The sequence below is a fragment of the Camellia sinensis genome, chromosome 1 (assembly GCF_055761805.1).
Source record: "Camellia sinensis isolate YWXY chromosome 1, ASM5576180v1, whole genome shotgun sequence".
Taxonomy (NCBI): Eukaryota; Viridiplantae; Streptophyta; class Magnoliopsida; order Ericales; family Theaceae; genus Camellia; species Camellia sinensis.
The window spans coordinates 163,968,959-164,113,137 of NC_138961.1; the positions used below are offsets into that span (position 1 = coordinate 163,968,959).

The window sequence follows — 144,179 nt, forward strand, 5'->3', positions numbered from 1 at the left end:
AGATTAATTGTACATAACATGACTCATGGCTGAAAAGGTAAATTACAAATCAATTTAGTTGCTGTCATTGATCATTTTTCAACATTTGTACCATCATCACACACAAAAAGAATCATAGAATCCCATTATTAACCTAACTGCACCCCCTATTTTCCCCAGAAAAATAATAAAGAAGAGGAATGCTAGCTACCATTATTATAGACTTCTCCACCCTCTGTTAAGTCCACCAACTATCAACAAAATCTTTACCCAATCATGTACTGTATAAGAAAACCTAGAAGAATTGTATTTGAAGGTACTCTAAATTTTACCGTTTCCTTAAAATCGAAACCTACCCACCAATCAAACAAACCACCTATTTTGTAGCACAACCCACTGCAATCCCCATCATTTCATCAACCCTAGACCACATCTTCCACACATACAGATACAGATACAGTATCAACATACAAAATTCTGAATCAACATACAGTATAAAAAAAAAATTGCATTCCAACTATGATTTACAAAACACAAATACAGTATCAATATTCGCACCCAAAACCTTCATTCCAAGTGAAATGCTATATTTATATAATCCCATTAATAATAATCATAATCATAAATATATACAAATATATCTTATGAATGACATACGAAAGCGGCGTAAAAAAAAAAAGAAGAAGAAGAAGAAGGACAAAACTCACCAGAAGTTTGAAGATTCAATAGAGACGAAGACATTGAGTGAGTAACAATGGTGATTTTGAAGCTGCAAATCGAATTAGGGCTAATGAATCAGAAAGAGAGGCAAAACGAATTGGAAAAGGAAGAGTCTGATATATGTTTGGAAATCCTGAATCTTCTTTGGAAGAAGTTGTTTCTACTAGAGTAGAGGAAGAGAAAAAGGTGCCAATTTTGGGATATATTTTTATATAAAAAAATATATTCAAAAAAAAAATATATATATATATATATAATCACATTTATATTTTTTATATATATAATCACACTTAATTGGAACATGTGATTAAAAAAATATATATAATGATACTTAATTGAAAAGTGACATAAAAAATAAATATATCACATGTTAATTAAAAAGTGTGATTAAAAAATGTATATATTAAATCACACTTAATTGAAAAGTGTAATAAATATATATATATATATATATATATATATATATAATGACACTTAATTGAAAAGTGACATAACAAATAAATATATCCCATGTTAATTAAAAAGTGTGATCAAAAAATGTATATATATATAATCACACTTAATTGAAAAGTGTAATAAAAAAATATATATCTATAATGACACTTAATTGAAAAGTGACATAAAAAATAAATGTATCACATGTTAATTAGAAAGTGTGATTAAAAAATGTATATATATAATCACATTTAATTGAAAAGTGTGATGAAAAAAAATATATATATAATGATACTTAATTAAAAAGTCACATAAAAAATAAATATATCACATGTTAATTAAAAAGTATGATTAAAAAATGTGTATATATATAACCACACTTAATTGAAAAGTGTGATAAAAAATAAATATTATCACACTCAATCAAATCAAGTGTGATTAAAATATCAATCTAATTTTTTTTATCACACTTCCAATAAAAGTGAGATATTTTCATGTATCAAAGTATGATCTTTATCTGATAGTACTGGATTTCTTTTGATTATTTGTATACAATTTGAAGATATTTTGTGTATAAAATTATTTATTTAAGTACAAGTATATATATATATATATATATATATATATGTATATGTATATGTAATGGTTACTAGTTTGGGGTCAACATGTGATTCAAGAAAAATATGAGGGCCAAATCTTAATTTATGAATTTGAACATTTAATTAAGTGTAGTATTTAATTTATTTAAGGTCTAGAAATTTAATTCGGTTAAAATTTCTTTGTATTGAATTAAACGGCGAATTGTACTGAGAACTGGAAACTTAGGGTTTCTGATATGGAAAATATACTTAGAAAATTAATTTAATTATTATTAGGGTTTTGGAAATGATTCCTGAGCTCCGGGTTCAATCAAGGTTTTTGAGTTTTCGGTTGGCGCATTTTCGACTCTTTAACTAGAATTGAAGACAAATAAGGATTTGAGGGTCTTTATTGAAATAATTCAAAAGTCAAGGACTTAATAGGCTTTACAAAGGTTAGGAGCCTCACAATAACAATGCAAAAGTTTGAAGTAATTCATGTTTTTAGGCAATACCTCTGCCCACTAAGCCCAAGCCTAAGAAATAAATATTACATGAATGAAATTAATTCGTTTTCATAGAAGTTGAACTCCATATGTCACAATACATCACTACACCAAATACTCATCTGTCTGGTAATTTATTTTTATGCCAATTTAATTATTATAGTTTTCATTGCATTAACTTGACTTTTGAATTTTTCATATTGTAGCAATCTAATGTAATTGATCATGCCCTTTTAAAAATTGACTAAATTAAGGAGCAAAATGATTTATTCATTCTCCTCAAATTGACTGAGAAATTGACATTCAATTGAACTTATTCCCTTTTAAATGCATCATTTCCTCCTTACTTTCTGTGCAATTTCTGAACTGATGTTATCAATCGCATTAAACGACATAGTGGGAAAAATATTTAAAATAAATTTAATACAATTAAAATTTACTCGTGACAAATTGATACAAGAAACAAATTAGAAGAACTGTGAGTTTACTTAATAAAGAAGAGAAAAAATATAATTTTCATAACCCTTCACCTAATTATGTTTTGTGTCATACGGCGAGATTTTCACTGCACCAGACAAGAAGTTTGTTTCTACTGGAGTTTTCTTTCTTACACAATTTTATTTCTCTCTAACTCAATCAACTACAACTAATGTTGCCTGGTTTGACAAGTCCTAGACAATATATCAAGGCTTTCAATTTAGTCTAGGACGTGTCAAACCATTTAAATGACAATATAAATGACAACTAATCTTTTGATTAGATATAAATGACAATATATCTAACTCAATCGACTACAACTAATCTTTTGATTTATATCCATTTAAATTGGATATAAATGACAATATATCAAGGCTTTCAACTTTTTCCTAACATTGCAGTATTTACCATAACATAACACCCACGAGATCCAGGACAACAATTTGTAACAGACTTAACACCATCACATTTAGGCAAATAGTCATGGTGGTATGTACACATTCCATGTAAATAACTATTTTTTTTTTTTTGGTTCATAAACAGACATGACTGTAAGTAATGTGGAGGGGTGTACATTTGTAGCAACATCAGTCACGCAGGACGAATCAGTTACCAAACAAACGCTTTGATGTAGCGCAAAACCTGAACTAGTAGAGAAACAAGCATAGCAAAAATTGGGTCACAGAGGTGAAATATAATAATGGGGAATGATCCACTAGTTCAACCTACTAATTTATGCACCAATTGGGTAGAGATGGTTCAGACTGCTTACATGTCACAACATGTGAGTGATACTTGTGTTTAATTTTTTTTAAGAAATGCTAAAATGGCCTGCCAATTTGGTAAAATTTTACTGACTGCAGGCTGCATGTAAGGTTAATCTCGAAATCTGCCTTTCAGATTTGCCTAGGGTTAATCTCGAAATCTTTTTGAGAAAAAGATTAAAACTCTCTTACACATACAAGAGGAATCCTTCATCTATTTATAAGTATAAAAATTAAGGTAATGCGAAAGTCACATGAAATTATCAAAGCATCCATGGAGAGGCCCCTCTAAACCCCTATTAGACCTAGGAGTTAGCGTACAGTACTTATCAGGGTCCATAATACCCAACAATAGATGTATTTTCATGGATACTATTTCAATGATCCAAACTTTTCGGGAAATTCTACTTCCACACACTTGTTTATCTCAGTACACATCATTTCTGAGTGCACACACTTATTAATTTGATTATAGATTTTTTTTTCTCATTCCACACATTTCATGTTCCAATTATACCCTACTGTTTATCCTTGTACACACACCACCTAATCCTTCCTTCCACATATTTGATTTTCAAACAGTTGAAACCCTCTTTCCACACACTAATGTTCAAACATTCATATCCAAAAATGGACCACTTTCTAAAACATTGAAGACATATTCGGCATTGAAGACATAGTGAAGACCTCTATTGACAACTCCATTGAAGACCCTCCATTGCATTGTTGAAGGTGAGGTGAGTATCTCCCATCCATTTCAAAACATTTTATGTCATTATCTGTATACGCCATCGTTTGAAAGATTTTGATTTTCTTGGGAAGATTTCAATTTTGTCCATTCGACACTGGTTTGCTGAATAAAATTCCATTATTCAGCTGTTAACTTCCGAAAATTTTACATATTTTTGGAACTTGATTTTCAAAAATAATTCTTTAATTCAAAACTTGAGTTCCGAATATTGTAAAACATTTCAAAAAATACCTAATTTTTATGAATTGCTGGACAACCCACAAGTTGATCGCAGAAAATACCATGATGATGTTATTGTGATGTATCACTTGAAGGAAGAATTTGGAAGTCCTCAAGAAAATACCCGCAAAACCTTCAATCCATCAAATATCTCAAAACTGGTGACATTGTTCGCATTCAAGTAAAGCTTTGATCCTTTGAGCCGAGGTATGCGCCAGCGGTTTGGAAGCTCCAATGCTAACCCTTTTTTCATCACGTCATTTGCTATCACCAGACATACTTTTGTTTGATTTTGAATTTCCATTGGTTTGCAACTCTTCCATAACAAAGTCAAGAATGAAATTAATGGGAAAACAATATAAATAATGGAGTATAAACATAGAGAATAAAGCAATATGAGAGTTGTTATGACAATATTGCTTTGCAAGTAATAGAGGAGTATAGTATGTGTAGTAAGCAAAATGAAAAACAATGGAAGAAGTGACAAACAAAGGAGAAATTAGGGTTTAGTTTTTTTTACTCAAAAGATGTACACTGAGATTTTTTTGTTTATAAAAAAATGTGTACAGAGAATATTTTGATATAATATTATAGTGTGTTTTGATGTCCATTATGGTCATTTTATAATTGTCATTAAAATAATATTTCATTAAGTGTGTGAACTGAGATAGATAAGTGTGTGGAAATAGAATTTCCCTACTTCTTAGGATTGTTTGTGCATATTTTTCATCAAAGACCCCTACAATATGAAAAATTGGATCATTGAAAAGGGACTTGTGGTGGACCTCACAAATTTATCAAGTTTTCTCAAACTTCATATTTAAATTTGAGAAAAAGCGAACCCATAATTTATATAGTAGAACTCAAATATTATTCCCAAGTTTGATCCGTTTAATAAAGGGTAGATTATAAGTATAGTCTTGAGGTTTGTCAAAAATAAAAATATCTTCCTTACCTTTTGAAAATTACAAATACCATATTATCATAATTTTTCATGCAATTGACCTAGTAGGAAAAAACAATTCCAATTAACCTCTAATAGAAAAATGAAATTACCATACTCCTCTAATTTTTATCCACCCATCATCAAATGCCTCTCTCTATATACCACCCTAATACTTTGCGGTCCTTTCTGACGACACACCAAATGCATGTAAACAATATTGACAATGGTGCTAGTCAACAGTGGAAGTGGGTGGTATGATGGTTGAACAAAGTTGTATCTATATATATATATTACCATGAGAACTCTAAAAGTTTCAAAACTCTAAACCAATTTTGTTTATTTTTTTCTATTTTTTAAAAAAAGAAAAACAATAATTAGCTACAAAAAATTGAAATTTAAAATAAAATTTAAATCATAATCAACAAATCTCTTAATGAATATTCACCTATGATTTAGGGATTCAAATTTCAAAATTTGCTACCTAACAAAATACACATGATTTAAATATTAAAAAAAAATACTATATATATTACCTAGCTAATGAATCTATTTTTCAGCAGGAATTATTTTTTTTGATTTTAAAATTATTAAAAAAAACACTACTAGTTAATTCATCGTATTTATCACTTAAAATTAAATATTATACCATGATTTGTGGAATTTGAAAAGGAAATATGTAAATTTTTTACTTTATGCTCTTTTCTAGCCAACCTTTATTCCATTCTATAATTTTGTTCAACTTCAAAACCCTACAACATTATAACTTTAACATTGCCTTCATAACCCTTAACTATTATTCATAAGTGTAATAACCCCGACCTCTGATTAATGTTAATCCATGATTAGTTATGCCTAACAGTAATTTAGAAGAAAATCCGAAATTAATTTGCATATGTGTTGCATTATCTTTGCGTTTCTATCTGTTTGCCATAAAATGATCTGTTCATGTTTAGACTTTGAACTGCGAATTGAAAGCCTTATCGGTGCCCGATTTCGAAATTGACTTGATTTATGTGCTAGTTAGGATTTATAGGATTTTATGGTAGGTTTAATTAAAATTCGGTTCGGAACGATTAAATTTGATTAAAATAATGACATTTGTTTACTTTTGATCAAATTACTACTTATTAGGCTAATTGAGCCCCACTCACCTCTTTTATTCATTTTGATCATATTTGAGTTCATTCTAAGGGAGAGAACCGAGAGAGAGAGGGAGAGTTGGGAGAATTGATTCAACAAGAAAGTTTGCTTAGAAATTAGAGGAGTTTGAAGAAGACTTGGGAGATTGAGCCTCTACACTTAGACACTACTACAAAAATAGTTAAAGATCACACTTTGACAAAAAAAAAGATCTCACTTTTGTTGGAAGTGTGATAAAAAAAATTAGATTGATATTTTAATCACACTTAATTTGATTGAGTGTGATAATATTTATTTTTTATGTCACTTTTCAATTAAGTGTGATTATATATATATATATTTTTAATCACACCTTCTAATTAAAGTGTGATTATATATACACTACTACTTTTTAATCACACTTTTTAAATAGGTGTGATTATATAGATATTTTTTAACCACACATTCTAAGTAAAGTGTGATTATTTATATATTTTTTAATCACACCTTCTAATTAAAGTGTGATTATATATACACTACTACTTTTTAATCACACTTTTTAAATATGTGTGATTATATAGATATTTTTTAACCACACATTCTAATTAAAGTGTGATTATTTATATATTTTTTAATCACACATTCTAATTACTACTTTTTAATCACACTTTTTAAATAGGTGTGATTATATAGATATTTTTTAACCACACATTCTAATTAAAGTGTGATTATTTATATATTTTTTAATCACACATTCTAATTAAAGTGTGATTATATATACACTACTACTTTTTAATCACACTTTTTAAATAGGTGTGATTATATAGATATTTTTTAACCACACATTCTAATTAAAGTGTGATTATTTATATATTTTTTAATCACACCTTCTAATTAAAGTGTGATTATATATACACTACTACTTTTTAATCACACTTTTTAAATAGGTGTGATTATATAGATATTTTTTAACCACACATTCTAATTAAAGCGTAATTATTTATATATTTTTTAATCACACCTTCTAATTAAAGTGTGATTATATATACACTATTACTTTTTAATCACACTTATTTAAAAAGTGTGATTATATAGATATTTTTTAACCACACATTCTAATTAAAGTGCGATTATTTATATATTTTTTAATCACACCTTCTAATTAAAGTGTGATTATATATACACTATTACTTTTTAATCACACTTTTTAAATAAGTGTGATTATATATATATTTTTTAATCACACATTTTAATTAAAGTGTGATTATATATATATTACTACTTTTTAATCACACTCCCTAAATAGGTGTGATTGTATAAAATATTTCAATTTGATTTTTATATAAAATATACAATTCCCAAATCCGCGCCTCTATTCTACCCATGAATGATAGAGATGACTCACTACTAGAAAATGAGGCTTTAGACACGGAACTTTTTCACCCATTTTTTCATCTTTCTATCTCTCTGTCTCTGTCTCTCTTCTCTCTCTCTCTCTCACTCATCACTTATCACTCTTCTCTATCTGTCTGTCTGTATGTCTCTCTCTCTCTCTCTTTCTCTCTGTCTATCTCTCTCATCTCTCTCTGTCTCTCTTCTCTTTATCTCTCTCGCTCATCTCTCTCTGTCTCTCTCTCGTTTATCTCTTTTCGCTCTTTTTTTCTCTCCCTCTCTCTTTGTCTATATCTTTTCACCCATTTTTTCATCTTCCTCTCTCTCTCTTCTCATTCTCTCTCTCACTCATCACTCTTTTCTTTCTGTCTATCTGTCTGTCTCTCTCTCTTTCTCTCTATGTCTCTCACTCATCTATCTCTTCTCTCATCTCTTTTCTCTCTCTGTCTCTTTCGCTCATCTCTCTTCTCTGTATCTCTCTCATCTTTCTCTGTCTCTCTCGCTCATCTCTCTTCTCTCTCTCTCTCTCGTTCATCTCTCTTCTCTCTCTATCTTTTTTTTGTCTCTCACTCTCTATCTTTTTGTCCCTCTCTCTCTTCTCTTTCTCTCTCTCTTTCTCTCCCACTATGTTCGCGTTGCTCACTCTCTCCCTTCTGTCTTCTCTATTTACTGAGCTCCTTCTCGATTTATCTATCTACTACAAGAAAATGCACTTTTAGCGACTACTTTGTCTCTCTCTCGCTCATCACTCTGTCTTTGTCTCTCTCTCTCTCTCTCTTTCTCTCATCTATCTGTCTCTCACTCATTTTTCTCTCTCTCACCACCCATCTCCTTTACCACCTTCACCACTACTGCAAACGTCATTCCACTACCACCATTACTACCACTGTCGCTACTTCACCTCTACGACTACCATTGCTACTACCATTGCCACCACTACCACTATTACTACCATTACCTCTCATTCACCCTTGTCACTTCATCTACTCTACCACTACCACAACTTCACCACTAATCTCCTTCGCCACCACCGCCACCACCACCACCACCACCACCACCATCTCTTATCCACCACCTTCACCACTACTACCACTACTACTACCATTACCTCTCATTCACCCTTGCCACTTCATCTACTCTACCACTACCACAACTTCACCATTAATCTCCTTCGTCGTTACCACCACCACCACCATCATCTCTTATCCACCACCTTCACCACTACTGCCACTCTCTATCCTCTACAAAAAAAAAAAAATCATTAATTACAAAAAAATATATATTTTAACAAAAAATATTTTTTTTTGACGACGGCAACTCCCGTCGCAAAAAAAAAAAAAAAAAGAAAGTTAAACGACATTATTTTGTTATTTAAATTTCATTTCTGACCAAAAAAAAAAATTTTTTATTCCCGCCTGTTTTTGTTTTCCATTCCCGCTCTATTCTCTCTCTCTATCTCTTCTATCCGTCTCTCACTCATCTCTCTCTCTCTCACCACCCATCTCCTCTACCACCTTCACCACTACTGCAAACGTCATTCCACCACCACCACCACTACTTCCACTGTCGCCACTTCACCTCTACGACTACCATTACTACTACCATCGCCACCACTCCACTACCACCATTACCACTACTGCCACTACTACTACCATTACCTCTCCTTCACCCCTGCCACTCCATCTACACTACCACTACCACAACTTCACCACTAATATTTTTTGCCATCACCACCACCACCACCACCATCATCTCTTATCCACCACCTCCACCACTAATGTCGCTCCCTTTCCTCTACCTCAAAAAAATAGTTCATGATTTTTACTAAAAAAAAAAAATAGGCCGTAGAAAAATATTTTTCATTGACCACAGAAAATAAACTTTTATTTTAGTGGAAAATATTTTTCATTAAAATATTACCCCTACTTCTATCAAATAAAAAATAATAATAATATTTTTTTTAATTAAAATAAAAATGAAACAAATAAATTTTCAATCTTAGTAATTAAAAAAAAATGAAATTTGTTTCATTAACTATAAAAACAATTTATTTTAACGAAAAATAAATTTTTTTAACGACAGCAACCCGCGTCACCAAAAAAAAGAAAAGAATTAAACGATATTATTTTATTATTTAAATTTTATTTGTGAACACCCCCCCAAAAAAAATCCACCCCCGTCTCCCTCTTTTTTTTTTATTTCATTCCCGCTTTTTTTTTTTTGCCATCCCCCCCACCCCCCGGGCGCAAAACCAAAATCCCTAATCTCAACATCAGTCTCTCTTACTCTTCGTTTCTGCACCGATCACCCTCTCACTCTCTCGTTGTTCATCTCATCGCACCGATCATCATCGCACAGCCGATCTACTCACAAGTAAACTCTCTCTCTCAATCTCTGTCTCTCTCTCTCCCGATCGTTGATTTTTTTTGTTATATATATATATATATATATATCTCTGATCTGACCTAATCGGCTCCCTCACTCTCTCATCTCATCAGTCTCACACTCACTCTCTGGTTTTGCATCTCTGCACCGATCGACTCACACACGGGTAAATATGAATCTGTCTGTTAATCTGTGTTTGTTTTGGCACACCGATCGACTCTCACACTCACTCTCTGTGTTTGTTTTGGCCTCTATTTGGAATGTAAATATGAATCTGTTATTAATCTGTAAATATGAATCTGTTTTGGCCTCTATTTGGAATGAAAATATGAATCTGTTTTGATCTTAGTTGTGTCTTAGTTGAATCTCTTTGTTTTATTAATTGTGTTGTGTCTGTTATTAAATCTGAAATCAGAAAAATAGGTGGAATAATTTTGGTCTCTAATTGTGGAATTCATATTGTGTCTGTTATTGAATCTGTTTTGGCATCTAATTGTGTCCGAAGAAAGGGCACACCGTTCTGCTGAGGCTGTTGCGTTAAAAGATTACGATCACCGTTCTGCTGAGGCTGTTTGTACATAGATTGTATAGATTTTATTTGTTTATTGTTTTTATTCTCTTTCATTTGTTCGAAGAATGAGTTGTGTAGATTGTTCCGCAAAAAACCCTTTAGCTGTCAAGAGCTCTTTGATCGACCCAGATGGTGGGTCGTTGGTTGATCTCGTGGTGTCGGAGAGCCAAATGGATTTGAAGACTCTAGAGGCTGAATCAATGCCAAAGCTGAAGATAACAAAGGTTGATCTCGAATGGGTTCACGTGCTCAGCGAGGGTTGGGCGAGTCCGCTCATGAGAGAGGATGAGTATTTGCGGAGCTTGCATTTCAATTGTTTGAGAATGAAAGATGGGTCTATTGTGAACATGTCATTGCCGATTGTTTTAGCCATTGATGACCAGGCTAAAGAAAGAATTGGGGCTTCGATTCATGTTGCATTGGTTGGGCCTGATGGTGATCTGGTTGGTGTTCTTCGGAGGTTAGTCTTTCAATGCAATTAAATTGTTTCAGTGATTTTTTTAATACTCAGTTCGCTTTACGAAATGAAAATAGTTTTGTTGTAGATTGTCTGGTTACAAAATTCTTGATGGTTTATATTTTCCAATTATAAAATCCAAGTAACATCTAACATACTCTCAAAATTGTTGATTAGTTGAGAAGAAAATTTTATAGTACATCATATGCCAAATTATGATTTTGTGGTCTTTTGGTTACTTTCTATGTTATGGCTTGGTCATGGCTGGTGTTTATGACCTATTGTGATTAGAAAAATGATATAGAAGCTTATTTTTTAGACTTACTTTTTAGATGCAATGATGTGTGGAAGAGATGATTGGTGATGATTAGACACTACTATCAGGATTATTATTTTGTTGGTTATGACCTATGGTGATCTTGGTTATAATCGAAAATGACTTTGGATATATTTTTGTGGTGTTTGGTTGTGAAACTTTTTTTGAAGTTATGATTGAAAATGATTTAGTTATGACATTTATGTAATTAATATAAAAAATGTACATATGGTAAGGCTCTGTATTCTAGAATGACCCCATTGTAAGTACACTAATATTGTAGATGGTTCAAATGTCAAAGATTGTTGGTTCAGATATTGTGTAATTGTGCACATAATGTAATTTTAGAGAGGTTCAGTTGTACTGTGATGATGTGCGTGGGCTGGTTTATATGTGTTTTTGGTTAGGGTTTGTTTAGGTTAGAATGTGTGGTGGTTTGGAGGGTTGGTCCCTTGTGGGTAATTGTAATTTAGTCAAATTGCCAATTGTAAACCAGTATAAAGCTCAAGGGTTGGTGGTGGCTGCATGTTGTGGCTTTAAATCTCAGATGTGGGTTTGTGGATTTTGTTTCAGTGTTGCAGCAGAGTAAAGATTCTTGATTCCTCTGTGCTAGCTGGAGAGGATGAATTTTAGCTATGTGGTGAACTCATAATTTTAGCTATGTGGTCAAACACAAGACAGGTCTTCATTTAGTAATTTATAGTTCGAAAAAAAAAAAAGTCTGATTGTTGCAGTTAACTAAGCAAGTGCTTTATTTATGTGATTGTAGTTGGCAGAAAATAAGTGATCCTGGAAGTATTGCAGAGGTGCTTGAGCAAGTTTATGCAGATCACTCAAAAGAGGTTGATAAAGTGTTTTCCCGTATCCTTGAGACAGCACAACACCCAGCAGCTGCTGCATCCTTTGTCTCAATTATGTTTGCTCCTCGGGGACAACTATCCTTCTAGGAGGCTTTATCTAGGTACGTATTGTTAAAGTTTAAACTCCTGCAGGTAATTCATGTAAAATTTCCCTTTTCTTGCTCCAAATTATGGACTACCAGTTCATTTCTGTTCACAGGTGTCAAGTGAATGATGTACCAATTTGTCTCATGTATGGAAAAGAAGACCCATGGGTGAAGCCTGTGTGGGGTCTTCAGGTGAAAAGACGTCTGCCAGAAGCTCCATATTATGAGATCAGTCCTGCTGGTCACTGCCCTCACGATGAAGTTCCTGAGGTACCCAGCTCATCACTGTCTACATTAGAAATCCATTTGATTGCCCATCTGCAGTTAGTGTTTGTTTTGACATGCCCCTGTAGTGAAAGTTTATTATAAGATGTTCATAGTTACAGTTGAAATCTTGGATGAAGAAATTTGGTTTTGCTGTTGATTTTGTTAGGACTTTTTCTGTTAGTATATGAGGGGGTTTGAGCCGTGCAATCCGAGTGCTGAATCTACCCAAGAGGAAGACTTAGTTAAAAGTCCACATAATTTTAACAAAAATGAAAAGTTTTAGATGAGTAAAATATTTTTGATGTAAAGCCCCAAATTTCTATAGTGAGAACTGTGTCCTGACGGCTTTAATTGAACTTGGTGATAATCTTGAGGTTTGATTTTAAGAAAATGAATGATGTACCAAGAAATTAACATGGTAGACCATGAAGTTTACCTTTATAGTAAAATATATGAAACCATTATAAGAAATTGCAAGTCCAAGTTGCTTTTCATTTGTGAGCAAAGTAGATAGTGAAAACTGAGCAATCAGGTACTACTTCAATCCCTTATTAAGAAAGTTATACCATGAATTTTAGCTATGTGGTGAACTCATAAGAGAGGAGATAGTACTTTCTTATGTAGTGAACTCATAATTTTTTTTTGCTATTTCTTTGATGCTGCGTATTTTTTTAGCTAATGTGACAGATTTTGAATTGCATTGGTTCTAACTTTGGGGTTGAGCATGTCTAATTTAAATCTTGATTCTTCATGTGTAGATTTTGTGGTGTGAACATTATTTTTTTGGCAGAGATGTGGAGTCCTTCATATTGGTTTGGTTTGTAAACTGTGTTCACATACTAATTTTTGGTTTGGCATTGTTTTGCTTCCGCTACTATGAAACATTATTTGGCCATTTTCGTCTTATCTTCTACACTTAAATTAGGGCTTTCTTTTTCTTTGAGAGATTTCTTTTTCTTCTTTTTCTTTTTTCCTAGAGAGATTTCTTTTCTTCTTTTTCTTTTTTCCTTCAATTTGTGTAGTGGATTACAAATATTTACTTTTAGATTTGTGGATTATGTTGATTAAGTTATACAACTATTTCTCTTTTGATCTACAAAACATGCTGATGTACACATTGCTGGATGGATGTTGTTGTGGTCTTTGATTTATTGTTCCAGTCCCTTGATCCAATTTCATGGTGTGTTCATCTAAGCAAACCAAATGGATAGTTTTATTTGATTTTTTTTTTAATTTTTTTATCAGTTGTTCATATCATTTTAGTGCACAACGTTAACTCATTAATATTCTTTAATATGAATTGGTGTTCCTAATTTTGGGGGTTCCTTAAATTTATTTGGGTTACTAATAAATTGGTGTTTCATGTATTCATTTAGGAATTTTTTTCCTTTCTGTGAATTCATTACCTACTCTTTGATGTGCTGAATTTAAGTATAGGTGGACCTAATTACTTGGATCTCCCATTTGTGGAGAAGGTAAGATTCCCTTTGGCCTTCTAATTGCAGTTTATATTTTAAAAATCACATAACATAATTGATTTATTTAATTTCCAAATTTTTATTTTATTTTATTTTAAATTTAATATTGTTTTTATGCTCACCGAATGCTTGCCTGTTTGCCACACTGTTTGTATACTCTATGCTTGAAGTAGTCTAGAGTTGCTTGTTGTCTATGACCTTAGAATAACGCAGTTATCTGGATGAACTTGTTTAGATCTTTAATATGCCTCAGGCATCTGATGCTTCAGGCTATTGCATGCATCCACTTGGTTCCATTTGAACTTTTGGATGATTCTTAAATTTGACGAGTTGTACTCATGCTTCTCAACATCTGGATAATCCTAGGGCATGTAGATTAGGATTTAAAAAGTATGTGGACCGTTAAATACCAAGTACTCCTTGTGAAAGTCATCCAAACTATAGAAAAATTTAGTTTGCAGGGTGGATCGGCTTTTCACTGGATATCTACTTGTGTATGTAAAAGCTTTTTTTTAAAACATTTATGTTGTTGGAACAAGGAAGTTCCATTTACATATGTAATATTCCGTGTTCTGCAATTTTCACTAGGTCTGGGAACTGACAGCAAATAATATTATCATGGTTTCGGCAATTGGAAATGATGGACCACTTTATGGTACTCTAAACAATCCAGCAGATCAAAGTGATGTTATTGGTGTCGGTGGCATTGATTACAGTGATCACATAGCCTCATTCTCCTCGCGGGGCATGAGTACTTGGGAGATTCCTCATGGGTAGCGTATCTGTATTTTTTCATTAAGTTCTAGTCCTTGTTTTTTTATTTGTCTGGTTTAATTTCATCCAGATTTTAGTTCTTTTTGGTTGTTAAAGGTGAAAACATCGGACCAAATGCTGACATGCCAAAGCACTAGCATTTCCAAGTTCCAACAAAGGAATATGAAAATATTAATTGTTTACTAGGACATATGTAATTTAGTTTCTAATATATTATTGTAATATGTCAAAATTTAAACCAAGGCCTTGTTTGGCATCCCTTAAAAAAGCTAAAAAGTTACTATCCTATTTAAGTCACATTACCTTATTTAAGTCACATAACCTTTCTATCACATCACTTCAAACCCAACCTATATTTTATAAAAAGTAAAAAAGTACACTTATTTAGAACATCCCAAACAATCCCTAAACTACGCCATGTCCAGCACACCTTTTAGTTTTTTAACTTCTTTTGTTTCTCAGACAAATTACATGATGTGTTTCGGAATTAAATGAATTTATTAACATACACCCTAGACAATGTACTATTGCTCCTCATTTGGGGAGAATATGGCTTTGTCATCTTCCTTGTGGTTGCATAGACATTTATTACTGTTTCCACATCTTAAGGCTTAGCATGTGGACTCTGAAGCTCTTTTTTGCTTGGGTTGTCAAATATATATTGTGATTCCATGCTGTGAATGAAGAACCATAGGGCGGTGTCACAGATGTTGTCAGTGAATTGTTTCCTACCTTGATAGCATGATTTAATGATGTTAATTAATTCGGGGGGAATTACACATCAGTGGGGAACACATAAAAAAATATTTACAAAAAAGTGGAAAAGTTCATGATTTTAATTATTAATATTTATAATGTCTATCACTTTTTTGTAAATATTTTGTCTCCCCCACTGATATGCAATCCCCCCATTAATTTAGGAAGATTTTCGCATAGGCTTCAGTCCTTGCTTTGTCATAAAAAATCATGCTTCATGTCACCATTTGTTTGGATCATGTTACCTGTGGTGTCTGATTTGTCATCTGTCCATAGTTAATTCTATTTCCCGTCTTCCTTTTTTCCCACTTTCCTCTCTCTCCCTCTCTCCCCCAAGAAAATTATAAGAACAATGATAATGATTATAACTTGTATATAGTTAAGCTGATAAAATTGCCTTCTGTAACCATGAAAGTCTGCCTCTGCAGCTATGGGCGTGTGAAGCCAGATGTTGCGTATGGTCGGGAAATTATGGGATCTAAGATCAGTACAGGTTGTAAAAGTTTATCTGGTACTAGTGTGGCAAGTCCGGTTGTTGCTGGTGTGGTATGCCTTCTTGTTAGTGTCATTCCTGAAGGAAATCGAAAAGACATTTTAAATCCAGCAAGCATGAAGCAAGCACTGGTTGAGGGGGCTGCGAAGCTTTCTGGTCCCAATATGTATGAGCAGGGTGCTGGCAGAGTTGATCTGTGAGTTCTCCAAGTAACCAGACTCTTAGGCTTTGTTTGGCACATCTTATAAGCTGGCTTTATAACCCCTTTAGGCCGTTTGGGATTAAAGATTTCCCACGAAAAAGTGAACTTTAGCCACTTAAAAAAGCCTTAAGAAAAGCCAAAAAAGTTCTATGCTCCAAACGAACTAACTTTTTTTAGCATTAGCTTTTTTGTTGGCTTATTTTTAGTCAATAAGCTAGCTTTTTAGCTAACTCCTGTTTGGGGTTGGCTTTTTGGCTTTTATTTTTATTTTATTATTATTATTTTTAGAATCTAAAAATACCGTGCCTCCAGGCACGAGCATACGCTAGTCCATTAATAAACAGAGGCATATTCTTATGTTCACGTCATTTAAATTATTTGATGTACTAATTACGCATCATATATCTAATCTTATCTACCAACCTAAAATTCGAATGAAAATATGTGCATATGACTCTTTCTGTTTGAACCTGTTTGTTTTTTATTTTGAAAATATGTTCATATATATATATATATATATATATTGTAGATCTATAAATAACACAATAAGTGGTTCATATTTTTGTTCTATTGGCCTGCACATTGTCATGGATGCAATTTTTCTATAGGTTTATTCGTCATCTTCTTCTTCTTCATTTTTTTGCAGATTTCTGCTACTTTGAAGACATCGATTGGTTAATTCACTCTCTATCAAGGTATTTCTCTATCCTTAAAGTAGTATTGAGTTTTTAATACAGATTGTAGCCAAAAATTAGTTTTAATGTTGAATTAATAAAATTAATTTAACTGATTCTGTTTGACTTTTGTTTATTTCATCCTTTTGATGTGAATTTTAATTATAGGTATTTCTCGATTTGTTTGATGTGAATTTTAATTGACTTTTGTTTACTTCATCCTTTTGATGTGAATTTTAATTATAGGTATTTCTCGATCCGTTTGATGTGAATTTTAATCTAACTCAGGTTTGTTAAGGGAACCAGACCATATATGTTCCCTGTTTTGTGTTGGCTAGAACATCTTGGGGGAGAGGTGAAGATCCTTGACAAGGATCTGATATTGGTTAAACTTCACTCATTTCCTCACCTGCAGAATTTTCTTCTTCAAGCTATGTCTCTTAACTGTTATCTCCATTTTTTTGTTTGCCCTAGGTATGCATTAGATGATATTGGTTATGGATCTCATGTGCATCTCAGTTTGTGTCAGAGTTGAACCCATATGAATAGGTAGTTTGGTACTAACAGAGAAGTATGCATTTTTACCAGTTCTGTTAAAATATCTTGTCTACATAGAATTATTTTTTAAGCATGTAGTTATATTTGGAAATTTGATGGGTGTACTATTGATCTTGAGGAAAACCTTTCACGGTGATGTTTCCATCGATGGGTGTACCAATTTGTAATTATTCAGGCTATGTGGTTTATGCTTTTAAGACCAATAAGCTTTATTGATCCTTATTTGTTTTATAGTTTTTAGTGAGTTATATGTTGATATCATATGATTTTGATTGTCCATATAATACTCCATTTTATCATTTATGTGATCCTTTCTGCATTGTTGCATATTGTCTTCTTTTGTGGTGCTGTTTTACTGATATTTGTGTGGAGAATCAAAATAATTATGTCATTTTTGGTGGCTGTGGGGAACTGATTGGGGGCAGTTTAACAACTGGATAAATTACATTATTTTTGGTGTGATCTAAATGTAAGTTTATAAATTAATTAGTAAGTTTATTCATATGCTTCTGGCGGTTTTTAAATTAATTTGTTTTTTTATTTTTCAGGTCAGAAATTTCTTGGAGAGATGCAAAATATGGTCAAAGAATTCAAGAACTTACTTTTTTTAAGTTTTTTATTTTTTATTTTTAAATGTATGTAATCACAGTTAATTTTTTTTTTATTAATTTCTTTGTATATACTTTTAAACATTTAACTTTCATTTATGAAATATATGATATTATTTCATTCAATATATGGCTGTGATTCGAAATATAGTATATAGTGTGTATTACATTATTCAAATGCGCGTGCAAAAATAATATTGATTATTCTTTAAATATGTCAATTTTTTTTTTATTAGAGGTTTTATTAGTTATTAATCACACTTAAAAGGTGTGATTTAAATGTTTTTAATCACACTTAAAAAGTGTGATCTAAAGTCTTTAATCACACTTAAAAGGTGTGAACTAAAGTTTTTAATCACACTTAAAAGGTGTGATCTAAATGTTTTTAACCACACTTAAAAGATGTGATCTAAATGTTTTTAATCACACTTAAAAGGTGTGATCTAAAGTTTTTAATCACACTTAAAAGGTGTGATCTAAATATTTTTAATCACACTTAAAAGGTGTGATCTAAATGTTTTTAACCACACTTAAAAGGTGTGATCTAAATGTTTTTAATCACACTTAAAAGGTGTGATCTAAATATTATTAATCACACTTAAAAGATGTGATGAAAGTATTTTTTAATGACACTTAAAAAGTGTGATTAAAAATGACCATTTTTAATCACACTCCTAAAGACCACACTTTAATAAAACTTAAAAGGTGTGATTAAAAAACATACATCACACTAAAAAAGTGTGATCTTTATCTATATTTGTAGTAGTGAGAATTCAAGGCTTGAGGTAGGAAATTCACCCTTTTGTTTATGAATTTAAGTGGTTCATGCATGAATTCAAGTTAATTGAGCAATAAGATATGAGATTCAAGCTTAAAGGTTAGAGAGGAAGGTCAATCCACGCATGCATGCACGTTTCATAGCATTTTGAAGGATGATTTTCAAGAATTCCCTCATGCATGTGTTGAGTTCACTTTAATTTCGGGAAAAACAATGAGTTTTATGTTATTTAGTAGCATTTGATCATGTTTTGGAGAGCCTTAACTCAAAATGTACATGCATGTTATGTTCATAAATTGGTTTTGAGTTTAAGTTGAATTTTGTACAATTGGTTTACTCTTGAGCCATGATTTCTTGAATTGATACTGTAAACATGTTGTTCTCTGAGTTATTAAGTGTTTTCCAAAGTTTGTGACCCAGAAAATTGAGTTTGATGCTTTAAAGGTCGAATTTGAGCTTGGTGATCAAATATGGAATTTCCAAAATTTGACCCACACTCAAGCGTGGAACTCTACGCTCGAGCGTGCACTCTGAGTGCGTGCACTCTGAGTACGTGCACTTCGCTCGAGCGACGATGTTTACGCTCGAGTGTGAAATGCATATACCCAGAAGTTCTTTTGTTTTACAGTCCGCTCGAGCGAGGGTCTGAGTCTTACGCTCGAGCGTTCGTCGAGCGCCCGTCGAGCATGAAAATCATGCATCCAGCACTTTTTCATAAGTTTGCAGTCCGCTCGAGCAGGGAAGTCCACGCTCGAGCGGAGCTTCATTGTCTGCATGTCCGCTCGAGCGAGGGAAGCCACGCTCGAACGTGGACCTTATTTTTAGCAAATCTTGAGAAATGTTTTCCAATGCATTTTTGCATTCTCATTCCATCCTAGGCATTCCTAGGCCATATTTAAGACCCCATAATGTGGATAAGAGATTAGAAACACACTAAGAGCCAACGAAATAAGTTTTGTACAATTAGAACGTGCGTTTCAAAGTATGTATCTGTTATGTGTTATGTAGGTCATGTGCCGCGTTCTGTCTGACTAATCTGCTCCATCTGTCTGTTTCAAGGCCCACTGTGAGCAATAACTCTGTAAAGTTATGTTTAACTTAAGTATTTTCTGACTGATGTGGTATGATCCGTTTTCTGAAATGCTATTTTACGAATTATGAATGAATGTCCAATTTTTTTGAAAAGTATTTGTGGCACCCTTAGTTCACGTGGCCCTCGCCCGGAGGTAACAATACCGCGACCAATTTGCACGTGGCCCTCGCCCGGGGGTAACAATACCGCAGCCAATCTGCACGTGGCCCTTGCCTGGGGGTAACAATACCATGGCTACTTGCGTGCAAGATATGGACCTTTGTGGTCGTTGGTACCAACTATGCATGTGGGTCTCTGGACCAAATTAATTTGATAGCTAATGGGTGTACCATGTATGATCTTATGCAAAATTTGTCACGCCCCAAGTTTCGTGACAACGCCGCACACTCATTTAAGTGAGCATGCAAGGCTAAGAGTCCAATCACATAACCCACAATGTAAAATACTCAAATTAAATCCTTAATTATCATAATGCTAAAATCCATAAAAATAAATAATTCTTATCATATTAAATTGTCCACCAAGTCCACTAATATAATCCACTAACAAAATAATAATCCAAGTACTTAAATCATAGTCCTACTCGCAGCACTCCCACAAGTAAAAATCCCGTGCAGCTCTACTCCTCAAAATCTGGAAAAAAAATAAAATAAAATAAAATAAGGGTAAGCTAGACAGCCCAGTAAATAACCAATCATCACTGCTAACTGGATCAAGTAAACAAAAAAATAAATAGTCGATAACCAATAAATATAATTTTGCTACAATTCAATAAATGAACAATTATTTGTAAGATGGTTTCATAGCTAAAAATAAATAATATACAATACATTTTAATTGAAAAGCCAACAAGATAATTCAAAGTAAATTCGTCGTTCAAATCGATGGTTCAATATTCAGATTGTTCAATGATTTGATTCACAAAACGTAAGTCTTGGTGACTACGGTCACTTAGCCCGTGACAAGGCCCAAAACCACACATAGGCCGGTGGTAAAGCCCCAAAAGAAACTAGTTTCTGTGCCAATAAATAGCCCCCATTGGCTAGGGTCCAAATCATAGTCAGACTAGAGTGATGTTCAAAATTCAAACAATACACAACTTTTAAATAAAATATTCGATACTTTCAGAATAAACATTTGGTACAATTTTCAGAATAGTTTCACAAAATATTCAAATAATTTTCATAATAATATTCGAAATTGTTTTATACTTGACCCATATTTTATTTTAAGAGAATATGGAGGCTATAAATAAATATTTATAATTTTAAACGGTTCAATAGGAATAAAAATGAACCAACAATGATAGAGGGTTACTTACACAAACGCTTAGAAATAATATTCCAACACCAACTCCAAACACCCAGCTCCACCACTTCAATCACACAAACCTAATAACAAAACCTCAAATAAATTAATATTTTTACGTGTTACATATACCCACAAAAACTCCACCATATTAGATTAATGTATTGCTTTAATATCCAAGTGATCAAACCATTCAACCCAACTTTATAGCCAAACACACCTTTACCCATGATACAAAACTCCATTGTTTCTATTATCCACCCAAAGTTACACTTACACATTGCACCCAATTATCAAAACCTAAGTAGGCACCTATAGATCTTCTAAATCCCCTTAAAGCATTGCTTGTTAAATTCCTCAACATAAACTTAATAATTAACAGTAAAGACAGATTTTACCTTAACCAATGGGTGTCCCAAAATCACCAATGTGCTACCTCCAATCTATATTACAGCCTCACTTGAACCTCTCTTCTTTTTTTCTTTTCTTTTTCTTTTCTTTTTTTTTTCTTTTACCTTCTCAAACCCTAGCCGCCTATGGAGCAATTCACAGCCTCTGTTTTGTTTGTTTTCCAAGACTTAAAGCCACAATAGGTGGGCTTATTAACCTAATTTCTCAAAGTTACAAAATTACTCATCTAAGTAATAGAAAATATAATGCCATCTCATAACTAATTCTTTGATATTAATAAATGACTAATATAAATTAATTTAATTACTAATCTATCCAATAAAATAATCCTACACACAACTTGGGTTTTACATTCTTCCCCTCTTAAAAGAAATTTCATCCTTGAAATTTGACATACCTGTAGTCTCAAAAAGTTGTGGATACTTTTGTCTCATTTCATCCTCAAGTTCCCAAGTAGCTTCTCTCTCCGAGTGATTGCTCCATTGAACCTTAACGTAGTGGATGACTCAACGCCCCAAAACCTGCTCTTTCTTATCAACAATTCTTACAGGGTGTTCCTCATAGGTCAAATCCTCCTTAAACTGCAACGGTGCATGATCAATCATATGATTGGGATTCAGTATATACTTCCTCAACATCAAAACATGGAAGACGTTATGAACTCCAACTAGTGAAGGTGGTAGGGCAAGTCTGTAAGCTACCTCTTCAATTCGATCTAAAACCTCAAATGGTCCAACAAGTCTAGGATTCAATTTACCCCGAACACCAAACCTCATTACTCTTTTCATAGGAGACACCTTAAGGAACACATGGTCTCCAACCCCAAACACATCTCCTGTTATCTACATAACTTTTTTGTCTACTCTGTACAGTGCGAAGTCGCTCTCTAATAAGATTGATCTTGTCTACTGTTTGTTGCACAATCTCAGGCCCTAACAATTTTTTTTTTGCCCACATCATCCCAACAAATAGGTGATCTATACTTTCGTCCACATAAAGCCTCATATGGTGCCATCTGAATGCTCGCATGATAACTATTATTATAAGAGAATTTCACTAAGGCCAAATGCTCATCCCAAGAACCTCCAAGATCAATAATACAAGCCCTCAACATGTCTTCAAGAGTCTGTATAGTTCTCTCTGACTGTCCATCAGTTTGAGGATGAAAAGTCGTGCTAAAATTCAAACTAGTACCCAAAGCTGTATGCAAACTCCTCCAAAACATAGATACAAATCTGCTCTCTCTATCAGACACTATGGTCACCGGACTACCATGCAACTTCACAATCTCCTTGATACAAAATTTTGCAAACCTCTCTAAGGAGAACCCTACCTTAAAAGCTAGAAAGTGAGCGGATTTGGTCAATCGATCAATAATAACCTAAATAGCATTGTTACCACCTTGGGTCCTAGGCAACCTTGTCACAAAATCCATGGTAATATGTTCCCACTTCCACTCGGGAATAGGAAGAGGTTGCAACTTACCTGCAGGTCTCTGATGTTCAACTTTCACCTGTTGACATACCAAACATTGGGCAACATATTGAGCAATTTCCCTCTTCATATTATTCCACCAAAAGTTCCTCTTCAAGTCTTTATACATTTTACTGCTCCTTGGATGTACAGTATACCCTGAACTGTGAGCTTCTCTCAGGATTTCTCTCTTAAGCTCTAAATCATTAGGCACACACAATCTCTCTCCAAATCTCAAGGTTTCATCTTTATGCATACAAAATTCCATCTATAGCCCTATTTCCATTTTAACCTTAAGTTTTTGAAACTGAGGATCTCTTCCTTGAGCATCTTTAATTCTATCAATCAATGTGGGTTGAACCCTAAGGTTTGCCAACTGCACTCCATGGTTGTGCCATCTAATCTCAATATTCAACCTTCGCAAGTCCTCTAAGATATTCTTTTGGTCAGTGATCAAGGTAGCCAAATTACTCGGGGTCTTTCTACTCAAGGCATCTGCCACTGCATTAGCTTTTCCTGGATGATAATTGATAGTCAAATCATAGTCCTTTAATAGCTCCAACCATCACCTTTGCCTCATATTCAATTCTTTTTGAGTGAAAATATACTTTAGACTTTTATGATCAGTGAATATCTCACATTTCACCCCATACAGGTAATGCCTCCAGATTTTCAATGCAAACACCACTGCAGCCAACTCCAAATCATGCGTAGGATAATTCTGCTCATATGGCTTCAATTGCCTAGACGTATATGCCACTACCTTATCATTCAGCATCAGGACACAACCCAAACCCATCTTCGATGCATCACTATAGATGGTAAAACCTTCATCTTCGGACAGAACTATAAGTACTAGAGCAAACACCAATTGACTCTTTAGATCCTTGAAACTCTTCTCACAATCATCAAACCATTCAAATTTAACCCCTTTTTGTGTTAAACGAGTCAAAGGCATAGAAATTCGGGAAAATCCCATAACAAACCTTCTATAATAACCTGCTAAACCCAAGAAGTTACGAATTTCAGTGACACTAGTAGGCATATTTCACTCTACCACCGCCTCCACTTTCTTGGGGTCAACAGACACCCCATCTCTAGATATCACATGACCCAAAAATGATACACTCTCCAGCCAAAATTCACACTTCTTTAATTTAGCGAATAATTTCTTCTCCCTTAATATCTACAACACTATTCTCAGATGTTCTTCGTGCTGCTCTTTACTCTTCGAGTACACAAGAATGTCATCAATAAAAACTACCACAAACTGATCTAAGAAGGTTTAAATACTCTGTTCATTAAATCCATAAAAGCTACAGGCGCATTGGTCAACCCAAACGGTATCACTAAAAATTTATAATGCCCATACCTAGTTTGGAAGGCTATCTTAGGTATATCTTCCGCCTTAACCTTTAACTGATGATATTCAGAACGAAGGTCAATCTTAGGAAAGACTTGTGCTCCTTGCAACTAATCAAATAGGTCATTTATCCTAGGCAAAGGATATTTATTTTGAATTGTTACCTTGTTTAACTCTTGATAATCAATGCAAAGGCGAAAACTACCATCCTTTTTTTTCACAAATAAAACGGGAGAACCCCAAGGTGAAACACTAGGCCTAATAAAGCCCTTATCTAGTAACTCTTGTAATTGTTCCTTCAACTCTGCTAGGGCCATCCGATCGGGTATCAATTCGATGGCAAACTCAATCTCTCTATTTGGTGGCAACCCCGGTAAGTCGTCAGAAAAAACATTGAGAAATTCCTTTACAACTAGAATATCCTCTAACTTCAATTCAATCTCACGAATATCTCTCACAGAAGCTAAATAACCCTCGCAACCATTCCTCAACAATCATTTAGTTTGCAAAGCTGAGATTACCAAAGGAGGAGTGTTAACTCCATTACCCACAAAACAAAATTCTGGTTGATCAGGAATCTGAAATACTACCCTTTTGCCTCGACAATCAACAGAAGCATAATTGGTTGCCAACCAATCCATTCCAAGAATTATGTCAAAGTCCTGCATATCTAAAACAGTCAAGTCTACAAGCAATCTCCTGCCATCTATACTAACCACACGAGATTTGCCAATGTCTCCTCATGTTCCATTGCAACCTATATGCATCAATAATAAAACCTCATCTTAGGCCTCATTTGGGGAGTGGCTATTTTAGTCAAAAAGCCAACTAAAACTAGTCACATCACCTCTCTACTTTTCTACACATCTTTTCGTAAAAAGCCAAAAAGTTACTAAAATAGCTTGTTCCCAAACGAGGCCTTATTATATTCTCAAGTCCCTATAACATGTAATTAAAATTAACATTTTTTTTTTAGGTAAGTAATTAAAATTAACATTATACTAAATTATAAGCGTTCCTAATCCTACATCTACCCAATCTCACTACTATTCTATACCAGCCTTTAAAATTATAACTTGGCTCTGATACCACAAAATTGTCAGGCTCCAAGTTCCGTGACAACGTCGCACACTCATTTAAGTGAGAATGCAAGGCTAAGAGTCCAATCACATAACCCACAATGTAAAATACTCAAATTAAATCCTTAATTGTCATAATGCTAAAATCCATAAAAATAAATAATTCTTATCATATTAAATTGTCCACCAAATCTACTAATATAATCCACTAACAAAATAATAATTCAAGTACTTAAATCATAGTCCTACTCTCAGCACTCCCACAAGTAAAAATCCCGCGCAGCTCTACTCTTCAAAATCTGGAAAAATAAAATAAAATAAAATAAGGATAAGCTAGACAGCCCAGTAAATAACCAACCATCACTGCTAGCTGGATCAAGTATACAAAAAAATAAATAGTCGATAACCAATAAATATAATTTTTGCTACAATTCAATAAATGAACAATTATTTGTAAGATGGTTTCATAGCTAAAAATAAATAATGTACAATACATTTTAATTGAAAAGCCAACAAGATAATTCAAAGTAAATTCGTCGTTCAAATCGATGGTTCAATATTCAGATTGTTCAATGATTTGATTCACAAAACCAAAGTCTTGGTGACTAGGGTCACTTAGCCCGTGACAAGGCCCAAAACCACACATAAGCCGATGGTAAAGCCCCAAAAGAAACTAGTTTTTGTGCCAATAAATAACCCCCATCGGCTAGGGTCCAAATCATAGTCAGACTAGAGTGATGTTCAAAATTCAAACAATACACAACTTTTAAATAAAATATTCGATATTTTCAGAATAAACATTTGGTATAATTTTCAGAATAGTTTCACAAAATATTCAAATAATTTTCATAATAATATTCGAAGTTGTTTTATACTTGACCCATATTTTATTTTAAGAGAATATGGAGGCTATAAATAAATATTTATAATTTTAAACGGTTCAATAGGAATAAAAATGAACCAACAATGATAGAGGGTTACTTACACAAACGCTTAGAAATAATATTCCAACACCAACTCCAAACACCTAGCTCCACCACTTCAATTACACAAACCTAATAACAAAACCTCAAATAAATTAATATTTTTACGTGTTACATATACCCACAAAAACCCCACCATATTAGATTAATGTATTGCTTTAATATCCAAGTGATCAAACCATTCAACCCAACTTTATAGCCAAACACACCCTTACCCATGATACAAAACTCCATTGTTTCTATTACCCACCCAAAGTTACACTTACACATTGCACCCAATTCTCAAAACCTAAGTAGACACCTATAGATCTTCTAAATCCCCTTAATGCATTGCTTGTTAAATTCCTCAACATAAACTTAATAATTAACAGTAAAGACAGATTTTACCTTAGCCAATGGGTGTCCCAAAATCACCAATGTGTTGCCTCCAATCCCTATTGCAGCCTCACTTGAACCTCTCTTCTCCTTTTCTTTTCTTTTTTTTTCTTTTACCTTCTCAAACCCTAGCCGCCTATGGAGCAATTCACAGCCTCTGTTTTGTTTGTTTTCCAAGACTTAAAGCCACAATAGGTGGGCTTATTAACCTAATTTCTCAAAGTTACAAAATTACCCATCTAAGTAATAGGAAATATAATGTCATCTCATAACTAATTCTTTGATATTAATAAATGACCCATATAAATTAATTTAATTACTAATTTATCCAATAAAATAATCCTACACACAACTTGGGTTTTACAAAATCTGAATATGAACTTGAGTGTGTATCTAAATCTATTTCTGTTTTGAAGCCTGAATATGTTCTGATTTAAATACTGGATCCTAACTTGTGTTGGACATCATTCATGTAACCCCTTTACTCAGTTATTATTCACTGGGCTTCCGCTCACGGTTTATATTATGTATATAGGTGAGCCAGCGGGTGAGTTGACGGCCTTCTGTCCTGTTTTTGTTAGTCAACCGTTGTGCCTCCCGAGGAGGTTCCGATTGAAGTCTCGTTATATGGCTGTTTTTGTATTCATGCTAGTCTCTGTGACTGTTTGTAGAGTCAGGTCTTGAGAGGTGCACTTCTGTAAATACTTTGTAAATAGTGGTGTCCTTGACTGGCATACTTATGTATATATATAAATAAGTTTTGAAATGTTCTGTCCTATGTACGTTATCACAGCTCATTGGACCTTGTCTATTTTGTATTACTGGTTCCGCAGCCCCTTATTATTTGCTAACCTGTTCAGAGGCTTTTGGTAATCCACGGATTAGTGACCGGTTACGATGCTAAACCTACAGAGGCGGGTTTGGGTTATGACAATAAGCTATTTACTATCATTTCTCACTTTATACCTAAACGGCAAGAATAGATTATGGCAAGGAGAAAACAACACTGTGGAGAGCAAAACTACGAAAGGTGATGATTAAATAAATTATCAAATTTTTTCTATTTTAGCTTTTCACTTGGTATAACTTGATACTTACTTAATCTCTCACCCTATTATGAACTTTGTTTTACTATTTTCGACAATGACAATGTGTAAATACAGCGATTCGGGTTTTGACCCAACCCATTTGATATTTTGGACTCGGGTTTTCTTGGTTTCTATATGATGTTCATGTATTTTCCCCCTTATTCTTACTTGAGTGTGGCTATTGGGTTGTATCAAACATGTTTAGAACATGTTGGTTGCTTGGTTTTCAAATTCTTGTTGCCCAGGATTTTACCCCTCTCCTCAAGCGGCACTTCTTGCGCTCGAGCAGGCTTTGTGAACTCTCAATACTTTTGCATGTCTGCAAAACTACTGAGAGAGCGTATTCTACGCTCGAGCGGTGTTTCCTATGCTCGAACGGATGGGCGCTCGAGCATTGCTCCGTTCTCTGCAAAACTACTAGGAATGTGTATTTTGCGTTCGAACGTTACTTCTTGCGCTCAAGTAGAGCAACTTATTGTGTCTGACGCTCGAGCGTCACTTCTTGCGCTCAAGCGGACTGTGCGTATATCAGTTTGTAAAAATGTTATTTTATATCACTTTTTCAGATCCATTTCTCTCCAAACCTTAAAGTTGAGACCATCTCTCTCTAAAACCTACATTATCTCTATTTTTTTCACTTAGATCTAGTGATTTCTCCACCCTTGTGCCTTTGTTAAAATGTAAAGCACCTCGAGAGCTACGTGTTGATCTGAATCAATCTTGGTTTCGATATCTTTGGAGTTTCTCCATTTCTCCCTTGGTCTTCTAAACTTGAGGTAGGGACTTTCTACACTCTCTTATAAATTTTAACTTAGCTATTTGTTGTTGTGTAAATGATGTGAGGATTTGGAGGATTTTTTGGACAAACCTAGGGTTTTGGTTTAAAATCAAAATGGGGGTTTTCAAATGAAAGTATTGAAAATGATTGTGGTTGTAGATGTGAGGATGTATTGTGTGAAAAATTGTTGATTTTAACACATGGATTGAATTTTAGGAGAAAATTGAGTTTTGCCTAAATTGTTTAAATTAATTATTTGGTATAAATAATGGAATTGGTATTGGGAATGTGACATTGGATACATGTTTATATAAATGGTGGAGTTAGATATATATTACCTCTCATCCATGAAAATTTGGATAATTTATCTGTTTTGGAGATTGTATATCTGTTTAAAAATACCTATTTTGGGCTATTGGTGGAGGATAACTATAGTTGTTGTAGAAATTGCATGAGGATTAGGTGAATTAAAACTAATCTCGTATTGGTTGTCATTGAACATGATTGTGTTTTAATACATTGTATATGTATGATGTTTAGGAGGAGAAAGGAGATGTACTCCATGTTTGGGAAGAGAAATGGGATGGACTCTAGTGAATTAAGTTGGCCTGTGTGTCCAGGGTGAAAGTCCCAAAAACCGTTTTTATACATCGGTGTCGAGTCCGCGGACGAAATTGTCGTAAAATGGCAAAAGAATGTGTTTGTATGATAATATGATAACTATAATAGTTTGGAACCCATTGAGTTGTATCCTCAGTATTGGTTGATCGAATGAAATGGATATGAACAATGAAATGAGATATAAAACTTGACATATTTTGATCTTGTAAATCATGAATGATTTTATCACAAGCATGGTACATGTACATCATACTTGTGTCTTTGTTAAGATTTATAGATTGTGCTAGATTGTTTCTATTGGGTTTTGACTCACCCTACTTAGGAAAAACATTTTTAGCTGCTGGTGATATACCTCCGCCAAGGATTTAGCTTGGGAGGACCGTGGGGCTGAAGACTCATTTTGTTTATTTTGTGTTTAATTTTTTTTATACAAGCCTAGGGCTTTAATTGTATTGAGCTTCTGACTCATTTGTTGTAACCCAGCACAGTCTTGGAAAGATGTAAGCCTTTAGGGCATTTGGATATCTTTTTAGCTTTCATTTCTTATTACTATTTGTAACACATGCTGTAAATTTAGGATGAATCATTTATGAATGTATAACGCATGTGTCACCTTTTTGTATACCAACTCTAATTAATGAAAGTATATTGTTTCAAATTTATTTCCTTTCATGAGACGGGTTTATCCTACTTATTTTGGGGCATTATAGTAAAGTTGCTGAAATATCAATTTTTAAGCAGTGAATGGATATATGTAATTAAGCGTTCAACTTTTAAACTCTTTTTATTTATTTGTTTTGATTTTTGTACGGGGGCAAAATATCCTCTGCTTTCCGTACTCCTTGGATTCAAGCTTCACGTGACGGCGTCTAACCTGGCAACACAGAAACGGTGAGCTGCCCGGCGGTGGGTTGCCGGATAGACCCTCCGACGATCAAGTCAGATCACTTGAGGAAGAAGAAGGCTGTTAGAGAGAGTGTGTGCGTTTCAGATGGCATCAATTGCTTACCTCTAACGTTCATCTTCCCTTCCTTTTTCTAGGCTGGCCATGCAGCCTTAGGATTGTGCGCGCACTACCTCTGCTGTCCTTCCCTGGACAGGTAGCAGTGCTCGCCTCCCACCACCTTACGCGTGTAAAGGCCAAATCCTCCATCTAGTACATACAAAACTACCAAACGATATTGATGCGTGCCTGGAGTAGATTTCCTCTCCCTCACGCCATTGGCCCAAGTGGCACACCTAACCGGCATACCAAAACTGGCCTATTCCTTGGAGAAAATCACAACCATAGAGAACACGACCGAGCTTCCGAGCTATCCGGTCGGGCGCACGCCGACCACCATCCTAGTCCAAACTCTCCGAGTTAACTAAAGGTGAAGCGTGCTGGTCCCCTTCTTGGCCTAGACTCATTCCGGACTGCTATTTGCTCTGTTGTGCCGTGCTAGCGCGCGCCTATCGTCGAACGTCTAGCAGTCACAGCTCGGCCAGGTCTTAGACCATGCCTGGTCGGCCAACCTACCCCGGCCGTGTACAACAAGCTGGAGGGCCGCGCCAATTGAGAAGATAGCTCGGCACCGTGAGGTTTGCCACACCCGCGTTACCGTAGCTCGGTCGTACTATCCGGTGCAAATCTCCCCTCTCAATTGCCCCTTAATCCCATCCGAGCTAATCGTGATTAGGGTTACTATCATGACCGAGCTAACAGTTCCTTAGTCGCGCCAATACCAAGCCGAGCGTGATTGGGGTCGAAGCAATTACCGAGCTATCCCATTTAGTCGATCTTCGTATCCTGCTTGTAGTCCTATCAAGGGTCGTACAACCGTACTGACAGCCGTCCTTTTGATGCCACGTGGCTTCATCCTATTGGCCCCGTGCAGCCCCAAAGCTGTCTTTTCATGCGCGAAATTCAAACGGCGCAGCCGTTTGGTTTTCCTCCCTTTTTATGCACAAACGAAGGGTCATTTACACCTACACTATTCATCTCCTCCTTCAAGCCAAAACCCTAGCCCTCAACACTCCAAACTTCCACCATTACTGCCGTTGCTCCCCTTCGCTCCCCAACGTCCATTTCCGTTCCTTCTGAAGCTGCAAACAAGCTTGAGGGGTCGACTTTGCTAGGAATCTGACATTGGTAAGTCCCTCTATCTATATTTCGTACTTTCAGTCTTTACTCTTCAAGTTTTTCAACTGTGTTCTTCATGTTCTTGCTTGGGGATGTTGGAATCACAACAGTCCCCCTCCCCTTTAGACTAATAATGATACACCCTAGAAAAAACTGGAATTGGGGGAGCATTTGGGGTTTCGGGCCCCTTGATTCCCCAAGCCTCAAAGCACAAACTCTGCACTTGGGATGAACAATTTGAATCTGGGTAGAACCGAGCTACATAGGCAACTTAGATCGATAAATAAAACTTCAGCCGAGCAAAAACTAGTTTGTGGCTTCTCGTTGAGGCCGCGACCGTGCTGGATATAGGGAGTCAGAACCAAACTAGGAAGGCCAAATCGGTCGGATAGTCGAGCGGAGATAGGGGCTAGATCAGCCACATATAACGTGGGATTTCGACCGAGCTAGGAGTTCCAATAGGAGCCGTGCAATTTATGCCGTGCTAACCTTTGGGCTTATCTTTTAACAATGCAGAACAAAATAGGACCGACCAGGCCCCTTCAGCATTACCACTGGTGGAGCTCTAAGTCCGAGCAAATAGAATTTTCCATCGAGATACAAATTAAACCACCAAATAAGTGAACCGAGATAGATGGGGAAGTACAGGTTCATGGTGAGCTCGCTCGGTGCACTAGCCGAGTTTCGTAGGGAGTACAACATTCTAGACGATGCCCATTTAGAGCTGGCCAAGAAGGGAGATACCCCATGAGGTGACCTAGATCGGTGCCCCTTCACTGTCGTATCCATCGTGGAAGGAGGGCTTCGCTTTCCGGTCCAACCCTTGATCTGCGAATTTTTAAGGCAAACAAGGCTTTGTCCGACCCAAGTCTCAAACAACACGTACAAGATAATAAACGGCGTGGTCGAGGTAAATCGGAGGCTCGGTCTCAATCTCTGTCTCGCCGAGATATTACATCAATACAACCTTAGCAAAAATAAGGATGGGTTTTGCTGGTACCTGAAGGTCAAGAAGGGCCGAGCAAAATTCATTGAGGGTAACCCTGATAAGAAAATAAACGACGATGATTTCTTGTGGGTGTCCGGTCGTTATGAGGACACCGAGGCGCCCATACCAGGCTGGTACATTAGGAGAGATTTTGGCAGCGCTGGTGAGTAGCTCGGCAAACCGCGTTACTTTCTTTTTGCATTGATTTTCTTCTTGCCGATCTAACACTAGTCCTCTTTTTTGCAGATTGCAAGCTCTTGGCCGACGACTACTCCCGAGCTAATCAAGAGGCCATCAGAGTTCTGCTGCGTTATCCCGCCGAGGAAAGGAAATCACCGAAGGTGCTCGATTTTGAACCGACCTACCATTACACAGCGCCACGCAAAAGCAGGGTGACTGACTTTCTTCGTGCGCCCTCCCCAGAACCATATCCAAATCTTCCACCAATCAGACTTGTTCCTCTTACTGCCGAGCAAGAAATGGCCAAAATTCGGGCAATCAAATCGATGATTACTAGTGAGCCCAGCAACTCCCAGCCACCAGAGGCATCTGGGGGGACTTCCTCCACTCCGGTTGCACAAGAGGAGGGGGTTGTGCTGGCTTTTGCCAGCGAACAAGCAGCTGGCCGGCCGAAGAAGCGGCCGAGAAAAGATCTAGCCGGACAACATCTGGTGGATGAGGACTCCACCAAGCAGGCTTCGACCGACCTGGGGTACCAGACCGAACAACCAATCGGCGGGCCATCCAAGAGCCCAAATGCCCCCCGGTCTAGTCGCCCGAATTCAAGTACAAAGGCCGAGCTGTCTCTGTGGCGGATTCTGTTTACGCAGACAAGGATTACTCCCTCGGTTTCAACATAACCAAGGGGTTGATCCTTCCCGCCAACATAAAGAAGCACGACGAGCTGTCCGACCTGAAGGTGCTTCGCCCGGCGGCTAAATCGATCGTTTTGGTAAGTTCTCCACTCTTTTCGTCAAGTTATTGCCCGGTTTTTGCTCGGTTTTCTAAATTCTTACAATCTTTCATTTGTTTTCAGGCCGCGCAAAAGGACTATTTAGCACACTATCGGATGATCGCAGTGTAGCAGAGTCTGTGGGATGCAATTATTGAAAACAAGGCCAAAACGACCGAAATAGCTAGGTTGAAGGCCGCACAAGAGGCGACCGAGGCCGAGCGCGATACGCTAAGCCAAAAGTTGGGCCGGGCTGAAGAGGATAAACAGCGAGCCGTGAAGTCGACGAAGGTTCGATACCTCGCCGAGCTGCGCAAACTTCACGATGCCTATAACGAGGAGAAGGATAAGGCGGTTGACGACGCCGAAGATTGGGGGTATGCCCAGGGTGAAAAAACTTATGAACGGCAGGTGCAGGCGACGAAGGACATCTTTTTCCAGTGCGGCTGGAAAGCTGCCATGGAAAAAGTTAGAAAAAGTTGGCCTTGGGCAAGACGCTGAGATGTTCCAGCATCCGCCCGCTGCCTATATTCCGGTCTATATGCAGGCGTATGCCACCGCCGCTCAAAAAAGGCTCATCGATGAGGCGAAGAATGCCGCTGAGGAAGAAGCCACTGCTACACAGCCTGCCGACCAAACCCCTCATGAAACTTCTGAGAGAGCCGAAGCTGGCGAGGCCGAGCAGGAAGTTGTTGCTGCGGAAGATGAGACCAAGGAGGGCTTAACCGAGCAGACAACGACAACTGCCGAGCAAATCGTTGAGATCAATCTTGACTGAAGACCCACTGTTTCTTGCCCTTGTTGCTTTTTAGTTTTCCCTCTTTTTTTTTTTGGATGTAACCGGGCTAGGCCCCACCTTTGTAATGTAATTTCCTTAATCAATGAGAATTTGAACCTTTTGCTCGTTGATCTTCTATTTCTGTTCGGTTGCGACATGCAAAATTTCTTCATTCAAATGTTCATGAATCACAACTGGTAGGTCGGCTATGCCAAGCCAAAATCAGAATTCCTCAACCTTTGGATGAAGTTGCCATCTCATTTTGCCGAGCTAAATTCAGCTCGGCTAAATAAATTGGCTCGGCCTTATAGATGCGCTAAAACACAAGTATCACCTTGGCCAAGCGAAATCAGCTCAGCGTTCAAAACATCAACACTTCACATGGCCGAGCTAAATCATCTCAGCCTTTAAGGGTTTTACAAACACCCAACATGTTATTTACGCTGATCAAAAATCACCTCGGCAGTTCTTTGCTTGATAATCCGCCAAGTCTTCTTTTCGGGCGGGCGAAAATCAGCTTGGCCCTAAAGGAGGTTGAGCAAATCGTTAACATTTCATTTTGCCGAGCGAAATCAGCCCGGCGTGTGGATTGGGCAAAACACCAATATTTCATTTAGCCGAGCAAAATCAGCTCGGCCTTTTGAGTTGGATAAAACGCAAACGCTTTTTTTGTCCGAGCAAAGTCAGCTTGGCTCTTGTAAGTTGGACAAGACACTAACATTTCGTTTGGCCGAGCAAAGTCAGCTCGGCTCTTAGCAGTTGGACAAAACACCAACATTTCGTTTGGTCGAGCAAAGTCAGCTCGGCCCTTATCAGTTGGACAAAACACCAACTGTTTGTGCGGTCTGTTTCTATAGGTCTCCTTGCCCCTGACAGCCTCAGAGGTCCAATATCCTTGTAATGTCTTTGTACAGGAAGGCACAATATAAAACAAAAAGTAGAGCTGTTTTTCGTTACAAAAAGCAGTGCTATCCTTACATCAAGTGCCAAAAGGCTAAAGGTCTAGAAAGCTAAGCAAGAAAAACAATTACATTTCAAAAGTAGAAAATCTTGAGGTTGGCAACATTCCATGGTCTTGGGATAGCTTTACCATCTAAGTCTTCCAGATGGTATGCCCCTTTGCCTGCTAGGCCAGTCACCTTGTATGGCCCCTCCCAATTTGCGCCGAGCTTTCCTTCGCCAGGGACCACCGTGTTGCCCATCACCTTCCTCAAGACCCAGTCCCTGATTTTGAACAGCCTGGGGTGCACAGCCTTGTTGTATTTCTTGAAGAGTTCCTGCTGATAGGCCGCTATGTGGATCAGAGCCCATTCTCTTCTTTCCTCGGCTAGGTCAAGCTCCAATGCGACTGCTTCACTGTTCAAATCTGGCTGGAAACTCTCAGACCGGATAGTTGGCATACCAATTTCCAGCAGGATAACAACTTCCATGCCATAGGCCAAGGTGAATGGTGTCTCTCCGGTCGATCGCCTTGGCGTAGTGTGGTATGCCCAGAGCACATTAGGGAGTTCTTCAGCCCACTTCCCTTTAGCTTTTTCAAGACGCTTCTTCAGCCCGTCTAGGATAGTCTTGTTGGAGGCCTCTACTTGCCCATTTGACTAAGGATAGGCCGCTGTTGAATTATAGAACTCAATCTTCAGCTCTTCACAAAATTCGCGAAAGAGTTTCCCATTGAACTGAGTACCATTATCTGAGATGAGGGCCTTCGGTATACCAAAGCGAGTGATAACATTTTGCCAAACAAACTTCTTCACATCTTTTTCCTTTATGGTTGCCAATGGCTTGGCCTCAACCCACTTGGTAAAGTAGTCGATAGCAGCGATGAAGAACTTGCGGTTGCCTGGGGCAGCTGGGAGTGGCCCCACAATATCCAGTCCCCAAAGCGCGAACGGCCAAGGACTTGTAAGGGGAAGCAACTCTCTGGCTGGCTGGTGGATTTGGTGAGCGAATTTCTGACACTTTTCACACCGGCAAACGTATTTCTGCGCGTCTACCTGCATGCATGGCCACCAGTAACCTTAGAAGATTGCTCGGTAAGCCAAAGATCTGCCCCCTGTATGGCTTCCGCAGATGCCCTCATGAATCTCATACAGGAAAGCTTTCCACTTTGGCGGGATGGACACACTTTAGGAGCGGCCCGGTAAAAGACTTCTTGTACAAGGCTCCGGACAGAGAGAGCCAAAACCGCTCTAACTTAGCCCGGATTTTGTTGGTTGCCTTCTTTTCTTCGGGCAGAACTCTATCTTTCAGGAAGGTGATGATGGGGTCCATCCAGGAAGGTCCCAAGTCGGTGCAGAGTACCTTGGGCACTTCTGGCTCCTCAATGCTTGGCCGAGGCAAGAATTCTATCATCAAGGGATTAGAGAAGGCTGATTGCGTAGATGCAAGGCCGGCCAGTTCGTTTGCTGCGTTGTTTTCTTCACGGTTGATTTGCTCCACTCGTATAGCGGCGAACTTCTTGATCTCTGTGCGCACCAGCGCCTAATACTTGGCCATTCTTTCATCCCTGGCCTTATACTCCCCGGAGACCTGATTGACTACCAGTTTGGAGTCGCTGAACACCATGAGAGCCGACGCTTTCATCTTCAATGCACTCCTCAGTCCGGCGAGGAGGGCTTCATACTCTGCCTCATTATTGGACGCAGAGAAGCCGAGCGTAATTGCTTGTTCAATGACCAGCCCGTCTGGGGAAGTCAACACGATACCCAGCCCGGCGCCATGCCTGTTGGATGCCCCGTCAATGAAGAGCTTCCACATCTCGCCAATGAACAACTTTCAGCAGTCAGAGGGGTTTTATGAGCTTCTCAACTCCAAGGCTCTGGTTGGCTCATTCTGGTCTCTTTCCTTGCCTTGGCTGGGTTCACACCCCGATGAGTTATCCAAGTTCTCAAGTTCGGCTGCCATTTGCTCTTCTTCCACTTGCAAGCCAACATTCGTCGCCATTGCCAGAACCACGGGCTGTGCCAAATCCGCTCTAGCCAAATCAACCGGGCAAACCGGATGCATTCCAGGGGCAAATTCCGCCACAAAGTCTGCAAGGGCTTGAGCCTCGATTGCGGTGCGCGGTCGGAACTTGATGTCGTACTGCCGCAATTCCACGGCCTATTTCAAGATTCTCCCAATAAAGTCTGCCTTTCAAAGAGCACCTTAAGTGGAAACTCGGTTAGCACAACTATTACATGGGCATGAAAATAGTGCGCCAGCTTTTTCGAAGCCATTATCAGGGCCAGCGCTAATTTTTCCAGCGGAAGATATCTCGTCTCAGCCGGGAGTAGAGTCTTGCTTACATAGAAGATGGACAGGTGCTGGATGCCTTCAGCACGAACTAGGACGGCGCTCACCACATGTTGAGAGACCGCCAAGTAGAGATATAGTTCTTCACCCGATTTTGGCGTGACCAAGATTGGGGCTGAGGAAAGGTACATTTTTAGATTCGCTAGTGCACGGTCACATTCGTTATCCCAGAAAAACTTGACCTTCAAAGTTTTGAAGAAGGTCCTGCAACGATCTGAAGACCGGCTGATAAATCTGTTCAGCGCGGTTGCCATCCCGGCAAGATGTTGCACGTCCTTTGTGGAGTTTGGGCGCTCCAGCTCCTGTACAGCCTTGATTTGGAATGGGTCAGCTTCAATCCCTCGGTTTGTGACCAGAATACCCAGAAACTTTCCGGTGCCGACTCCGAAGGCGCATTTGGAGGCATTCAAACGAAGCTTATGGTGTTTAAGTATGGCAAACATCTCTGCTAGGTCGGCGAGGTGTTGAGACTTCTCCTTACTCTTTACCACCATATCGTCAATGTAGGCCTCCATGGTGCGGCCCAACAGTGGAGCGAACATCTTTGTCACCATCCTTTGAAAAGTTGCACCGGCGTTTTTCAGTCCGAACGGCATGACTTTATAGCAATACAAGCCCCTGGGAGTAGTGAACGATGTGATCTCTCGGTCCATTTCGTACATGGCTATCTGGTGGTAGCCGCGATATGTATCCAGGAAGCTAAACCACTGATGGCCAACGGTCAAGTCCACCAGCTAGTCGATTCGAGGAATGGGGAAGCTATTTTTTGGACATGCACGGTCGACCGCCTTGTAGTCAGCGCAGACTCGCCACTTGCCATTCTTTTTCGGAACAACTACCGTGTTGGATATCCATCAAGGGTATTGCACTTCTTCTATTGCCCCTGCTTCCAACAAATTTTTGACCTCTTCTGCCACCACCTCGGCATGGTGCAGAGCCGAGTGGCGAGTCCTCTGAATGACCGGCCGCGCATTAGGGAAGACATTCAACTGGTGGCAAATAAAGCTAGGGTCGACGCCAGGCATGTCGTAAGGGGTCTACGCAAAAGCCTTCAAATTGGAAACCAAGAAGTTGACATAATTTAACCGCTCGGCGCTAGACAAAGATGATCCCAAGAGGAAGAACTTAGTTGGGTCGTTCTCGTTGATGTGCACTTCCATCAAATCCTCGACCGATTTTTTCTCGGCCTTTCTTCCTACGTCTTCAAGGACCTCTTTTCCCTCGGGTCCCTCAATCATTTGGACAAACCCTTTGGCTGCTCGGCTGCCATTTACCGCAACGAAGCATTGTTTTGCCATCACCTGGTCTCCCCAAACTCCCTTTATTTGTCCACTTGGCGCCGGGAAACACAAAACCTGATGGTAAGTCGACGCTACCGCTTGCATGGCGTGCAACCAGCCCCTGCCCAAAATTAAGTTGTAGGTGGATGGGACTTTGAGCACTCAGAACTTTACTTGCTTTGTGACTGAACCCGCTTTGACCGGCAATATTATCTTCCCTACCGGCCATTCTGGCTGAGAGGTGAAGCCAACCAAAGGGGACGTCGCAGGGGCCAAGTCCTTGTCCTCCAACTTCATTTGTTTGAACGCGTCATAATACATAATTTCGACCAAACTCCCATGGTCGATCAAGATTCTCTTAATGTCAAAGTCTTTTACGCGAAGAGTTACCACTAGGGCATCATTGTGGGGCATCTGGATCCGTTCCAAGTCCCTGCTCGAAAAGGTAAGGATGTCCTTCTCCTCGGTCTTCCCTTTCTTCACAGCGGGCTGAACGAAGAGCATTTCCCCCATGTGCTCAGCTTTCTTAATCATCTCTCTGAGCTTGCAGACCCTTGCTGGTTCAATGATGCCATAGATGACGTTGATTATGCCTTGGGGTGCTGCCTCTAGGGCGGCTAGGTCGTTTGGCTCGGTTTGCCCCAATGGTGCGACTTTCATACCCCCATCTACGTATTGGTCAAGATGTCCCGCGGACACTAGCTCCTCCAAATGTTGTTTGAGCGGCAAGCAATCCTCCGTTCGGTGTCCCCGTTCCTCATGGAAGGTGCAGCGATATCTTGAATTGAAACCTCTTTGTGCATTCCCCAACTTGGCCGGCCAGCGGACAAAAGGCTCGCCTCGAATCTCACTGAAGATACGGTAGATAGGGATTTTAAAGACCGTGGTGATTCCAGTCCGCGCCTTCAATTTTCTCTTGGCATCATCATCTGCATCACGCGGAGCGTCAGTTTGGTCGTTTATGCGACCTTTGTTTCTATTATCGCGGTTTGGGCCACGACGTTGATCTTTTGACCAGTCGTTTGGGCGTTATCCTCCTGCCCGACCGAGTAAACCTTCCCCGTCACCCTTCTGTCGCCCGCGATCGGATTAACCTTCTTGGTCGCGGATGCGGCATCATCCTCCACACGAATGTGTTCATTGATCCGTTGCATCAAGGACTCCATGGTTGTGGGTTGGTGCATTGTGAGTGAATCTCGCAACCTATGTCCGACTGGGAGATCCCGCTTGTATTGAGTGATCGCCAGATTGGTAGGGCAGTCGAGGATCTCGTTGTAAGTTTCCTAGTACCTTGCATTGTATGCCTTCAACGAACCTCCAGATTCCATCTTGACGCCCAGGAGATGGTCGACCTCCTTCGGTGTTCGAGTGTTGGTTTTGAATCTGGTGACAAAGGCTTCCGCTAGTTGCTGCCACCCCTCGATACTCCCCTCTGGAAGCCTTTCAAACCATTTCAGGCCCAGTTCTCCCAAGCTTGCTGGAAATATGAGGCACATCAAGGCGTCATTGCGCCGGTGGCCAGCCATTACTTGTCGGTAATGACTCACGTGTATGTACGGATCCGTCTTACCGTCGTACAAGGTGAACTTAGGCTGGTGGAATTTGGCAGGAAGCGGTGTACTCTCGATTTCTGGAGACAGCGGCGTGGCTGTAAGTCTCGCCAGCTCTTTGTCCACTAGTGCAGGAGCCATCACCCTGGGTGATGGCATTGCCCCTTCTTCGCTACAACGAACTTGGGTGCCCAACCTTTGCAATGCCGGCACTCTCTGAGCCTCTCGACGGTGCGCCCTCTCCTCCAACACATCCCTCAGGTCTCTGGAACAGGTGGAGAAAGAGTATCGCGACGTCGACGAGGGACGCGAGGGGTGGTAGGTGCTGTCGTGAGTGAGGGACTTGCCCGCCCTTGGGTTAGAATCCCCAACCTCATAGTTTCTGGTGATAGAGAGAGAGTGCGTCCTTTCCTGGCGGCGACTGCTAGAACGAGGAGACGGGGTGCGCTCACTGAGGTTGCCCTCTCCAGCAACACCCTTCCTCTTTATCTGGCGTTTCAGCATCTCCATCTCTGCCGCCATCCTGCGAATGAGGGCGTCCTGGTCTTTGAGTTTGTGCTCCAGGCGCTGCGCACGGGACTCCCCTCTCCGTCGATGGCCCTCTGGACTTTGCGAGCGATCAGTACTCCTTCTGTGTTTGTCTCGCGCACCTCTCGAAGTGGTCTTTAGACCCGCCATGGCTAGAACATTTGGGGGGCCTTCTCTCCGTTAGACAGACTCTGGTGTGATACCATCAACGATGGACAGTGGAGTTTCGTCGTTGTTGGCCATGGAAACGGTCAAAGAAGCTTGAAGAGCAAGGTTTGAGTATCAAAGACTTCCCACAGATGGCGCCAATTGTACGGGGGGCGAAATATCCTCTACTTTCCGTACTCCTTGGATTCAAGCTTCACGTGACGGCCTCTAACCTGGCAACACAGAAACGGTGAGCTGCCCGGCGGTGGGTTGCCGAATAGACCCTCCGACGATCAAATCAGATCACTTGAGGAAGAAGAAGGCTGTTAGAGAGAGAGAGTGTGTGTTTCAGATGGCATCAATTGCTTACCTCTAACGTTCATCTTCCCTTCTTTTTTGTAGGTTGGCCATGCAGCCTCAGGATTGTGTGCGCACTGCCTCTGCTGTCCTTCCCTGGACAGGTGGCAGTGCTCGCCTCCCACCACCTTACACTTGTAAAGACCAAATCCTCCACCTAGTACATGCAAAAATGCCAAGCGGTATTGACGCATGCCTGGAGCAGATTTCCTCTCCCTCATGCCATTGGCTCAAGTGGCACACCTGACTGGCATACCAAAACCGGCCTATTCCTTTGAGAAATCACAACCACAGAGAACACGACCGAGCTTCCGAGCTATCCGGTCAGGCGCACGTCGACCATCATCCTAGTCCAAACTCTCCGGGTTAACTGAAGGTAAAGCGTGCTGGTCCTCTTCTCGGCTTAGACTCATTCCGGACTGTCATTTGCTCGGTTTGTGCCGTGCTAACGCGCGCCTATCGCCGAACGTTTAGCAGTCATAGCTCGGCTAGGTCTTAGACCATGCCTGGTCAGCTAACCTACCTCGGCCGTGTACAACAGGCCGGAGGGCCGCGCTAATTGAGAAGATAGCTCGGCACTGAGAGGTTTGCCACACCCGCGTTACCGTAGCTCGGCCGTACTGTCCGGTGCAAATCTCCCATTTCAATTTTCTATTCTTTTTTTTCTTTTTTTTAATAGGGGTTGCATGAATTCCAATCTGAGAGCAGTGAATGGAGGTATGTAATTAATGGTGTGTTTGGTAACGTTTACGTTTTCAGTTTATATTTACAAAAATTTTATAAATTGATTTTTGTTTATTTTTTGAAAAACATAAACTACAAACGCGTTTGGTAATTGACAAAATGTTTAAAAAAATTTAAAAATATAAAAAAAAATGAGAAATGGTAAGTGGTGGCAAGTGGCGACGGAAGACGGTGGTGGAAAGCGGTGACGGTGGGTTGTGGGTAGCTGGTGGTGGTGGGTGGTGGTGGTGGGTGGGTGGGTGATGACGGCGGGTGGTGGGTGGTAGCGAGTGAGTGGTGGTGGTAGTGGTGGTGCCAGGTGGTGGGTGGTGGTTCTAGGTGGGTGGCGGATGGTAGGTGGTGGTGGTGGTGGTGGTGGGTGGGTGAGTGACGGTGGTGGGTGGTGGGTGGTAGCGAGTGGGTGGTGGTGGCGGGTGGTGGGTGGTGGTGGCAGGTGGGTGGCGAATGGCGGGTGATGGTGGGTGGTGGAGGGTGGGTGGTGATGGTGGATAGGTGGGTGACGGTGGCGGGTGGTAGCGAGTGGATGGTGGTGGTGGTGGTAGCGGGTGGTGGGTGGTGGGTGGTGGTGGCAAATAGGTGATGGATGGCGGGTGGTTGTGGGTAGTGACGGGTAGGTGGCGGGTAGTGGTGGATGGGTGGGTGACGGTGGCGGGTAGTAGGTGGTAGCGAGTGGTGGGTGGTGGCGGGTGAGTGGTAGGTGATGGTGGTGGTGGTGGTGGTGCTTGGGTGGGTGGGTGGTTGGGTGACGGTGGGGGGTGGTAGGTGATAGCGAGTGGGCGGTGGCGGTGGCGGTGGTGGTAGTTGGTGGGTGGTGGTGACGGGTGGGTGGTAGGTGATGGTGATGGGTGGTGGTGGTTGTGGTGGCAGGTGGGTGGCGGGTGGGTGATAGTGATGGGTGGTGGTGGTGGTAGTGGGTGGTGGGTGGTAGTGGCGGGTGGATGGTGGTGATGGGTGGGTGGTGGTGGCAGGTGGGTGGTGAGTGGTGGTGGCAAGTAGGTGGCGGGTGGTGGCGGCGGGCACTGGATGGTAGTGGCGGGTGGTGGGTGGTAATGGGTGGATGGTAGGTGGGTGGTGGAGGTGGTGAGTGGTGGGTGGTGGTGGCGAGTGGTGGTAGCAGGTGGGTGGTGAGTGGTGGTGGCAAGTGGTAGTGGGTGGTGGTCGCGGAAGACGGTGGTGGAAAATTGTAGCGGATGGTGGATAGTGTTTGATGGTAAAAAAAAAAAAAAATTGAAAACTCAAAATGGAAACACATTTTTTGTGTTTTTATTTTTTAGCCAAATTTATAGACTGAGGCCACTGATTTATAAATCAAAAATTTTACCAAACAAGTTTTTATTTGAATTTTTAAAATTCTTATAAATATAAACTGAAAACTGGAAACGAAAGTGTTACCAAACGCACCTAGGCGTTCAACTTTTAAACTTTTTTCATTTATTTGTTTTGATTTTCTATTTTATTTTGCTTTAGGGGTGGTATGAATTGCAATATGAGAACAGTGAATAGAAGTATGTGATTAAGTGATAAACTTTTAATAATTTTTATATTATTTTGTTTTAATTTTTCATTCAATTCTTTTTAAGGGTAGTATGAGATATAATATGAGAGCACTAAATGGAGGTATTCAACTTTTAAATTTTATTTATTTATTTAGATTTTCTATTCAATTTTATTTTTTTTAATGTATTTTTAAGAGTCTTGTGAGCTCCAAAACTTCAAACTATTTCTCTTTTTTTTATATATTTTCAAATAATTAAAAAAATTTCTATTCGTTAATCAACTTTAAAAAAAAAACTTAATTAGATCTCGTTTGACAACTACGTGTTTTAGTCAAAAAGTCATTATAAGTTATCATATCACTTTCTTTATTTTTTTTACATATCTTTCTAAAAAAATTTAAAATGTTACTAAAATAAGTTATTCCCAAACGAGACCTATCTTTTAAATTTAAATTTTAAAATTCAAATATTCCACTAATATGGAAAACTATTGACGTATGCATTTATTTGTGTCACTGTCAACCTTTTAAAGTAATGCCAATAAAATATATAAAGTAAAATAAAAAAAATATAAAATCTTGAAAATCCCAAACAATCTAATGCAACATGTATTTTAAAAGAGGCACAGAGATTTTTCGTTTCAAAGACTATGTCCTCGTTTCGCATAAGGTTACGAGGTTAAAATAATCATAAAAAAATAAAATAAATTAAAAAATTAATAAAATAAAATATCATATTTAAATCATAATTTGGGTAAGTAAGTCATAAAATAAAGACAATAAAAATTTACAAGTTTACAAAGGATATAACCGAGGCACGCCCAACAACAAATAAAAAACAAAAATAACCAGCATAAACTACCACGGCACCTCCTAAGAAAAGGGGAGTAACAAGAAACTGAAAACACAATAACCCAACTCTGCCCATATATCATTTTTGTCTTCAAGTATCCCCTACCATCAGAGATAATAGATGGGAACTTGAGTTAGATATATGGGCAGAGATTTACATAAAAACACCACAAATCTAATAAACATAACAGACACACTAACAAAGCAACAATCCTCAAGCCGAGACAAAGATGATAATCAACCCTACACACCCCCAATCTCTACTACAGATAAAACATGGAATCCAATAAGCATTCCACTCCTCAAAGCCGTGACATCCAAGCATTCCACTCGAATGCATTAATCTAAATTTCTTAATTTTTTTTTATTTATAAAAATACTAGAAATCTCAAATATTTTACCAAATATTCTACCAAATGTCTCACATGGGTTTCTAACATAACTATTTTTTAAAAATTTGCAAACATTAAGAAATACACGTAACTATTAGTCCATCTAATCATATGTAATATTTTGAAATTTTGAATATCTCAATATAGAAAGCAATAAATAAATAAAACTAAAAATGAAAATTTCGAGTATAACTTTAGTCTTATATAAAATCAAATTTAAAAATACTGACCTCAAAATTTTATATTTTTATTTTTGAAAATTAAACAAAACATGTGGTGTCTAAAGAATTAAGAATTCTTTAGGCGTCAAAATATTTATAACACATCTATTAATTAAAAAAGAAATTCCCATGGCACATGTAAACATAAATTAAAAAAAGTACATGTGTTGGTCTGTTTGGTAACGTTTATATTTTCAGTTTATATTTACAAAAATTTTATAAACTTGTTTTTGTTTATTTTAGAAAAAAATAAACTACAAACGCGTTTGGTAATTGACAAAATATTTTAAAAAATTTAAAAATATAAAAAAGAATGAGAAATGACAAGTGGTGGCAAGTGGCGGCGGAAGACAGTGGTGGAATAATGGTGCTAGTGGGTGGTGGGTAGCGGGTAGTGGTGGTGGGTGAGTGGGTGGGTGGGTGGGTGACGGTGGCGGATGACGGGTGGTAGTGGTGGGTGGGTGGGTAACAGTAGCGGGTGGCGGGTGGTAGGTGGTGGTGGGTGGCGGATGGCGAGTGGTGGTGGTGGTGGTGGTGGTGGTGGTGGGTGGTGCCGAGTGGGTGGTGATGGTGGTGGTGGTGGTGAGTGGTGGTGACGGGTGGGTGACGGATGGCCGGTGGTGGCGGGTGGGTGGCGGGTGGTGACGGTGGGTGGGTGGGTGGCGGTGGCAGGTGGTAGCGAGTGAGTGGTGGTGGTGGTGGGGGGTGGGTAGCAGGTGGTTGGTGGTGGTGGTGGTGGGTGGCTGGTGGTGACGGGTGGTGGATGGTGGTGGCAGGTGGATGGCGAGTGGTGGTGGTGGGTAGGTGGTGGGTGATAGTGGTAGGCGGTGGATGGTAGTGGCAGGTGGTGGGTGGTGGCGAGTGGATGGCAGATGGGTGGTGGGTGGTGGTGGTGGTGGCAGTGGCGGTGGCGGTGAGTGAGTGGTGGCTGGTGGCAAATGGGTGGTGAGTGGTGGTAGCAGGTGGTAGTGGTGGGGGATGGATGGTGGCAGTGGTAGAAAATGGTGGCGGGTGATGGTGGCTAGTGTTGGGTGGTAAAAAAAAAGAAAAACTCAAAACGGAAACACATTTTTTGAGTTTACATTTTTTTGCCAAATTTATAAACTGAGACCACTGATTTATAAATCAAAAATTTATCAAACAAATTTTTATTTGAGTTTTTAAAATTTTTGTAAATATAAACAGAAAATTGAAAACGAAAGTGTTACCAAACGGATTTTTATTTGAGTATTTTAAATTTTTGTAAATATAAATAGAAAATTAAAAACGTAAGTGTTACCAACAACACCGTTGTGTTTAAAAATATGTATGCTGTTAATGGTATATTTCAACCATATCTAAGTTATCTATTTCTTTGGAAAAAAAAGAAAAGAAATGATGTATTACACTAACAGTCCCTATAGTTTGTGACTTGTGTCACTTTAGTCACTAACTTTTCAATTGTAATACATTTTACTCTGAATTTTAAATCTTATTCTAAATAGGACAATCGAAGATACTATTACTTAATTTTAAGGGAAAAATCATCAATATGATAAATATAAACTAATTTGATAAAAATAAATATCAAAAAAATATGTTAAAATTTTTAAAAATTATTTCTACCTATCAAAGATAAAATTATGTAAAATCGATAAATCTTTTAGTCATTTTTTTTTACCAAATTAATTTTTATTATGTGTTTGGATGATGATCATGTAATGGTTGGTTATTAAGATTTTAATGTGTAATCGATATATTTATGCCTCGTTTGGCAAGTGACTTTTTTAACCAAAAAGTCAAAAAGTCACTAAAAAAATCAAAAAGTCAATAATCCATACCAAAAAGTCAAATATTTCTTTTTTCTTTCTACTTTTTGCACATCTTTTAGTAAAAAGTCATCCCAAACATACTAGTAGTTTGTTTTACATCACATTTTAGCCAAAAATTCAAAAAGTTACTAAAAAAGTATGTTCCCAAACGAGGCCTTAATATATGAAATGTTTTTAGTTTTGAATTTTTTGATTTAATGGATTGGTTTAATAATGATATCAAAGTTGTCGCAATATTTGACTTTTTAAAAAATAAAAACTAATTTAATGAAAATAAAAATAACCACCCATTACATGATCATCATTCAATCACATAATAAAAATTAATTTGGTAACAAAATAAATAAATAAACATCTAAAAGATATATCGATTTTACATAATTTTATCTTTAGTGGGTAGAAATTATTTTTAAAAATTCAAAAATATTTTTTTAAAATTTGTTTTTATTAAATTAGTTTATATTTTATTAAATTGATTATTTTGCCTTGAAATTAAGCAATGGTATCTTCAATTCTCCTTATTTGGAATAAGATTCAAAATTCAAAGTCAAATGTGTTATAATTGAAAAGTCAATGACAAAAGTGACACAATCCTCAAACTAAAGTGACCGTTAGTGTAATTTGCCAAAAAAAATTAAAAATTAAAAATGTGTGTCACAAGATATACATGTATAAAACTACTGGTCTATGTGCCGTTTTGGGAAGAAGCCGAAAACGCAGTGTTTGGCAACAACAACAAAAACGCAGCACCATGCAAAAAGCAAAACCCACCATTTGGGAAAATCCCAAAGTGCAGCTTCTTCATTTACCAAACTACCCTCTGAAAAAATTATTATTAATTAATTCAAAATAGTGTTGACATGCCAAAGGGCAAAATTGTAAATCTAATTAAAAAGTAAGGATATTTTAGTCATTTTAGAGTGATGTGACACTTTTACAAAATATTAAATCAAAAATCAAAAAAGTCAACTTTTTATCAACTTTCCAAATCACTTTAAAAAAAGCCAAAAAACTTGGTAAAAATCCAAAAGCGAGCTTTTTACCAACTTCCCAAAACACCCCAATCAATTTATTTCTCTCTCTCTCTTTAAATTACATCTAATTTGAGATTTAAAAGAAGAATAGATATAAAATTTACTTATTTGTAATTTAAAAATATTTCAATAGAAAATATGAATGGAATTTTTAGCTATATTTAATTGGACAAACTCTAACATAGAATAAGTTAAAACTAAAAAATATATAAGATTAAATGTATTTTTATTTTATCACAAATATAATCTTTGTAGTTTATTTTTTTTATTTTTTTTATCTTTACTATTAAATTATGATATCTATTTCTTATTGAGAACTTATAATATACAATTAATGACATAATAACTACAAAAAAATAAAAATAAATAAATAATCTAATTAAATAGTTAAAATTTACGAAACCAAACTAAGCTTTAAGTCCCATCAAATGGGGTTGGCTAAATAAATTCTTCTTTTCCACTCGATTTTATCAACGGCCATTTGGTTAGTCAAATTAAGGAGATTTATATCTCTATTTACTACACTCGTCTATATCAATCTAGGTTTGTCCCTTTCCCTAACACTTTCATCTATCGTCACAGTATCAAATCTCTTCACTACTGCCTCTATTGGCTTTTGTTGTATACGACTAAACTATCTTAATCTATCATCTTACTATGTATCTTCTATCAGTCATACTTCTACCTATTCACTAAATAGCTAAAATTTAATTAATTTAAAATTATATTTGATATATTTGATATATTTGAAACAAATTTTATGTTATTATTTAATTTTTAAATTAATTGTTAATTATTTGTTTAAGCTCATGCATAACACGGGGTGACATGGTTGTTACTAGTTAAAAGAAAATATGGAATAATGAATGTGAAATAGAAAAAATAAAAGAAAAAATAGAGGTTTAATTTCATAAAAGTTAAATAACACATAAACAAACAGGTAGATAAATAGATCGATTTTTAGAGATAATATAATTTTGGGTAAATTATAAATACATTCCTTAAAATTTACTTAAAGTATAGAGTATTTCCTGTGATTTGAAAAATTACAAATACCCTATTGTCATAATTTTTTATTTAATAAAATTAATTAAAAAAATAAAATTCATAATTGTTCTCATATGCAATAATAAAATTACTTAAATTATTAATTGAAACATATTTATAATATTATTAAAAATTGTTGATTTACTTGATACTTTATTAATTTTCAGAATCATATGAGTCGATTCGTATTTTAATCAAATTTCAGAAGATGTATTTGTAATTTATTCTATAAATTTTAAAATTATGTTATTCTTTTAAATTCGGAAGAATAAAATCTAAGGTTATTGGCCCCGTTTGGTGTAGCTGTTAAAATAACTTATAGATTATACCTTAACAGATTATAAATTATGACTTTAATCAGAAGTTGTCAATCTGTTTGGTGTAACTGTTAGATTATAGATTTAAGTTGCTGAGTAGTGTTTGTTAAATAAGCTGTGAAATAGGCTTTTCAATTAATTTTTAATTTTTGTTTGTCTACATTTCTCATAAAAAATAATAATAATAATTTATAGTCCATTTGAGTCTTTTTCTATTTTTAAAAAAAAAAAAAAAAAAAAATTTAAGAGTATAACCATAAATTAAAATGTCCACAGCAGAAGCTGATAATCAGAAGCAAGGGGTGGGCAGCTTCTCAGAATCAACTTTTTTGAGTTAAAATAAGCTGTTAGAATCAGAAGCTATTTGAAATAAGTTTAACCAAACAGTCCAAAATAACTTTTTCAAAGCTAAAAGCCATAAGTTGGCTCTGAAAAGCTGAAACAAACACCCCCTTTGTCCCAAAACTTTTGAAACGAATTTAAAACCAAGATTTTGATGGGATGGGCCACCGGCCCACCGAGCGCTGCCGTATCGATCAGGTCCATACATGGTCCAAGAAGGCCGAATCGACAGTACATTGTTGACTCAGCAAGCAGAGAAGTTATTGGCTGGTGTAGCGAGCGACACCACGTGATGCTCTATGGTCATATTTGATTTACAAGACTAATAGTAAGATATTAATAATTATATCAAATTAGTGTGGTATTTATTATTTAATTAGATTAATAGGATAAATTATCTATTGAATTAATAATCTCACCTCAAACTCATCACTAATAATCCTACAAATATGAGGGGATATGATGATTTGTGATTAGTTAGACATAGGGGTTGTTTGGGGTGTCTCAAATAAGTGCATTTTTTATTTTTTAGACTAAAAAGTTGAGAAAAAAAATATGAACTTTTTGTTAACTTTTTGACTTTTTATGAAAAAAATATGTATTAAAAATTTGTATAAATAAGTGTGTAGGAGAAGTTAGTGAAGTAGGGCGTGCAGGTTTGGCAATTCAGTTGGCTGGTTAGGAGATGAGAAAAGATTGCCTCGTTTTCGGGCTTTAATTGGACGGTGTTGTTCGGCTTGTGAGTAGGGTTGTGCAAAATACCGCCAAAACCGTCGAAACCGTCAAAACCGTACCGAACCGTACCGCCAAGGCAAATTCGTTATTATTTTCCAATCAAACCGCCGGTTTTGGGTAAGAAAAATGACAAATTCTAGTGACACTTTTATCAATTCACCGGTTTCTATTTTTTTTCAAAACCGCACCGACCCGCACCGCTATTAAATCATATTTTATAAGATTCTAAAAATTATTTTTTACTTAAGTGTGCTTGTTGTTCTAAACCTTAGAATATAGTGTTACAGTACTGCTTGAGGGGAATTCAAGATGTCAATAATCCAAAATAAATTTGGATTCCAATTCACTTTTCAATATGCTTAACATCACGGTATCTCTCGTTTTTTTTTATTCTTTGATTTAAGTTTTGTAATTTGAATTATATTTTTTATAAACCGCCAATCCGCCCGAACTACCAAGGCAAATCCGCCATTATTTGCCAACCGAACCGTCGGTTTTTGATAAGAAAAATGGCAAATCCTAGTGACACTTTTATTAATCCGCCACCCGCCATGCGGTTTCTATTTTTCTCTCAAACCGCACCGACCCGCACCACGCATACCCCTACTTGTGGGGCCCACCACGAGTCCCGTTTTTCTAATTGGAACCCTTCAATGTGTAGAACTCATCGAGTACTATATGTTTGTAAAACATCATGTTGATTGGATATCGATAGCTATCTGATTGTGTTAGTTTTTTTGTCAACTGTTAACTATAACACCATATATTTTTTATACAAAAATGAGTTGATCACGTAGTTAGCAATATCCGATAGACGTAATTTTTTACAAACATATAGTACTAGACGAGTTCTACATATTGACGGTTCGGATTATCAAAACGGGACTTATGGTGGCCCCCACGGGCCCAACTTTACTATTAAACTTAGTGAATATACATAGGTAACCTTTTTTTTGCCCTTTCACTGTTTTTACTTTCACGTCAGTACCTAGAGTGGCGTGAAATTGATTTGTATTTTAATATTATGTATATTAATTTTTTTATATTTTTTGGGGTGAATAGTAATAACTTTTAAATTTTTTTGATAACTTTTAACTTTTTTTAAATATCCCAAACCAACCCATAAAATGTTCGTGGTAATCGACAAAATAAGAGGGAACACGTTCAACACGATGATTTGTGATTAGTTAGACATAAAGTCCTGTGATGTTCATGTATCAACCAATAATTTTTTGATAAATTATACTGGCACCCTTGAAGTTTTTGTTTAATATAAATATCTTTTTACATTTGAAAAATTACATCATCTCCCTGAGGTTTATAATCTCATTACAACTTATTCTTGGATTGTTGGTGTCACTTCTTAAAATTTTTTAAATGATCATCCTATTATTTTTCTTATAAATTTTTTTATTCCTATCATTATGACTGCATGCTACAACTTGATATTATTAAATTATATCTGAACATATTCTTATTGAGTGATGATATATAAACATAAATTTTATATAGAATTTTCATACACAATGATATAATTTAATAGTGACATTTCACTTTAAAATAAAACATTCATAAATATGATTTATATTTTTTTGTAGGTATATTTAAAAAATAGAAAAACTTAAAATATTTAAAAAATTTAGAAAAAATAAAAAGTAAATTTTTGTATGAATTAAACTAAAAAAAATGATTATTATTTATTTTAAAATATTATAAATAAAATATTTATATTATTTTTTATATATAAATGTCAAAAATAAATATGTCATTTTAATTTAATAAAAATAAGTGTAATTTTTTAAATATAAAAAAATCTAAGTAATTTACCCATAATTTTTTCAGCAAGTGCACGGTCACGTGACGTACCTTATCTGAAGTGACGGGACACTGTGAGGGCGAGTCGCGAAGTAACAAGAAGCACGAAATATTTGTGAGCGAAAAAGCCCAAGGGTGTCTCTCCACTGTCCCCACATCCTCATTACGACGCCGTCTGCCTCCGCTTTCCCACCATTAACTTCACGAAACTGGGAAAAGAGGGAAAGCCCAAGGCAAAGCTAGAGAGAGAGGATAGAGAGAGGGGGGGCCTCTCGTCTCTGTTATCTCCTTTTATTTGATCATCGATTCGAGATACGAAGCTCCTCCGCTAGGGTTTTGTGGACATGGCGGAGCAGAAGAACAGGTGGAACTGGGAGGTGTCGGGGTTCGAGCCGAGGAAAGACGACGATCGCAAGCCTTCTTCTTCTTCTTCTTCACCTCTTCTCAGGCGCTACTCGATCTCTTCGTCCTCTGTTCTACCACATTCCGAGCTCTCCAAGCACGCCATGGCTTCTAAGCTCCAGAGATTGGTAGATAAAGTTAAAGTACGCTTCTTCTTAATTTTCTTTTCACTATCTTTTCCTTTTACTCGACTGTATTATTGAAATGATAGGTTCTGATATGACTAGTTTTTGGTTGTTTGGTTAAATTTGGATTTGTTAGCATCAACTATTGTAGTTGGGACTGTTATGGAGGTTTTTTGTGGCAATGCCTGTTGATAGTCATGTGAAATGCTTGTGATGGTAGTCAGTGGCAGATTTGAATTGCTACAGGAGTTTGAAAGTTTAGATCTTTGGATTGGTCTCTTACCAGCTCTGTTGTGACTTGAGCAAACTCTATTGAGATATTAGATGTAGATGTTTATGGTGCTTTTACTAGGTGGGGACTGTGGTAAGTAAAAAGGGACTGGAAAGTAAGATGGGTAATCATTGGGATGGCTTGAAATTCAAATTGTTGTGCGTGTGTGCAGGCAAAGTTTTTGTAGAACATCCATCATTATTGTTCGTAATTATTACTGGACAATAGCAGATAGTTGGGTTTAGTGGAAACAAACTTATATGCCTACTTATTTTTTTGTTTTTATGGGAATCTATCCAAAAAGATTTAAGTGAAGATCATTGCCTGTACATCTCTACATGGCAACAGTTACAAGTTGAAATATATGCAAGTCTACATATATACATACATACTATAATGCACAGACATGGACATGCAGAGACAAGTTTAGTAAATATAATTTTATTTATTTATTATACATCTAAAATTTTAAAATTGGTTCCTATAAAATTACAATAATAATAAAATTAATAAACACATTACCTAATTTTTTTTAATAAAAATTGATTTTTTTTCAAATAAAAATAATTTGTTTTATAAATTTTAGGTTCAACAAAAACATAGATATCAAAAAAAAGAAAAAAAGAAAAAAAGAGAAAAGGAAGGAAAAGAGACGACATAAGAAAAAAAAGGGAGGGGAGAGACAAAAAAAAAAGGAAAAAGAAAAAATGAAAGAGGGAGAGAAAAAAAGTAAAGAAAAATGAAAGAGGGGAGAGAGACAGAAAATGGAGAAATGAAATTAGAAGAGGGAGGAGGAGGGGGAGAAGAAAACAAAGAGAAGAAGAAGACAAAAGACGAAGAGAAAAACTGGAAAAATTCCCCAAAAAATAAGAAGGGGACACGTAAGGAAGAGTGTCAGACACGTGTCCACAGTGTGTCTGACGCGTGTTCGTGTTCGACATGTGTCTGACACTCGTACGCAGGCCTTAGGGAGGTATCCGTACTTCATAGCATACATATATATACATATGCATGTAACATAGGCCCGTACGTGCGTGCAGAGAGAGAGAGAGAGAGAGAGAGAGAGAGTAGGAATTGAGATTTGTATTTTGCCAAACCTTCATTTGATTGGATGTGCCATCCATTATTGTTATGCGCAATTTGCAAAATTAAGTTTATTGAACATGGCTAACTATCTGATCTTACTCACATTTCTCTAAATGAATATGAAAAGTATAGCTCTAACAAGTTGTTGACTTGTGAAAAGCATGGGGAGCCAAAATATGTTTTATAGACAATAATAGATGAACAAAAATATTTTCTAGGCAAAATGTTGTAGAAAAATTTATATAACCACAATGGAGAAGAATGTAGACTCTACCTTTATTTAATTAATCACTCTATACGCCTTATCTTTTTTATGGCATCTGAATTTCAACTAAAATTGGATCACAACATGATATCATGTTTTCTTCTAGCTCTTGGAGTTAATATATTACCATCTTTTCCAACCACAAACGAGCCCTAAAAACCAAAGTAGCTTATGATGCAAACAACATGCACTTTACAAACATGTGATCCATTTTGTTTATCCATATTGAATTGTAGTATATGCATACATCAACATATTTATATACATTTATTAGTATGAGCAAAAAAGCATAAAAGGAAATATGGGGAATTTTTGTTACCCATCAAAGTTGAATATGAAATTGTATCTAATTTCTCTAGACCCCCCCCCCCCCCCCCCAAAAAAAAAAAAAAAAAAAAACCCATTGCCAAGCTTTTTTACTTGGAACGCTGATCGTTCTGGTACGAAGAACGGGAACAAGAACATGAACATGGTATGCTATATGATCTGAATTGTGGTGTGATGGGGGTAAACTTGTATAAACCCCATTATTAAACATGAAGTACTTCTAAACGTGAGAACACATTTATAACTATTATTTTTCAAATTAATTATGTGAAAAAATGCATTTCAAATTAATTTTGTTTTATTTCTTTATAAAAAAATGTTAAGAAAATAAATAGGAAAAATTTTATAGATTGCTTTGGATCTAAATTTACTATTGTGGAATGAAGGTCTAGTTGTTGTAGAATGTGCATTCCAAAATCACTAGGGTATTATTAGCGTTTCTAAGTGACCTAGGATGGGTGTCTGATTGGAAAACATAAAAAGGAAAAATAAACATTTGAACTTGAGAAATAGAAACAATATGATAGGATAATGAAGAATTTAATAATTTTCTATGTTTTATTATTAATTTATTCTTGGGTATTGAATGATCAAAACCTATTAAACCTGGCGAGGAAAGTGAAAAAAGCAAACGAGGTGGCCTACGGTCTAAGCCATTGGATTGGTGAGAGAATTGATTAAAGAAAGCAGTCTTAAGAAGATTAAATGGGAGAATTAAGCAATGATGGCATGCGCTAAGTTTGAATATGGTATTTATTTGAAAATAAGCTAGGAGGAGTTGTGGACCATGCCATTAATATTTTGTCCATTTTCAAATGGTTTGCCTCTTAATTTTAGCGAAAGATTGTTGTAAATGAGTATTCAATATATTTCCGAACTTATCAAGTATCAAAATTAATTGTGGATTTGTTGAAAAAAATGTTATAATATGTAGCTATTTCATTGGTGCAACTTGATATTTAAACAATGGACTCAAGTTGCTTGACAAAAGATGGGTTTTATGAAATGTTGTCTAGGTGTGTAAAAATAAGTCTTACATGAATAACAATTCTTTTAGGTGTAATTTAGTTATTTCTTACACACTTGCATATATTTTTTCTGGTTACTTTTGTCCTTTTGCTGATATGCATATCAGTCTAGCTGAAATGTGATGGTTGGGGAATTATATACTGTTGCTACATGTGTCCACCTTCCATGTGTCTCAACCATTACATTGCTATATTATCACATTCTCCATATAATTTGATTCCACTTGCCAGCCTTGTGAGGTCACACCTGGATTGACCAAACATCGCTACGTGTGTTGGCCAAGGCACATGCTCGGTTCTCTCATACTTGAGGTAGTTCTCCACCCGAGCGTGCCTATCTCCACATGTAACATGTGCTCGACTCTCAGTGCGATCTCGGCTGAGTGGTTCTTCACCCAAGTGAACATTTACTATGAGTATGGTGTGCTTAATGACCACTTTGTTCTTCTTACAACAATGAAACATATTAGAGTAAGATGTCAAGGACAATGTGGAAGCTAGATACAGTCTGTGTGACAAGATACCCATGTATGGCAGAAGGACTCTGAATATAGCAGATTCTGTTTATTACTTATTAAGCCTTGTACCTTTTGAAGACAGTTAAGACTCTAATTTATCAACAACAAAAAAAAAAAGGACAGTTAAGACTCTAAAGCTACAAGTTTATCTCAAAAATATTTTCAATATCTTAGGCATAGTGGCTTCCTATGTGAAGTTATTTTATATGCTATCAATAGTATTTTGTGCAACCTATTGGTTATTTTGCTTATGGTAGGTTTTTTAATTTTATAGTAATTTTTTGTTTTTCAATTGTATTAACGTTTTTGGATAGCTTGCTAGAGAAGATTACTTGGAGTTGAGACAAGAAGCAAGTGATCTCCAGGAGTATTCAAATGCAAAGCTTGATCGAGTTACGCGGTATTTGGGTGTTCTTGCTGATAAGACTCGTAAGTTAGGTAAGAAATGAGTTTGGTCGGATGGTCGAAATGAAAGACATTAGAAAGATATTATTCCATCATTTACTGCTTTAATTCTTATATATGTTATCACCTATGATGTTTCAAACCAGCCACTTTCCTCTTTGCAACTTAAAGAATAAGAAGTATGCAATATCGATAATCAATCTTTTGTGAGCTTTTGTATTTAATTGTGTTCAATCACAAATTTGGGGAACCCAAGCAAAAAAAAAAAATTCTCCATTTCATCTGCAGTTTTATAAGGTGTTTGTTTCTAGTCTTTTTCTTAGTAATCTGTTGAAAGTAGTTTGCATTTGGACTGTAATTATGGTTCTATTTATGCTCCCCATTTAAAAAAAAAAAAAATATTTTTGGTTTATTTATGCTCCCCGTTTTGTGGGCAACCTTAACATGACTTCAATTTGTGAAGCTTTGAAAGGCCTCACTACCTTCTCTGGAATATAACAATCTTTGTCTTAAATGGAATAGTGTTGCTTGATTATGTTGAAACTATTTTATTTTAGCAATGCATAATATCATCTACTTTCAGATCAGGCTGCCTTTGAAACTGAAGCTAGAATTTCTCCACTGATAAATGAGAAGAAAAGGTTGTTCAATGACTTACTGATTGCCAAAGGTACTCATGATTTCTGTAAGTTTTACCCTTTTCAAGATATTCTTTTTATTTCTCTCTTTAATATACACAGAAACCTGCACACACAAATTGAAGAATAAAGAAACTTAGGGCTTGTTTGGTTTGTATTTGATAAACATGTTTTGAGATAAAAAGTACGAAAATTTGTTTGGTTTGGTTTTTTTTCAAAAGATGTTTTGAAAAATTATTTTGAGAGAGAGTTTTGAAAAAAGTGATTGATTTGATGTGTATGAGAGAGAGATTTGTTTGGAAAACTTGTAAACCAAACAAGTTTTGAAAAAAAAAATTAGAAAAATTTGTTTGATTTGATTACTTTTGAAAACTTATTTGTAGAGAATTTTCCTAAAATTTTTTGAGAAACACAAACCAAACAAGGCCTTATTCTTTACCTTTTGCCCCTCCAAAAATTTCAACAATGCATCCATAAACGCAGGTCAGTTTTTGTTTGTGTATCAAAATTGGATTGGCAATTTTAAAAATTTATTTTTTTGATAATTCCAGGAAACATAAAGGTGTTTTGTCGTACAAGACCAATATTTGAGGATGAAGGCCCTTCTGTTGTTGAATTTCCCGATGATTGTACCATTCGCATCCCTACTGGTGTTGATGATGTTGCCAACCCAAAAAAGGATTTTGAATTTGACAGGGTTTATGGGCCTCATGTTGGACAAGGTGCCATGAAGTTTGCTTGGTCTATATCATTTTTTTAAAACTTACATTGTCTTTAATTTTAGTCGTGTGGAAGTATGCTATCTAACTTACATTTACATTTTGTATGTACAGCTGAACTTTTCAGTGATGTTCAGCCCTTTGTGCAGTCAGCTTTGGATGGATATAATGTTTCTGTATTTGCTTATGGGCAAACCGAATCAGGAAAGACGCACACTATGGTCTCTTTCGACCTCCATCTCTTTTATTATATATATATTTATAATAATTATAGATTATGCTTGCATTTTTATTACTTTAGAGAGCTACATATACATCAGATCTTACACATTCAATTTGAGGACTGCTCTACTTTTAAGATTCATATCTTCAATATATTATAATAGGCTGTCTAATGGGGCAAGGTAGTTTTGTTGAATTTTAAGATATGCTCAATGCTTTGGGTAACTGTTTGATTTATTCATTAATATGCTAATTCTATGTGCTCCCACCTTTTGCAGGTAGGATCTAGCCATGATCGTGGCTTATATGCCCGAAGTTTTGAGGAGCTATTTGATTTGTCCAACTCGGACACAACCTCTATTTCTCGATTTAATTTTTCTGTTACAGTCTTCGAAATCTACAATGAGCAGGTTCCGTTACTACATCTTAGTATTGTGCATACCTTTCTTCCATTGCTCTCATAATTTCGTTACGTTCTGTAATTTCTATTTAGTTTGGCTTTTGTTTTCTTCTGCTAAACATTATTACCATTACCTAATGCTTGTGCTCCTCAATATTTTTCTAGATAAGGGATTTGCTTTCAGAATCAAGGAACATCCTACCGAAGATCAGGATGGGGTCACTGGATTCATTCATAGAGCTGGCACAGGAAAAAGTTGATAATCCATTGGATTTCTCAAAAGTCTTGAAAGTGGCATTTCAGAATCGGGGAACTGATTTATTGAAGTTCAACTTCTCTCATCTGTATGTTCTGTATTCTGTACCTCACATAATCTGTCTATGGCTTTGCTGTTCCATACATTCTGATTTGTTTTTTTGTCAATTTTATTATTGCCATCCTTCCTGCGTAATAGATGTTTGGGAAATATGGGTGAGGCTTATTCCCTCTAGAAGATGAAGAAGTTCATCACTAGATAAGACCATCATTTTATTATTATTATTTTTTAAAATTTCTATAATGCCAGGACCAGGTTTCCTGTAGCTACAAATACAATCCTAATTTGTCTCATTGTTGGAATATTCACTACTTATCCTCATAGACACTCATATAACTTTAGTATGATTTGGTTTCTCGAAAGCAATCCACTCATTTATGTTAAACTAAACATTGAACTTACATAAAAAAATTGCTGGAAATTATCATGATTTAGTGAGTTTTAGTAGCCAAAATATGTTTCAAAATCATCCTTAAAAGGTTTTCATTCATTCCAAGAGTTTGATTCTTGACATATCATAATATGGCTGAACTTGTGTAGTTAAATTTGAGTTACAAATAGATTTATGTTCTGATTGGTGCCCATTAGGTCATGGGCTATGGTGGAGATACAAGAGTCTGAATGATATTTGTTCATGATCGTATTTTTCTATAAAATTAGCCCAAATTTTTGAGTTTAACTTTGGTTAGATGCCTCATTCCTCCCCGTTGAGTTCTTTCCAAAAGTTCCAAATTAAAATGCACAAACATGGACATAGGACACGTGATTTCAAAAAAATTGAGACATGGATACGGTGGGACATGGCAATAAATATAATTTTAAATATATTTTTGTTTATTTTTTATGGATTATATATTAATTACTTAAATCTAACCAAAAATAATAAACATTCAACGTCCAACATCCATAAAAAACACTAAAAAAGAGGGGGGAAATAACTAGTTGGCGTGTCCTTGCCGTGTCCTCTGAAAAAATTAATTAAATAAACCCTGCTGTGTTGTCGTGTTTGACACTGCTACAATACCCGTTTTGAAATGTCGTTGCTTCATAGGTTCCAATAGCCACTAGCATTTTTGCCTTGTCAACATTTAAAAATCAGTACCTTTTCATTCTTCAAGTCCTATTTGTTTATCTACTGTGTGGCAAGTCAGCTTCATTAATGAGTTTAACTATGCAATCTGCATGTCTTCCAGTTCACCAAGGTGATCAGTTAACTTTTTACTATTGATTCCCATTTCTATTAGTAACTGTGTACGACAAGGGTGGTAATGAGCTTCTATAATGTATATTGCAAGGGTGGAGTATACTCTTAGTAACAGACCTCAAAATAGAAAAAGCTATGTCGATGACCTTTGGGAATAACAATTAGTTTACAAGGTTTGTAGAAACTAGTAGTCCCTACTCGTACCAATGAGCAATTAATATAATGAATTAACAGTTGCTGATTTATTCTTTATCATCAAAACGTAAACCAATTATAAATTTATAAATCTGCCGTATGATTATAACATAGAGAAACTGGTATATAAGATTCCAGAATCGTCCTTTTGATTGGAAAGTATATCATAAGTCATAACAAGGTCGAGGGAGGTTTAGATTTAGCAGCATCTGCTCTGGACAAAGCTCCTCTCTGTCAAGATGGCTTTAAAGACTTCCTTTCCAAACAGTTTTTGGTCCTCAATAATCTCCAACAAGTATGGGTTACAGTATAATTGTTGGAATCCTCATCCTATTTGCAGGGAGACTCACCGAGTCTGCAAATTTGTTTGTTACACATCTGTCTTCTTTCCCCATGCCATATTTTGTTTGACTCAGGCATTAGGTTAATATTGGTGGATTCTCCAGATTGGTATCACTTCTTTTTCTACTCAATTTACTTTGCTTTGTGCTGTGAAGATTTCCTATTATCTTCACCTCATTGGGAATCACTGATTCAGAAGCAGTGGAGATCTTGTATCTTATGTAGTTATGAAGTTCTCTATGCAATCAATACCCATTTCTAATGGCAGCATGTGGGTACTTTTGGACCCTTTGGCATAATTTTTTTGCAAGTCTCCTTTTCTAGGAAAATAGTGGGGGTTTTCCTTGTAAATTGGTCTGGATATGACTCAGAAGAGAGAGATTCATGGGTTTTTCTGCTAGCATTTGCCTCGTGCAAAAACAGAAAGTGACATGATTGAGCGCATTTTGTTCCATATCCTTGGCACCACTGGATCTCTTTATATATATGTATACACTAAGAAGCACGGACATGAACATAGACTTGGACACGGATGCGGACACAGGACATGGTGATTTAAAATGAAAGAAAAGGGACATAGACATGGTAATAAATATTTTTATTTGCTATGTAGGTTAATATTACATCTACAAACGAATTAACAAAAACTAATGCTAATCCGATATTTAAAAAAAAAAAATACCACTTTTAAATTAACACTTACTGTTTATACCTTTTTTATAGATGATCTATCAAGTATTTTAATCTAAGAAAAAAGTAATAAACATTCAACATCCATCAAAAGTACTAAAGCAAAGGGGGAAAAATACTAGTTGGTGTGTCCCCGATGTGTCCGTAGAGTGTCCCTAACGTGTCCCCACTGTGTCCTTGATGTGTCCTCTAAAAACAAATTAAATTAAATAAAGGGACACACCATGTGGCATGTACCATATGTGTCCCCGTGTTCGACACTCCTACGACACTTGTTTTGAGGTGTCGGTGCTTCGTAGTATATATATACACATACATATTTGCATTCCTTTTTTGAGTTTCAGGATATCATAAAGAAAGCTGCAGAAGAAATATTCTCTCTTAGCTACCATTTAGTTGATACCTTGTATTGAAATATCTCTAAGGTGTTGAAGAGGACAAGTTTACGATTTACGTGTCTTTCTAGATATTCCTTCTAGGCTACCATTTATGTGACTCTCTACTGGAGTCTTGCAGTTTCAGCCTGAATGACACATCTGTTGTTGGATTGCCACTTCAGCTTCATCTCCCTCCTCTTCTTTCCCTTCTGATTTTTGGAATTTTCCACCTAGAATTGTAGGTAAATATCAATCTAGATGGAGATTGGAGGTTCTTTGAGGTACCATCGGACCACAATGGGTCTTTTTGGTGTAGTTTATTGTAAGTTAAAAGTTGGTAATCACAAAGCAAAATCCAAATGCATCACTTCCCCAACTTAATCGACTTTTTTTTTCCAGCTTATTTAAGCAATTTTTGCCTAATAAGCTATAAGTAGATGTTATACCAAATAGTTTGGAAATAAAATAAGGTATAAGCAACTCATATAAGCTGCACCAAACAGCTGCAATGGGAATATTGATGTTTTGCATTTTATACCTGCTGGCAGTTCTCATGCTTGTGTTCTGGAAAGTGACTCCACCAATGCGATTCATAGGATTAATAGCACTTTCATTGGTTCTTGAATGTATTCCTACTTGATTATAGTTTTCAGACCTTGTGAAGGATGAGAACATTCTTGTTTTTTGGGAGCTTAGGACATCTGATATGGAAACCAACCTCTGTTCTTAAAGAAGAGGTTTTGTTATGGTTTAATGTGTTGATTGTTGGCATGTAGTGTGCCTGTGTAATATTGGACTTGAAGGGTTTGGCTTTCATCTGCCCTTTTAGAGCTAATTACAGTGGCCATTTCATACTTGTTGCTTTGAAGGTAATACCAGATGTTAAAATCCACCTACTCTCCACCTACTTCACCCACTTAAACCTACTCCACTAAACCTAACCCACTACACCACTACTACTCTCCACCTACTTCACCCACTTAAACCTACTCCACTAAACCTAACCCACTACACCACTACCACCTCACCTACTCCACTAAACCTAACCCACTACACCACTACCACCTCCACTTCACCTACTCCTTACCTACTACACACTCACCCTCTTCTATATATAGGAATCATGAATCATTGTAATAGATATCAATTACAAACATCAATCAATAATACAATTCTCTTTTTCTCTTTATACACTAAATTTCTACATGGTATCAGAGCAAGGTTAAGCACTTAGTATTTTTCGCTTCACCGGCGGGCGGCAACCTCGCCTTGGCCGTCCGCCGGACCTCAACCTAATCTGCTAAAATTTTTCTACACATACCTTGAAATTTCCTTTCTGAGTGCACTACTGTTCAGTCGCCGGAGACCACCACCGCTTGCACGTCGATGTCCCTTTGCCAAAGCTCCGTCGCGACACCGGCCTTCCTTGCGTCTGGTTTCAATCCCCTGCTATTCCAAGCCACAAAATAGGGCACGACTTTTGAGGGCTCGATATCTATATCCATGTATATCTTTTGGGCAGTCTATATACACACTCATACAGTGTCTTCTACACCGGTAACATGGTACAAGGGCCCAACCCTTCTTGATGCCCTCGACATGATTACAGAGCCCAAGAGGCCATCAGACAAGCCTCTTCGTCTCCCACTTCAGGATGTCTACAAGATTGGCGGTATTGGTAATTTGGCCCACTTTTTTGATCAACACCAGCATATAGTTTCAAAGAGATAACTATATTATATAATTTTTTCTATTTTAAAATATTTTTCCACCGTCCAAACCTTTTTTTTTTTATCTTATATATATAAAAAATTGGATGGAACTCACGTGGGTGCTACTTTTTCTTTTTCTTCTTTCCACAGCGCAACTTTTCCTTGAACCTCAATTTTTTATTATTAAAAATAAAAAAATAAAAAAAAAAATAAAAAATAAAAAAAATTCATTCCATCTAATTTTTCTGCTCAGTCTTGTACCTTCAAGCCATTCGGATTTGCACAATACACTCATTTTATTTCTATCGGGATTTCGCCCTGATCACAATTTTACACCAAAAAAAAAAAAAAAAAAAAAAAAAAAACAACAACAACAACAACAACAACAACAAACCCAAACAACCACATCCACAGGCGGGATTTTTCTTCTCTACTCTGCCGCCGGTCTCTTCTTCTTGCCTCCGTCCTGAGCGGCCCTTGCCGGTGCTGCCTCCGTGTTTTTCACGCCGCCCAGCACGTTCACTCCCCCATACTCCTCCACTGCAGCATATGGCGGACCTCCAAATCGGAACATCACGGTGGCCTTTCGCTTCAGCTCCTTATTTTCCGCCTTTAGCACACTTATCTCTGCTCGCGCATCCTTATACATGCGCTGGAGCAGAGCCAGTTGGGCGTTTAACTGTTGCACCTCATTTGTCCTACTCTGCAGCCGGTGCGACAAGTTTGTGACCGCAGTCATGGTTTCCACACATGACTTCAATGTATACTGATTGGCCTCAATATCCGTTTGCACTGCCATTTTTTGCTCCACCGACCGCATCGGAAAGTTCAACGGAGCAAAACCAGAGGTGTTTGGTTGAGGTTCACGGGCCACCGCACCTATTATCTCTCCTGTTGACTCATTGAGGTCGGGAAAGAGAGTGAGCAGACCACGGGAAGATGAGGCCATGTTCTGGGTAGCTGAACGGGAAGAAGAGGCCATGTTTTTTGGGTTGCTGAGTGTTTCCGAGAAGGGTTGGATACAGAGTATTTACAGATTGTTTCAGAATGACAAGTTCAGAGGTTTCAGTCTGGTTTGGTTTCCTCCGCCTCCGCATTGGTTTATATTGACACTGACGACGCGGCCGACACGCCGCTCTGTCGCTCACGTGCCTCGCCGCGTCTCCGGCTCACCTTTTGATGGCTCGACGCTTTCTGTCGGGCACGACTTTTGATGAAGTGGGCGCGCCTTTTGAGGGCGCAACTTTTGATAGCACGCCTTTTTATGGATTGGGCACGCATTTTGATGGCACGCCTTTTTATGGATTGGGCACGCATTTTGATGGCACGTCTTTTCATGGATTGGGCACGCCTTTTGAGGGTGCGACTTTTTAAGGGTCCGACAAGACTCTGTAAACTGTCCCGACATTGATTCCGGTTAGCTCCTTCATGGGTCCGACAAGACTCTGTAAACTGTCCCGACATTGATTCCGGTTAGCTCCTTCATGGGTCCGACAAGACTCTGTAAACTGTCCCTACATTGATTCCGGTTAGCTCCTTTATGGGTCCGACAAGACTCTGTAAACTGTCCCGACATTGATTCCGGTTAGTTTCTACAAGGGTCCAGCAAGACTCCGTAAACTGTCTTCTACAACGGTCCGACATGACCCCATAAACTGTCTTCTACATCGGTCCGACACGAGCCAGTGTCTTCTACATCGGTCTTCTACAACGGTCTGACACGACCATACAGTGTCTCCTATCCTCTTTTATTTTTTATGTATTTTCTTGTTTTGTTACTCTCTCCAAACTCAAGTTGGTTAGTTCCTATCCTCCTTGAGTTTGCGGGGGCTGTTAAAATCCACCTACTCTCCACCTACTTCACCCACTTAAACCTACTCCACTAAACCTAACCCACTACACCACTACTACTCTCCACCTACTTCACCCACTTAAACCTACTCCACTAAACCTAACCCACTACACCACTACCACCTCACCTACTCCACTAAACCTAACCCACTACACCACTACCACCTCCACTTCACCTACTCCTTACCTACTACACACTCACCCTCTTCTATATATAGGAATCATGAATCATTGTAATAGATATCAATTACAAACATCAATCAATAATCCTACTCCACTAAACCTAACCCACTACACCACTACTACTCTCCACCTACTTCACCCACTTAAACCTACTCCACTAAACCTAACCCACTACACCACTACCACCTCACCTACTCCACTAAACCTAACCCACTACACCACTACCACCTCCACTTCACCTACTCCTTACCTACTACACACTCACCCTCTTCTATATATAGGAATCATGAATCATTGTAATAGATATCAATTACAAACATCAATCAATAATACAATTCTCTTTTTCTCTTTATACACTAAATTTCTACACAGATGTATAATTTGTTTATTTTTGTTAGCATGTTTATGCATTTATAGATATCTTGAGTGTTTGCCACTATCATACATATCATTTTGTAGTAACATTTTTTGTAAGTTTTTTTGATGATGCGTAGTTTTTATCTTGGCTCTCCTCTTCTCAGGATCGTCTCAATTCATATATACTATAACAATCTGATCAGTGGAGAAAATTTATATAGCAAACTTTCTTTAGTTGACCTGGCTGGAAGTGCAAATTTGAATCTGGAAGATGATGGTGGGGAGCGTGCTACGGACTTGCTGCATGTCATGAAATCACTTTCAGCGTACGTTGTGCATTCATCAACTTTATTAATCTACCAATATTATCTGTATAGAGCACTTAACCTCTCTGCTTGTTGATGAAGTAGAGTTGATCTCTTTTAAGTATTATGGAAAACTGGTGACAAGTTAATAATTTATTAACTCAACTTAAAACCTTACCTGCCACTGTACTAGTTTCTTTTGTTTGGAGTGCATTGGTGGGACAAGCATCAGGTGATGGCATTTTGGTTTTCATTTTACTAAATAGTTTGCTCTTTCCATTCATTGCTGTGCAAACTAGATTCCCTATAGTTTTCTTGGGGAATAAGTTACCACTTAGTTGCACTTTGAGCCCTAAGATTTACTACTAAGAACTGCTTATTTTTTGTTTCATGAGAGTGTTTGTGGGTATGGAGGCTATATTTGATTCATTTCTTTCCTACATTCATAGCTTCAAATATTTTGGCTAGCAGGACTAATGTTTTCCTAATTCATCCTGCACAATGTTTTGACTGCTTATGTGTTATATGTAGGTTGGGAGATGTTTTAAGTTCGTTGACATCCAAGAAGGACGCTGTTCCTTACGAAAATTCAATGCTAACAAAAGTACTTGTGGACTCACTAGGTACTCAGTTCTGCTCTCTATTTGGTTGACATAATAATGCCATTTCACGAGTTATTGATTTGTTACAGGGTTGATGCTCTTTTTTTTTTCTTTCTTTCTTTCTTTGAAGATGCTAACTAAACAGTTTATTTTTATGTATTCTTATTTCTGTAGGTGGAAGCTCGAAAACTTTGATGATTGTCAATGTGTGTCCCAATCTTTCAAATTTGTCTGAGACATTGTCATCTCTCAATTTTTCTGCCAGAGCACGGAATGCTGTACTAAGCCTTGGAAATAGAGATACAATTAAGAAATGGAGAGATGTTGTAAGTTTTGCTGAATTCATTCGATCCTCTTGATTTTTCTCTACATAGTAAACTGATGGGGGATGCCGAGCAATAGGTCAACCTTTTGCTTCTGACTGTAGGTTTTACTTTGTTTAATTTCTGTCTCCAGTCACATACAAATTTAAGCCAGTACTTTGTTGGGCTTGACATGGAGCCTGCCTGGGTGTCATCATAGTTGGCCATCTAGTTGAAGGCTATGTTACATGGACTCTTCAAAATAAATTAAATATCCATGTTAGACACCTGACCCTTGGACAAGGGTGTGGGATGTGTCCGATACTTTCCATCGGACATTTCTTATATATTTGTATTTAACACTACCTTTATATTGTTGTATAATTGCTATAAAATAAATAAAATGTCCTTTTGATATTGTATGTTACATTATATATAACATTATTTTATGTCACATAAATATAAAAATATAGGCTCCGTTTGGTGGAGCTTTCAAAATATAATTCCACTCACTTTTGAGTGTGATGTTCAGTATTTTCAAAAATTAATTCCACACTCACTTTTGAAAACTCTTTGTAAGGCGGGAAAATTTGGACTAACTGGTCGTTCCTCGGACGTCCGGCCGGTTGACCGGAGTAGTGCTATTTTTTTTATTATTATATATTTTTTTTACAATGGGCACCTGGTATTTTTTATATTTTAAATAAAAAAAATTCTGAATTTAATTTTTTTTTATGAGTTTTGAATAGAATTTTGAGTTGTTTGTTTGGTTATAAGTTGTAAGTTTTTATATCAAATATTACATGTCACGTCAAAAATTCCCCACTCAATTCGAAACTCATTTACCGAACAAATTTTTCACACTCAAATCATAATTCCAAAACTCACAAACTCAAAATACAACTTTATTCTCAAATCATATTTAGAAAACTCTACCAAAAGCAACCATGGCCTTTTTTTGCCAAGTTCTCGTATCCTTGAATTTGAGGTTTGATGGGTCTGACCTCTAGATATGCACCCACACTTGACACTTGTGCCCGCGTCAATGTAACACTAGGAATGGATATGTGATTCCCACGCCATTAGTTTTCCCCCTTAACGTGCTTAGATCACAAATATGTTAACAGGAAGTCATATGTTCGTCAATGCATCAATGGGAACTATATTTACATAATATACATTTCTGTTCTGTCTGCTGAGTTCTGGTTTGAAATTTAAATTGTAGGCAAATGATGCACGCAAGGATTTGTATGAAAAAGAGAAGGAAGTTAATGATCTGAAGCAAGAGGTTTTGGCCCTAAAGCAAGCATTGAAAGACGCAAATGATCAATGTGTTCTACTTTTTAATGAAGTTCAAAAAGCATGGAAAGTTTCTTTTACGTTGCAGTCAGACTTAAAGGTTTTGTGACTTCATGAATTTTGCAAAGTCTTTTCAGTACTTATAACTTCTTTTTCACACCTGGCATAGTTTTTTAATATAAATTCCCTTACTCTTATTTCGGTCACTTATCTACTACTAATACCCTTTGCTGCAAAGAATTGTCTGTTTCTGTAGATATTCTGCATACCATTTTAACGTGGTGGCTGATATGTTTAGATTTATCAAATTCAGTAAATTTCTTCCTATTTATGATTCATAAGTGGAGGTTGGCTTGGATGGGTGAAATTTTTGTGGTGCACTTGTTAAAGATGTTAGTTTTTTTTTTTTTTTTTTGTTGTTGTTGGAAATATTGGAATATTCCATGATTTTTTTATCTTCTTGTTTAAATAGGTAAGATGGTGGCAAAAGAACAAGTCTTTAATTTATAGATTTCATATACTCTGTGACGGAGGTATAATATTCAAGTGGGCGATGTGTCCCACTCCAAAAAAAGAAAGAAAAAAAATTAAAGCAGAAAATTCTATCTCAGAACTTTTGTACCTGACATACAAAAGGAGAGAATTGATTTTATATGGTTGTTTTGTTCTTATCATGTTCAAGAAATAGTTGTGATATCTACTCTCTGTATATTATGACTGATAAGTTGTTTGATGCTTTTTAGTTGAGTCCACTGACACTTCCTTGATGTAACAGTAAACTGCACTGTGGCTTTTCTTTTTGTTCTGTAAAGATTATATAGGTGTGGCAGCACATGGGTTAGCTTGTTCCTAACTGCTGCCATTCTCTCATTTGGTGCAGTCAGAAAACATTATGCTTGCAGAGAAACATAAGATAGAAAAGGATCAAAATGCTCAGCTTAGAAACCAAGTTGCACAACTATTACAGTCAGAGCAAGACCAAAAACTGCAGATACAACAACACGATTCAACAATTCAAACTTTGCAGGTTGGTCATATGTTGGCTTTATTTTTCACGCCTGTTGTAATCAGATCTTTATGCATGCTCTTGAAATTTTCCATGCATTATTGCTACATTTGTATTTTTAAAAAAAAAACTTATTAGCCCTGCGTGTTTTTTTGCTCAATTGTTATATCTCCAACATTTTTCATCAACTATAAAAAGGTTACTACCCTCAACAATTGTAGAAATGATGGAATGGACTTGTGTCACGATTCTAGGATGTTGATATTTGATGAAAAATTGAAACTCATGCTATGCCAATTTATGGTAAGAAATGTATTCAAAATGAAAAAAGTAAACTTCTTAGAAGTTTTAGAATGAACAGTGTGTGCATGTTTTCTTATGCTGGAAAAGATTATATGATTTTATCAAGAGCTCAACAGAAGATATCAATTGCCGATGGAATCTAAGGCCACTGCAACTTCCTTGGGTGGAGGAATAGGATTCGGGTGCTCAAAAGGATATTAACGATAAACTTATTTCACTCAGTGTGTTATTCCATTAGCATTATAGGTTTTGTTTAAAGGTTGTAAGAATCGAGGCAAATGTTAAAGGAATAGCTGTTAAAGCTGCTCCAATTTTCTAATTATCCGATGTGCTTTCAGCTCATTTTCTTTTGTAGTGGCATTGTTATCAAGATTGCCAAAATTTTGTTGGAAATTAAATGGGAAATTTTCAGAAAAAAATGGAGTTTGGGGCAAATAATTGCAAATAGGCAGGGAAGGGAAGACGAACAGAGAGGAGGGAAGAGAGAGAGAGGCTGGGCAAATGAGTACAAATATATAATGTTTTTGTAGAATTTTTTAAATTCCCACCCAAACTGAAACTATTTTTTTTATTTTTCATCTATTTTTTTAATTTCCTTTACTTGCCTTTTTTTTTGAATTTATATTTTTCCAATTTAAAACTTAGGCCGTTGATGGTGGTGGGTAATTTTTTTTATTTTTTGTCCTTTTGTGGTTGATTTTTAGAATCTTATAATGTCAATGATAAGAGATATAATTATTTTCTTTAAATGCTGAAGCATGTATTTCCTCAATTGTTTGAGAGAGACATTTTTGATTGTTGGCTATGCAATGAATTTATTACATGCCATTTTATAAAGTTTATAGCTTACTGTTTTTGGCTTACAGAAAACATTAAGCATGTTTATGTTTATTTTTGGTAAATACAAAAATAAAAAATGTTTGGTACGCACATGTTTTAAAACTTGTTTTGAAAACAAATGAAAAGGGCGGCCCGTGGGAGGTAGTTGTCGACGGTTGAAGTTGGTAGTTGGAGGTGGTTGTTAGACGCCGAATGTGGTAGCTGAAGTGGTTGCCATTGATGGGAGGTGGTTGGTGGTGGCTGAAGTTGGTTGCTGGATGCGAGAGGTGTTGGCTAAAAGTAATTGTTGATCATCGAAGATAGTGGCTGGCTGACCCCCTGAGGTGGTGGCGGAAGGTGGTTTCTAACAAGAGGTGGTGGCCAATTGCGGAAGGTGGTTGTCGAAGGAGGTCATTGGTGATGGTAGCTGGTGGTTGTGATGAGCATTGGGTGGGGTCAGAAGAAGTGAGAGAAAGAGGAAGAAATGAAATTTTCTTTTTCTTCTAAACAAGTGAAATAAACTTTTCTTGGTTACAAAATCTAGCAAATTGTTTACAGTTTTTTGAAACGAAAATGATACCAAATGAGTTTCAGATATTCAAAAGTTTTGTAAATATAAATTGAAAATTGTAAACACAAAAGTTACCAAACAAGCTTTGGTGTTCTCCTTTTGGGTTTTCCTCAAAAGTCTAAGCTCTAAAAGCTCCAGAAGTACTTCAGATACCAAGTATGGAAAGGTGTTTAATAACTTCCCCACCAGGACCTTCCCAACCTAGAGTAGCTAGGTGAGGAAGTAAAATTAATCCTTGTTCATACTTAGGCTTCTCTGGTAAAAAATGAGCCACTTCAAATGGGTTCATTGCTCCAACCCATAATACAATTAATCCGGCATGGGCTACATTGACATCTAAGGGGCACCCTTTTTTTTTTATTTAAACTAACACATTGTACCTTACTGATTGGAGGAGTAACATCAGTTTGTACAAATGATTAGTATGTGCCCTGTGTTTATCTGGACAGTGGCAGGTCATTGAACTTCTAATTAGTACAAACACGAATATGCGACTCAACAGAAATACGACACTGACATGCTGATTTTCATAAATGTAGGACACGATATGTTTGGGACATGTTATAAATTTATTATATGTCACATATATGAATACTTTATTCAAAGGTGATGAAAAAAGTAATTTTAACACTAATTAAAATTTGAAAGGCATAAGTTAGAATGTAAAATGAAGAAATTTAGGGTTAGGATTTAGGAGGAGGAAGAAGAAGAAGATGAGAGGAGAGAAAGAACTTTCATATATTTTAGACCTGTCCGCTCAACTCTACATTAGCAAAATATATATACAAACCCTAACATTGCAATATGACCATCGTACCCTAAACTTAAGTAAATATTAATAGAATAACAGGAGAACATAAAATGACTATTCTAACACTCCCCTCAAGTTGGAGCATAGAGATCAAACATGCCTAGTTTGACGGATAACCGATCAAACGAAGATCAAGCCAAAGCTTTGGTGAGAATATCACTCAATTGATCTTTAGAACAAACATAAGGAGTCACAAGTTGCTTCTGCAGTAAAAGACCACGAATAAAATGGAAATCAACCTCTATATGTTTGGTTCGTTCATGAAACGCTGGATTATTGGCAATGAAGATAACAGCCTGATTATCACAAGACATGTTTATAGGAGTGGGAAGAGAAAAGCCAAAATCTTGGAGAAGAGACTGAACCTAGAGCATTTCAAAAGCAGTATGAGCCGTGGCACGGTACTCAGCTTCTACTCTAGAACGAGCAACAACAGCCTGTTTCTTGCTTCGCCAAGTAACAAGATTATCCCCAACAAAGGTATAATAGCCCGAGGTGAATGGCGGTTAGTCCTATTACCAGCTCAATCAGTATCATTGAAGCCAGTGACAGACAACGAGGAAGATGGGTGATAAAGCAAACCACGACTAGGGGCACTCTTCAAGTATTGCAAGATACGTTACTCAACAACAAAATGGGGTTGGCGGGGAGCGTACATAAACTGACTGACCACACCCACGACATATGTATTATCGAGGTGAGTGATAGTGAGATAGATTAACTTTCCAACCAACAGACGATAACATCCAATATCAGGAAACAAGTCCTCGGATTCACCATCAAGTTTGACACTAGGATCCATATGAGTATCATTGGGGCAAGTGCCTAAAGACCCGTCTCAGTGAGTAGATCAAGAGCATACTTTCATTGGGAGAGAAACAAGCCTTGAGAGGAGCAAGCAACTTCAATCCCAAGAAAATATCAAAGATGACCCTAGTTTTTGGTGTGAAATTGTTGGCCCAAATACTACTTCAAATTAGCAATACTGGTGGAGTCACCCCTAAAAATGATTATGTCATCCACATAGACAATAACAACAATACACCTAATAGATGAGTATTGAACAAAGACAAAGTGATCAAAAGTGGAACGGTGAAACCCATAGGCAAACACAACCAAAGTGATCAAACTAGGCACAAGGGGACTGCTTGAGACCATACATGGCCTTCCGCAATCGGCAAACAAGATGCTCATGACCAGGAACCACATAACCATGGGGGTAATCCATATAGACCTCGTTTTGGAGATCGCTATGAAGAAAGACATTCTTGATATCAAGTTGATATAAAGGCCAAGTGTTACTAACGGCAACAAAGAGAAGGATTCGAACAGAGTTGAGACGAGCCACAGGAGAGAAAGTCTCCAAGTAATCGGCACCATAGGTTTGTGTGTAGCCTTTGGCTACCAGGCGAGCCTTAAGGCGCTCAATAGTCTCATCAGGAAGATATTTAATAGTATAAATCCACCAACAACGCACAATAGATTTGCCAGAACGGAGTGAGCTAAGTTTCCACGTTTGATTCTTATGCAGGGCATGCATTTTCTCATCCATTTCATGTTTCCAACTAGAGATGAACATAGCATGCATAAACTGACTAACCACACCCACGACATACATAATATCGGGGCGAGTGATAGTGAGATAGATTAACTTGCCAACCAACCGACGATAGCGACCAATATCAGGAAACAAGTCCTTGGATTCACCATTAAGTTTGACACTAGGATCTATGGGAGTATCACTAGGGTGACTGCTTAAGAGCCCAGTTTCAGTGAGAAGATCAAGAACATATGTTCGTTGGGAGAGAAATAATACATTTCTCTAAAAAAAAAAAAAAAAAGCCCCCCGCAAACTCAAGGAGGATAGAAACTAACCAACTTGAGTTTGAAGAGAGGAACAAAACAAGAAAATACATAAAAAAAAAAAAAATGATAGGAGACACTGTATGGTCGTGTCAGACCGTTGGTGAAGACACTGTATGGTGGTGTCATAACGTTGTAGAGGACACTGTATGGTGGTGTCATAACGTTGTAGATGACACTGTATGCGGGTGTCATAACGTGGTAGAGGACACTGTATGGTGGTGTCAGACCGATGTAGAAGACAGTTTATGGGGTCATGTCGGACCGTTGTAGAAGACAGTTTATGGGGTCATGTCGGACCGTTGTAGCAGGCAATATTGTGACAGTTGTTGTGACAGTTTACGGAGTCTTGCTGGACCCTTGTAGAAACTAACCGGAATCAATGTCGGGACAGTTTACAAAGTCTTGTCGGACCCATGAAGGAGCTAACCGGAATCAATGTCGGGACAGTTTACAGAGTCTTGTCGGACCCTTGTAGAAACTAATCGGAATCTATGTCGGGACAGTTTACAGAGTCTTGTCGGACCCTTGTAGAAACTAACCGGAATCTATGTCGGGACAGTTTACAGAGTCTTGTCGGACCCATAAAGGAGCTAACCGGAATCAATGTCGGGACAGTTTATGGGGTCGTGTCGGACCGTTGAAAAAGTTGCACCCTCAAAAGGTGTGCCCAATTTTGTCAAAAGGCGTGCCATCAAAAGGCGTGCCCAATTCATCAAAAGACGAGCCATCAAAAGGCGCGCCAGACACGCAGCGATGCACGTAATCGACAGTGCGCGTGTCGGCCTCTTCGTCATGTTCTATATAAAGCAATGCGGAGGCTGAGAGAACATGTGGAAATCAAACCAGTCTGAAACCTCTGAAAAACTCTTCGTGGGCTGAGAGAGATACACTGGTAACACTCTGTAAACACTTTGTAACCAATCCATCTCTGAAACACTCAGCAACCATAACATGGCCTCTTCTTCCCGTCCAGCTACCCAGAACATGGCCTCCTCTTTCCGTGGTCTACTCACGCTCTTCCCAGAACTGAACGAGTCCACAAGAGAAATAACTGGTGCGGTGGCCAGTGAACCCCAACCAAACACCTCTGTTTTTGCTCCGTTGAACTTTCCGATGCGGTCGGTGGAGCAAAAAATGGCGGTGCAAACTGATATTGAGGCCAATCAGTATACTCTGAAGTCATGTGTGGAAACCATGACTGCGGTCACAAACTCGTCGCACCGGCTGCAGAGCAGGACAAATGAGGTGCAACAGTTAAACTCCCAGCTGGCTCTGCTCCAACGCATGTATAAGGATGCGCGAGCAGAGATAAGTGTGCTAAAGGCAGAAAACAAGGAGCTGAAGCGGAAGGCCACCGTGATGTTTTGATTTGGAGGTCCGCCATATGCGGCAGTGGAGGAGCAGGGAGTAGTGATCATGCCCAGTGGAGGGGGAAACACGGAGGCAACACCGGCAAGGGCCGCCCAGGACGGAGGCAAGAAGAAAAGACCGGCGGAATAGGCGAAGAAGTGAGGGCGATTGGTAGCCGGCTGCAGAAAAACAAAGCTGTTTTTTTTTTTTTTTTTTTTTTTTTGTAAACTTGTGATCGGGGTGGATCCCTGAGATGAATAAAATATGGTTTGGTGTGCAAAGCTAGATGGTATGAATGGAATTGAAAAAAGATTAAAAATAGTGTGAAAGAAAAATAAAGAAAAAATAATAAAAATATATTGGAAATCAAAAATGAAAGATGGGGGAAATAAGCATAGTAGATGGAGAAAATAAATAAAAATAATGGAGGTGGAAATCAAACGGAGGAGAGATGTTTTTTTTTTTTTTTTTTTGTTTTTTGTTTTTTGTTTTTTGTTTTTTTTTTTTTTGTGTATAATATAATAATAAAAAAAAAGTGGGGAACAACATGATGAGCATCAATGAAGGTGTAGAATAAAAAAAAAAAATAATAATAAATAAAGTTGGATTAAAAAAATAAAGTGGGCGGTGGCAAAGTCCTGTACTTGCTTTTACTTTAATTTATTTATTTATTTTTTTATATAATTAAGCAAAGGACTTGTTGAAATAAAAAAAAATAAAAATAAAGTTTGATTAAAAAATTAAGTGGGCGGTCACAAACCTGTGGGTGGAGGTGGTGTGTAAAACACTTAATTAAAAGGAAGAGAGACATTTGTCAGGGCTAGCTCTTTGTTCTGAGAAAAATGCTTTTTCATTAGGTTTACACAAGAACTTCGGTTGATACTCATTTTCCTCCTTGACAAAAGAAAGTTGGCGACTTTGGGTCTCAACCTCCCAATTTCTATCACCATCTCCCCCAGCATTTACTGATCCGGTGTTTGAACCAGTCCAAGATCCTTCCTTTTGAACTTCTCTCTCTTGGGTTTGCCCACTAAAGGATGATGGATTTGCCTTTGTTGGAACTGGGTTATGCAATGGAAAGCAAGGAAATTGTATGCCTGCATAGAAAGCCCACAATGGCAGAGAATGACCAGAACCAAATTCTGCTGGATTTGGGTGAGGGATATGAGGCAACTTCACAGAACCACTGAAACGCTTGTCCTTCTGAGAGGCGGAGATTGTGAACCGGAAGACTGACACCGTCAGAGGCGACGGCAACCGGAGTCGCAAGTTGATTGGTCGGTGCTTGTGGGAATCGCGGTTCACGGACCGAAGGAGAGAGAGGAACAGATTCGATCTTTTGTCTGAGTACCAGCAGTACCAGGATGCTACCAGCAGTACCAGTTCCATTCTTTTTCTCAGATAGAGAAACAGATAAATTGAAGAGGTATGATTTGGAAGATTTGAGAAAGACCACAAATCAATTTTATGCGCTGGAGAGGAGTGAGACTGAAACCAGCAGAGCGGACACCACAGGAGGAGAAGATGGTGGCTCGATGTCGCCATTGATGAACAAATATGTGTGAGGCAGAGAAGAGTTCAGCTATGACTTTCTGGTAGCGGAGTGAAGGTATGTGTAGAGGTCCGGCGGGCGGTCAAGACGAGGTTGCCGCCCGCCGGTGAAGCAAATTATTAGATTCTAAACCTGCTCTGATACCATGTAAAAAATGCAATGTATAAAAAGAAATAGAGAAATGTATTATTGATTTATGTATTGATCTAAATGTAGTTATTTGTCTATTACAAATGGTTCCTTATATAGATGTAGGTGTAGTGGATGGTGTGTAGTGGATGGTGATAGTGGTGTAGTGGGTTAGGTTTAGTGGAGTAGGTGAGGTGGTAGTGGTGTAGTGGGTAGATGTAGGTGTAGTGGATGGTGTGTAGTGGATGGTGATAGTGGTGTAGTGGGTTAGGTTTAGTGGAGTAGGTGAGGTGGTAGTGGTGTAGTGGGTTAGGTTTAGTGGAGTAGGTGAGGTGGTAGTGGTGGTAGGTGATGGTAAATTCTAACAAATCCCAAGAAAATACCAAAGATGACTCAAGTTTTTGGTGTGAAATTGTTGGCCCAAATACTACTTCAAATTAGCAATACAAGTGGAGTCACTTCCAGAAATGATTATGTCATCCACATAGACAATAAGAACAACACACCTAGAAGATGAGTATTGAACAAAGACAGAGTGATCAAAAATGGAACGGCGAAACCCATAGGAAAAACACAACGGAAGTGATCAAACCAAGCACGAGGGGATTGCTTGAGACCATACATGGCCTTCTACAATCAACAAACAAGATGCTCAAGATCGGGAACCACATAACCATGGGCTAATCCATATAGACCTCTTGGAGATCGTCATGAATAAAGACATTCTTGATATCAAGTTGATATAAAGGCCATGGCTTACTACCAACAACAGAGAGAAGGATCCGAACAGAGTTAAGACGAGCCACGTGAGTGAAAGCCTCCAGGTAATCAACACCATAGGTTTGTGTGTAGCCTTTGGCTACCAGGCGAGCCATATGGCGCTCAACAATCTCATCAAGAAGATACTTAACAATATAAATCTATCGACAACGCACAATAGATTTGCCAGAAGGGAGTGGGCTAAGTTCCCACGTCTGATTCTTATGCAGGGCATGCATTTCCTCATCCATTGCATGTTTCCAACCAGAGATGGACATAGTTTGTTGATATGAGCGAGGAATGGAAATACTAGACAGGCTACAAGCAATGTAGTGAAGACTAGGAGAGGCGATCATAAGAAACAAAATTAGCAATAGGATATTAAGTGCAATTACGTTTACCTTTGCGGATAATAATAGGAAGGTCATTATCAAAGGGCATATTGACAGATGGAACAGGGGAGATAGGAACCTCAGATGAAGGAGATGAATTGGTTGGGCTATAAGACATAATGCGACGAGCTTGAGACTGCTGATAAACCTACAAAGAAGGGATAGTAATGAGATGAGAGGGAGGTGATATAGAAGAGGAGGAGAAAGGAATACAAGATAGAAGAGTAGGGGTGAGAGAGACTGGCTCCCCTTCACGACAAGAGAGAAGATCAGTGGATAATCAGTGGATAATTGTTGCCTAGAGGAGGAGAAAAACAGAGTAACTCAAAAAAGGTGACATTAGCACTGACAAACTATCAACGTGACTCAGGATGATAACACCGATACCTTTTCTGAGTACAAGAGTAGCTTAAGAACACACACTTGCGAGCACGAGAAGATAACTTATCCAAATCAGGGCCAAGGACATGGACAAAGGCCACACAACCAAAAACATGAGGCGACAAGGGAAACGGAGACGATGTGGGATATAACTGAGAATAGGGAGACAAGTGTACTACACTAGAGGCATGCGGTTAATAAGAAAATAAGCGGTGAGAATAACATCGCTCCAAAATTGTTTGGGACGTGCATATTAAATATCAGTGTGCGAGCAACATCTAACAAACGGCGGTGTTTGAGCTCCATAACGCCATTTTGAGAAGATGTATGAGAACAACTACTTTGATGAATAGTATCACGAGCTTGTGTTACATGGAATCGACACTTTGGGGCGAAGTACCCGTGTCGACACGACACGGGTGCGGGTGTGGGATCTGTGTTGGATTCATCTGTTCTCTCTTGAACACGGCTCTTTACAGACAACAAAAGAAATGAAAGAGGAGAGAGCAAGAGAGAACCTGGTCGAAGTTCCATCCAGTTGATCCAGTCGAAGTTCCATCCAGTTGATCCAGTCGAAGCTCCATCTAGTCGAAGATTGAAGCTCCATCAGTCGATCGAACAGTCGAACACCCAGACGACTTTGAAAAGCCTTTCTCTCTCTCTCCCCCCTTTCTCTCTTGCGCATTCTCTCTCTCCCTCGCGATCGCAATCGCAATCGCAATCGCAATCGCAATCGATCGCTTCGCTTTTCTCTCTCGCTCCCTCTCTGTCGTTTTATCTTCTTAACTTGATTCATATCTTTGTCTCTTGATTCATATCTATTCGTACCTATCTATATATAATAATAATAATAGTTAATAACTATTATTATAATAACTATAATAATAACTATTATTATTATATAATGTATAATATATTTATAAGATAATATATACTTATATATATTAATAAAAAAAATAAACACGTGTATGTAAAATAAAATAAAAAAGTTAATTAGAACACATTATTTAAAAAATATAATAAATAAATAAAATAATTAATGTATATTAAAATAAAAATATTTATAAAAAAATTAAAAAATTTGCCGTGTCCCCTGCTGTGTCCGTGTCCCCATTTTTTTAGAAATTGTCGTGTCCCGCGTCCGTGTTCGTGCTTCATAGATTTTTATCTGTTATTTATATAATATAACTCATTTTCATATAATAAATATATATATTTTAAAAAAAATTATTTAACGTATCCCCATACTCGTATCCAAATTTGGATACATATCCACGTATTCTTAATTTTTAATTTTGAAGTGTCCAACTCCTAGATACGCACCTGCACTCGATACCTGTGCCCAAGTCCGTGTAACATAGTCACGAGCATCACAAAAGGTAGTCACAATAGATTGCACATATTCTAAGGCATTATTAGACCGAAATATCTTAATACGTTTCCTCAATTGAGTAAAGATTTCATTATAAAACTTAGAGATTATAGAAGGCAAATCAGATATCTGTTTTATTAAAAACAACCGAGTCATCTGATAGTAATCATCCTAAAAAATAACAAAATAGAAAAAACCATCAACAGTGGGAGTTCTAAAAGGACCCCATATATCTGTATGGACAAGAGCAAATGACTCAGACACACGATTAACACCATGATTAGGAAAAGAACTACGGTGATGCTTCCTAAATTGATAGGCTTCACACTCAATCTGAGAAACATGACTTAAATGAGGAACAAGTTAACTCGAGCTTGGCCAAAGAGAGATAACCTACGCAAAAATGCCACTGAAGAGGAGATACATCAGTGCTCAACACAGCAGATAGAGGAGGAGGAGAGGTCTCGGTGTCTAAAAAGTATAGGCCATCCTTCTCATGTCCCTAACCAATCATCCTCTTGGTCTGGAGGTCTTGCAAAACACATGAAGTGGGAGAAATGGTTATCGAACAGTGCAAAGCTTGAGTCAATTAGCTAACAAAAAGCAAATTAAATGGAAATTGAGGCACATAGAGACCATGGGTAAGGTTAGGGATGGAGTGGGGTGAAGAGGACCTTGACCACTGACAGATCGAGAAGATCCATTAGGAAGTATAATAGTATGATCAACAGGCCTAAGAGTATCAAAAGAGAGGAATTACTAGAGATATGGGAACTAACACCAAAGTCTAGGAGCCAAGGCTGAGTGGACTTAGCCACACAAGCAATATTACTTGAACTAGTCATAGTAGTGGTAAAGGATGAAGGTAGACTAGGTTGGAGAGACTAGACAAGAGCAGTAAGCTCACTAATCTAAGTAATGAGTGTCTCGTGAGAATCAGCTGGAGAAACAATAGAGCCAGCAGAAAATAAGGAGGATTGTAAGGATGGAGTATCTATAACCAGATGTACATGGTCAGGTTTGCCATACTTTTGTCAACACCAAGGTTCAGTATGACCTTGAGAACCACAAGGAGTACATTTGCGATCACCACGTGTACGAGAACTCGGTCCACTACTACCTCCATTATGTGAATCAGCTCCATGAGAACCACCACGACGAAAACCACCTGTGAACCAGAATAAGAACCCCATGGACCAGATGAGCCATGAAAACCCCCTCGAATAGGCCCACGATCTCCACTATTAGAGACTAATGTAGAAGATGACAAAGTAGAGAACGCAGTGGTGGGTTGTGCCTGTCCCAATGAAGAACATGATAGCTGAGAATAAGCATTAGTAGCAGAAGGTAAAGTCTCACCGGCAAGAATCTAATACTTGAACCCCGCAATTTAGGATCTAAGCAAGAGAGTAAAGAAGCCATCATAAACTCCTCTCAATGATGCTTCTGTTTGTTCACATCAGTGGTAAAGGGTCAATGCTGCAATAATTGATCCCATAAGGTCTTGAGACTACTATAGTAATCAAGAAGGGACCGGCCATATTGGCGCATAGCAAAGATCTGCTCATATAACTCATAAACCTGAGAGACATTACTCTGATTCAAAAAACATTCAACAAGGGAGTCCCTAATTTCCTTCGAGGTATCACAAAATTCCATGGTAGTAGTAACATGTGGTTCCAAACTGCCAAATCCAACCCATAACACAAGAATCCTCACTACACCAATCATCATAAACTTTACCATCAGTGGCAGGAGGAAATTCGCTAAGGAAGCGGGACTTCTTACCACGCAAGAAAATTTTGACAGCATGAGCCCATGCCAAATAGTTGGCACATTCAATTTCTTGGTAGTGATAGATTTAGATATGTCATCATCTTTACCCACAGCCATAGCTTTAGCCTCAATCTCGGCCATGACAATCAATCACACAAAATACTCAGCAAACAAGCATGAATGTAGCAAAACACTTGCAAATAGTCAATACCCATAGCAATCAACACCCACAACAACCAAAAAGGCATAAATGGGGAAAACACAGATCTACAAAACAGATTCAACCCCAAATGAAACCAACACAACAACCCATCGGCATGAATCAACGCAGAAGAGCAATTATCCCTTGCTCGAGGGATTTCAACCCCTATAGAGTAAATTCCAATAGGTAGAAATGGAAAATTGAGTTTGCCGAACAGATTGAGGCACAAAATTGAATAAAAAACTGACCCAACAGCAGCAAAACAACAAATTAACACCAAATATCACTAGAGAAAAGATTTTCGGCTCCTATAGGACTAATTTCAGAAAGAAGAATCAGCAAAAACAAGGTCCAAATTTAGAAAACATGAAAAACATTCGAAAATAGATAACTTAAAGGATGATCGAAAAATTTCACGAAAATCACCATAATTATCAAGCGAGAATTTCAAGTCTAGTGATGTGGGTTTCGCTAGTACAGTGCTTTCGTCATGCTGACGTCATTGTACGACTGATGACGTCAGTACGTCTCGGTCATCTCAGCTCAATCTCCAGAATGTGTAGAACACTTTCCAATGAAGAATAGATTGTTTTGACACCAAGTTAGAATGTAAAATGGAGAAATTTACTTCTCGTTTGTTTTCAGAGGTAGAATGGAGGGGATTAATTGTGAGGGGATTGATAGTGAGAGGATTAAGTAAAATTGTGTTTGTTTTGATGATAGTTGTTAGTGTAGGAATTGTTAAATTATTTTTATATAAAATAATAAAACAAATAAAAAAATATAAAAAATTAAACATTAATGTTTTAAAAAAAATTCCCAATATGTAAAAAATAAAAAAAAATAAAAAAATTTCTAATCCCCTCACTATTTTTTTAATACCACATCCGCCTCCGCCTCCGCCTCCACCTCCACCTCCACCTCCACCTCATCCATCCTAATCCTCCTTTCAACCTTCATCTTAATCCCCTCCTCTATCCTAATCCCTTCCCCAACTCTACAAACTAACACAACACTAAATAGCCCCACCTCCATCCTAAGCCCCTCCCATCCTTTACACCCGAAAACAAACGGGGCCTTAGGGTTAGGATTTAGGAGGAAAAAGAATAAGATGAGAGAAGAGAGGAAGAAGAAGAAGATGAGAGAAAAGAGAGAACTTTTATATATTTTAGACTTATGTGCTCAACTCTACATTAGCAAAATATATATACAAACCCTAACATTGCAATATGACCATCGTATCCTCAACTTAAGTAAATATTAACAGAATAATAGGAGAATAGAAAATAACTATTCTGACAGCATATACTTCGCAACTTAAATATCAAGATTCACGCAACAATTGCAATGCAAATTAGTTGTAGATTATCAAAATACACTGATGTATTCATATTGTATATGTGTAAAAACATATTTGGAGTGAGTAAGTTGCATTCCAAAGAATACATAACATCTATGTTATGTGGACTAGAGTATGAGTATCTGGTGTAGGTGTGTATCCAAGCATCAGACCTTCATAAATTTAAATCTTAGGATCTTGGGATACGTATCGAAAATTAGATTTGGGTACGGGAACACGTCATATGCATATATATATATATATATATATATTGCACATTATATAATATTCTCGGATGAGATGTTGTAAATTATGTAGAAATAAAATAGGATTTAGGAAAAATATGAAATTTATGTATCTGATTCATGTAGGAGCCTAAAAATATTGCTTTACTTCATGTATTGTCATAAATTAAAGGATCCGAGTGTCTAATAAATTGAATACGAGTGTCGGACATATATCCTACACCCTTTCCCATGTCATATCCGGGGGACACGGGTATTGTGGGGGAAATAGAAGAGTCCATGTAACACAACATAACATTGTTATTATGAAGAGATTCATTACATAGGTTGTGTTTGAAGGGTTCAAGAAGTGTCATCGAAGTGTCTGAGATTATAAATATATATTTTTAATTAGGACATGTTGAAGAAGTGTGGGACACATTTTTTAGGAGTGTCCAACACGAAATGCCTCCTCCATAGAAGTGGCCGTGCTCCTAGGTCGAATCTGATTGGTAATTTTTTTGTGACAATTTATCTTGATTAACCTCATCAGCAATATAAATGTGCACACTGCATAATGTTATTTAATGTGTTTCTTTGTTGAAATGGTGGCATTTCTCTCATCGATGATTTCATTTAGCTTGTTTTCTTGTGGTACATATTATTCTTTTCTTAAGTTGTATTAACTATATTACCTTCTTAGGTTATATAGAACCCATGTTATGGAACTTACTGTTAATATTTCTCTTTCGTGATTGAGAATTATTTCTAATATTCTGGCAGCATTTTTAATATTTTTGGTGCTCCACTATTGTAGGCCAAACTTAAAAACATTGAGTCACAACTAAATGAGGCTCTTCATGCTAGAGAGCTTGGCTTAGACTCGAAGGCTGTTGCTCAACCTATATTTAAAGCAGCAGGCGATGGCATGGATTCTGTTACAGTTACCAAGAAACTCGAAGAAGAACTATTAAAACGCGATGCCCTCATTGAGGTTAGTTATTCTTAACAATTCTACATGTTTGGGGCTTCTACTGTTTAAGTTGTCATATATAATGTTAAGGCTTGTTTTTACATGATCTATGTATACTATGATGCTTATTCAGACATCATGATATAAAAATCATGTAGTTTGAACTTCTGTTGTCTCTATGTGCCATTCCGAGTTTGGACATTGCATATTTTCTTATATTGTGATCTCTAAGATAATACAATTGTCATCTTGACTTGGGGTGAGCAATGAGTAATCTGTTCCCACTGGAGAGAAGGAGTTTTTCATCATGGGTCCATCTTGAACTTGGTTTACTATGTAGTAGGGCAGCTGCAAAATTATTTGTTCATTGAATAAATATGTCTAAATTGAGGATGTTGAGGTGGTACTTGTTAAAATGTGCTAGTAAAAGGGCAAGGCCTTGCGTTACGGTGTAGGTAGTAAAGAACAACAGATGCTGGTCCATAATTTATAAAATTATGTGGCCTAGTTACAGTGATATGGAAAAAAGAGAATATATGTAGCCAACTTTGGTGGTTTGATGTAGTCATGTTGAGTTGAGTTGATTGTTTTAAGTCCGTATTCCTTTTGGTTAGGATTTTCACCACACTCGATAGGTGATTGAATAGGTAATTTACCCATCTAGTTTTTCTTCAAATGGATTTTGCCTAAGTTTTGTAGACCACATCAGAGTTAATCTTTTAAGTATGATTTCCACCTCAGGCATTTAAAACTTGTGATCCCTTGGCAGATTTCTTTGAGCTTGGCTAAAAAATTTAAGGTCTCATTTAGGCTTGTATTGTAACGTTCAAATAACTCCAAGCTAACATAGGTACTTCTAAGGTGGCAAGTTGTGTTGAACACCGACACGATACAACACTTGTCAGACACTTCCCAGCACCTCTTGAATACATGTTCAAACTTGTCGTTTTTTCAAAAAAAAAATTTAGATTTTTATATGCTTTGAACGCTAGGGGAATATGCCTCTATTGCTTAGCCGTAGATATCAAGGTTGGTAATATCGGGATCCTACACAAGATTGTTTTGGGGGTCTGTCGGATCGGATCGTAGGATTTGATTGAGGATAGTAAGATCCTACTAAAATGATAAAAAAAAAAGGCAATAATTTTTATATGACGAAGGCCTCGTTTGGCAAGTGCCATTTTTAGCCAAAAAGCCAAAAAGTTACTAAAAAAATCAAAAAGCCAACAACCCATACCAAAAGTCAAAGATTTCCTTTTCTCTCTACTTTTTGCACATCTTTTCGTAAAAAGTCAAAAAGTCATCCCAAACATACTAGTTTTTTTTATATCACATTTTAGCTAAAAAGCCAAAAAGTTACTAAAAAAAAGATATTTCTAAACGAGGCCTAAGTAATAATATCAAAATTTATATAGAATGACCCCCCCAAAAAAGAAATATAGCAATTCAAGGTAGCATTCAAACATTTTTTTAGCAAAGAATTGGTATAGAGTTGTGCTAAACAAAATTTGTGGTTCAAATTAAAATAAATTTTTTTCAACAAAGTTAAGGGAAAAGAACCAAAGAAGAACAGCAGCAGTGGCAAAGAAGAACCAAGAAAAATGAAGAAAAAAGTAGGGCAGAAGAAGAAACAGAAAAAAATAAAAATAAAATAAGTGATTCGAAGTTCTTGTCAAATGTTTAATCGAAGTTCTGGTTTTCAGTCTCTCGTATGTTTGCTTTGATCAAGAACAATATATATATATATATATATACAAAGAAGAACAGTCGAACTACAGAACAAAGATGAGAGAAGAGGAGGAACAAAGAAGTCGGGAGAAGAAAATGGTGATTTGAACTACAGAGAAGAATTGAACACACAGAGGAAGAAGTAGAAGAAGAGCAGCGAAGAAGGAGAAGAAGAAACGAAGAAGACAGAAAAAGCAAAAAAAAAGAATACAGAGAAGGAAGATTCGAAGGAGGATACTTGGTTCCACAAAATCTGAAGCTTTGATGTCCAATTTCTCTTTCCCAATTTGTATTGCCCTAATCACAGCTCAGAAGGTCAATCTTTCTTCTTCTTTTATCTCGATAAAGGGTTGTTTGCTTTAAAGTTGGCAAAAAAAACTCCCTTATAAATCAGGATCACATGGAATTGCGATGCCAATACGATCCCACCGATCCTGATACGATCCTACCATGATCATGACGTGAGCCCGATCCAAAGTACGAGTCGAATTGAATGCTATATATTGGATCGTATGATCCTACGATCCGGATCGCGATCTTAACAACCTTGGTAGATATATGAAGCAGATTACAAGTTTGAATAAAATAACTTAAAATCCAATGATGAAAGAAAAATAATGTAAATTATACCTGTTCTTCTACTTTTAACTTTATCAATTATTATCTTTGAATTAAATAAGTATTTATATATAACATATAATTTATGCTTATCCGTACGTGTGACATAATAAATATAAAACAAATCAAATTAAGCTTTGTGTTCCACTCAAGTGGGGTCGGTTACATATAATAATTATATTTTGCACTTGTGCCCCCAAGTGTCGTGTCCTACGTGATTTTGAAAATTTTCATGTCAGTGTGTCATGGTGAGCCTGTCAAGCGGATCATGCCTTGCGACGTGTCTTGCTTGGTTCCAAGGCAAGGCAACGAGTGCCCAACAGCCCAATGCAATGTTGTGACAGTGACGAGTAGTCCACACTGCGCACCCACGTGCCCTTGCTGGCATGGTATGCACCCCATTTTTCCTACGAGGGTCTTTGGTGCAATTATGGAAGAATCCGTGCACTTTTTGCTGCTCGATTTTAGGTCCATATTGTAATATGAATAATGAGACAGGGTCTAAACTCCATTTAGACATTCATGAGCCATCTCATTCAGTGAACTTGTTTTATTATAATCACTAGCATGTTTGCATTACTCTCCGGACACAAGTGATTTGAGAGCAGTCAACCTCTCAACTGAACAAGCATAACATGTGCTAGTCTTTCTGGATTACAAATTACTAATTCCTAATTAGTAATCATATGTCTAGGAATCTCTAAGAATAAATTAACTAAAAGTATATAAATGTCCTGTCAACTTTAATCCTACGGGCTTATCATGTAAATAGTAGTACAAAAAGTGAACAAGAAAACATAGAACGTGGCCTATAATTAATGAAATAATATTACTATTTTACAAAGGTATCCCAAATCACATCTCCCCGATCGCCTTTAGGGCATAAGATACACCACTAGCACTTCGTTGATAAGCAGGAGATCATATGAATTTTTTAACTGCAGTTCAAATAAGTTGCCCTGACATTTGGCTAAAAAATCTATCCTCTTAATTTGAGTAAAAATGATCAAAATTTCACGGTTATCTTTTTGTTTTGTAAGAAAAATTACAATTTTTGTGGTGGAAGTTATGAATGGCAAAGTTATGGTGTGCACCCCTAAGAATAACATAGTTATACTTTTTGTGATGAGCAAAAAGTTACATTTTTTTTTTTTTGTGATGAAAAAAAGTAGTTTTGTTTGTAGTAAAAGTTATATACATTTTGCGATAAAAGTTTTAGGCTGGGTTTGGTAAGACTTACCAAAACTAATTCTACCCTTACATTCTAATCCTATGTTTGGTAAGAATTTTCAAATCATGATTTCAAATCAATTTCAAAACACATTTAGAAAACATGTTTGGTAAACTAGACATTTTTTGAATTTTTTGCTCTTCCTAGTTGTCCGCCCGGACATTCTCCCGGATGTTCGGCTGGTAGACCAAAACAGTACAAATTTTTTTTTTTTGCCATTGCCAATCGCCACTTGTTATTTGGGGGAAAAAAAAAAAATTATATTTGTTTTTGATATTTTTTAAATATATAAATTATTTTTTTAGACAAAAATGACATTATTTTTTGAATTGATTTTTAAAAAGAGTTTAATTATGAGTTTTGAATAGAATTTTCAATAGAGTTTTGAGTTGTGTGTTTGGTTATGAGTTATAAGGTTGCGAATTAAGTTTTTAAAACTCTTTTCAAAACTCATAACCAAACAATTTTTCTCATTTCATATGTCACATCAAAAATTCAAAACTATATTCAAAACTTAATTCAACACTCTTTTGAAAATTTATAACTAAAATTTTTTTTCTTTTCAAATCATAATTCCAAAACTCACAAACTCAAAATACAATTTTATTTTCAAATCATAATTCTAAAACTCTACCAAATGCTACCTTACTTTTTGTATAAGGTGCATATCATATGCACTCTTTTTGGGGTGCACGTGGTAGCCTTTCCCTTAATTATATGCTAACATCATATTGATTGAAGAGTAACAATTGTGTACAGGACTCTCAGCAAGGAAAAAAAAAGTGCAAAGAAATAGATTTATGGAAATATTTTAGTATTTGAAAAAGTAGGTGTTTTACCTTAAATCATTGAAAAGAGTTGGAGTTCAGCTTTCCCAATACACACATACAAATGGCTCCTGATATTTTTCTCCTTGTGATTGGCACTGTACTTATAAAAGCCTATTTATTTCTTATATTTTTCTAGTTCCAACTTTTCCTTTTCTTACAGAGCTAAATATTACTTGCAACTTAACTAATTTCGTCTACTTCTTTCATTATGCAATGTTAAAGTGCACGTGGTGTTTTCCCTTTTTTTTGGCAGAGGCTGCATGAAGAAAATGAGAAATTGTTTGAAAGGTTGACAGAGAAAGCAAATTTGGTTGGATCTCCCCAGGTTTGTCTTATTATTATTTTTTTCTTTTGTTCTGGAAGATTGTGTTATTAATTATTATGTTGTCATGACTAAAATGTTCCGTGGTCAGGAATCAGGATGATTTAGAGTATTACAATATTTTCTTGTTAGGTTCATTCTTTCCTTGTTTGTGTATTATCTATCTACAGTCAAGTCTATGAATATGCTTTTGGCTTATTTGTTAATGATATTTTTAGATGTCACTAGCTTATGTTTATTTATGGAATTTTTTATTTTTATTTTTAGTGTATTGACAATCTACACTGTTCTTTCAGACATTTGAAAACTCCAAGTGCATGCTGTATCAATTCACATGCTTTTTTTGGTCATTTTTTTGTGTGTCATAATAACCAAAATAACCTATATATTTTTCTGTTGTAATAACCAAATAAACTGATAGTTGGGCTGCACGTCTGAACCAGCCACTATTTTGATTTAAGAAAAGAGTTTTGCTAAGTACCGCCCAATGGGTGTTTTTTAAGAACTAAATAATGCCAAAAAAAGTTTGAATTCTAATACTCATTTTATAAATTCCCTTAAACTTATATATATTTCTATACATATATATATATTTCTATACACTTCTCACATATTTCAATATACTTTTTACACATTCCAAAATTAACTACCACGCATTGGGCGGTGATGAGCATTTCCCTTGAGGAAATATCTTAAATGTAATGCTTGTTTAAACACTTCTACTCACCTATTCCTAGATGAAGTCCTTGTATAGAGTGTTGTTGATGGGTGATTCAGAGTTTACTTTTTGTCAGAAAGGATTGGAATGCTAAAAGTTCCTTTGGGGGTGTTTTACTTATATTATATATAATATATATGTTTGGGTGGCAGCTCAGAGAACTCTTACCATTCATAATCTGATGAAACTATGTACAGGGCATTTCCGGTTGTGAGAGGATTAGCTTATTTGGCTAGGTTTTTCCTCACTTTTTAGGTGAGTGGTTGTAGCTTGTAGGCTTGTAGCAAAAAGGGGTTTGTCTTTCTCGACCTTTTGAGGCTGTGTTTTGATCTTTGTTGTAGATCTTTCTTTTTTTGGTTATAAAATGTTTACTTACCAATAAAAAAAAAAAAAAAAAAAAAAAAAAAACTGAGGAAATGGGGGAAAGTTCCCCATAACAGCTTTTGTGTAAGGAGGCAGAAGAGATCGAGTCATGGAATATCTTTGCATTCTTTATCAAGTGGCAGGTGAGGTTTGGAGTTTAGTGTTGGCTATGTTTGTTCCATTCTGTGGTTCAGCTTCTCTTTTGTTTGGGTACGGTAAATGTGAGGACGAAAAAGGTGTAGAAGGCAGCTCCACATTATCAGATTTGGGTCATTTGGTGTATTTAAGGGTAACAGTGTTGATGCTCTTTGTAGGTGAGAGGAGTATATCAATGAATAGACAAGTAGGTTTTTTGGTTATGGTTTAGTTAGGTGACTGGGAGGCTGAACCTGACTCTTTTGGGTTTTGTAGATTTAAGATATTTTATTTTTATAGTCCTACAGTTTTTTTTTTTTTTTTTTTTTTTTTTTATAAATCTATATATGCCATGTGGGTTGTGGTGCTTTATTGGCCCTGTTTGGTAAGGTTTATTTTCAGCTTTTAGCTTAATTGAAGCTATTTTGATGTGTTTGGTTCAGCTTAACAATACAGCTTATAACTTTTTATGAGTCAAAAATCAACTTATTCTTTGAGTGGGGGAGGAGAAGCTTAATTTATAAGTAAAAAATCAGCTTATGTTCACAGTTATAAGTTATAAGCTGTTAGGCTATAAGTTATAATCACTTTCCCACAGCTCTACCAAACAGGGCCATTGTATTCTTTACACTGGAATTCTTATTACTGATACAAAATAAGGGGTTAAGACACTTGAAAAAGTTGCATGTAAATCTTGGGCGTAGATGTGGTCGTGATCACATCATGTTAGATAAACAACACATCTTGCATGTCAAGAATTTGGGACTTATGAACACAGTTTCAAATTAGAACAACAGTGGCTAAATATTTTAACAACAGTATGTGGATAATATAGATGTGTTGAACCCACACTATAGTACATTTTACTAATAGTATAACCCTTGCCAGTGTTTATGCTGTAACATACTCTTTAAATATTTAAGTACTCTGGCAGAATGTGGACACGGTGGGTTTTAGGATATCTACTATTGCCATTTAATGCTCTCTGACCTGCAAAGATTAATAGATCAAATGAAGTTACTCCCATATTTGGTCTGATAACTGTCTTGGCCACTGAGTGGAGCTTCTTTTGATGTTTATGCTTCTGTTTTTCATCTGATGGGTAATAGATTTCTCACATTGGTGCTCTGACTTCTTTTACAGGTGTCTAGTCCATTGCCCAAAGGTCCTGCTAATGTTCAGGCTCGGGACCTTGGGAGGTATAATTTCTTGACCTCTTGAGAATGATTGTAGTGTTTTGTGTTTTTTTGATGTTATTGTGTTAATTTCAGGTTTCTTTTCATTTCTTTAATGAAACAATTTTTGACAGGATTGATAATAATAATAAAGGACGTTCTGTTGATGTTGCCCCTTCACCTTTGGCCCCAGAAAAGACTGAAGGCACCATTGCTTTGGTTAAATCAGGTATTGAGAAGGTCAAGACAACCCCAGCAGGAGAATATCTAACTGCTGCTCTAAATGAATTTGATCCTGAGCAATATGACAGTATTGCTGCCATTTCGGATGGAGCAAACAAGCTTCTGATGCTGGTATGCTTACTATCTCTTTCTCTGTACAGTCCAGAATGGAAACCTATGTAAACTACATTAAGAAGGTGCTTTTTTGCTAGGGTCTTTGTTTTTTGTGCCGTTGTTGTTACTGTCCACCTAAATTTACAATTTTAACCGAGAAAGAGGACCCTTTCATCATTTATGGCTCTTGGGTTCAAATGTCTTTCAAAGAAAATAATAAAACAAATTTCTTCTTTTTTATTCTTCTAATACCAAGAAACTCTTTTAAATCTAAATGTTGAAAAAGGATGACTGCAAGTGGTTGGGGTTCAAGCTTTGTGGCTGGAATGCATTGAAAAGTTCATTGCAGTTGATTGAAGGAAACATGTGTTAGTGACAAACATAATTTTCCATAAACAACTTATTATGCTCAGATTACCAAACATATGAAGATTTTCACGGTATGATTGGTCACTAGATAGCATATGACTTGGGTTTGAGGAAGAAGGTGTCCTGCGTAGAAACTGTGTCTGATATTTTGGTGATGCTTATATGGGAGATTTATCCCTTTTTTGCATAATTTTTATGGTCTAGTGACACCCTTTCTGATGGTTGACTTGACTGACACTTCACTACTTATATTTATGATAAGAAGACATTTGAATGTTGAAATAAAATCACGATCATTTTTCTGTGTTCATCTTGAGTAGGAGTGGCCAGCATTAAATAGGGTGTTATCGCAATATTGCAGGTTTTAGCAGCAGTGATTAAAGCAGGTGCTTCAAGAGAGCATGAAATACTTGCTGAAATAAGAGATGCTGTTTTCTCTTTCATCCGTAAGATGGAGCCAAAGAGAGTAATGGACACCATGCTTGTTTCACGTGTGAGGATTTTATATATAAGATCTTTGCTTGCTAGATCACCAGAACTGCAATCAATCAAGGTAATAAAGCATTTAGCTTTCCCTAATATTTCCCTACCAATATATGCTGTCACCTGCACTGTTTGGAGGTTAGAGATGTTATTCTTACTTCTATGTTAGGTCTCTCCTGTTGAGCGCTTTTTGGAGAAGGCTAATACAGGGCGCAGCAGAAGCTCCAGCAGGGGTAGCAGCCCTGGAAGATCTCCTGTACGATACGACTCCAATAGGAATTATCTGGTTGATGAGCAGATTCAAGGCTTTAAAGTAAATATAAAACCAGAAAAGAAATCCAAGTTATCTTCAGTTGTTTTGAAGATACGTGGAATTGATCAGGTGGGTTTTTCATAAATTTTGTTCCCTCTCCCTTTGTTTACTTTCTATAGAATAGATGGTTCAGCAATGATGGGTGGGGTGCTTGTCCTAGGCAAGGTTGTTAAAATCGGGATCCTAGATAGGATCGTTGGGAGGGACTTGTGGATTGGTTCGTAGAATTGGATCGAGGGTCGTAAGATTCTACTTTTAATGTAAAATAAAAAAATAATTTTAAAATCATTAAAGAAAAGTAATTAATTTGATATAATGCATCTTTTATGTTGTCATAAATCAGAAGAGATGTTTGTAGAAAGAATTTATAGTCAAATTTCTTGTATAGATATACACATATACATCCATATATAAGAAATAAATAATAGTAATTTTTTTTTGTAGGATCGGGATCGTAGCGCAATTTTACACGATTTTATGATTAGGATCACAGGCCTCGTTTGGGATGCTACCTTTTTAGCCAATTAGCCAAAAAGTTACTAAATTAACCAATTAGCTAATTAGTCATACCAAAAAGTCAACAATTACGGATTCTCTCTACTTTTTGCACAGCTTTTCGTAATTAGTCAAAAAGTCATCCCAAACATACAAGTTTTTTTTACCTACCTTTTTAGCCAATTAGCAAAAAAGTTACTAAATTAGTCTGTTCCCAAACGAAGCCATGAGTCACTGTAAAATCCTACTAAATTTAATATCCTAGTGCAATCTGGACTGATTGACCCAATAAGAGTCGTAGGATCTCAAGATCCTACTATCCGGATCCGGATCATGATTTTGATAACCATGGTCCTAGGCTTTGCATGTTAGGTGTGAGAGAAGTCCCACATCACTTGGGTACAAAGGGAATGTGCAATATGTAAGTGCGAGGGCACCATCACTTATCAAGTTAGCTTTAGGGGTTGAGTTTTACCCAAACAGCATCCTCTGTGTAGTCAGAGCTCTTGCCAAAATTTTAAGTCCTCTTCTTCGATAATCTATCATAGTCAAAACTCTAGGATTGCATTTGGGATTCACTTTTCCATTGTCACAGGCCTTTGTTGGGCTTCTCAGTCGCAGTTTTCTTTGTGAACCCACATGACAACCCCATCTTCTTTGCTTCCAGTTGATATTGTATTCCTTCTTGCTTATAGCTTCCTTTGTCACGGTCTCTTCAGGTCAGCATTCTCTCATTGCAGGTAGCAGTAAATTTTGCTCTCAGGCGAAGTTGTCGCAGTAACTTTTGCTTTCGCAGTAACTTTTGCTTTCATGGCTGCTTTTGTTTTTTTTGTTTTTGTAAAAGAAGATGAAACTGAGCTTGTCCTGCCACCTGGCAAAGTAGGAAGGGAGCTGACCTTGAACTGTAAATGTATGTAATACATGAGCTCACTATGTTCTTGAGTGAGCCTGAACACTTTGGATACTGGCAGAGGCAACTTCGGTGTTGCTTTGTGTGTGACTGGTGATGGCTTCCCTTTTGCTCTCCACTCGCTCTCGTCATAACTAGACTATAGCGGTCATCAGTCAAAGCTCTAGAGTTATAGTTCCTTACTAACCCTTGTATTAAATAAAGTTCATGAAAGTTTTTATACATTTATATTCTCTTAGTACTATGTTATTATGTACCCACTTATATGCTACTAGAGATGCTCGTGCTGCCAGATTATTTTTAACCTATGCTACTCATGTGCTTTTGCTCTTGTTCTATATTTTCACTTTGCATGGGAACTAGCTGTGGTAACTATTCTCTTGTGGAGATTCTTTTTGTTGCTATCAACATAAAACTTGCTCCTAAAACGCATTGGTGTCATGTGTCTCTTCTTAGCTTCCATAAGCTTTGAATGATATATCTAAACTTGTGTATGAGAAATTGTACTCCAATGAACAGGAAACGTGGAGACAGCATGTGACTGGCGGAAAACTTAGGGAAATAACTGAGGAAGCCAAAACATTTGCTGTTGGGAACAAAGCTCTTGCTGCTTTGTTTGTCCATACTCCAGCCGGTGAGCTGCAGCGACAAATCAGATCTTGGCTTGCAGAGAACTTTGAGTTTCTTTCTGTCACGGGAGATGATGCTGTAGGAGGAACAACTGGTCAATTAGAGCTTCTTTCAACTGCAATAATGGATGGTTGGATGGCTGGACTTGGTGCTGCCCTGCCTCCTGCTACTGATGCTCTTGGCCAGCTTTTGTCTGAGTATTCAAAGCGGGTCTACTCCTCTCAATTGCAGCATTTGAAGGTATCTTCTTGACAGTTTTTTTTTTGGGTCTAATGTTTATTCTCAAGTACTTTCATCTGGCTTAGTCATTAGACCTGTGCAACTGATTGACTCACATGAGAATCGTATACTTGTACCCTTCTTTTTTTGTTGTGCTTTTGAAAATGTTTGAACTCTGCCAATTCCTAATACTCTAAATTGGTGTTTTATCAGGATATTGCAGGTACCTTGGCAACTGAAGAGGCGGAGGACTCAGCACAAGTAGCTAAACTACGTTCGGCTCTTGAGTCTGTTGATCACAAGAGAAGGAAGGTATATATTTTGGTTCAAGAAACAACATTTCTTGTGCTGTTTTGATCACCCATATGTGTTGGAAAATTTACTTTTCCGAATAGTTGTCAATTGAAAAAAATTTAGGAGGACCACAATTGATTCTGCTTTCAAGATAGTTATGCTGCATCAATTGTCATTTTGCTTGAGCTCTCACCTACATCATTCGTGCTGTAGTGATTGTTGTAGGTGAGAAATTGTTGGGTTAGACAAGGCTTTTATTTATTTATTTTTTTAATCATTAAAGGGTTAGACAAGGCTATTGTGTTTATAAACATTAGAATCGGACTTGGAATACATAAGGAGGCAATGTTTTGTTCTTAAAATTTGGGCTGGCCATATTGGGTGGGCCATCAGGCCCATGGCCTATACCACTGCCACCCCGCACGATCCATTCCCTTTTCACCTTCACATTCCCTTTCCTATCATTCCTCTACTAATGGTTGAAACCTACCACCCAATTTTTCTTCTAATTTTCTATTGCTTTTTGAGATTTGGTAGGTTTGGTGGTCAGCATGGTTTTGAGATTACGCTGGGTTTAGGTTTGGATCTAGGGACAAATGTAAAAAGCTTAATTTATTTTAGAGACCACGGTGGGAAACTTTATTTTTTTAAGAACCAAAGTAGGAAACTTAATTTTTAAATTCCAATTTTCTCTTAACCATGATGGGAGTTGGTAATTGGACTAAAATGATGAACTACTGAAGCACATGCTCTCTGAATGCAGTAGGTAACCTAACAATGAAGTATAGGTTTCAATAGATGGTAAAATAGTAATCCTAGGAGAACAAGGGGTTAATTTTCTAAGAAATTCGCTCCAGACATGCAAACGTATGTGCATCAAAATATACATGTGTTCGAACAGTAAACTAATGCATTCGAATGGAGAAGCTACTATTTTATGACAGTGCTACAAGTGTCAAAAACAGATTGGCCTGTGTTCAAACTAAACATTATTGTGTTTGAACTAATGAAACAATGGACAACTTTACGAAAAGGAATAATGTTCTCATTTGGTTCAAATGCACGTCTCTGAAAGAATACGAAGCTATCTGCACTCTCCAGATGTGAAAACTCCAATAACCAAGTCTATGGACTCTGAAAAGCCAATCCCATTAGCCAATGTAATCTATTGTCCAAAGCTAAACTAAGGTCATGAACTCAAAACAAACAAAACCGAAAAGGCTAATCTACTCAACAATTTTATTGCAATAAATACATGAGTTTTATCTTCACACTGAAGTCAAGTCTGTCTGTAAGATCAAGGCTTGAAGCTAAAGTTGGCTTGATGATACTTCCACTGCGGAACATGCTCAGGACCCAACGAAGACTGAACATAAAATAAATATTACAGATTCAGTCTTTGAATGATATTGCAAACACAAAAATGACCAATGGGGTACCTAAACATGTTTCCTCACACAACCCTTGGTCTGGCTATGCCTGACCTGATTTTCAGGCCTAACCAAGGAAGACATTAACCAAGTTTTTAGGGATGGAAAATTGACCATTTATGTATGATTCTAATTGTTATCCACTTTGGTTGTTGTCAACTGTGTTACATGGACTCTTCTATTTTTCCCACAGTACCCATGTCCACAAGATATGACATGGGTAAGGGTGTAGAATATGTGTTCGATACTCGTACCCAATTTAGACACTTAGATCCTTTAATTTGTGACAATACATGAAGAAGTAAAGCAATATTGTTAGGCTCTCACATGAATTAGACATAGAAATTTCATATTTTTCTTGAATCCTATTTAATTTCTAATATATTTCTACATAATTTACAACATCTCATTCGAGAATATTATATAATGTGCAATATATATGAGTATATGACATGTTCCCCGTACCCTTATCCAATTTTTGATTAGTACCCTAAGATTCTAAGATTTAAATTTATAAAGGTCTGATGCTTGGATACACACCCGCACCCGATACTTGTACCCGAGTCCACACAACATAGGTTGTCAAAGCAAGGACAGTTGTCCGACCTGAACTCAACTCGACAAGCTGTTGTCCCAATTACTTGTGTTTGGCTACATAGATTCGTTACCTCCATTTAGCTCTATTAAAAACTATGTCTTTAGTTAGGTGTAAGGCAATAATGTCCTTTCTTATTATCTTAACCAATGTCCTCCTTGGCTTTTCTCTATTTTGTTCACTATCTATAATAATTTGAATTTAGGAATGTGTTACTAGGTTTACATTGCTTATACACATACCATCTCAACCAATTTTGCCTAAGTTTAACTTTAATTGGTGTTATTTTTAACTTTTCCCTAATGCATTCATTTATTTCTTTCACCTTATTTTATTTTCTTCTAACTCCATTCACTCATCTCAAAGTTTCATTTCAGATACTCTTATTTTCTAAACATATTTTCTAACTACTTAACATTTTTGCAATATATTGTAGTAGGCTTAGAAAACTTTCCCTTTTAACTTCTGCTGGAATCATTTATTTCATTCGAAAAGTTTTAATTCACCTATAATCAACTAATACTTCTGTTGTAATCTTTTATTTAATTTTAATTCTATGCTTCATAAATAATTGATCCAAAATGGCAAATGTTGTCACTTATATATGTATCTCTTGGTCAGTTTTACTCCATCTTCTTTTTTATTTCTAATATTGTTAAAATTACACTGCACTTTCTGTATTTGTCATATTTAACCTAAAACATTTAGATATTAAAGTCTCTCCGTAGTTTTAGCTTAGAGATCTCTCTTCCTTTTTCATCAACTAAACTATATTGTTGGCAAACATATACCAACTGGTATCCTTTTCAATGTGCTCGGAAGTTGATTTATAACTTTTGCAAAAAGGCAACAACTTAATGACATAATGTTGATCACTGATGTAAGCCTATAGTCACTAGAAATTCCCTTGTTTCTCCCCTTCATACTCTCACTCTTTTACAACTCTATCACATGTCTTTAATGGCGTTCATATACCTAATTGATATTCTTTTCTTTATAGATTGTTCACATCCATGTCTCTGGTAAGCTTATCGAAAAAAAAGAAAAGAAAAATAGTTGGTACCGTCCATAGATGTCTTGATTAGGGAAAAAATGTGCACGCTTTGCTGGAAGCAGCATTCTTGTTCATCTAGGAGAGCATGCCTAATGAAACTTGCTTTTGAACTCCATTGCTCACAGTTTTTGCTCATAGGAAGGTAGTGGACCAGGATAGTTTCAGTTTGGTGCTTTTTTAAATACCAAGTAGGCATCATTCTATATTGAAGTAGTGCATGGAATTTTTTGGCATATTTGGAGGGGTTTCTAGGCCCCATTGAGGGTAAGCTGACATGCCCTTGTAAGCATCCTGGCAGAGTTTTGCTTCTAGGAGTTTTCTGACTGCTCCACAGTTATCTACTATCCTTATTGTTTCTAAGACAGGTTAATTGTATAATGGTAGGCCTGGATTGACCTACCAGTATCATTCTGAAGCAATATTGTTGTGGATAAGCAAAAAGAGGAAGTTGAAACCTAAATCTGCTGATTCTTGCACTCTGAATTAATAAACTGGCTACTTGCTTTGTACAAAAGAAGTCAAGAATCTGGAATGTTATCACTTATGAAGCACAGGTACGAGTATTGGTACTGGTACGATACGGGTAAGTCAATACGGTAAAATCCAAAAAAAGTAAGGTACAAGTAAGGTACAAGTACGGCTTGGCACGTTTGTAAAAAAATATTTATTTTTATTTTGGAGTTTTGCAAAAATTATTTAAATGGTTTAATTTGTTAAGATCCTATCTACAATTAACATTTAATGTCAAAAGTAAAGGTATAAACTAAAATTATGTCATTATATTAAATAACTTACAAACAGTAGCTTAATTTTAAAATTATGCTAAGCATAAACCTAAAAATAAAAAAGAAATCTAGTGAGAGGAATTTTGGCTATGTGATGTGATTTTCAAATCAAGTTTTTACCCTTATATTTGAATGCTATGTTTGGTTTGAGTTTTGAAATTATGATTCCAAATCAATTTTAAAACACATTTTGAAAACATGTTTGGTAAACCGGACAATTTTTGAATTTTTGGTTTACTCGGTCGTCTGCCCGGACATCCTCCCAAATGTCCAGCCAGTCGATCGGCCGGTTGACCGGAGCAGTACAATTTTTTTATTTTTGATTTTTGCAATTGTCAATCGCCACTTGTTATTTGGAATAAAAAATTATATTTGTTTTTGATATTTTTTAAATATACAAATTATTTTTTTAGACCAAAATGACATTATTTTTTTGAATTGAATTTTAAAAAGAGTTTGATTATGAGTTTTGAATAGAATTTTCAATAGAGTTTTGAGTTGTGTATTTGGTTATGAGTTATAAGTTTTTGAATTAAATTTTGATAACTCTTTTCAAATTTCATAACCAAACAACTTTTTTCATTTCATATGGTACATCAAAAATTTAAAACTCAATTCAAAACTCATAACCAAACAAATTTTCTCTTTGCAAATCATAATTCCAAAACTCATAAACTCAAAATATAACTCTATTCTCAAATCATAATTCTAAAACTCTACCAAACACTACTTTTATCTTTGTAATAGAAGAAAATATTATTTTGATTGAGGTACGATACGGTTTTGGTATATACTAGGTACGTCTGTATACTCCAAAAATTAAGAAGAAAAATTTTGAGAACGTGTTTGTGTACTCCGTATGTATGTGGAAGTACCATACGACGGTAAATACCCGGTACGGGTATGGCATATTTGTCGAAGTTCCCATACTTCATTGGTTCTCACTTTGTATTGACCATCCAGGCTTCATTGAGGTTTCAATTGGGTGAAACGGAATTTTGAGATTAGACCAATCCCCTTAATAGAATTCTATTGTAGTACCAAGAACTCCTTCTTGGTTAGAAATTCAGAGATCTGCAGAGAATTAATAATTGGACTACTTCACTTGCTATAAGAGATGGGAAATATAAGTTATGATTGTTATAAATACATCACTTGCCTAAATTTTGCATGGTTATATTTGTTGTAATGACATTGACCTTGCATATATTAGTGGGTGACCTTGGAATATCATCAACTTGACCTACTGTGACATTACTGGTTATTTTTCCGTTGTCAGATATTGCAACAAATGAGAAGTGATGTGGCATTACTGACATTGGAAGATGGTTCACCTGTTCGTAATCCTTCTACTGCAGCTGAGGATGCACGCTTAGCATCTTTAATTTCACTAGATGGCATATTGAAGCAAGCCAAGGTTCTCACATTCTTATAGTTTGTTTTTTTATGTAATTGATGATTTGTTTATTGTACAAAGAGAAGCAAGTAACATGAGAACATGCAATAATTCTTGCAGGACGTAACACGACAATCCTCTGTAAGCACATTGGGGAGAAGTAAGAAGAAAGTATTGCTTGCATCTTTAGACGAACTTGCTGAACGGATGCCTTCCCTACTTGATATTGACCATCCATGTGCCCAGAGGCACATTGCAGATGCTCGTCGTTTGGTAGAGGTACGTACAACTTTCATAAATGCTGCTAAAAATTATTTCTTCATTTAATATTTCCTGTTTATCATTGTTATAGAAGAATACTGTAGAAATTTAATGTATAAAGAGAAATAGAGAATTGTATTATTGATTTATGTATTGTGTTACAATGATTCCTATATATAGAAGAGGGTGAGTGTGTAGTAGGTAAGGAGTAGGTGAAGTGGAGGTGGTAGTGGTGTAGTGGGTTAGGTTTAGTGGAGTAGGTGAGGTGGTAGTGGTGTAGTGGGTTAGGTTTAGTGGAGTAGGTTTAAGTGGGTGAAGTAGGTGGAGAGTAGGTGGATTTTAACAGCCCCCCGCAAACTCAAGGGGGATAGGAACTAACCAACTTGAGTTTGGAGAGAGTAACAAAACAAGAAAATACATAAAAATAAAAGAGGATAGGAGACACTGTATGGTCGTGTCAGACCATTGGTGAAGACACTGGATGGTGGTGTCATAACGTTGTAGAGGACACTGTATGGTGGTGTCATAACGTTGTAGAGGACACTGTATGGGGGTGTCAAACCGATGTAGAAGACAGTTTATGGGGTCATGTCGGACCGTTGTAGTAGACAATGTTGTGATAGTTGTTGTGACAGTTTACGGAGTCTTGCTGGACCCTTGTAGAAACTAACCGAAATCAATGTCGGGACAGTTTACAGAGTCTTGTCGGACCCATGAAGGAGCTAACCGGAATCAATGTCGGGACAGTTTACAGAGTCTTGTCGGACCCTTGAAGGAGCTAACCGGAATCAATGTCGGGACAGTTTACAGAGTCTTGTCGGACCCATAAAGGAGCTAACCGGAATCAATGTCGGGACAGTTTACAGAGTCTTGTCGGACCCTTAAAAAGTCGCACCCTCAAAAGGTGTGCCCAATCTTTCAAAAGGCGTGCCATCAAAAGGCGTGCCTAATCCATAAAAAGACGTGCCATCAAAATGCGTGCCCAATCTATAAAAAGGCGTGCCATCAAAAGTTGCGCCCTCAAAAGGCGCGCCCACTTCATCAAAAGTCGTGCCCGACAGAAAGCGTCGAGCCATCAAAAGGTGAGCCGGAGACGCGGCGAGGCACGTGAGCGACAGAGCAGCGTGTCGGCCGCGTCGTCAGTGTCAATATAAACCAATGCGGAGGCGGTGGAAACCAAACCAGACTGAAACCTCTGAACTTGTCATTTTGAAACAATCTGTAAATACTCTGTATCCAACCCTTCTCGGAAACACTCAGCAACCCAAAAAACATGGCCTCTTCTTCCCGTTCAGCTACCCAGAACATGGCCTCATCTTCCCGTGGTCTGCTCACTCTCTTTCCCGACCTCAACGAGTCAACAAGAGAGATAACTGGTGCGGTGGCACTGGAACCTCAACCAAGCGCCCCGGAGTTTGCTCCGTTGAACTTTCCTATGCGGTCTGTGGAGCAAAGAATGGCAGTGCAGTCGGATGTGGAGGCCAATCAGTATACATTGAAGTCATGTGTGGAAACCATGACTGCGGTTACAAATTTGTCGAACCGACTGCAGAGTAGGACAAATGAGGTGCAGCAGTTAAACGCCCAACTGGCTCTGCTCCAACGCATGTATAAGGATGCGCGAGCAGAGATAAGTGTGCTAAAGGCGGAAAATAAGGAGCTGAAGCGGAAGGCAACTGTTATGTTCCGATTTGGAGGTCCACCATATGCTGTAGTGGAGGAGCAGGGTGGAGTGATCGTGCCCAGTGGAGTGGGAAACACGGAGGCAACACCGTCAAGGGCCGCCCAGGACGGAGGCAAGAAGAAAAGACCGGCGGAATAGGCGAAGAAAGGAGGGCCGTGGGTGGCCGGCTGCAGAAAAGAAAAACAAATCTGTGGGTTTTTTTTTTTTTTTTTGGTGTAAAATTGTGATCGCGGTTGATCCCTGAAATGAATAAAGCAAGTGTGTTTGGCAAACTCGAATGGTAGGTGTGGTAATGCAGAAAAATCAACTGGAATGAATTTTTTTTTTTTTTTTTTGTGAAAATAATAATAATAATAATAATAATAATAATATTGGTATCATGGAGTGGGCGGTGGTACAAAAATATTGTGTAGAAAAAGAGGGAGATGGTGGAAAATTATTGTGTAGACAGAGAGAAGGCATGTGAGGTGTAAAGTGGAGGACAAAATAAAAGAAAAAAAGGTGAGAAATGTGATGATTTCTGTCCCTTCGCACAAAAACAGTACCACTACCACTCTCTTTCCCCAACCACTCTCTCTCCCCAATTCACTGTGATTTCGAGAAGAGAAATTGAGGCTGTGAAGATGACGCTACTTCCGCCCTACTCTTGCTGGCGGCGCCGCACCTGCGCTGAAGGTTGCCCAATTTAGGCGGAAAGTTTGCTCGGTATTTGGCATTGTAGTACCATTGAAGCTCTGCAGAACTTTCTCAGCTGCTGCATGAGAAAGGAACTCAATAAACCCATATCCCTCTGACTGACCAGTCTGCTTACTGCGAATAACCTTGACAGAGTTAACCTCGCCAGTGTGAGCAAAGCAGGTGTTGATGTAACCTTGCCAATTGAAAGATGTTGTGGCTGCAAAGCCTGAAAAACTCAGTGCATCAGTGGGTGATGGCGGAGACAATTGGAGTGTGGGACAGAGACAGCTTCTGTGCTTGGGGAGAGTCATGCTGAAACACAGCAAGATTCTGTTTATGGACTGGTACAAAGTGATGGTTATGGATGCTGGATGGGCAAGGGAATATGAAGCCCCATCTCAGTTGCTCGAGAGGCCTTCGTTATTAGCCTAGCAATACTCAGATTACTATGCATTTAGAGGCCATGAGGTGTACCAAACACCATTCAAGGAGGGGAAGAAAAGAGGGTCTGAGAAGCTTGATCAGAAGCAGGTTGTCCATAGGAAGTCCATTGATGCATTTGGACAGAGGACTTCACAGTATAGAGGTGTCACAAGGCATAGATGGACTGGTAGATATGAAGCCCATCTATGGGACAACAGTTGTAAGAAAGTTGGAAGAGGCAGGAAAGTGAAGGTATGTGTACAAAATTCCAGCGGGCAGCGAAGGCAAGGTTGCCGGCCGGCTGCCCGCCGGTGAGAAAACAAAATACGGGCCTAAATCTTATGGCTCTGATACCATGTAGAAATTTAATGTATAAAGAGAAATAGAGAATTGTATTATTGATTTATGTATTGTGTTACAATGATTCCTATATATAGAAGAGGGTGAGTGTGTAGTAGGTAAGGAGTAGGTGAAGTGGAGGTGGTAGTGGTGTAGTTGGTTAGGTTTAGTGGAGTAGGTGAGGTGGTAGTGGTGTAGTGGGTTAGGTTTAGTGGAGTAGGTTTAAGTGGGTGAAGTAGGTGGAGAGTAGGTGGATTTTAACAAATACAATAAATTCCCCAAAATGATCTACATTCCTGTAGTAGCTTCTCCTTTGCTTGTGCTTAGGGGTGTTAGACATCAACAAAAATTCTGAAATAGGAAGTGTTTGTGACAGTTGAGGCTGAGAGGCTTCTCTTAGAGGGTGTATGGTGGGTATGGTTTTTGTGGTAAAAATGAGGATAGAGTATTTTAAATTCTACGTTGACTTCTGACCTGGTGGTGACCAATACTATGTATAAGAAGAGAAATGAGTATTTGATAACTTTTAAGAGTGGGTCAATTAGAAGCCAAATAGATAACTTTCTAGTAAGAAAAGTGGACCATCTAATATACAGTGTCTGTAAGGTGATTCCTGGAGAGAGCCTGACGTCTCAATATAGGATTTTGGTACTAGATTTGTACTTTAGAGGACAATACTAGGTTAGGAAGGATAGTGGGCACCGTTGAATGAGATGGTGATACCTAAAAGGGGATAAACTAGAAATATTTAAGAATAGAATAGATGAAGAAGGTATTTGGGACTTGAATGATAATGCTAACACTATGTGAAACTCAATGGCTAATTATATGAGGTGAATCTCAAGGAAAGTCCTTGGAGAGTTGAAAGGAAAGAGATCCAACTTTAAGGAAATTTGGTGGTGAGGGATGAGGTTTAAGCGGTTGTAAAGACGAAAAAAAGGTGCTTTAAAAAGTGGCAGGAGGATAGAACTGAAGAAAACTTTAAAAATTACAGATTGGCTAATAAAGAGGTCAAGGAACATGGACGAAGATCAAAAGGGGAAGAAGTAGCCAGTAATAAGAAAAACCAAAACTACAGGTTCTATCGTAGGATTAGGAACTTTGAAATGGAAATTGCCCTTGAGAAATAAAATCAAGTAAGGCTTTAGGACTAGCTGATATCCCTATTGAAGCTTGGAAATGGTTGGGTAAGAGCGGGTTTGCTTGGTTGACTAGGTTATTTAGTAAGATTTTGTTGACTAGAAAAATGCTAGAGTGGAGGAAGAGTATTTTAGTGTCAATCTATAAGAATAAAGGAGATATCCAGAATTGCAACAATTATAGAGGAATCAAGCCGATGTGTCATATAATGAAAGTATGGGAGAGAGTGATGGAACGCCGATTGCGACATATAAAAGAGGTGTCAGAGAATCAATTTAGATTTATGTCCGGTAGGTCCACAATGGAAGCAATCTATTTGTTGAGAAGGGTAATCGAAAAGTATAGAGAGAAGAAAAGAGATATTCATATGATTTTTATCAATCTTGACAAAGCATATGATAGAGCGTTTCGAGATATAATCTGATGGATGTTAGAGAAGAAATGAGTGACAAAAGGATATATTGATGTGATTAGAGATATGCATGAAAGTGTGGTGACCACTATTAGATCGTCAGTTGGAGTGACAAGTGAATTTTCAATTACTATGGAGTTACACCAAGGATTAACCTTAAGTCCTTATCTTTTTGCTTCAGTTATGGATGTGTTGACGAAAAATATTTAGGATGATGTGCCATAGTGTATGTTTTTGCATCTGATGTCATTTTAATGGATAAGTAGGACTTGAATCTAAAGGATTTAGGATAAGTAGGACTAAGATAGAGTACGTGGAGTGTAATTTTAACAACAGTAATAATGGAAGTAGAGGAGAAGTGAAGATTAAGAATCAAGAACTACCTAAGAGTGAACATTTTCGTTATTTATGATCGATTATCACAACGGCTGAGGAGATTGGAGCAGATGTGGTTTATAGAATTAAGGCGGGTTGGCTTAAGTGGAGGAGTGCGTCTGAGATACTGTGTGATAAATAATTACCCACTAAACTAAGTAGTGTTTTCGGATGAGGAAGAAAAGGAGGATGTGGAGGGATATAAATCCAATGATGATGAAGGAGATGATGGAGATGACGCTTATTATTAAGTTCTTAGGACAATGCATCCATGGGACTAGTCACTAGATGTTTAGTTGTTTTCAATTTTGTGGATTATTAAGTTCTTATGTTTGTTGTTTGATGTTATTTTCATGGTTTTTGGAATGTAGAATATTGTTTTGTTCATTCTGGAATTCTATAAATATTTGCTTATGTTGAAAATTGTGCTATATTGATATTTTGCTTAACTTCTATAGCTTGCACCTCGCTTTGTTGAGGCACGCACATCGGCGCTTAGGCTCTAGGTGACCTTGGTGTCCCGATGCGCCTAAAGCTTTTTAAAACACTGCTAAAAAGGAAGTTTTATAGAATAGCTATTAGACTAGCAGTGTTGTATGGGACGGAATATTGGGCAACTAAGAAACATGTAGATAAGACGAGTGTTGTTGAGATGAGGAAAATGTGTGACAGGACTAGAAAAGAATAAGTATATTCGTGAATGGGTAGGCGTATCATCGATAAAAGATAAACTCTGAGAGAATAAATTGAGATGGTTTGGTCATATCTAACGGAGACCAACAGACCCAGTAGTGAGGAGATGCGATACAGTTACGGTAGATGAAAATGCTAGAGGAAAGGGCAGACCTAGATTGACGTGAGCTAGTGTAGTAAATAGAAATATGAATCTCCTTAATTTGACTAACCAAATGGTCCTTGATAGAGTCGAGTGGAGAAGAATGATTCATGTGGTTGACTCCATTTGATGAGACTTAATGTTTGGTTTGGGTTGGTTTATATTTCCTTATTTTATCTTCCATAGCTGCTATATGTACAGTCTCCTTTATTTGTTTATTCCTTAATATTGATGCAGTCAATTCCTGAAGAGGATGACCATTTACAAGAGACATCACAACCTCCCAAACTGTCAGATTTGGGATCTGGTGCTGAAACTGATGTGGCACAGTGGAATGTGCTGCAGTTCAACACAGGCTCTACCACCCCATTCATCATAAAATGTGGAGCAAACTCAAACTCTGAGCTTGTCATCAAAGCCGAAGCTCGGGTTCAAGAACCTAAAGGTGGTGAGATTGTGAGAGTTGTTCCAAGACCAACCATTTTGGAAAATATGAGCTTGGAGGAAATGAAACAGGTATTCTCTCAACTCCCCGAGGCTCTAACCTTGCTTGCCCTTGCTAGGACAGCAGATGGAACCCGAGCTCGGTATTCTAGGCTGTACAGGACTTTGGCCATGAAGGTTCCAGCTCTGAGGGACCTAGTTGGCGAGCTTGAAAAGGGGGGTGTACTGAAAGATGTGAGACCATAAGTGCACAAAGGCCGTCCTTGCTAGGAAAGGTTTTTATTTATTGTATTGTTGTCTTCTTGTCTTGTGTTTATAGCATTTTGGAGGCTGTGGAAGGTAAATCCGGATTGTGATTTTATTGTCTGGTTTCTTCGCCTTTCTACTTGCTGTACCCAGAAACTGTTTTACATTTGTTGTGTGCGGTATGCATACATCTCCGTAATGATTGTTGCAAACAATTGAAATTTTGTGTTGTAAAAATTATACATGATTTATTTTTGTGTAATATTTTGAACTCTAGCATGATTTCTTTGTTAAATTCTTAGTTTGGCGGCCTTTTTCTTACCGGGTGAGGTTCTTTGAGTGGTTGTTTGGCAACCCAATATAACAGACTGCCATTAAAAGTAGCTTGGTTAAGATTACAAAAATGGAAACGGGTATGGTTACACAAGTTGCTGTGTTCTTTAAAGTTCGGTCCAACCGGGTACTCTGTATTTTTTCTATGAAGAGTTTTTTTTTGGGGGGGCAAATTTCATTTTAGCCCCTTATAATATGACTCATGTGCAGATAATTCTCGTCATTCGAAAATAACCAAATAACCCTTTTATAATTTGTTAACCAAAGTGCACCTCGAACCTTTGTAACATAAATCGTAAATATTGACCTAAATGTCCGTTTCTTTTTTCTCTAAATCAATCTATATTATTATTAAAAGTGAATATCTATTGGGTGTCCATGAATTTCCTTCTCTAATTTTGCCAAGTGATTTTTTTTTCTTGGGTCAAGTATTGATTTCTTCATCCAAAAGGGAGAAAAAAAAAAAATAATAATAATAGTTAAAAGAGGGGCACAAGACTTGAATTTAAAATTATTTACTTATTAAAAAATACTTCCATCACTTAAATAACATAAAAAATGTGTTATCAATTTAAAAAGCACACCTAATGGGATGGATTAACTCCCCTAATATATATATATATATATACACTCTAAATTTATAAACTAATATCTTTAGCCACCATTGCTTTCCTGTCCTACCTCACAGTTTACACACCACTTTTCCTTTCAAAGTAAATTATTAATTAATTTATTTTTTATTACAATTTTAATTTTAAGTGAAATGACTATAGATGATAAGTTATGATACACACCATTTGTCTATTTACCATAAAGGACAAGAATCAATATAATATAATTCATCATTTTCAAACTTGTTCCTTACGTATTTTTTCTGTCAAAAATTCAAAAACCCTAAAATCAAAATAAAAAGCCCTTCAACAAATAATCAAAAATATAGTATTATTGAAGATTTTGATTGGATTCAATAAAGGATGCATCTGATAATTCTCATTCGGAACAATGGAGCAATGAAAAGGTTATTTTTTTGTTGTTTTTGTCTTCATTTTCGTGTATGAGTGGTAAATCGTTGTTCGGTTAACCAGAGGTGAATAATATATCATTGTTTGGCAAACTACAATCGAACAATTTACGTATGTTCAACAAACTATAATTGAACAAATTACATATGTTCAACAAACTACAATCGAACAACTTACATATGTTCAACAGACTACAATTGAACAAATTACATATGCTCAACAGATTACAATCGAACATATTCCATTTGTTCAACTATCTAAAACCGAACAAATGCAATTTGTTCAGATTACTAAGGTCGAACTATTTCATTTAATTCAACTCTGTACTGCCGAACAATTATAAATTTTTTATTTATTTTTATTTTTTTTCAGAACTGTGCATCCGTGGAATGCAGTAATGTTGGATTTGGGGGTCTTGTTGAGCACCAACGACGTCTTCACCACTGCTTAACTCTGTGTTGAGCACCAACACAATATTCACCGTTTGAAACTGAGAATGGAGGGGGGAAGATGGATGAAGGTGGGTGTGTGGGGGTGTGTGAGTGAGTGAGGGTAAATATGGGAGTTTGTGTGTATATTGTTGTGGATGGGTGTGTGAGTAAGGACAAATATGTAAATTTATGGTGTGTGATGAGCAAAATATATATTTACTAAATAATTAAAGGTGTGTTTTTAGAAGTGGTTTGCCTTGAGATAATTGATGGTGTGTAAATAGAGGCACCCCTCACAGTGTCTAACAAGAAAAAAAAAATGCTTAACAGCAAATAACAGGCACCTATCAAACGCACATGTTCACCATCTATTAAAATCTCATTGTCATTTCTCCAATTTAATTTTCAATCCAATTGATAATACAGTTACTATACAACGGGTCCCAGGTGGAACGGGTCGGACTAAACCACGCTTCTTCAACCGGTAACTGAGTGTTCAAGCCCACCAGAGAACCTGCACACAAGTTCAACAGGGGAACGGGGAGTCCCCCAGCAAACCCTCCGACGAGCAAGTTAGAGAGAGAGAAGTGTAATGTAGAAATATGAATTGGAGATAGAAAACTTAACCTTCTTCTTGTCTTCAACGTCTGCTTATATCCTTTGGTAATCATTTCGCCGTCCCTTCCGACCTGCCACCTTGGCCGAAAGTCTATGCTGTAGTTTACCTTGTTCAGGGTAAGGGGGGTGCTGTTCCGACGGAGAGGTGTTGTCATAATAAATGCTATGATGGACTGCATTAATGGCGATGTGCAGTGGCAATAACTTTGCAGATCTTTGTCTGCTGATGTGGCTTGTCCTTTGCCTGCCACATGTCTCAATACCATTGGTCCTTCATGTCATGTTGATTTCCGGCTATGCTGGGCCTTATCAGTTGGGTTATGCCTTGGGCCCTAAGTGGTAGGCTTAGGTTGTTCATAGTGGGTTATGGCCTTTCTAGGCCTAACCACATCACCAATAATACTATATGTGGTGTGTATGTGTGATACATTTTTATTTTATGGGAGGGATTATGACGGCAAGTACGTTTATTGTGTGTATATAATGTAATATATGTATGTATTATATACATAAAATATGTCACATGTTGGTTGTGGCAGGGCTGAGTTTTTGGACTACGACTTATTTCAAGATGGGAAGAAGGCTATCACAATGGGTGGGAAGAGAATCATGGTGGTTATGCGGGTGTGAGACTCACGGGGTTGTCATTATGGTTGACGGGAGTTGGGAGTGTGGTAAGAGAGATAGCCATGATTTTGAGATGGTAATGGAGGGCTAGAAAGAGAAATAGTAGAGAGAGAAATGATGGGGGTGTTTGCGAAGATGGTTGGATTAAAATAATCTATTCAAATATAAAATAGGTTAAAATAGCTAATAAGAAAATGTCACATTTAATACATAATCATTTTATTTATTTTTGTCAAAACCATCAAATCAACTAAAAAAAAAGTTAACTAACTTTTTAAACATAACTTTTTGAGTAAGGTTAAAATAATCAAAAAGCCAAATAGCTAACTTTCCGAACAAGGTTGGTAGATAGAGGAGGTCAAAGAATCACATTGTTTTGTGAATTTGAAAGTGTACGAGGGGTACATTTATCTTAAAAATTATCATACTCTACATCTCGATGGGAGGCCCGACTTGCATCTAAAAAAGTAGGTTAGACGTCCTAATTTGATGAAACATTGTTATTACTATTATATCTCCATTTAAAATGACAAAAAAAAAAAAAAAACAGTGCTGCTATTAGCACTCTATAAATTATTTTAGACCCCTCAATTTTTATCTTTTTTTATTACAATAATAATCTCAAACAAAATTACTACAAAAGACGTCATTAATTTTGAGATACCCCATCTCACAATTAAACTTACACACCCATTATATCATGAATTAGGGTTTATGAGAGCACCCACCTTCATCACTACCCATCCATCTTCTCCAAATTCCACTTTCAAAACCTACCCACCCTCAAAACCTTGCAAATCCTTTGGCGGCAATATTCCGGCGGTAACGGTGGCAACCATTAATTACGTACACTTTTTCGGCAATGACAATGAGTGTAAGTTTTTTTGACAACTACAATTCCATAAAAAGAGAGAAGTATAACAATAAAAGTTTAGAGGAGATTCATAGCTTTGATGTTCTTAGGTCAGATGAGATTGGCCTTGTAAGGGTAAGTTTCTTGAAAAAAAATGGCAAAAATAATAAAATCTGTTTGTTATTTTTTCTGGACTAAACTCCTGAACATATGACCGAAATTCAAGAACACAGGCCCAAAAATTGTTTATTTGTTCAGGAACCGGTAACCGAACATTTATTATTTGTTCGAAAATAGGTAATTGAACATTATTCATAGGTTCGGACTTGTTTTCTTGAGAAAATTAAACCAATTATTATAATTTTTTTCTGCAAGAGAAGAAATTATTATGAGCAAACTAAGAAATTATGTGTATATATATATAGAGAGAGAGCATACCAACTGTGATAGATGAGACAGCAGAGACAATAATCACATTATTTCTTTTTTTTCGTGGGCTTTGTTAGGTTTTTTTGGAAGTGGGGTTTTTTTGGGGTGTAGGGGTGTGGGGGTATGCATTCAATGGATGAAATGTTTTCACAAGGACAATTTTGGTATTATTTGGAGTGGGGAAAGAAATTTTAAGGGTTTCAAAATTTATAAGTGGGGGTCCAAAGAAATGGGAGTCTATAGCTCGACTTTTTTGTGCCCTCTCTCGGAAGACGAATAAGCCTTACAGTATCAGACTCTCGCGGTTCTAAATCTAATCTCACAAGTGCAATGTGAAATAGATAAACACTAAAGAGTCCCAATCCGGCAAATCTTTTTGGAAAATCGATTTTGAATCAAATTGCCAAAAATAGACTGCTTTGCCAAATGCAGAGTCGCCACCTAAATGTTTTTGAGAAATTTAGGAAACCCATGACTCGCGCCAAAGGCCACGTGTCTGTCATCACCAAGATTGTCTCGGCTCGAGAACTTAGGTATGAGATGAAAATTTCATGAATTAAGCACCCACGCTTGCTCGATCAAAGATCGGCCTTTACTAATCATGATATGAATCTTATCTACATTATATGCTCTTGTTCCGATTTATTAGGCTTGCAAGAATTGGAACATTCGGTTCATGTTCGTTTTGAAAATTGTTTTGAATATGTACAACTTGAAAAAGTGATCGCATATGAACATTACTCAAATTATTCCAATTTAAGCAATTAGCCTTTGTCCACAAGCATTCAAGCAATTCATCAATTAAGCACTTAGCCTCATGGCAAGCATGCTAGACATGGCAACAATCACAGACATGCGATATGCTAAAACGAGTAAAGGCTCACCTAGTACTCCAAGCCAAAAAAGATTAAAGAGTTAGAAAAAATGCATGCTCTTAACTTATGCAATATGACTAATGCAACATACGCGATGCCATGACCCGAACCCGCCCCCATGGGTTAAGGACATAACCAGCCAGTAATCGAGGGATTACTTACGGCCTCAAACTAAGTCAGACATAACTCATCAGAGTAGAGGGGCCAAACGGAAGCAAAATTTAAAATTTTGTCCATAGAGCTGTGCTTACATGGCACATCATAACAGACTATACATGTACATATTAATAACTCACATCAAAATACAGTGACATAAAGTTCTGTACAGACAAGATCATTCAAGTCTAAGTCAGCCTATCAAAACTATATACAAACGGTTCCAAAGTCCTCACCAACATAACAAAATACAATAAGATAACAAGAGGGTGAAGACAAGTCTCGTGCGTGAGACGTAAGGCTGACTTTTCAAAACCTTGGTTGTCCCACACAAACTTCATTGAGGTTGGGTTTGGACATCTCTTGGCTCACCTACAAACACATGAATGAGCGTGAGCGAAAGCCCAGTGAATAATATTAAATAAAGAAGATGTAATAGGACAATATACATTGGACGGCCTTGGGCCCAATTCATATTTCTATTTAATACATATATATACATAGTTCAAACAGCCACGATTCCAAACACATCGGACGGCCTCGGGCCCAATCCATTCATGTCAGACTGGCCTTTGGCCCAACCATTCTTTCATCCATGTCAGATTGGCCTTTGGCCCAACCAATCTTTTATTCAGGTCAAACTGGCCTTTGGCCCATTCATTCTTTCCTTCTTGTCAAACTGGCCTTCGGCCCATTCATTCATTCATGTCTAACCGGCCTTTGGCCCATTCATTTATTTATGTCAAACTGGCCTTTGGCCCATTCATTTATAGCAAATGGCCTTAGGCCCAACCATTTGGCATATCAAACATTTGTCCACAATTCGAAGCAACAAACTTATAAAACTTATAGAGAGATAAGTAATTGGACAAATGACATATTTCAAAATATCTTTATCAAGATATTACTTACAGTGATCGGCTGGATGATTTGCCCTGGAGCTCGACCCTACACATTCCATGAACACATTGGGTCACAAACAATTCAATCCATTCTAATTCACATATTCCTCTTTAGGCTTCATTCTTATCCTTTTAACTCATTTACAATGCCCAATGCATGTCTAAGAGTACTTAGAAGTGAAAGAGAACGGAAAACGAAACACAAAATGCATTTTCAAAATTTCAGAAACAGGGGTCCCCGCTCGAGCGTGGACTTTCTCGCTTGAGCGGACCCATTAGGTCTGCAAAAGTACTGGTTATATCATTTTTACGCTCGATCGTGAATTCTGGCGCTCGAGCGGAAGGCCTCACCACATTGCTCCCCGCTCGAGCGGATATCATGTCTGCAGAAAATACTAGAAGCCCGAATTTTACGCTCGAGCGGCGGTTCTCCTGCTCGAGCGGACATCAAATTTTCTGGATTTTCCATAACATGTTCTTGAGCTTCAACTTGATATTCAAAGGCTCTAAATGCATGATTTTGGCTCAAACTCCACATATACATATACCAACATGGTGTAAACACCAAATTACAACATTATGAAGCTCAATTCCAAGAATTACTTACATGCATGACTCAAATTAACCCAAACTCATCACCAACATATTAAATTCAAACATTCAACACTCACACCTCCATGATTTGCACATGCATGTGGGAGATACCCATTATTCTCAGCTTAGTTGGTGAAGGGATGATTAAATACATGGACTTTAATCAAAATTCAACATGAGTCATGTAATTCAAGCACAAATATGCAAACTCAAAGCAATTTCTTACATGCATGTACATATTGGCTTCCAATTTAACAAAACCAACTTAACTCGTGTTCTTTATCATCATTCAACTTGGAATCTACAAATTACAAACTAAAATCCATGAGTCAAGGGTTAATTACTCACCTAGGAGCCTCAAACACCCAAGCTCTAGCCAATTATTGAGCTTAATCTTCAAGATTTTCAAGCTTCAAGATCAAACTTCCAATCTCCTACACTCTCCCTCTCTAGCCGAACCTCCCTCTCTAAAGAGGAGAATTGAGTGCATAGTGCCCCACTTATATAATTTCCCTCAAATACATTTCTTTAATATAAAATAATTGGGCACCATTTCATTAATTTAATCTATTTAATCTGATCCGAATCAATTTCCAATTAAATTTCACCGTAGGCTCTAAAATTATGCCAATCACAATGGCGTAATCAATTTCGGGTTTTGTGGCCGATAAGGCCTTCAATTTAAATTTCAAAGTAGATAATTAAACAAATATTCCTACGATGAACAGATAGAAATTCAAAACCACATATTTTGCACATAAATAACACACCAAATCATATCAAACACATAATCACATTCATAATAAGGACCAATTAGCATAATATGGAACAGGGTTATCACACGCGATATGCAATTATTAGGCTCGACCACTAGCATGGCATTTGAATCAATTTGATAGCATGCGATCTAAGCACGTATTCAAAGAATGTTTAAACTAACAATGTAAGTTAGAATGATGAACCGAGTCTCGGTGCATGCAATACAAGTGGATGCAAGCATGAGCTATGCTAAACGAAACATGATGTTTTAATCTAACCATCGTAAGCAGTTAAATAAAAAGGAGAAAGACATGGGGTTGAAAGACATACACATTATTACAATATTACGCCCTCACACAGGAGGGTCCGAATAAACTAACTAGCTAACTAATTAAAGCTAAGCTAATTAATTAATTATTACAACAACAAATGAATAATTTAGCTAGACTACTTAACTAATTATTACAATAAATTAACTATTCTAACTAATTAAAATAATAACAACACGAGACGAATTAGCCAATTACAAAGCCACTATTTGAATCACAACACTAATATATTTACAACACAGATCCCGAGGATTGATAGAGGGCTCATGCATGAATGCGGTTTCCACCCGAAAAAGCCGTTGTTTCTACTGCTGAATGCCTCTGTTGCACAGTAGAATATTTGCACTGATTTCAACCTCCAGACCAACTCTGTCCTGCTTCTGAAGAACACTGCTTGATTTTGCACTGGTGGCCGGCAGAGGGCCTGCCGTCCACTGAAGGTGGCTTGCTGGCCACTGCTGACTGGATTATCCTGCTGCAACAGAGGGCAAATAGAGCAGAGACAGTGTATTCTCAAGGGTTTGTTTGCACAATTTACCCCTCCTTATCATTTGAACAGCTCAAAAGAGTAGTAAGTTTTGATTCACAAACCACCAATCTATGCAATTTCATTGCATGATGGCTTATGAACCAAGTGTGCAATTCAATGAATGCAATAAAACAAGACTCTCAAAACCACCTCCCTATCATGAAAATCAAGGGAAGTAGTTGACAATGAATCTTGAACCGTTTTCATCACTAATGAGTATGAAACGACTCAAGACTCAAAGGTTCAATTAACGTCCGATTGAACCCAAAACCAAAATTATTATCTTGCACCTTTTTAGACTCAATTTTATTACTTCATTTTAGATTACCATCCATTCTTTAGTCAATTGAGTCCAAAAAATGAATTTAAGTTTTCTAATGAAAAGTGGGCTCAAACCAAGAGTTGCTTTGGGCATGAAAGAGACATTATACCATTGGTAATGAACCCCCAAAAGGATTAAACCATTAAGCATGACATCTCAATCTCATGCTTAAACAAAACAAGTAGTTTGAAACCACTTTCAAAGCAAAACAAAAGCCAAGAAAGGAGGGAGGTTGCAGAGGTGACTAAGAATGATCACAAGTAAGAAAATCCATAAATAAATGTAATTAACTCAAATAAGATGGTGTCTAATGCTTAAAACATCAAATCATGAGGACAATTACACTACAAGCATGCAAAACAAAGTTCAAATGCAACAAACACTTAAAGACAGTCTTAAAACAATCCTAAATAAGTCCTAAAACGTGCTCGAATTAAGACAAAAATAGCTAGATTAATAAGCTAAAACATGGATCATGCTAGACTAGTAAGCAAAACACAAGGAGGGGAGGCTAACCCCTCCAATTTTGGACTTCAAAACATGATTTTAGCCACTGAAATAACTCTGAAAATCAGTATTTAAAAGCTCAAAAAAAGATAGTGCAAAGGTGGAAAATACAAGGGTAAAGGCCTTGAGAGCAAGATGTAAAGAAAGGTGAACCACCCCTCAACCTTTATTGACCTTAAAACCCAAGTTTTAGCCCAAAAATACAGAGTTTTTACAGCCCAAAAGTAGTTAAAAAATAGCAAGAAAAAGTGTAATACAACAAGCAAAGAGACAAGGCTTTATACCTTTTGAAGAGGAGATCACTTTCAAGCAATAAATAAGGCAAACACACCCTCAAGAGCTCAAACAAGGCTCAAAGATACCTCAGCTCAAAGTTAGAGAGGTTTGCTTAAGAGTGTATAGGCAAAGGTGAAGAGTGTATAGGCTAAGGTTAAAAAATTTGTAAGAGAGAGGGAGAGAATTGTAGATAGAGGAAAAATTTTGCTCCAATTTTTTTTTAACCCCATGGCAAGAAGGGAGGTCCTCTATATATAGAAAACCAAGCAACTCCTCAAAAACATCTAACCATACATATGGGAGTAGATGCAAGTATTTGTGCAAACAGCTGGCACAACTGTCACAAAATATCTGCAAAAGACATTGGTTGCCGGCAGGTTACATCAGTGGTCGGTAGCCAAGAGCAATGGCCGGCAGCCCATATCAGTGGCCGACAGGCCACCTGAGGTTGCAAGCTCGAAAATCCAAGGTTTTGATCCAAAGCAAGGCAACAGGGGTGTAAGGTAAGAAAAGACTCAAAGCTGTGGCATTCCGCTGAGGGCTTTGAGTACTTGACAAGCATATACACTCATCATTGGGTGTGCAAGCAATGACGTCCAAGTCGTAAGGGCGGTCAAAAATGGGGTCTGTATAGGGTCCAAAATAATTCATTGGGTGCTAATACCGATCAAAGTGTTTTGGACACTCCATTCATAATCAAACTCAATCTTCCATTTTCTTTTCTATGCTCTTCTTACTCTCTTCATTTTGCATTTGAATTTTCAATCCTATTTTATTTGAATCCATCATTTTTACATTCTATTTCATATTGAAGTTAACAATGGACAATAAAAAAGACGTTTCTAAGTAATTATTTTATAAAGAAATTAAGTTTTCTATGCACGTTCATCGTTTTCTATTGTTGGGTTTACAAAATTTGTTCAGAAACTTGTTTCTAAACAAAAATCATGGATTCGGCAATATGTTTATGAAATAATGGTCATTGTTCAATATTTAATATCTGAACAATTGTCTGTGTTCGGCTCTGTGTTTCCAAACATTTAATTTTTTAAACTCTTCATATTCCAATTTCGAACAAAAAAGAACAAGTCGGTATTATATCCGATATTAAATATGTTTCAATTTTCTGTCGTCTGGACTTAAGTATCCATACATATTTCATTTGTTCGGCACCAAGTATTCGAAACAATTTCATAATTTTGGAATTAAGTATTTGGACATATTTAATTTGTTCGGCACTAAATATCTAGATGAAATATATGGAACCAATTTTTTGTTGTTTTGAACTAAGTATGCAGCCATATTTAATTTGTTCAGCACTGAGTATTCGAATGAAAAAGTTGGATCCAATTTTCTGTTTTCCGAATTACGTATCCGAACATATTTCATTATTCAATACTGAGTATCTGAAGAAACTGTATAACTTATTTTTTTCAAAGAATCAAAAATCGAAAAGTCCCAAATTGATAGAATACCAAAATATCTTCAATTATTAGCCAATCATCAATGTATTTGAAAAACAAAATTATGTTCTAGTACTAAACAGCAAAACAGAACAAATAAACAATAAAATATGAAATAACAAATTCTATTTTATTACTGAAACAAAGAAGAATACACACAAAATTATTTTTCCGAAAGGATCAAGTCTAGTGTTCAACACTGTTTCCTTAAGACCGGTTTGTCCTCCCTATGGTGCTTTCGGAATCTAGACATCTATCTCCCAAGATGAAATGATCCACGACAAATAGTAGCAACACTACAAACTGATTGCCCAGCAAAAACACTTTGTGTTTATACTCTTTCAAAGAAAAAGAATGTAGAAATATGCAGGATGAAGAAGCAAAGAAAGCACAAAAACTGCATGTCTGGAACAAATAGAGGACTATGTATTTATAGTAGAAATGGTGACTGTTTAGGTAGAAAGGAAAAAGGAATGAACCTGTTTAGGTTAGAGAAAAAAAATATTTAGACCAAACTGTCAATGTTTATAAACTCTGGGGTCAATTCGAAAAAAAGTTTAAATTTTGAATAAAAAATTTAAATCCAAACGTAAGAATTTAATTTTTAAAAAATAAAATTCAAAACTTTCTAATTTAGAAAGGTAAACATTGGGCCCTAAAAACATGACACATATTATTTATGTACATATTTTCTATTAAAAAGCAGTAATACTTATAATCAATTGAATAAAATTGAGATAATATTATAAATCCAATGATGCCCACACACTAGGGTTACGTACCCGAGTCGTGACATCATAGTCTACCCCAAGGAAACGGTCTATGTTATGACACCCGCACCATCAACCTAATGTCCCCTATATCGATAAGAGCCGAAATACCTTCCTGTGCCATGTTAGGGTTCGCAACTTACTTGCGCAAGACTCTAAACCGGGCTCACCCCATCACTTTTAAACTTTAATGCATTGGTTCAATTTCATGTTTCTTCACTTTGTCAAATTCACATTTTGATGCATGTGCGAGTTTTAGTTTGAAAACCATAGTGACATAAGGTTTATATAGCACAACACAACCATGTATGGCAACCAAAATAAGTATTACAGAATGTCTTAGGAGTCATCACAAAATTTCTTAGAATTTCTCACACTTCTTATTTTCAGCTTTGAATGATCAAACTAAAAATAATGAAACCCATACCAAACGAAATTCAATTATTACGATATTTTAACTGGTACTAGTTCATTGAGTTAGGAAAATATTTTGAGAAGAATACCAAGGCGAAAAATGATTTTAAAATGGAGAAATAAAATTTGAAAGAAAACTAATTTATGGAATAGTGAGTTACAGCAACTTCCAGCACAGGTGTTCTGTGCTTGAAAAATAAAAAGGGGCCTCAAACGGTGTCAAAAAAAGGTATGGTCAGAATGGATTGCTAGATATTTGAGTTTAGAACATATTTCCAGAGGAGTTTGAAGATTGAAAACCAATGGAAGATGGTCAAATAATTTTTCATAGAAAATTGGACAGCTTCTGTCACATTTTAGTAAAATTGCAATTTCACCTCTTAGTGAAATCGGCGGAAAATGAAAGATAACTCTTATATCTAACTATCCCAAGTGGTCGTGCAAAAATAACATTTTCAAAGAAAATGAGACCAGTTTGAAGTCACTGTTCCTACTGCGTTGTAAGCAACACTTAGAACAAATATTTATTTTGTTAAGAAAATGGTGTCCAATGATTTTATAAAAATTTTACACGGTGTAGAACACCTATATATACTCCTAGTAAAAACAAATTTTTAACACAAATAATTTTCAATTTATTAGAGCATTTTTCATCCGATAAAATCTGAAAAAGTGAAGAAAATATAAGTTTCAAGTATAAGTGAACCAACTTTATCTCATTTTACTCTCATAAAAGATTATTTCAAACAATGGAGAATATTTGAACACATAAGAAGATAAAATCAGTTGCTAAACCATCTAATCTATGCTTGCAAGAAGGAATAGAAATCATATAATCATGAAATTCTCATTCTATTGAAATGTGAACATGCATTGAGCTATTCTTGCTATGTATGTATTAACAATGCATACTCTTGCATATATTTAGTATATAGATTCAGTATAAAAAAAAATATCTAAGAGAGAGGTTGAGTATTCCTATCTCAAGAGCTTTTACAAACTATTCTCAAGATTCGTTTTGAAATGGTGACCACCAAGCACCCTTTCCTCTTCCTCTCTTTTTCTTTTCTTTTCTACTCTTTTGGTTTTTTTTTTCCCCCTCTCTCTTTGCTCAGCTGTAGTAGTGTAATGGCTAAATAGTGTTCTTATTTGTAGGAGTTTGGAGGCCTATTTTAATTTTAATTTAATTTTTTTCCTCTTAGCTTGGGAAATATTACCTACATGTATAGGCTTAGAGTGTAAATGTATGCATGCCTTAGCATGCATTGGCATGCCTCCAGCAGCCTTCTTGGGAATGAGGGGGTCGAATTTCCCTGCCCAAAATTTGACTTCATATTTTTATTTTATTTTTTTTGGTATGTGTGTACAAAATAAAATCAATGTATATATAACTTTTTCACTAGATGTTTTGCTCTCTACTATCCTCTAACTTAGTTATTATTTGTTTAAATCATTTAGTTTTTGTCGTGACCCAAACCCGCCTCTATAGGTTTAGCGTCATAACCGATCAGTGATCTTCGGATTACCAAATGCCGTTGACTTGAATATCGTAAAATGTAAGGGGCTGAGGAAGTAAATATAGAAATATTCATTGTCTATTGAGCTGTGTGGACATATATGGGGCAAAGATTTCAAAACTTATATACATAAATGCGATGTCATAATATAGTAGTCTTACGTCACATCCATTACAGATATAGCCAAAAGGGAACTAAGCCTAATATACAAATAGATGAGAAACTTGTTCAAAACCCAAAAGGGAACAAAGTCTATACGTTCACAAAACAGGACCACATAACATTCGAAACCTCCTCGGGAGACATAAGGGCTAACTGACGAACTAAAACTCCAGGTCATCAACTCTGAGCTTGGTCACACACCTGGTCACTTACATACATAAATAATAGAGTAAGTGGAAGCCCAGTGAATAATAATAGGGTAAAGGGTTTAATTAAATGATGTCCCACATTAGATTCAGAAAACAGACTTCATATCAAAAACATATTCATATTCATATTCTTATTCAAATCATATACAGAAATCAGAGTTCATGCTTAATCATACATGGTACATCCATTAGCGTTGATAGATTAAATACAGGGCATAAGAAGTCGTGCTTGCTAGTTCCATTAAGGAACCTCCGGTACTGGGAACAGATAACATGCTTAAGCCACAATATTGTTACCCTGAACGAGGGCCATGAGACCACGGTATTATTATCCCTGGGCAAGGGCCATGAGACCACGGTATTATTATCCCCAAGCAAGGGCCTTGTGCTCATAGACCACGGTATTGTTACCTCCGGGCAAGGACCATGTGCTAAGGATGCCACGAATACTTGTTAGAAATTGGACAATCATTCATTGTACCGAATATAACATTTCAAAAAACTGATCATTTCATATCATCAGAAAATAATTAAAGTTAAACATAACTTTACAGAGTCATTACTCATAGATGGCTCCAGGGCTGACAGACAAAGCAGGCAAATCAAAAAGCTCACAACGCATGACCTACACAAACAGAACATATATATCGTTGAAGTACACACCCGGATATAACTTGACTCATTCCATTTCATTATTAGTGCATTTCTAAGTCTTAACCTCCTTATTATGTCTTAATTATAGGAATGCCTAGAATGCACTGAGGATGCCAAAACATGTTGTTCAACACTTAGGTAAGTTTGTTGAAAATAGGGTCCTTGCTTGAGCGTAGCTTCCCTCGCTCGAACGGAGGTTCAAAAATGTGAGTGGTCGCTCAAGAGAAACTTCCTTCGCTCGAGCGGTCTGTAAACTCTGCAAAAGTACTAGTTATGTGATTTCTTCGCTCGACAGTCGCTTGAGCATGTGACTGAGATCTTTGCCCAAGCGCAACTTTTGTCGCTCGAGTAGTCTGCAAAACATGTGAACTTCTTGGAGCATGCATTTTACGCTCGAGCCAATTTTTGGTCGCTCGAGTAGAAGTCCAAGATCATGAGTGCTTGCTCAAGCGCAGGTTCTATCGTTCGAGTGTAGAAGCAGAATTCTAGAATTTCCAGATTTTAGGACCAAAAATAGACATTTAAAAACTCATGTATCATCATGAAGAAAAGATCATTTCACAAAATCAAAGCCTAAAAGCAAGTCAATTCTTCAAAATTACACTTGACACTTGTATGTATATTGTATGTATATAACATGCATGCATGATGAAAAATCTAGAAATCCCCTAGATGTTGATTTGTGATTATGTATCAATTTTAAGCAGTATATAACAATCCCAATCAAACAATCAAGACAAATCAACACAACGATTTTACGTGGAAAAACCACAATTGGACACCTCCAATTGTGATAAAAAAATCACGGGCAACAGCCACAAAACAATCCACTAAGAAGATATAAAGGAATTACACAGGTATACTCTCAATTACCTAGCGAATCCACGCCTGAATTGAACCAACCTCTATGTGCCTCTTCCAACCTCGTCTTCACCTCGGAATTGTCTTGACGATGAGCCACTCTGGAATCCACCAAAGCTTTAGGCTCAAATTCTTCAGAATCCACCGAAGAACAACTCTCTCTTTTGTGTAGAACAAACAAATAATCCTTTGATGTATACTCTTTAAACCATGAGTTGAATACTCAATCAAAACATCAAAGAAAACTAGCAAAATATCCCCAGATATAAACCCTAGAACCCAAGAAGAAGATCTAAAGAAGTTATCTTAGATTTGGATTGAAACACGTATTTATAGAAAACTATCCCGCGATCTCCGCTCGAGCGGGAAAAAACAACATCCAGTATTTTTGCAGGCGAATAAACTTCTGGAACTCAGCATTCTCCGCTCGAGCGGACAGGTAACTTGGAATGTATTTTTGTATTTTGCTTCGGGGGCGCTGCCCTTCGACCCCGCCGTGGTGCTACTCCGGACCCGCCAAGGGGCGCTGCCCCCTCGACCCCCGCGAGCTGACCGGGCAGCTTGATCCCCGTCATAATCAGTGAAGTGGCAATCTTGAAAGTATTAACATCACAAACTTCTCTGTAAAGCATAATTCGGGTTGGATTCGCATCTAAAAACTCACAGCCTCACTGAAATCAAAAGTGCGAAAACAAATACAACTGAAAGGAGTTTTGTCAAACGGGATTGCCAAGAATAAAAACCTAACACATGAAGTTAAAATTCTTGCTTCCAAAACTTGTACAAATGGCACAATGAGAGAAGAATCATGTTAAACTCTCAAAATTATGCAAGTATAGGCCCATGCATGTAAACATGAGATGGAATCCAACTCAAACTTCATGGATTATGCATGTAATGCATGATTCATGCTCAATTCTTTTATCTAAATTTACTTCTTGTATTTAATCTTCAAATTCTCTTGAATTCACATGTTATCTAACTCGATGTCATAAATCTAAAGTTGAATTCTTACCTAGAAGCCTTAATTCCATTGATTCATAGCAAGCCTTGCTCAATTCCACCAATTTCTTTCAATTCCCCTAGCAATTCCTAGCTTGATCTCACTTCTCCTCTTCTCTCTCTCTCTCTCTCACGTTTGGTGACTCGAAAGATGAGGAATGGAAGTGTATGGTTAAGTTTAGAGCTCACTTAGCCTTATATGGGCTCAATCAGCATTAGTTAATTAAGTTGAGTGAAGGCTAATCTATTGTTATTATTTTATTCTAATTTAATCGCTCCGAATCGAATTTCCTCAAATCTACCATAAAATTCTAAAAATTCCAAATAACACATAAATCAAATCAATTCTGTGATCGGATGCCGATAAGGGCTTCAATTTGTAGAATAAAATAAAAACACTAACAGATATTTCCACGACAAACAAATATGAACATGAATAATGCAATACACATGGAATTAATACAAAATTTCATCTTAATTACTTATTAGGCATTCATAATCATGGTTTAAAGGTTAATCATAGGTCAGGGTTGTTACAGTTTTCCACAACTGTATTTAGATATAGAAATCTAATCACAGAAAGATAAATAAATTTATTTAAAGGAGTTTAATATTGGCATTAATCATGATGCTATTAACATTATAGTTTAATAATTTAACAATCACTATTAATTGACTTAATATTGTTATTAACAAACTAATTAGTTGTCTAAAAATTTAGGTTCTTACAATCTCTTAATAATTTCGTCGTCGAAATTTTAACGCATACATTTATCTTCAAACAACGGATGGTAGTTGGCTCGTATTGCATCCTCTCTTTCCCAAGTAGACTCCTTCACTCCTCGATGTTGCCACAACACTCACACCAAGTGGATGACTTTGCCTCTCAAGTTCTTTTCTCATCCATCCATAATCTGTATAGGCTTTTCCTCAAAGCTTGCATCTTCATTGAGATCAATATCTCCCCAGTTGATAACATGGGAAGGGTGTGACTCATACTTCTGTAACATTGAGATATGAAAAACATTTTGTATTGCTACGAGCTGTGGTGGTAGTGCTAAACAGTATGCCATCTCACATACCTTGCTCAAAATTTCAAAGGATCCCACATAACAATGTGCAAGTTTTCCTTTCTTCCCAAATCGTGTAGTACCTCGACAAGGTCGAACTTTGAGAAAAACGTGATCCTCTACCTTAATGTTAAGGGTTGTCTCCTTTAATCCGCATAGGTCTTTTGTCGACTTTGGGCTGTGATTAGTCATTGTCTGATTAGTTTTATCTTCTCAATGGTCTCCTGAACCAAGTCTGGTCCTAACAAGGTTGCTTCTCCTACTTCAGTCCAACAGATTGGTGATCGACAAGGTTGCCCATAAAGTGCTTCATATGGTGCCATTCCAATACTGACTTGGAAACTATTGTTGTAAGTGAACTCAACAAGAGGTAGGTGTTTCTCCTAACTTCCCTTAAAATCCATAGCGCAAGCTCGAAGCATATCCTCCAAGGTTTGTATTGTCCTTTCAGACTGCCCATCTATTTGTGAGTGAAATATCGTGTTAAAGCATAGGTTCGTTCCCATTTCCTTCTGCAAGCTCTGCCAAAATTGAGAAGTGAATTGAGGATCACGATCAGACACGATGCTAACTAGTATTCCGTGTAATCTAATCACTTCTTTGATGAACAATCTACTGAGTGAATCTAACATATTTGATGACCCAACAAGTAAGAATTGGGTTGTCTTAGTTAGTCGATCTACAACTACCCATACGCCGTCATGTCCCTGTGGTGACCGAGGCAAACCCGTCACAAAATTCATGGTTATGCGTTCCCATTTCCACTCTGGGATTGGTAAGGGTTGAAGTGTTCCTTCCAGTCTTTGGTGTTCAACCTTTACTTGTTGACGTGTCAGGCATTGAGACACAAACTTTGCTACATCCCTTTTCATTCTACCCCACCAATATTGGCATTTTAAGTCTTGGTACATCTTAGTACCTCCTGGATGTACTGCGAATACTGAATGGTGGAATTCCTTAAGTACTTTTTCCCTTAGTGAGTCGTCGCTTGGCATGAACATTCAACCTTGATATTTCAAACTCCCATCGGTGTGAATTTCATAACCAGGCATGGTTTCACTAGATTCCATTTGTGCTTTGATGAATGCTACCTCCCGATCGTACTTTTGTGATTCTAATATCTCGCTCAAAATTTTAGGCGTAGCAATCTGAGCACCAAGGTAAGCCTGTTCATCTTGAACCTCCATCTGTACCCCAAATTCATTGAGTGTTTTAATTATATTCCATTCTTGAAGTACCAAACTAGCAACAATTCCTCTATTCTTGCGACTTACCGCATCTGCCACCATGTTAGCCTTGCTGGGATGATAGGAAATGATAAACTGGTAATCCTCAAGATACTCCATCTAGCGTCTCTGGCACAAGTTTAGGTCCTTTTGGGTGAACAGATACTTCAAGCTTTTGTGATCGGTGAGTATCTCAAATTTTTCACTGTACAAGTAGTGTCTCCAAATTTTGAGTTCGTGAACTATAGCTGCTAACTCCAAGTCATGAGTGGGATAATTCTTCTCATGGTTCTTTAATTGCCTTGATCCATATGCCACCACCTTGCCATTTTGCATCAATACGCACCCCGGACCTTCTTTGGAAGCATCATAATACGCATTGTACCCAACGTCATGTTCTGGTACTATGAGAATATGGGCACTCATCAATCTTTTCTTGAGTTCTTGGAATGAATTTTCACAAGACTCGTTCCATTCAAACCTAACTCCTTTTTTAGTCAAATGTGTCATTGGTTTGGCCAATTTTGAGAAGTTTGAATGAATCTTCGATAGTAACCGGCCAGTCCTAAGAAACTATGAATCTCGAATGTGTTCTTGGGTTACTTCCATTCTGTCATTGCTTCTACTTTAGTTGGGTCCACTGATATTCCATTTTCAAACACCATGTGACCAAAAACTATACTTCCTCTATCCATAACTCACATTTACTAGCCTTAGCTTATAGTTGGTTCTCCCTCAAGGTTTGAAGTACTATTCTCAAATGTTGTTCATAGTCTTCTTCAGACTTGGAATACACCAAAATATCATCAATGAAAACTACCACAAATTGATCTAAGTAAGGCGTGAATATTTTGTTCATTAAGCTCATGAACACGCCTGGTACATTGGTTAGACCGAATGGCATCACTACGAACTCATAGTGGCCATAACGGGTTCAAAACACAGCCTTAAAAATATCTTCTTCCCAAATACGCAACTGGTGATACCCAGACCTGAGGTCTATCTTTGAGATATACTTTTCCCCTCTAATCTGATCGAAAAGGTCATCAATCCTAGGTAGTGGATACCAATTCTTAATGGTGACTCTATTGAGTTGTTAGTAATCAATGCACAACTTAAGTGTCCCATCTTTCTTTTTAGCAAATAAGGCTGGTGCTCCCTACGGGGACGTGCTTGGCCATATAAATTCCTTGTCCAATAATTCTTGCAACTATGTCTTTAGCTCTCTTAGTTCAGCTGGTGCCATTGAGATCGATGATGTACCAGGTTGTAGTTCAATGGTAAAGTTTACTTCTCGCTTTGGGGGTAGTCCTGGTAATTCCTCTAGGAATACATCAGCATACTCGCACACCACACGAGGTTACCCTAGTTCCATATGATCCTTGTCTTCCAAAACTAAGATGGCTAGCCACCCAGTTACGTAATCGTGCCACTTTGACTTTCCAAGTGTTAGTGATAGGGAATCTCATCTATCCCCCTTAAATTGGAATCATGTTCCGTCATGAGAGTAGGTAATCACTGTCTTTCGATAGCAACCAATGGTGGCTTTATGGGATGATAACCACTCCATTCCTAGGATAACGTCAAAGTCTAACATTTCCATGACTCGTAGGTCGCAAGTCAAACGCAAACTGGGCACTCTTAGTTCACATGATTTTCATATGAGATCTACTCGAGTTCGACCTTTTAGAGGTGAAGCTACACTCATAGGTGTTCCTAAATGTTCATGCTCTAATCCCAAAGTTATAATACATGAAGCAAATATGAAAGAGTGTGATGCTCCATAATCAAACAAGACTTGTACACAAGAGTTCATAAGGATGAGTATACCTTGAATCACTGAAGGATTTCCAATGTTTTCTCATTCTTGGAATGCAAAGACCCTCACAGTGGCCCCCTGATTTGGCCCCCAAGGTTTTCTTGCATTGGCGTCTCCTGGTTGTTGAGTCCTCGACTGTTCCACATTCCGATTAGTTGGCAACTGACCTCTACCGGATTGGGAATTTTGTGCAGGTCGTGTTCCCTGAGTTGGTACACATTTTTTTCGTTGAGTGGCTCCTCATTGATTGATGTAGTAGCCTGACCTTTGAGGACAGTTGTTCCTAAAGTGCCCTTCTTGGCCACATTCGTAGCACCTTCTAGCCCCTTCCTACCACGTTGTTCAAGATTGTACCCTTGCTGTTGCTATGGCCCCCTAGCATAGGGTACCGAAGTAGCAGGGGTCTTATTGTTCCTTGAAGGTCCTCTACTTCTTTGCTGGTTGGCTCTGGACTGCTGATCTTGAGTCCTTGTAGTGTCCATCTTCTCTCTTTCTAGAGTAAGAGCCCTATCTACTACCTGTGCATAAGTAAGTAGCTACATTGCAACCAACTTGTCTCAGATTCCCGAGTCAAATCCCCACTCAAAGCGCCTTACCTTGTCTGTTTCATTTGTGACTACAGTTATGGCATGGTGAGAAAAAGGCCTCAAATCGATTGGCATATTGTGTCACAGTCATCCCCCTTTGCTTCGGTTGGGAAAATTCTTGGATCATCTCCTACCTTACCGAGTTTGGGAAGTACTTTTCAATAAACAATTCCTCGAACTGTCTCCACCAGAAATCGGCCTCCCCGTCGAAGAGAAATGACGTGAGGGACACTTGGTCTTGCTCATTCTAAATTTCTAGCATCTCCAGTATTTTCTTCACTTGCCTTATCCAAGCCTTAACTGTGTAGGGATTGGGTTCTCTGAAAAAATCTTGGGGTCTGAGTTTTTAAAATTTCGCTATTAATTTTGTCTTGTTGTTTTCACGCCTGGGTTGGTTTCTTAGTTCATTAGTAATTGCCCAAACGAAGTTCATGACATCATTGTTGTTGTTATTGTCGTTGTTATTGTTGTCATTGGATCCATTTGCCCTAGCTCTTCCTACTATTTTTTGTACAAAGGATATTGGTGTTACACCCTTTATTATTTATTTATTTATTTGTTGATAAAATGCATGTAAAACATATTGTCCAAATTATGAAATTAAACAATTAGATTCACGAATAAATCAAAATTATATACCAAGAACACATGCTAAGAATTACAACTAAATTACAACAGAAATACCCAATACAATAAAATGATACAGAAAGTAAACTGAAGCCTGCACGGTAGCAGTTTTCTTAAAATAGATTTCCACCGCCTCACAAATCGAGTACTTGAGGAATTCCGGCATCTGTCTCTAAGGACATGACGGTTAAAAAACTAGCTAAACCGTAACAGCACTCTCTCACTGTAGGAACTTTCTGGCAAATTGACTTGTAAAATGGAAGCAAAAATTTCTACGTTGAGACTTGACAGGAGGGTCTCAATTTATACATGTATAGGGGAGAGAGAAGGAGCCTCTAGCCTTTATGGCTTGTCACTAATGCACCATTAATCTCTGCAATATTGCAGGAGTTACAAACATATTATACACATATGTATAATAATCCTGCAGCAGCCACACCAAATCCTTAGTCTGGAAAAAATATATAGAGTTTGGTGGACCACCAACCCAAGCTCAACGTCTATAGCCTCAAGCCTCAAACCCAAGCCCAAGGACCACGGACCCAGACTGGGTGGGTGAGCGGTGCGCTATAGACATTCCATTTTTGACGACCCTTAAGACTTGGGTGCCACTGATTGATCACTCAATGATAAATGTGTACGCTTGTCAAATGCTTGACTTCCTCAACATTAAACCTCAGTGTTGAACCTACAAACCTTGTGCCTTGTTTTGGACCAGAACAGTGGTTTTTCAGGCCTGAGCATCCATGGACTTACAAACCCATTAGTGTGGTATACTGCCCACTAATGTGGCTTGCCGGCGACTAGTGCAAAAAATAGATATTTCCTGCTAGCTGTCTCTACAGATGCATGCGCCATTCCAGTTGTGTTTATAAGGATATTTTTTAGGGTCTCTCATATATTACTATATATAGATGACCTTCTCTTTTGTTAGAGAGGTTAGAAAATTTTTTGAATTTAGAAAATTTGGGAGAGCAAAATTTTGAAAAATCTCTCTCTCTCTCTCTCTCTTGCAACTTACATGACCTTTGCCTAAACACTCTAAACCAAACTTAGAGAGTTCCTTGCTGAGGTGATTTAAGCTAGAATTTTAGCTCTTGAGGTACTTGAGAGTGTGAATTAGTGGTTTGTAACTCAAGGGATCATTCCTCTTTAAGAGGTATACATTTTAGTGCTTTTGTACCATCTCTACACTACTTGTTTTCTATATTTTCTTGCTATTTTTGGGATGTTTATTACCTGTCTTTTTGGGCTGAAACTTGTGGTTTAAGGCCATTAAAGATAGAGGGGTTGACAACCCTTTTTTGAACCTTGCTTCCAAGGTCTTTGCCCTTGTGTTTCCCACCTTCTCATCAACTTTTTTTGAGCTTTTTACCATTGATTTTCAGAGGTTTTTCAGAGGCTAAAATCATGTTTTGAAGTCCCAAAAGTGGAGGGGTTAGCCTCCCCTCCTCATGCTTGTGTGCATGTTTTAATTTCTCAATATTTTAGCTTGTTGTTATAGTTGTTTTTGTCTTCATTCTAACACCTTTTTGGACTGTTTTAGGACTGTTTTTGTGAGTTAGCTTCATTCATGCTTTGTATTGCATGCTTGTAGCGTAATGGTCCTCATAGGCTTGATGGTTCAGGCCTTAGCCACCAACCTATTTGAGTTGATAGCATTTATTTCTTGTTTTCCATACTTGTGTTCACCTCTAAGCATCTCTGCAACCTCCCTTATTTCTTGATTTTTCATTCACTTTGAGAGTTGTTTCAACCGATGGATTGTTTAAGCTTTAGATTGAGGTCATTGTGCTTAATGGTTTAATCTCTTCGGAGGTTCATTACCAATAGCATGACATCTCTCTCATACTTAAAACTACCCATTGTTTGACACCTCTTTCCATTAGAGGACTTAATCTTCATTTTTGGACTAAATGAATTAAAGAATGGAAAGGCAATTAAAAAAGGTGTTAAAATTGGAACAAAATGGACCAAGATAATAAAATAATTTGGTGTTCAATCGGACGTTAATTGAACGCATGGAGACTTGAGTCATTTCATACTTGTTAGTGATGAAATGGTTTAAGTTTCGATGGTCAACCACTTTCAATACATGATAGGGAGGAGGTTTTGTTGGTCTTTTATTGTGCATATATCGAAATTGTATCCCTTGGTTCATAAGTCATCACGCAATGAAATTGTGTCGATTGATGGCTTGCGAATTAAGCCTACCCCTCCTTTGACCTGTTTGCTGATAAGGAGAGGCAGGGTGGACAAACATCCCCTGAGAATATTGTGGTTTGTGCTCTGTTTGTTCTCTGTTGCTGTAGGAAAGAACTAACATTAGTGGTCGGCTGGCCACTACTTCTAGGTTGCTGGCCACTTTTTCCAGATACGCAATGTCCTTTTTCCAGATACGCAATGTCCTTTTTCCAGCAGAGCAGAGCAAAGCAGAGGCTGAGGTGGAAGAACAATGCAATTTTCTAACTACATAATAGAGGCATTCCAATAGCAAAACAGAGAGCATTATCAGGTGAAAATCCACATCCATGCATGAGCCATCCCTCGATTCTCGAGATCCATCAAAATGATGTTGTAATATTAGTATGTTGTGCTTGGAGTAGCAGACTTATAACTAATTAGTTGGAATAGCTAGTTAGTTTTGTGTTGTATTTGTTTAAGCTAGAATAGTTAGTTAAATTTGTTGTTGTAATAATTAGTTAATTAGCTAGTGTAGTTAATTTATTTCATTTGGTTTGTAATAGTTAGTTACTTCGTAGCAATTAGCTAGGCCATTCATTCGGACCCTCTTGTGCGAGGGCCAAACTTATAATAATGTGTATGTCTTCCAACCCCATGTCTTTCTCCCTTTTATTTACTTGCTTATGATGGATGGAATAGAACATCATGTTTCATTTACCATGTTCCATGATTTGTATTTATTTGTCTTGCATGAATCGAGGCTCGATTCATTATTCTAACAAGCATTGTAGTTTACATACTTCATTGAAAACGTGTTAAACCGCATGCTTTCAAGTTGATTCACATGTCATAATTAGTAGCCGAGCCTATTAGATGCATCATTGCATGTGTTGCATTAGTTGGGAGCATGCATGTTGTCTAACTATTTTGTTTCTTTTAGCTCGCCTCGGAGTACTTGGTGAGCATTTTGTTGCTTTAGCATATTGCATGAGTGTGATTGTTGCCATGTCTAGCATGCTTACCATGAGGCTAATTACTTAAGTGCTAAATCGTTTGAATGTTTGTGGATAAAGGCTAATTGCTTGAATTGGAATAATTTTAGTAATGTATATATGAGATCACTTTTTCAAGTGGTACATATTCAAACACTTTTCAAAACAAACATGAAATCAAAGTGTTTCAATTTTTTCAAATTAGTCAATACTTGTGTGCAATACATAGTAATGTTAGTCTAATAATCAAAACAAGAGCATATAACGTAAATAAGAATCACATCATGATTAGTATAGGCCGATCTTTGATCGGGCGAGTGGGGTGCTCAATTCCTGACCTTCCCCTCTCATACCTAAGTTCCCGAGTTGAGACAATCTTGGTGATGACGGACACGTGGCCTTTGGCACGAGTCATGGGTTTCTTAAATTTTCCAAAAATATTTAGATGATAACTCTGTATCTGGCAAAGCAGTCCATTTTTGGCATTTTGATTCAAAATTGATTTTCCAAAAGAATTGTCGGATTTGGACTCATTTGTGTTTATTTATTTCACATTGCACTTGTGAAATCAGATTTAGAACCACGGGAGTCCGAACTGTAGGGCTAGTTGTATCCGAAAGGAGCATGAAAAGTCAGGCTATAGTTTCTAGCGACTCCGCTGGGGACTTAGAGAACTTGACTTGAACTTTATGATGTGAAATTTTCTCTACACTTATATGTTTTTTGCATCACATTTGTATTGGTGCGCTTAAGTCATTGTGTTTGCCATCTGCTATTCCTGGACGATTTGTCGGAGGCTTGCCTAAAAGCTTGCCAAAAGGCTAACCGATCGTGGGTTCTGCCATGATGGGAACACAACCCTTGGATCTGGACTACCGTTGTACCGTTTGATCCTCCTTTCACTTCTCGGTGTTAGGTGTGAGAGGTATATTAGATAGTCTTGCTGAGATACCCCCTTTGACCATTTGGCCTAGCTGCATGTAATAAAGCCTTAGTGACTGTTCCAAACTAGGGCAGGATGCTCACCCAAAATGCAGGATTGCGTGAAACCGCTTGATTGAAATAGTGAAACCTAGTTCATGAAAAAAACTAGGATGGGGTAACCCTACCCTCTCATAGGGGTGTTTTGGCTCTCTCTTAACTGGTATGTACTTTACAGTAAAACTATACAGGAATGTGTATAGCAGTTGCAAATTTGGTATTTGTTTTGGGGGTAGAATTCAGTGTGGAGTGCAATCCTACAGCTTTGATCATGTCTGTGTTGATAACATCTTAGCTGAGGTGCTGTATGGTTTCTAATTACTGCTCTTTTGGTTTATTTCTTTTGCTAGGAAGTTTAAAACCATTGCTTCAGAAAGTTCGGATATCCCCCAAGTACTTTGAACCCGAGTCAAAAAACTTTGTAAAGCCAGGGTTCTTCTTCGGGGACAGCCCCTTACTCCTACCGGTTACAAGACGATGGAGAATCAAAAGAGTTCACCAGTTCAATTTTTACAGCAGTCACCCCTCAACTCACATGTGTCCAGTCTGGTTCGGGAATGGTCATCTACTTCTAGCCTAGCACGAGATCAATCATCTATTCCAATGGCACAGTATCCCCTAGCCAGTGTGGAAGAACTGATACACCATCTACAACAGACAGTTGAGACCTTACAGTAGGATGCGGCTTGTCAGGCCAAGGTCACGACCTATCAGGCCGAGGTTATAACTAGGCTACAACAACAGTAACCATAGCCGGCTGTAGCCTCTGCATCTCATGCACCTACCGCGACTATCCCAACATCCGGAGCCACCGCTCATACTGTCAATGTTCAAGAAAACCAGGGCAATCCAGCAGATCCAATCCCAGCACAAGCCTCCAAAACCCCTGTTTATCAGACCGAGGCTCTGTTTGAGTTCAAGGTTGACCCAACTCCACTCAAGGTTAATAAACTGAAAAAGTTATTCAAGAGCACAAGAGGTTAATTCCATCTTGGACATAGAGGATTGGTATACTGATTCTGTAGCTACATTGCCAGATCAATTTAAAATGCCGTACATCGATCGATTCGATGGCTTCGGGGATCCGGTGGTCCATTTGCGTTTGTTTTCGAATATCTTGCGGCCGATGGGCTTAACTAGACTACAAAAGCTGGCTCTTTTCGGTTGCACCATGTTGGGTACAACGGCCATTTGGTATGCTAAGTTGGAAAATTTCGTCAAATAGAATTGGAAAGAAATGGCCGAGACCTTCATTGCTCAATATTCTTACAATACACAGATTGAGATCATAACTCGTGATCTCGAGGCAACACGCCAAGAGCCGAAGGAGGATTTCTCTGAATTTATGACAAGATGGAGAGCTAAAGGCTCGATGATGACCATGAGGCCTTCTGAGAAGCACCAAATCAGGATGATCGTCTGGAATCTACATGGAAAGCTGTTGCAGAAAATGATTGTGCTCCCATTATTTACATTTACAAAACTTCATGAAATGAGAGTGCAAATCGAAACACCATAAAGCAAGGTGTAGACTCGACTTTCTTCGCGCGCCCCCCTTTCGGAGAGGCACGAATTGGTCTCCTATAGTTCGGACTCCTGTCACGATTCTAAATCTAATCTCACAAAGTGCAATGTGAGACTGATAAACACCAAAGAGTCCAATCCGGCAAATCGTTTTGGAAAATCCGATTTTAAATCAAATAATGCCAAAACTGGACTGCTTTTCTAGATTACAGAGTCGCCACCTAAATATTTTATTTTGGAAAATTTAGGAAACCCCGACTCGTGCCAAAGGCCATGTGTCTGTCATCACCGAAGTTGCCTCGGCTCGGGAACTTGGGTACGAGAGGGAAAGGTCATGAAATGAGCACCCTCGCTCGCCCGATCAAAAGATCGGCCTCTAGTAAGCATGATATGTTGTTTTATAAACCTCATGTGTTCTTGTTCTAATTATTTAGATAACTCTACTATGTGACGCACATATACAATTATAGACTAAATCGCAAGAATTGGAACAAAACAACTCATGTTCATTTTCGAAAATGGTTTGAAAGTGCCACTCGCAAGTGGGTTAAAGCACGGATTTGCCACCCTCAAGTGGGCTTGAAAACATGATTTGCCACTTCGCAAAGTGGGCTTAAAACATTCATTCGTCGAATTGTTCCAATTCAAGCAACACAGCCTTCACCCACAGGCATTCAAGCAGTTAAACAAGTAAGCACATAGCCTCATGGCAAGCATGCTATCATGGCAACACTCACACTCATGCAAGTATGTTAAGGCGTAACACTTACAGTGTACTCTGAGTCAAAATAAAAGCTAGTTAGAAATATGCATGATCCTAACTATGCTAGATGCCTAATGCAACACATGCAATATGCAACTAATAGGCTCGGCTATTTAAGATGGCATATGAATGCAACAGTTTGATACATGTATTCAAATAAGTATTGAAATACGATGCAGTTTGAATGATGCACCAAGCTCGGTGCATACAAGACAAATGAATGATGCAAACATGCAAAGCATAAGATATGCTAAACAAAACGTGTCCCTAATCTAACCATCGAAAGCGATTAAATGAAAGGGAGAAAGAAGTGGGGTTGGAAGACATGCACACACGCACGCATGCTTATTACAACATTACGCCCTCTCGAATGAGGGTCCGAATAATTAAGCAAAGCTACACTAAGCTAAGCTAAGCTAATTATTACAAACCAACTAATTAACTATTCTAAGCTAATTAATTACAACACAATTGAATTTGAATAACTACTTACACAAACTAATTAATTACAACACTGGTATTAATTAGCTACAACTAACTAATAAAGCAATAAAGTGGCCTCATGGGCGAGGGAGACATGCATGCTCGGTTGGCTCCTCCTGAAAATCCATCGCTTTGTCATCGGTTGCCTCTGTTTGCACTTGCCTTAACCTCCGAAAATTGCACCAACTTCTAGAATGCTTCTGTCCCAACACAAGAACACATTTGAACAACTTTTCTCTTCTAGCCGGTCGGCCACCCACACTGGTCGGTCGGCTACTGCAAGTGGCCGGTCGGCCACTCCTTTTTCCAGGCTTCTGGCTTTGCTGCAACAGAGAGTAACAGAGGCAAAGCAATGCATTTTTCAAGGAATGTGTGTACTGCCACTCTCCTTATCATTTCTCAAGCTCAAAGGAGTGTGGCACTTGGCTCTCAAGCCACCAATACAGAATTTTCATGCATGATGGCCAAAGAACCAAGCTTGTACAAGCTTAATGAATGCACAAATGAGACTCAAAGTACCACCACCTTATCATGCATGATCAAGGGTGACGACGACCAACAAACATGACACGTTTCATCACTTTGAGTATGAAATGTCCCACATTTCTTGTGTTTGGATTAACGTCCGATCCAAACACATATAATGCAACACAAATGCTTATATTGTTCATGTTTTACTTGATTCATTTTGTTTACATATTTTAAATTACCGATTAAGCCTTTAACCGATTAAGTCCAATGTGATTGTCCTCTAATGAGACAGGGGTCAACCAAAGGATGATTTAAGACATGAGAGAGATCATTCCTTTGGGTAGGAGGAACCCTTAAAAGAGGGTTAAAGCCATTGAGCACAAGCTCTATCTCAAGCTTAAGCACAATCATAAGGTTAACCAACCCTCAAAACAAATGAGAAAAATGAAGAAATAGGGGAGGTTGCAGACCTTTTAGAGCTGAAATGGCATAAAAAAAAGTGCTACAACATGCAAGCAACACATGCACAACATGTTAAGAGCTTAAAGTATTAAAGCTAGTGAAGAGCACTACACTAGAGGCATGCAATATCAAGCTCAAATGACTAAACCAGCTCAAAACAGAGCTAACACATCCCAAAACAGTGGCGAAAACATGCTGAAATTTAGGTACAAAAGGCAAGAAAAGCATGCGCACATGTTGGTTCACAAGCAAGACACAAAGCACAACTCTCAAAAGCAATGAAAGAGTGATAGAAGTGAGAGTATGACAAAGCTATGTGCACTGAAATCATGTATAAAATGATGCTATATCATGCAATCATCTCATGCAAAACATGTTAGAGAGCTTAAATCACTAAGCTAGTGAAGCCAATTACACTATAGCTATACAAAGCAAGCCTCGAAGGACTTAACCGACCCAAAACAAATTTAAAGCATGTCAAAACAGGAGCTAAAATGTGCTGGAATCAAGCTAACACAAGCTAGAATAATAGGCTAACTCATTAGGCATATTAGACTAGTAAGCATAATTACACTACAAGTGCAAGAAGCAAGCAACAAGTGCTCCAACTAACCAAAAACAGAGTTGAGACATGTCAAAATAAGGCCTAAAACATGCTTGAAATAAGCTAACACAAGCCACAAAAAAACATGCTACTTTGTAATGCTAACTAGGCATGGAAGAGAGAGACAAGGAGGGGAGGCCAACCCCTCCATTTTTGGACTTCAAAATACACTTTTTACCACTAAAATAACTTTGAATTTCAGTGGTAAAAAGGCCCAAAAAGTTTGACTTTTACATGTTAAGAGATGATGCAAAGGCACATACAAATAGGCAACAAAAAGGGGGATACAACCCCTTAGCACAAAATGGCTTTAAACCAACATGTTTAGGCCCAAAATTCAAAACTTTTTGTAGTTGAAAACTGGGCTCAAAACAACACAAAAAGATGACAAAACAACTATGTACAAAGAGCTTAAAAAAGGTAAGACTTATACCTTTGAAGCACAGCAACAAAACAACCAAAATTTTGAGCCAAAACCAAGCTTAAGACATCAAACCAAGCCTCAAAGAACCTCAGCCTCAAGGTGAAGGTATTTGGTTAAGGGTCTCTTTGCAAGAGTATAGAGAATTCTCACTTTCAAGCACAATATAGGGAGAGAGAGAGAGAGAGAGAATTCTAGAGAGAGAGAGAGGAAATTTTGCTCACAAAATTTTGAAGAGAGAGAGAGATTTTAGAGAGAGAGGCTCCCAAACTTTTTCTAACCTTCCAAAATGAGAGATATGGCCTCCATATATATCAAAATACAAGTCTTGGGTTGAAATATCTGAATGCAGGACAACTGGCACAGTGTAGGACAGCTGGAGAAGAAATATCTGCAAATTCTGAGCTTTCTGGACATTTGTGGCTGACCAGCCACTTAAAATGGCTGACAGCCCACATTTGTGGTCGACAACAAAAATTTGCTCTCCTTGTCCAACTTTAAATGGGCATATCTCCTTCATCTGGACTCATTTGCAGGTCATTCTCATGCCTAAATCGAAGCTCCGGAAGTCTTCTTTCCAATGGTGGAAGACTCACATCAAAATTCCAAGTGTGCTAAGTGATATCTCTCTTTTAGTGAAGATTGCCCAGTTTCGGTCCAACCGGATTGATGCCCAACTTCAACCAGCCATATCTCCCTCATCTGGCCTCGGCTTTAGGAGATTCTTGAGTGCAAAATGAAGCCCCGGAAGTCCAATTTCCAATAGTTGTGGCTTCATAGCTAAAATCCAAGTGTACAAATGGATAGGCCCGATTTAGCGAGGGCTGCTCGACTCTCTATCAACGGTTCATGCCCAACTTCTTCCCCAAGTTGGTTTCTTCTCTCCTCTCTTATTTTCTTCAACTTCAAACCCTTAAATAATATGTTTTAAAGATTTCTTTAAAGAATTCACCTCTCTTTCATTTATTTCCACTTTGTCCTTGCTCGATTTATCGAAAAGTGTAACATTTAACGAAATGCGAGCCTCGGAACATTGTAGAAACCTTTTTCAAAAATATTTTGAAAAAGAGGATTTTAAGGTCTAAAAAAACATTTTGGTCAAAATAGTTTTGGTCCAAAAATATGGGGTATAAGGTTGGGATTTGACGCCCTCTTTGCTGAAGAAATCGAACCTTTGCACAACATAGCCTCCACCATCGAATAATCAATCAGTAGCGCCCAAGTCTTAAGGGCGGTCAAAAATGGGGTGTCTACACAGGGGCTTATTACAGATGAGAAGGAGCCGGCAAAAAGGCCATTTGTTCGCAGTTCCAATGCTCCGATGGTAGCACAGACGCGAGGCCGTAAGACGTAATTGTTGTCACCATAACCAAGACTGCTGACCCCTTTGCCAACACAAGCTCACAAACATCATCCAACCCTACTCGACCCTAGATGACTTTTAACCAACTGTACATGACTCTGTCTCAAGCCATGAAGGTGTTAGTCAAAAAAAGGCACCTCAAACCCTTAGAACCTTGCCCACTTCATGATCCTCTTCCACCTAAACACAACCCCGCAAAATACTGTGCATTTCACCAACAGCATGGTCATGATACCGATCAATGCTTTCGATTGCGTCATGAGATTCAAGATCTCATTGACAACAAGGTGATCACTCCACCTCAGAAACCAAACATAACCACATATCCACTTCCAACCCATAATCAAGTCCCCCTGTTTTGAAATCTTAACCTGATCCATACACTGGCCACCTCTTACGACCCCAACATATATACTACTTCCTCCTACCTACCAAAACCGATGTTGTTCATTCCGGAAGGCACAGATATGTGCATGATGGATACGTTCAAACCTTAAACCAAGCCTATGGTGATGAGACTTACAATGGAAAGGGAGTCGACCTTGGAGGAAGGTACTAGTCTGTTGCTAGAGTATCCTGAGGACTTATTTGATAGGGTGTATGATCCAAGTTACTATATTGTGTTAACTAGTCAAATCAAGCCTGAATTGGTGCTGCCAACCTTGTTAGACATCAATGTGGTCAAGGAAGATAGCCTGGGCCAGGAGTTTAATGATTTGGCAAATCTCGAAGAGGATATAGGCAACCTGTAGTTCTTTGATGAGCAGGATCAATGAGATGTACAGATTGGGTGGTTCGACCTGAACGGATCAACTGACAACACTAGATGGTTGAGTGATGAGCCAGACAAGGAAGAAAAAACTGGAATGAAACCAGAGGGAAAAGAAGCAAAAATAGTTATAGTAGTAAGAAGGGTTGATGAGAAAGAAAAGCTGCCGAAGGGCGCTGGTGTGGAAAACCCAGCCCAGGAAGTGGGTGCTGTGAACACCATAGATACTGAGCAAGAAGCTACACTGAGGCAATTTGAATGACAAAGAATTGAAGATAGCTAGGAAACCGTAAATTCACAACACCCTGTGAGGGACGTTTATGATGTGAATGTGATACAAGCAGAGCCAGATAACTGTTTGTCGACCGTTGAGGGTGAATGGTGGGATAATAATGATCTGCATCTGGCCCATATTGACGAAGACTGGGGCGATTGCATTCTAGACAATACATGGTATGCCGAGGAAATAAACCATCTGACAAGAAGTGGGCGGTATTTTAAGCCGCCACACCTGGATCAAGCAGAGACGTTTGGAAAGGACAAAGAGGCCGAGAAATAAAAAGAGAAACAACTAGAATAAGAGGCAGTATTGAAACTGCTCAATAAAATTCAATCTGATATCTCCATCTGAGGTCTTTTTATGGCCTCACGAGTACACCGACATACAGTATTGTCAGCAATGGACAAGACTAAATTGTCCATTAACACCACGCCCGAGCAGCTCGTGGGTTTGGTCTTTCTAGGTAGTGCCAGACCAATGCTTACTTTATCTGACAAAGAACTGCCGCCGAAGGGCTTGGCTCACAATAAACCGTCGTATATATCTATGGAGTGCAGGGAGAAATGGGTGCCGGTGGTATTGATAGATACCGGTTCGACCACTAATGTTTGTCCTTCTTGTACTGCCTATGCAATTGGCCTCAAACCAGCGGACTTTGTTCCCACAGCCCAAATAATATGGGTGTATGGTAACTGTAGACACCCCATTTTTGACCGACTTTAAGACTCAGACGTCACTGATTGAGCACTCGGTGATATTATATATTTTGCTCGTTCAGAAGTTTCAGAGTCCCGACTACAAGCCTTGCCTCCGGACTTCCTGACTCTTTTATGCCTTGCCTCGGTTTGCGAACCAGGCTCTGTTTTCTCTATTTTGTCTTCCCGAAGGGAGGGAGAGGTCTCGTAGATCATCTCTCAATGGCTTTAGGCTACGTTTCGTGGTCGTAGGCCATTTTTCCCGTTTGGAGCCCGGTTTCCGGTTTTCGGAGCTGTCGGCCGTGTGCCTCGGTTCGGGACCGCCTAACCACCTCCGTTTGCTCTGGTTTTTGGTATACACATTATTTCCTCCCTTTTGGGAGACACTGTGGCCCGAGAGACCAACTTCGTGGTCAAATGCCACCTCCGGTGCTTAACAGCCCATTTTCGGGGCCCCGGGCCGCGCGTTTCGGTCCCCAAACCTCCGTTCTGCATCCGTTTTGGTTCATTTTTGGTGGAGACCTTATTTTCATTGTTAGAAAGCTTGTAGGAGGGTGGGAGGCCAGAAATTGTTCTAAAAATCCAACTTTATTTCTTCATCGCTCTCCGTCGCCCGTTTTCCTCACTAAAAAGCTAATGTTGACCACCCCGGGGCCACTTTCTTTAGCCCTAAACCCCATATTTGTGTTGTACACACCTGGGAGGCCACCAATATGTATAGGCCGGCCAGTAATTGTCCTTGACCCTTTTGAACCCCTCTAAAAAGTTGGCTTTTCTCTCTCCTAGTTCACATTTTCTGGGTTTTAACCACATAGTTGTGTTGTGCACACATGGGAGGCCACCTTTTTGGGGTGGCCGACCATAAATTTGCATTGACCCTTTTGACCCCTGGCCGGTCGGCCATGGGGGGTGGCCGGCCGGCCACCTGAACCTTTTGAACCTGGCCGGCCATGATCCTCTCTTCGAGTGTATTCCAGCTGTACCCTCTGTTTCCCCCCAGATTTTGTATCCGGGGGGCTGCCTTTTGAGGGGGAAACTTGAATTGGTTTTTCCCCCCTTTTCCTCCACTCCTCCCTCTATAAAACCAGACCCCCCAGCTCCATTTTTAAAGGTTACAAATTCTTGTTTAGAGCCTTGCTTATATCTCTCCCTCTCCCTCTCTTCCAAGCCTCAAAACCATAAAAGCCTTGCACCATTTACACACCAACCCATAGCTCCACACATCCACACTTCATTCCAGCCTTTTGAAGTTGATTTCCAGAAGCTAGGAGCTCCTCTTCTTGGTCCAAAGGCTGCTGGTTCATTGCTCTTCAAGGGTAAGCACACTTTTTCCCTAAACTGGTCTTTTCTTGCTCCATTTATAAGCCTTGCTTGCAAGCATTTTTGGTCTCCGACCCGAACTGTAAATAGTCATATTTTGTGCTCATCTCCATGTTTGATTAAGGGTCTTTCTCTGTTTGAGGTCTCCTCCTCACCCTTTGTGTTTAAACTCTCTTTTAGGCCTATTTTTGCATGATATTTTAGGCTTATTTATGAGCTATTTCGGACTTGGTCATAAACTATGAAATATCTTGTTTGGAGCCTCTCTTCAACTTTGTTGAAGGGCTCTCCTCTGTTTGAGGCCAGCAGCTATCACTTGTCTCTTTATCCCTCTTTTAGGCCTTTTTCTTGCATGATATTTTAGGCCTACTTGTGATTATTTTCGAAGCTTGACATAAACTGTAAAGTGTCTTTTTTTGAGCCCCTATTCAACTTTTTTGAAGGGCTCTTCACTGTTTAAGGCCAGCTGCTGTCCCTTGTCTCTATTCTCTCTTTTAGGGCCATTTTTGCATGATAGATTAGTCCTACTTGTGTTTATTTTTGAGAGTTGTCATAAACTGAAAAATATCTTGTTTTAATCTCATCTTCAAGTTTGTTTAAGGTTTAATTTTTGTTTGAGGTCATATGCTTCCTTGTATGCTTGATTGTCTCCTATTTTGAGCCTTACACCTAAGCCCTTGTTGCATGCTTTGTTTGGCCTTCTAGACACTGAAATCCAGTGGATTTTTAATGGCTAAAACACTGTTTTGAGCTTCCAAATCAGAGAGGGGTGACCCCCTCTCACCTTGAATTGTTTGGTGGTCATTTTGGCCTTCCAAAGAGACCCTATTTTGTATGCTTTGGAGTCACTTTCTAGGATCAATTTGGTGAGTTTTGGGACTACCATAATTGATTTTTATAGTTTTTTATGCCATGCCAAATGTCTATCTCGCATGTGCTTAATGACTCCTTGCATGGCCCTCTAAAGTAACTCATCATTTTTACATGCCATGGTTGCATATCAGTGGTTATTTGGGCCTATTTTCACATGTTTTATTCACTGATTTTTTCTGGTTTGGTGAGATTCCATGTGCATCCTATACTTTCCATGTAAACCATGTTTGCTAGTCAAGATTGCATGCTATTTTTGTCCACCATGCTAGTGTCTTTTGGCCATGCTTTGAACTAGAA

At 37.5% G+C, this 144,179-nt stretch overlaps 4 protein-coding genes and 1 long non-coding RNA gene across 10 annotated transcripts; 3 read left to right on the top strand and 2 right to left on the bottom strand.

Annotated features, from left to right (window-relative positions):
• The first annotated feature begins 10,180 nt into the window (after positions 1-10,180).
• LOC145798905 (ATP sulfurylase 2-like) lies at positions 10,181-18,365 on the top strand. 3 transcript variants are annotated; one of them, XR_014340769.1, is made up of 5 exons: positions 10,181-10,259; positions 10,385-11,302; positions 14,895-15,079; positions 17,178-17,226; positions 17,494-18,365. XR_014340769.1 is itself a non-coding variant. In XM_082888258.1 (3 exons), the coding sequence occupies exons 2-3, from the start codon at positions 10,908-10,910 to the stop codon at positions 14,905-14,907; spliced, it is 408 nt and encodes a 135-aa protein (XP_082744384.1). In that variant the 5' UTR covers positions 10,181-10,259; positions 10,385-10,907; the 3' UTR covers positions 14,908-15,260. The 3 variants fall into 3 exon arrangements, 2 of the variants coding, with proteins under 2 accessions (XP_082744384.1, XP_082744391.1); XM_082888258.1 differs by lacking the exons at positions 17,178-17,226; positions 17,494-18,365 and having other exon boundaries at positions 14,895-15,260; XM_082888265.1 differs by lacking the exons at positions 10,181-10,259; positions 10,385-11,302; positions 14,895-15,079 and adding an exon at positions 16,230-16,525.
• LOC145798910 (uncharacterized) lies at positions 11,550-12,993 on the top strand. Its single transcript, XR_014340780.1, has 2 exons — positions 11,550-12,576; positions 12,675-12,993. It is a non-coding gene; the product is annotated as an uncharacterized LOC145798910 (long non-coding RNA).
• A 17,230-nt stretch (positions 18,366-35,595) lies between the features above and the next one.
• LOC145820569 (uncharacterized) lies at positions 35,596-35,991 on the bottom strand. The gene has a single exon (XM_082916659.1). It carries the CDS (start codon positions 35,989-35,991, stop codon positions 35,596-35,598), a length of 396 nt encoding a protein of 131 aa, XP_082772785.1.
• A 3,306-nt stretch (positions 35,992-39,297) lies between these two features.
• Positions 39,298-41,207, bottom strand: LOC145820572 (uncharacterized). The gene is made up of 2 exons (XM_082916664.1): positions 40,426-41,207; positions 39,298-39,985 (listed from the first exon to the last, which is right to left on the bottom strand). The coding sequence occupies exons 1-2, from the start codon at positions 41,205-41,207 to the stop codon at positions 39,298-39,300; spliced, it is 1,470 nt and encodes a 489-aa protein (XP_082772790.1).
• An 11,397-nt stretch (positions 41,208-52,604) lies between these two features.
• On the top strand, positions 52,605-108,049 carry LOC114301849 (kinesin-like protein KIN-14B). Of its 4 annotated transcripts, none has more exons than XM_028246812.2 (23): positions 52,605-53,067; positions 56,859-56,982; positions 57,533-57,619; positions 58,139-58,309; positions 58,421-58,527; positions 58,807-58,938; positions 59,094-59,272; positions 66,293-66,481; positions 66,992-67,083; positions 67,237-67,388; positions 68,590-68,763; positions 69,544-69,690; positions 84,333-84,509; positions 89,149-89,220; positions 91,577-91,632; positions 91,743-91,962; positions 92,675-92,866; positions 92,966-93,178; positions 95,034-95,384; positions 95,577-95,675; positions 100,801-100,938; positions 101,038-101,196; positions 107,302-108,049. In XM_028246812.2, exons 1-23 carry the CDS (start codon positions 52,867-52,869, stop codon positions 107,752-107,754), a joined length of 3,885 nt encoding a protein of 1,294 aa, XP_028102613.1. In that variant the 5' UTR covers positions 52,605-52,866; the 3' UTR covers positions 107,755-108,049. The 4 variants fall into 4 exon arrangements, with proteins under 4 accessions (XP_028102613.1, XP_028102615.1, XP_028102617.1 ...); XM_028246814.2 differs by having other exon boundaries at positions 66,320-66,481; XM_082888422.1 differs by having other exon boundaries at positions 52,677-53,067; positions 57,533-57,634; positions 66,320-66,481.
• Positions 108,050-144,179: the final 36,130 nt, after the last annotated feature.

What these genes read in the sequence shown, in the direction of transcription:
- LOC145798905 (XM_082888258.1), top strand. Translation starts at nt 10,908, where the DNA reads ATGAGTTGTGTAGATTGTTCCGCAAAAAACCCTTTAGCTGTCAAGAGC.
- LOC145820569 (XM_082916659.1), bottom strand. Translation starts at nt 35,991, where the DNA reads ATGGAAGTTGTTATCCTGCTGGAAATTGGTATGCCAACTATCCGGTCT.
- LOC145820572 (XM_082916664.1), bottom strand. Translation starts at nt 41,207, where the DNA reads ATGGCGGCAGAGATGGAGATGCTGAAACGCCAGATAAAGAGGAAGGGT. An exon ending in TTGAAGGCATACAATGCAAG is followed by an intron (nt 39,986 to 40,425) that starts GTACTAGGAAAC and finishes CCGTATCTTCAG; the next exon opens with TGAGATTCGAGGCGAGCCTT.
- LOC114301849 (XM_028246812.2), top strand. Translation starts at nt 52,867, where the DNA reads ATGGCGGAGCAGAAGAACAGGTGGAACTGGGAGGTGTCGGGGTTCGAG. An exon ending in CGTTGCAGTCAGACTTAAAG is followed by an intron (nt 68,764 to 69,543) that starts GTTTTGTGACTT and finishes CATTTGGTGCAG; the next exon opens with TCAGAAAACATTATGCTTGC. An exon ending in CAACAATTCAAACTTTGCAG is followed by an intron (nt 69,691 to 84,332) that starts GTTGGTCATATG and finishes CCACTATTGTAG; the next exon opens with GCCAAACTTAAAAACATTGA.